The sequence below is a fragment of the Buteo buteo genome, chromosome 6 (genome assembly GCF_964188355.1).
Source record: "Buteo buteo chromosome 6, bButBut1.hap1.1, whole genome shotgun sequence".
Lineage (NCBI taxonomy): Eukaryota > Metazoa > Chordata > Aves > Accipitriformes > Accipitridae > Buteo > Buteo buteo.
Window position 1 is genome coordinate 10,274,052 of NC_134176.1, and position 142,005 is coordinate 10,416,056.

At 45.5% G+C, this 142,005-nt stretch overlaps 3 protein-coding genes across 6 annotated transcripts; all 3 read right to left on the minus strand.

Annotated features, from left to right (window-relative positions):
* Window positions 1-3,144: 3,144 nt before the first annotated feature.
* PLD4 (phospholipase D family member 4) lies at window positions 3,145-18,041 on the minus strand. Its single transcript, XM_075031052.1, has 11 exons — window positions 17,847-18,041; window positions 14,767-14,856; window positions 12,906-13,111; window positions 12,024-12,207; window positions 10,525-10,645; window positions 10,040-10,167; window positions 9,665-9,865; window positions 9,177-9,316; window positions 6,454-6,619; window positions 5,136-5,232; window positions 3,145-3,793 (listed from the first exon to the last, which is right to left on the minus strand). Exons 1-11 carry the CDS (start codon window positions 17,847-17,849, stop codon window positions 3,585-3,587), a joined length of 1,545 nt encoding a protein of 514 aa, XP_074887153.1. The 5' UTR covers window positions 17,850-18,041; the 3' UTR covers window positions 3,145-3,584.
* A 4,932-nt stretch (window positions 18,042-22,973) lies between these two features.
* CEP170B (centrosomal protein 170B) lies at window positions 22,974-82,778 on the minus strand. Of its 3 annotated transcripts, XM_075029697.1 has the most exons (21): window positions 82,700-82,778; window positions 80,994-81,129; window positions 69,277-69,366; window positions 66,168-66,248; window positions 63,122-63,178; window positions 61,637-61,775; window positions 53,490-53,591; window positions 51,422-51,898; window positions 49,102-49,164; window positions 47,489-48,252; window positions 45,223-45,411; window positions 44,923-45,031; window positions 41,718-43,481; window positions 38,204-38,453; window positions 35,851-36,010; window positions 31,786-31,824; window positions 31,079-31,222; window positions 29,471-29,559; window positions 28,822-28,915; window positions 27,907-27,958; window positions 22,974-27,182 (listed from the first exon to the last, which is right to left on the minus strand). In XM_075029697.1, the coding sequence occupies exons 2-21, from the start codon at window positions 81,096-81,098 to the stop codon at window positions 26,947-26,949; spliced, it is 5,004 nt and encodes a 1,667-aa protein (XP_074885798.1). In that variant the 5' UTR covers window positions 81,099-81,129; window positions 82,700-82,778; the 3' UTR covers window positions 22,974-26,946. The 3 variants fall into 3 exon arrangements, with proteins under 3 accessions (XP_074885798.1, XP_074885799.1, XP_074885800.1); XM_075029698.1 differs by lacking the exon at window positions 49,102-49,164; XM_075029699.1 differs by lacking the exons at window positions 31,786-31,824; window positions 49,102-49,164.
* Window positions 82,779-120,460: 37,682 nt separating this feature from the next.
* On the minus strand, window positions 120,461-127,373 carry ZBTB42 (zinc finger and BTB domain containing 42). 2 transcript variants are annotated; one of them, XM_075029700.1, is made up of 2 exons: window positions 126,721-127,373; window positions 120,461-125,288 (listed from the first exon to the last, which is right to left on the minus strand). In XM_075029700.1, exons 1-2 carry the CDS (start codon window positions 127,064-127,066, stop codon window positions 123,844-123,846), a joined length of 1,791 nt encoding a protein of 596 aa, XP_074885801.1. In that variant the 5' UTR covers window positions 127,067-127,373; the 3' UTR covers window positions 120,461-123,843. The 2 variants fall into 2 exon arrangements, with proteins under 2 accessions (XP_074885801.1, XP_074885802.1); XM_075029701.1 differs by lacking the exon at window positions 126,721-127,373 and adding an exon at window positions 126,043-126,086.
* Window positions 127,374-142,005: the final 14,632 nt, after the last annotated feature.

Consider the following 142,005-nt stretch of genomic DNA (forward strand, 5'->3'; position numbering starts at 1 on the left):
TAGAACAGAACAGAACAGAACAGAATAGGTCAGTTGGAAGGGACCTAGAACCATCGTCAAATGCAACTGCCTGACCACTTCGGGGCTGACCAAAAGTTAAAGCATGTTATTAACGGCATTGTCCATATGCCTCTTAAACACTGACAGGCATGGGGCATCGACCACCTCTGTATAAAGCCTGTTCCAGTGTCTGACCACCCTCTCGGTAAATAAATGTTTCTTAATGTCAAGTCTGAACCTCATCTGATGCAGCTTTGAACCATTTTCACTCATCCCATCATGGGATACCAGGGAGAAGAGCTCAGCACCTCCCTCTCCACTTCTCCTCCTCAGGAAGCTGCAGAGAGCAGAGGTCCATGAGGCAGCGCCCATGAGAGAAGAGCTATATTCCAGGGATTATGGAGATACTTATGACTGTCAAAAAAATTAAGTGTACTTTGATATAGCATAAATGGTAGATGAAAAGTTTTCTTCAGTACGTGGATGAAAGCAACAAAGGTATGATTTATCTGGAACAACTGAGAAAGGAAAATCCTGGGTAATGGGGGAAAAATTGAAAACAGATAATGCTAAAGCTTTTTGGAACAAGCTGGTGTCTAATGTGTGAAACCCAGTGACTTTGTAGTCCTGTCAGAACTCATAAACCTATGGAGCCAGCTAGGTTCTGTCTTGCCATCATCTGCATTGGTGTCAGCAGGGCTGTAGCCACAAGGCACTGCACCAAACCAAGTGCCCTCAGAAATGAGACTGCTGGGAGAGCGGTGCAGCCGATCTGCATGAAAGCCGCTCAGGTAAAGCAGGGCCAGTTCACTTAAAGTTGTACTCCATCGTAACACAGGTACCTGAGATGAGCTGATCAGAGGACAGTATCCATGCTGAAGATCCTACCCAGCAACTTTTTCAGACATGAATAAACCAATACTGAGAAAGAACTGCCTGCAACCAAACTAGAAAATCCATCCAAGAATAATAAATAGATGCTAATGTATACTACTGCTTACATTTAGTACGTGTATCACAATCTAAATGAAAGAGCCAAGCAACAGGTGGGTGGATAAGAACTATTATTAACCACGTTTCATAAATGGAAAAGTACTAAGAGACTCAAAGCCTGGCTATAATTTATACCATATTCTACCTTTGTAATAGAGAGCAAGTAAATTAGAATCAAGTTATGAAGGGGCCTAAAAAGTCTCACAAGAAACCAGGGAAATAAACTCAAGTTCCTCTTAGGTCCAGTTCATTGTCTTAATCATAAACTCCTCCTTCATATGGGGAGGAAAAACAACACACATCGTGCCAGTGATGAAAATAAAAGAGCACTCTCATAAGCACTCTCATTTTTCCTTTACAAGGTGAACCTTACCCCACACGATTCTTATATTACCAGAAGACAAGTCTCCCAGCTTGCCCAGGAACTCTGTCCCACTGAACAACTTACCCAGCATGGTCAGATTTGAGCCAGCAGAGGAGAAAGAAGTTTTCTTCTTATTCCTGCAATATGTCTCCCACCCAAACCAGTGAAAACGTAGCTTCGAGTGCCATCTAGAGGAGTGCGCTCCTCTATAGAAAATAGTTCTGTTGGTTAAAGATGCAGTTTCTCAAAAAGGTTTTCAAACTGACCCACCTTTCACATGTGCTTTTTGCACCTGGAAAAATCTGTCCGATGTCGTTCTTGCATGCAAGTATTAATACAGCCCATGGTCGGATATATTTGTTGGTACAGGATAATAAACCCGTGAAATGGAGCTAGTGAAAACCAGCTGGGGAGGTTCTACTTTGCCAGAAATGTTAATTAGTGAATGGAAATCTCAAAATATTAAGCAGCCTCTAGAAAGCAAACTGGGGAGGAGAGCACTAAAACCACCTGCATCTTCCTCAATATGTTTGCACATACGTGAATACTCACGATATTTCAGTGTTATCTGTAAATGTAACTACATGTCTTAAAAATCTGCCTTAATAACAACAAGCATTGATTTGCCGTGATGGATAAAACAATCCAAGGAATCTTGGAAGTGTCTGGAAGAGATAACTAAGGAGCAGCCTGGAAACCAAAACATGGAAAATTGGTTGGGATCATCTCCAAAAGACCTCATGGGGAAGGGGCCTTATTTGTATGGGGATTTGTGTGTATTCGCAAAGATATAAATCAGTCCACACATGCACGATCACAGCAGGTCCCTTTGTCATTCTCTGCACAGGGCAGAGATTCAAAAGCACCGAAACAATTCCTCCGGAGAGGGGAGGTTGCACCATGAAGGGGAAGCCTGTACTCCTGCTACCCGGTGCTGTGTCTGCAGCAAGAGAGGGTGGCCTCAGAGCCAAAATCCAACTGAACAAGGCCCTGTCAGGATGGGACTGAAGCCACGAGCTGCCACATGCCTTTTGGGGGCTGGAGAGGTCCACTGCGTTTTCACAGCTGAGAGACCCAGTGCCGGGACACAAGGCGTGTGCCCGACCCTTCTGCGGAGCTGTGCTGTGGGCTTTCACTTTTTGCTCTCCCACCTCTGCTGTACATCAGTCCCAAAGCAAAAAAAGTTCACTTTGCAACTCCGCTTCCAGTGTCAGGCAAAGGTCCCCAGCCCTGGTGAGGTTCTCGGGTCCCCAGCCTGGCGTCACTTGCACCGCTTCATGGCTGGAGCACATGCCCCGCTTTCCTTTCCTACCCCTTCTGAGAGTCACCCAGGGCAGAGCCGCCACGCAGCGGGGGATATGGATGTAAGGCGCCAGATGGCTCAGGTTTGTGGTCCCTGTGTGATTGCAGAAGAGAAGGCAGCCCAGAGACACAACGCTGGTCAGGGCCAGCACCAGGACAGCCCTAAAAGAGCAAGGAGGCTCTCCAAGCACTGCCCACAGTGCAGGTGGGATGCCTTTCCCACACTAGCACTCATGCAGCGGCTTCGCCCCGCTCCCCCCATCCCATTTGCTGCAGGAGGCCAACACAGACATCCAAACATACCCAGACACGTAGGGGTCCAGGGCAGCTGAGCTGGAAGCTGGCCCCAAGATTTAAATCCCAGGTATTTAATTCTGGCCACCAGCCTCAACACTTCAATACAGGTATTTCCCGGTACCTCTAATCCCTAAATGCTTTAAAAAATCTGCTCTCACTATTGTAGGTGATTACTTATATGGCTCAAATCTTAAAGTGGCCAAGAGTTTATTAAAAATATGCTTAAACACATATAAGCAAACACTGTTAATGGAACATTAAGGTTGAAATATATAGCTTCCTCAGACAAAATAGCACAGCAATAGCAATCTGCATCTCTGATGTATTAATATCTGGTTGTACCTTCCATGTTTGCTTTGATATCAGACAGCTTGTCATATAACACTGTATGCATTTCATTAACTCTGGGATGAGGTAATCATGCAAAAAAGGAAATGTCACACACTGACTAATGGTTTTGCAGGTAGAGTCAACTATAAGAAGTTCTTGTGTCATCAAACAGTGTGGACACCATGAGAAAGCAATTTCTCTGACAAAGACATAAAGAAGAAAGCTCCTTGTTTTGCACGGGGAACAAGATTCAAATATATTTTTTTGTTTTTATTTTAAATTTGTATTTCAATTCACTTCAGAGCCTGCCTCTCCAGTTACAGTCTTTCTGTCCCTGCACATCTTCCAGATTTACTGCGTATTTGGAATTCCAGTCTCGCTCAAAAAGTTTTTTTAATTGTTCCTGGATAGGCAGTTGCTTTCTTTGCAGGTTGGTCAAATTCTGTTTGATAATTAGTCCCACGCCAGCTGTATTAATGAAATAATCTTCTGACCAATTGGAAGTCCCTATGCAATGGAAAAGTAGCTAATTAGAAAACATTCATTTCCCAGTGTACTGTTTGATCTCCATACTTGTTAAGTCCACATTGCCTGGCTTTGCTGATTTGCTGTACAACTGCAAATCTCATTAGGACCAACGGAGCAGCAAAAATCAGGTCACCTCCTTCTTATTCCAGACCTCAGGTTTCAGAAAGTCAGTATTAACTGCAACCCTGAAGCTTCATAACCTTCTGATTCCTTACAGCCTGTGACAGAGGTGGATGAATCTACTCATTATAAATATGGGAACAGAGAGCAACATTTGGGTATTAAGAGGGGTAAAAGCCAGTGTTTGATATGGGTTTCTGTGTTTAAAGAAAAAAAAATCCTTAATGAACTTAATTTGCTTTACTTGTTAAAGGAAAACAAGAAGAGAAACTGGACCCTTGATCAATAAATCCTCAGGGGCTGTTCTGAGCTCAGCATGCAATGCCCACTTTTAAGCCAGGCAAAGCTGGGAATCCAGCTGTAGACATTGTCTAGGGCTCTCTCCAAAGCTATGACAATTCAGAAAATCAAACACTGTGAAAAAAAACACATTTTATCACTTAGCACTTCTGGTGTTTGCCTTAGCCAGAAAAATCTACTGTCAATCCCAGAAGGTGCTTAGGCATGAAAACAAATTACCTGCATATCTGTCTTCAAAAGACAACTTAGTAAGAAACAAGTTCTATTAAAGGCAAATGGAGCTGCAAGATCTCAGCCCGCTGGAAGATCAGGCTATTTGCTGGTTTGCATTGCTTGGAGGATGAGCTGACTGAAATGACAGAACCCTTTCATGTTCCCTTTTTTGAGGGATCCTAATAAAACAGTGAAAAATAAACACCATCCCGACTTTCAGGAATTGAGCAGCAATTGACATTACTGTTTTCTCATTTCCTTTCCTAGAGTTCTGTTCAACAAACAGTGCGTGGAATTAATTCCTCCCAGCAATTTCTTTTTATTAAAGCACGATAACGTTCTATAGTAGAGCATCAGCTATCACTGCATCATTCCGAGCACACAGTCTGTGAAATTCCTACTGTGTTTCTCACAGGCTGTGAGCTCAGACTTGTCATGTTCTGTTGTTAATGGTTCACAACCATATGAAATAATCTCTTGCTGAACTTGACCTACATTATTGTCTCCCCTTCACATCTCTACTTCTTCACCCAGGGCAGACATTCTGATAAAGTCATATACTTTGATATGTTTATCTGCTCTACATGGCAAAATGAGGTATTATTTTGATACTGCAGCCCATCCTATCTCAGCCTCAGTCCTATAGATCTGAAGATACTGTAAGTATTTGGAATAATGGAATACATACCAATATAGACTACTTTATCAGTGACCATATATTTGTTGTGATTCACTCTCCCGTGAGGAATATTTGTGTGATTCAGAACTGGAACAATGAAGAGTTTCTGGAGGGAGAGAAATTAAGAACATAAATAGAAATACCAGAGTGAGGAACAGACTGGATAATTGGACCATGCAGATTTCCTATATTTTCAAAGACTAGCATAGTACAGAAAGAAGAGAAGAGAATATTCCACACACTGTTATTAAATGTACCATAAAAGAGATTTTACTCTTATCCAAGAAAACTAACAAATAGTACTTCCACTGTACATAAAATTGGATAAGCAATTGAGATCAGATAAGGATAATGTTTCCTTCACAATGTTCAATTAGTGGCACAGCTATTATCATTACAGGGCAGACAATTAAATGCAGTTTTAGGCAGCTGTTTAATAGATACGCATTTACCACTGATTGCTGCTCTTATTTTGTGCTAGAACGGGCTGATCACAGACACGAGGGGTACTGCAGACAACAATAATGCCAAACTTCTTGCGTAAACTCTTACTAAAACCTACATTTCTGTTGGGTTGGGGGGGGTTGGTGGGTTTTTTTGGTAAAACCATTCCTCCTTACTTCTGTGACTTCTCTCTGTTGTGGTAACTGAACCATGTTGGGAGCTTCCACACCATCCCCACTCGACTTGATGCATTTCAGCCTAGTGCCTATGGCCTGTGTGTAATATTTAGTGTTCAGAAATGGGTCCATATTTATAGGCAGTCAGCAGAGCTCTTAACTGTAAAAAACTGATAGTAATTAGACCCATTTAAGATACTGCATACAGGAAAAGGTCTATGAGAAGAGCACTAAGTTGTCATATAAATTGTTACTACTGTCATGGTGCTCACCAAAAGCGACTGCCTGGATAATCATAGAATCGTTTATGTTGGAAAAGACCTTTAAGATCATCGAGTTCAACCCAACACCACCATGCCCACTAAACCATGTCCTGAAGTGCCACACCTATGCGTTTTTTGAACACCACCTCCAGGGATGGTGACTCCACCACTTCCCTGGGCAGCCTGTTCCAATGCCTGACAAATAACATCTCAAGTGCTGCAGCTAGGCACATCCCTTGACATCACTAGTAGCTTGCAATAGCTGCTTCCTCAAAGATTATCTCTTGGGCATTATTTTCTCAAGGACCTGAAACAGTCACTGCAACAACAATCTGCTTCTCTAAAACCTGATACTTGTACACGCGACTGGCAGCTTAGACTCAAAAATCAGTGTGGGGCCCATATCCTCAAGCTGTCTTTCCAAAATCAAGTTTCTTATCGTACCACGTCAACGCTGATGTGGGCATGTGGGTTGTTGAGAGCACGCAGGGACCTCAGGTAGTAGAGCATGGCTGGGTCAGAGCGGGTCCAGCAGCTGACCAGAAGCCGGATTTGTACTCTGTAGTTGAAAGCTGCGCGTCTCAGAGCATTGTCAATGGCTGGCCAGTATCTAGAGAAAAGTGGGTGGAAAAAGGGATATTTTTGAAACGGTTCAGCAGAAAGCTGTGACAATAAACTGAGAATACAAGTGACGCCATGCACAGATGGGATCTCTGATGTCTAGTAAGAGGAGCACTTGTGCCTTCACTGGAGGTATAAATAAGATTTCTGCCTTCTACCCAGCCAGTTCCTTTCACAGTGTGTTTTGAGACCTCCAGTCTCTGCCAAATTGGGTTGAAGTAGATCAAAAAGTTTAAAGCTTAGTAAAGTACACGTACACAGATACACACACAGCGTGGTGCCATCATGTTCATTTCCTTAGGAAACTAAAAATAACAATAGCAACTCCCGTGTAAAGCCAGGTCATACAGCACAAAGTAAAAAGGACAGTGCAGAGCCCAGAGGAAAGCCTAAGAGCCATTTTGCAGAATATGGCCATTTCAGGATCCTGGAGACTGTTTCTACTGTCTGCCATGGTCCTGTGCCATCAGACAGCGTGGACAGACTCTATCCCTCCCTGGCCCTCTTTAGTATGCCGTGTGCCCCCGAGGTAACAAACACAGCCGTGCTCTCGTGAACACGGGGCTGTCCATTTTCCTGACACTCGTGTTGGCAATAGCGTAGGGGAAAATTTTTAACATCCTTCACCCAACTACACTACACTAAGAGCTGGACAATGTGCAACCCCAACCTAGCAACTCCAAATGCCCCTGTTGCATTTTCTTTCCATAGATCCTAACAAGTGCTGCACAGAGGAAGACAAGCATCTTTAGTATAGATTGGAGAACTGATAAAGAGACAGGTCTGGCACTCGCTCACAGTCCCATGAGCAATGATGAATTAATTTGCCTAACTTATTCCTTTTGGTCTTATGTACAAAGGCCTGAGTTATCTAATCCTCCCTCACACATCGTCCTATTGTGATCAACAGACCAGCCATGTGCTTTCAGGCTCAGGCTGACGTGTAGATCCTGAAAAACTCAGAAAAACATGCTATTTAGAAATGCTATTTTTGAGCAGTTTCCATTTTTTAAATATATCAGTTTCTAGTTGATTAACACTCAGGCGTTAAGACAGCAGCTTTGTTCCCTCTGCCTCAGCTGCTGGAGGAACCTAACCTGAACTAATCAGCCTCAATTCATTGCACTACAGCTGGTTGCTGTGGAGATAGCCTGCACCGCTTTCCCTAGGCCTTTGAAACTCTTGTTTGCATCTGATCAGGCCCTAGATGTCACAAATGGTGGATTAAGGGTTCCGATGAAGAATGAGGAGTATTACCATACTCATTCCTAAGGGGGAAAAGAGACTTTCTGTGAACCTATTCTTAGCTAAAAGCAGGAGATGAGAAACCCAGAGATTCAACCATACAACACAGAAACCAAAAATTCTCTAAGCTGTTAGATTTATAAAAAATACCTTCCAAGTGGAAGCTAGTCTTTGAGATTTTGTTTCAAGGACAGTGGAATTATCTGTGTCTGTCTATTATCCTACACTCTTCCTGCTAACACACACATGCCCAGCTGAACAAGAGAGGCTTTACATAGTCATGCCACAGGACATGATGCATGGTATAATTCTGGCTAAATGGAAATCTAGAGCTCACCCCATTCTTTATAAGCCATGTTGTACATAATTATTTTGCTTGAACTTCTTTCTCAGTCAGATTATTTAGACGATTGGAAGACTCAGAAATGTTATAAGCAGATAATACTCAGAGCACTTGGTTGCATGTAAACATCCTAATTCAAGCATATTTAAGAGGATTTGGCGTCTTAGTGGTTGCCCCATGACTGACTAACTTTCTGTGTTACTCAGATTTGAGCTGATGTGTAGAGTCTGCATAATACTGCTGTGACCTCGGGCAGCCCACTGGGACCGTGGCAGTGGTCCACTACACACAATTTGATCACTCCAGTTCACCACTACCACCTTCGCTTTCAGAGCTGCTGTTACATGCATCCAGCATGCTTCAAGAACTTGGATGTCCTTAGATGGAATTATTAAAAAAAGGTAAATAAAAGCCCAGAAGTTTCTTTTAGAGACTGCTTCAGCTATCATTGCAGAGGTCAGCAAGGACAGTTAAGAATCACCCTCTAAACTATGGGTCAAGTATGTCAAACAGGCAGCAGAGCCAGAAGTCAAGAGTCTTCAGAAGTAAAGAACAGAAAGAGAGAAACAGGAACAGAAGAGAGATGCAAAGCAATATTTTCTCTGAAGTCTGATGTCAGATATACTTCTGCTGTTCCCATTCCTCTCTCTGTTCATAACGCTGGTCTGTTGTATTTTGAATGGAGCTGTACCTGACTGTCCCTAGCCTGGCACTTCACAGTTTTCTTGCTGTGCGAAGAGCACAGGAGGCTTTTTAAAATGCTAGTGAAGAACATGGGCACTATCGGATACCACCCTTCCTGGAGCATCAGTATTTGACAGTCCACAAGGCGGTCATAAATGCAGAGCAAAGCCTCAGTCCTCTCCACTCTGAATATTTTTATTGCAGAAAGGGGGGAATAGTATATTTTTCCTTTAAATAGTGCAGTTAACTGATGTGTTCAGGATTAAAACTGTACCTTTCTGGATGAACAAAACGGCTGGTAGGGAAATATTCCATAACAGAAACATAGACAAATTTCTGTGCCTCACTGATAATACTGATTATAGCAAAGAGGTCATGGGTGCGACCTTCTGGACAAAACGCTGGAGGAGAAGCCTGTAAAGAAGAAAACATACAGGTCAGTGATTTCATCCTTTTTTCTGTCAGACTGTGATTCATTTATATTCAGATCTGTTCAGTTTTCATTATAATAGCACAAAGCACTTGAGGTGGACCACTATCATTCCTCATGCCTTCCATGTCCTGATGGGTCAGATACTTGTTGATATATTGAGCCCACAAGTGATTAAAGGAGACCTGCACCCTTATTCCTTGAGTAGTTCCAGAGATACCTGTGGAATGAATTATTATCCAACTGGAACACAAGTAACTGCTGAAGAAACTTTTCTGGCCAATGCTTAAACATAGTTTACAGTTTATCTTGTTATTTTGAAACATACTTACAGAAAAATAGGCTTTTGTCAAGACTCCATTAAATTCTACTTCCAGAGGCCGATGCTTGTTAATGTGGGTAGAATAATTTAGAGGCCAAGGGAATGGGATGGTAGCATTAGCATGTCCAAGATCCCAGTAAGTGCTAAATGTTTTCCAGAGGTCTTTGGCCAAGCAGCTGCAGTTGTATATCACAGCACCAAACTCTTTCACCTGCAAAGAGAACAAGCTATGTCACAGCTCCAGAAAGAGCCACCTCCACCCTCAGGGGTTTCTTTGCTGTTTCTCCCACTCAGTCAATATTTTACATCATTATGATTTTTCTCTGTTATGTGCTAGAACATGAATTTTCTCCCAGATTTTTGAATATGCAGCAGCAGAACTTACCTGAGATAAAGATCTCCAGTCCATATTTGCACTACCAATATATATGTGTTTCATGTCTACAATCCAGAACTTGCTATGCAACACTCCTCCTGCCAAACGTCCAAAATCAATCTTTTTTACATGAGCTCCTGAAGAAAGATGGGGAGGGGAAAAAAAAGTTTAGATACAGCATGGAGATGATAATCTATACTGCTCCCCTGACAGCCAGAACATGTCTGGATGTCTAATACTTGCAGCCAGTAATAACTACCAAACTTCACAAGCACTTATTCCTGGGAATACAGTAACTTGCAAAAAGTAAACTTTTGCAAAAATCCTTAAGGGCATGACAACATACAGAGAAATCATAAACTAGTGAACACATAGTGCTTGTCCTGTGAACCCATGTAAGCACCATGCCAGAATAGGCCTTGGAAACCAGTTTCTCTCAGATGCCTTTTTGCAATACTAAAGTTCCGAGTGCATCACTGAAGTGAGCTAGTTACCTTTTTCCTCTAAAAGCTCAAGGTCAGTTGAATTTGTAGCCAAAGTTGGTATACTTGCTGCAACATACACAGAGATATTCTCTGCGAGTAATCTCTCAAACCTCTTCAGAATATCTTCACCCTGCACGGTACATTGTTTGTTATGTTTTATATTTTGTTGTAGAACATTTAGCAAGATCTATGCAAGTACAGTGTTACTAATGGATGTTTCCTTTGAAGAACCCCAACACAAGGAAGGTCAGAAATGTCACCTATTTCAGGAGTGTTTCAAGTAGAGAAAAAAAGGAACAAAGATTCTGATCCAATGTATGCATCCAAGTTTATTTTCCATTTTTTAATACTATTAGACATAAGGTTAAAAGTATGACCACAAACATCCCAGACTTCAAAGGTGAATGCCCCAACGAAGATCAACTGCTGGATGCTGATGCTGAACAGATAGGCTGTGTCATTTCTCCCTGACGATAAAAGTAACGGAGACTGTCCTACACTGAGCTGTCCCTTTAGCGGAGACGGGGCTCAGCCTTACATCTCTCACTTTTACTTCTTCTCATGTGGAGGAAATGAGTCACCTTACAACACCAGAACCACCTGGGGAGGAAGACAAGGAGAGCAGTCCCAGAGAGCCCGTGAGGACAAGGAGGAAGGTGTGCCAGGAGGGAGGCAGAGGCTCGGCCCGCAGAAATAAACAGGCCAGCAAACAGCACGATTCCTGACACATGGCTGAACTCCGTACCTGCCTGAAATAGGGTGGCCTTGTCCCTTCTGCTTTTCAGAACAGTCCCCCAGGCCCTGCTCAGGATTGCCTGCGAGGTCGCCAGCTGCCACAGGCCAAAAGAGAACCAAGGGACAATTAAACATGATGGATGGTCACAGGGTGAGCCTGTGCCGTGGCCTCTGTCATTTACTTTTGGTGGCGGAGCCAGAGAGGCCCCTCAGGAAGCCTGGCTGCACAGGGTGCCCAGGAGGACAACCCTGCAAAGGAGAATGAATGTCCTAAGCTGCTGTCCAATGGCATGGTTCAGGGACACCTGCAAAATGCGTCAATGCAGATGCCACCTCTGTACATGGGGGAGAAGAAGACTCTGAAGCAGTCAAAAGTCCAGCAGACTTTGCTTTCTGACTCTTCCAGCTAGCCAGTGGGAATTGGCACATTCCCTTGTGTACGTGGGATCCTGTAGGCTCTTCAGCCATGCTACTGGGCTGCCCCTACCACAGGTTGACCATCTGCAAGGTAAGCGAGTGTGATTTGGAGGCTGACCTCTGGTTGCTCTTAAAACACAGCATAGAAATATTTGGAGACATGGACAGAGCCCAGATGGAGTCTAACTTGACCGGAGGAAGACAGTTGGTGTGCTGTTTCAGACCAGCATGGAAAACCTTTCTGGGTTTGCAGGAAGAGTCAGGCAATGTCTCTCGGAGGCAGACCATGCAGTCAATCTGCCACATGTACATAAGACAAACAACAACAGATGTGCTTGTCATTGATTTTCTCCTACCTGCTTGGAAGATGAATCATTGACGTTGATATCCTTCCCAGTAAGAGACCAATAGTAAGACGCCACGTGAATTTTTTCTTGGGCTACATCAAGGAGTCTCATCCAGGCTTGGTACAAGGGTTTGGCGGCAGTGCTATTTATCTCAAAAGCTAAGTCATAAGGAACATTTTCCACAAGTTCAAAGCTGCAATGGCAATTGTATATTGTGAAGCAAGTGACTGTGACCCAAGCAGAAAACCAAGCACCTGCCAGGCCATAGAGTTGGCCATTTTGGACATCAACCTCAAAAGCAAACAACCTGAGCTGGACAAACAAGATGGGAGTACTCTCTATACCCAGTTTTTATAGCCAAGCATATATCATACATCGTCCTCCCAAATCCAGCAGAATGGATTCTCAGAAGGCGTTCTGAGCATTTTATTTTACCATCCTGAAGATGAGGAGAAAAGTAGCCCCCTGGGGCTGGATGTCGCTTTGATACCCCCTCCACCCTCTGCCAGGACAAACATCCACTGCCCCCTCCAGCCTCTGAAAGAAGGTGAGCTCGGCAGAGGCTGCTTTGCCCACCGGTCACTCTGCTGCCTTCCACCGCTGCCACAAAGGGAGGATGGCTGGAGGTGGTGGAGTAGCAACAGAGCTGTGCTGAACATACAAGCACAGGACTGGTAGTGGAGCTGTGATACTGCCCCTACTGCCCCTCATAACGGTCAATTACTAACGACCCAATGCCTAAACAACACCCCCACTCTTCCCAAATTAGTGGTACTTTATCACTTATTATACAATGGGAAGAGAACAAAAGCCATGCTCATATTGTCAGCATTGTAACAATTTCTCCACCTGGTCATTACTTCTCCACGTGCCACATCAGGCCTGGCTTACCTGCAAGAGTCATTGGGTCTATTGGTGTCCTCCTCAATTATTGTGGTTCCCGGGAGATCTCCATAGAGTGCTTCTTCCTCCTCCCACTCTTCGTAAATGCTGACAACTCCTTCTTCTCCATTAGAATCAACTATGCTGTCCACTCCCATGAAGTAAACAGCGATCAGGACAACACCAAGTATCAAAATTGCCCCTAAGATTTGAAACTAGAACAGAATCCAAGTAAGAGAAGATTTAAGTGATCACCAAGTCATGGATACACCAACTCATGGATGATTACTTGTTGCGGGTGAGTAAATCACAATCTTTGAATAGTAGTTCTGCTTTCAGCTACTGGCAGACAGTATTCTTGGATACACCACCGAAAGTGAGGACCACAAGCTACATAGGGGTTGGTTTATGTGAGGACCATGATTTTAGTTTTGGTTTAATTTCTCCTGTGCCAACATATCAAAAATCTGGGGGTTTTTCCCAAACCTTATGATTAGTTTGATGCTGATTAGCTTTATTTTTGCACAAGACAAATGGGTGTTCAACAAATTTTCTTCCAAAATCAAAACAAGGAAATCCGTAGCACAAGATTAGCTGTGGGATCAAGACCAGCACTACCGTAAAGAGAAAGTTCATGAAGTCAGAGGAGAAAAAACATGTCTGAAAATGTCAGAAGCAGAGGGGCATTTTGTGGTTTCTGAACACGTTCTGGTTTTGTCTTCTAACTTAAACCTCACTTAAGTGAAATTACACAAATCTCATTTATCCATGTGGTGAGTGACCAGTATTTCCTTGTCGTTCTAGTGTGGTGAGTTAGCTTCATTTCCCTTTTTCTGTACTTCCTTTTTTTTCCTGAACGTAGATGAAAAAAAAAATAGCCTGGCCACCTGATATATCCAGATCTGGAGTCCAGCCACTCACATGCTGAAACGTATAGCACCAGGCTCTATATGTTGCCCTATACTGAGGAGGAAAAGACAGCCACCAGTGCAGATCCATTTCCCCCCAACAATTATCATGTCTGGTTCCTGATGGCAATTCTTGCGAGCTGGGACCATCCACCACCCTGAGATAGGCAATGTGCACTTCAGGGTTGAGCTTTTGAACCTCCGGGCAGGAGAAGCGAGTCTGGGAGTGTTTGTGAGGCTATAGCTATAAACGTGAGCTCCCAAAAGGGTACATATGAAAATTACACAGAAACCAGTTGCCTCTGAAAGCATCTATTTCAGTTTCTGTGTGGATAAAGTTTCTTACTTTTCATTTTCTCTGCTTTTCTCAAGATCTACAGTGTTGCCATCAATTTCAGGCAGTGATTTGAATGAGAAAAACATTTTTAAACTTACTATCTACTTAAATTTTTGCCCTCTGGCTTGTTCTCCCTCCCACTGAGGGCAAAAAAATCCCACCAATTTTTAACAGTTCTGCGTTTCATCCCGTGAACACATTGGCAAGACTTAAACATCGCACAGGTTTTAGAAGAGATTTCTAAGGTAAGAGACCTATTTTGAAGTCACATCTTGGCTGTCACCATGCTCTACACTGTGATGTCCAGGTGCTGTAGGCATGCTGAAAAAACAAATAAATGCTGTGCTAATGGTGAAAGTGAGGGTATTTGTATGAGCAAGGTTTACTATCCTGAGGCAGGGCTGCAGGATTAGGCTCCACACTACTCCCTCTCGGCAAGGTTTGATCAGCCTACTGGATAAATCAATGAGGGTTTTGTCACTTACTTGTTTACAAATAGGATCGAAACCTACACGGATTTCTAAAACAGGCAATAAAATCCTTCTTCTTAATCTGTTATTTCTTTTCAGAAATGTCAGTGTAATCTCAGCTCTTCTAAGCAAATGTAGTGTATCCCAATAATTACCGTTTTGACGTCTTTTTGATTGTTCACGCTTAATTTCATGTTGGAAGACTCATTAAGCATCAGGGATGTTTTTAATGCTTTTTTCACAATCTGAAAAACAGAAATGTATGCAAGGGGAAAAATAAAACTTTATGGCAACATTTGTATAAAGCCAGTTACAGACTAAAAATGCAGGTTACTGCTATTGCTTCATATAGTGCTCTGAGATTTAAGTACGGATCTGTGCAACATCCTCACTGTATGACAGGTCTTGAGTGACATGAACGGATTGCAAAGTGAGAGGGAGAGACAGGTCCCTGCAGGTTTTCCCTGGTGCTGTCTACACACAAAAATCACTCCAGTAATTATTGTGTAAACAACTGCATCGCTGCCTCTTCAAGTTATACTTCAACACCCACTTTTGTCCTGTTGCAAGCTAACACATTTGCCAACAAGTAATAATTAAATGCAGAAGCTGTGGGTGGTAGCGTACAGCATCAATGTCATCCTCTGTGTGACTCTATTAGGCTCCTGCTCTCTTTCTATGCCTGTGAGTTGTCTTCAATGATGGTGTCTTTTCCAGAAGGGACTCTGTTAATGGGACAGGGACCAGGCTGAAATATAAACTCCTCTTCTCCCCTGTTGTAACCATGACCCTAGAAAGTAAGTTAACTTCTTTTCCTCCTCAGGCAGTATTGCTCCAATCTTATGTTATCCCTAGCAGCGGCAACCACAAGGGCAAATACCAAATATGCCAAAACTCAAAGCAGATGGTAGGGCAGGGGTAGTTGGCTGCTTGCTTATTTTGCCCTCTGAAAAGGTCAACCCAAAAACTTCACACATGCCCAATGGTCATGAATCATGAATCATCCCTGCATTGGCAGAGGTGAATGTACCCCATAGAAGTCAGCTGCCATTTTTCATGCTCAGAAGCAAGAAGTAGTACATCCTGGGGTTTAGTAGATTTCAGAAAGTGCTACCAGATGATATCACCACCTGTCCAGTCCCCAAACTACCGCTTCCTATCCCTGAGCCATCGGGCGTTTGTAGCCTGGAGGATGAACATGTTTAACAGTGTCAGATATGCAGTTGTTCTGTGGGCGGCCACACTCGAACAAGTTTTAGGCAGGAAGGATCCTGCCAGGCTTGTCCCATCCATCTTGCCATACGTTCACAGCTATTGTCACCTGAACTGGGTGGGCTCGTTGTGTCTGCCCTCCCACACCAGTAAGGCAGCATGGCCATGCATGTCCGTGCTGTGTCCAGCTCCTGCCCACTCCACCTTTCTGTACGATGCTGTGACCGCATGGAACAGGCAGGAGCTGGACACAGCACGGGCATAACCCCAAAGGCTTCTTGTGGGACTCAACTCCCAAGAACTAGTGGGGCTGAACCAAAGAGGTGGAGGATGTCTTGGGAGACAAGGGAGGTGGGTCTGAAACAGTGACTTGGGGAATGTGGAGGGCAATGCGAAAAGAGAGGACCCAAGGTAAAAGAGCAGACAAGGGAGAATGAGAAAGGTGGAGAGGGAAGGAAAGGCATGAACAGTCATGCTTAATAGCAGACTAGAGCTGCAGAGATGAAAGCTAAGTTTCCGTTTCAGGGTCTGCTTGTTATTATCAGCTGTGATCTCTAGAGCAGTTCCTACTTTCCAAGGCAGTTTTACTCACACTTTTCACTGCACTTCCTTTTGCTGCCCCCAGATTCAGATGCAAGCTTTTACACTAGAAACAGTTATAAATGCTGGCAGGAAAACACCCATTCTCCCAGCCCTGGAGAAACTGAGCTGCTGCCAGCAGGGAAGGACAGTTGGCCATTCCCTGGTGAATGTCAGGTCCTCATGCCGCTGAAATCCCAGTTCATGTTTTAAGCACAGTACAAAGATGCGGTGTCTTACCCCAAAGAGCTTGCAGCCCAAGCAGAGAGGGGAGGTATAACACACCACGCAGAGAAGGCTGCGTGACAGCAACACACGGCATTCCCCCACCTCGAGAGAAAGTGGTCAAATGCCAACCCAGAAAACTTAGTGGGAACAAAAGGAGGAGAGAGCAAGAGAGAAGAGGCTAAGGAGTTTGGTAGGAAACCGAGGTGAAGGGATTTTAAAGGAGGAGGAGAAAGGCAGCTGAAAAACAACAGGAGGGCCCAGGGAGGTTGCAGGTCACACTCCACAGCTCGCAGCTTTGTCCGTAGCTGTCACAACCAGCTGGGCTATCTGGTAAGAAACAGCCCCCCCGGCTGCCCCGGGTGGATCTCACCACAGAACCAGAGCCTGAGAGGTGTCATCTTGTTCCTCTGGCCCCCAAAACTAAAGCGCTCCCCACGATACATTTGGTGACCAAGCAGTGTCTTGGTAAGGAACTGCAGCTGCAGGTGCACTGCCAGCCCTGTGATGGCTTCAGAGGGATGGAGCTTCTGAGAAACAACTTGTTTCAGTTCTCTTTTTTCAGCAACAGTTACAAAATGGCTTCAAAAAGCAGCATTTCTCTTAAAATATGCAAATGAACAGATCTCATATGTGCCATAATAGACTCACCTACCATTTGATTCAAACAAAGTCTTTCTTAATATCTTTGACTGGTGATGGGTTAGATTCCCAGCTGCTATACAGAAGTCATGAGAACGGCACTAAAATATGCAGCTTAATTTTCAAAAAAGAAAACATCACAGACTCAACCAGAATTCTTACTAATAATATTGTAGCTGGTCAGTAATTAACTATGGCTCCCTCTAAGCTTTCAGGGCTTTACTAGCTGCCAGTTTCAATGACTAAAGTTCATCCAAGAGCAATAAATACAAGCGCTACTTAGTGTTGCTTCACAGACTGGAACATCAGTTAATACCACAATCTGCTGAGTACACAGAGGAGACTGTTGTTTATAACATTAGGCTGCTTTCTCCCTGCCCCCAAAATAACTTTTGGTACTTCTTTTTTCCATCAGCATCAAACTGTTTCAGATTTTGGATTTCAAACATAAGGATGAGATTTTTCAGTATACAAAATCCTCCCCGGAAGCTGTTTGAAGTTCCTCAGATGAACAAAGCGCATTCATCTCTCCACGACCACCCCCCAATGCTCTCAAGATGATGACAAATGTACTTACCATCCTGGAAGACCTCCTCCTGTGTGGATGTCCTGCTATAGTCTGATGTTACTCCCAACTCTACTTAAAAGAGGCAGTTTACATGCTTTTCGCCAGCAGATTTGTTTCGGGTTCTGTTTTTTTCCTCCTTCTGCTGCAGATTACTTCCTCTTAAACACCGAGTTTCACAACACGCACTGACAGTTAGAGTCCCAAGTTATCATCTAGTTGTTACTACCCAGTTCTTAGATTCCAGGTCCCGATTTCCACCTGTTTGGCATAACTTTCTGCAGTGCCTGACCTGGCTCAAACTCTGTTGAATGGCTGAGTTCCCACCGCCTTCAGTGGTGTGAGATCAGAGCCTAGATCAGCTCTAGGAGACACTGGTTGAAAGGACTGCTCGGCTTCAGTGCACTTTGCATCCCAGGCACGGCAGCATTCTCACTGCTTCATTCTTAACCCACCAGAAGCTTCATTTTAAACCAAGGAGCAAACCCTCCAAAACTGCCTCTCTACCCAGTTCTTGCAAGCGCCCTCCTGCCCAATCATCCTTGAACAAACGTAAGGGAGCAGCTTCAGTCTTAAACAAATGGTACTTCGAATTTGCAGCGATGGTGTTGAGGGAGAAGGTTCCAGGCAACACTAAGTTTGAGGCAGTTTCTAAGAAATTACGTCTTCTGTAAAAACCCAAAGGCTGCACCCTAGTCGACACAAGGCAGTATAGCAACGCTGCTGTTACTCTCGATCCCATTGAACTGAAGGATGCAGCTCCCCAGTTCAGTACCTGAGGAAGGCTGCTGCAGGGGGGAGGCAATGGAGAGGACTAACAAGGATCACGAGGCTTTATCATACCTTGTACTAAGGTGCTGAAGATGGAAAAGCTAAAAGGAGCCAGAGGATAGGTCAGGTACGGCAGAGAGAGGCCTTTCACTGGGAAGCTGAAGGTGTCACGAACCGTCTGCTTCCCCTGGGACCAAAACACAAGCAGTAACTCAAAGAAGGCCAAAAGTGAGAGAAAAGAAGGTAGTGGAGCAGATACAATGATCGTCTGACCAGGCAGCTCTCTGCTGTACACAGATCACCTGTCACTGACACCATCCCAAATCTCTATTAAAGCAGGGCTTAAAAACAAGGCAAAGGCTACTGCCACCCCTTTAGACTCAGGTTACCAGAAAGCTGCAGGCAGGAAAAGAGGCAACTCCAGCGAGCCATCATGCTAAAGGTCCAAGTCACCCCTGGGAAGTGTCCCTGTCCCTCCGCTGACTTCAGAGGCTGAGCATCCAAACCAAATATTTCGGCTAAAGCGCCTCATGAGTTCAAGTCAGCGGGTGTGCTGTACATGTCAGCAGGCTTAGCAACGAGCCGCCTTGCTCTGTTTGTGTGCAGGACTGAAATCCTGGCACGAACTACGCCGACATAAATCACAAAAGCTCCCACTGACTTCGGCGAGTTCGGGATTGTACCACACAAGCAGCAGCACGTTTGTATGAAGTTCAGAACTTATCATTTATTGCTCCAGTATCACCAGTTTAGTTCAAACTGGGAGAGGCTGGGAAGAACAGCTTCCAGAAAAAGGACTCGTATTTCTTCTCCTTGGCAGCTCTCTAACCACTTACAGCGCTGATTAATCTCATTGTCCTCCTCCTCTCCAGCTTGCAAAAGCCTGGCTTCCTTCTGCTTATCTGATCTCACATACCAGCCCAACAGCAATTACACATTTCTGATCTTACTAGCAGTGTTGTAGCTTTGAGGGTTTAAGGATGGAAGTGGGTTTGTGGGGAGAATATGATTTATTTGATCAACTCATGCAATTGGATGGAGAAAAGAAAAAAAGACTGGCAAGTTTCAGGGCAAACAAGCAATCTTTTTTATTCCTCCCCTTCCGCATCTCTCAGACAAGGCCCCTTCTACCAGTTGCTCTGGTTGACTTGCCACCATCCCACACACAGAGTAAATATATCTGTCACTGTACAGTTGGATACCACTCTTTGGTTAACGTACTCCCTCTAAAAAGCAGACTTGGACTCCAGTTTGTTAGAAGGGTGCATTAAAAGATACAGTGAAAGATCTTTTAATGTCTGCGTGGGAGGTGTGCTAAGAAGAAACTGCCAGTTTAACACGTTCTCATCTCCGAGAACTAATAATAGATAAAAACGTCGCTACCACTGCAGAGATTACTACAAAACTACACTTTCCGTTTCACGAGGACTAGGCGGTTGGGCTCCGAACACTAACAGTTGACAGAAGGATGGGAGGCAGGAACAACCAGGGTCCTTTCACTTGAAAAGAAAAATGCTCCATTTATACTTTGTGCCAAAAGATTGTATACTCGAATGAGTTGGGGGGGGAGGGGGAAGTCATTTCAGGCCAAGAATTCGGAAGTGATTCAGCTGACAAGCCTAGAGAAAATTTCAAAGTCTAAATAAAATTGTGATTCTTTTGTGTGGAAATATTTTTAAAGACTTACTCAATTTCCACTTTTTAAAATATTCAATAAATTCACTAAAATATCTAACCATAATTTCAAACATTTAAATTGAAATACTTAACTTGTTTGGAACCATTTCGTTCAACCTAAAATAAAATGCTGTCAGCTGTATTTTGTTTGGAAAAATATTTCAATTGAAAAAAAAAAAAAAAATCAGTGATTTGCATAGCTCAAGTGACTGCAGAGTCCCCTTTGCTGTCTCAGTCTTGTCACTCCTCTCGTGTGGCACTCACCTTCCAGTCACACATAGGAAAGATGACCTACAAGTATTAGGAAAAGCTTCAGTATGTGCTGTCTGCCTTGACTACATCTGGCTTCGTATTACAACAATTACACTCCTCCTCTTTGATTTGCCAAGTACCTGGCAAGGTAGGAAACCACTGGCCTGATGCAACTGTCATCCTCACATCTACCTGAAGATAAAACAACATTTTTCTTGCTTACACAGAGGTTACTTTGCCTGTAGTGAAGGTGTATTATGGGCTGTGTTATAATCCATCCTCTTTGAGCCCGCAAGCTACCAGGCGCTAGGAGGGAGATCCATTCCCTGGGAGAAACGTACTGCCCAAGAGTGACCTGCTAAGGTTACTGCTGTGCTAAAGCCCCAGGTCCTCTTGCTGAAACCAAATTTCACCTGTGTCTCTGGGTATTTCCTTGTCCACAAAGTGCCCCCAGGTGCCAGCTGGATGCCACATTTTGGGTTTGTGGGTTTTTGGTTGTTTTTTTTTTTTTCCCCTTCCTATGGTTCCTATGAGTTGGATGTTAACAGAGGCAGAAGCATTACTGTTGAACAAGCCTTTTCTGGCACCAATTCTTTTGGCAAGCACAGCATTTTCATTAATTTCTGTTCCAAAGAGGAAAAAAAAAAGCTTAAGCATGGTAGAGCCCTAGTGAGTACTATTTTCTTACGTTCACTTTTCTTGGCTTCCCTTGCTCAGCCCACATCATTCAGAGACCTGAGCAGCCAATCCATTAAAACACTTTCTGGATAACCACATCAGGTGTGCTCCAAGTCTCCGCAGGGCTGCAGCCAACTGGTTGTACCCCTCCTGAGGAAAGCAACTCACCCCCCAGCCCAACCGCCAACAGCTGCCCCACACCAACCCCATCTCACCAGAAAAAGCTGACACCTGCAGGGCTTTCAACAGTCCACAAATGCCCACGTTGCAAAAGGCACGGTCCTCCCACACCATCGCGTGGGCAGGACCCAGCGGACGAGGGTCTGTTGGTAGGTCTTCACACAATGTTGAAAGATGAGAACCTGTCTCCGATGACTTAAAGTTTTTACTCCAAGGAAGGATCCTGCAAACTCTGCTCAAGGCAACGCTTCTGGTGTTCCCTTCTATACACGTGTGGAAAACCAGGCTCCATTTCCCAAAGCAGATGAGGACATTGAAGAGCCAGGCAGGATTACAGCTGAACGCTCAAGCAGGAAGATGCACAGAAGAGATCATTACTTTTGCCATCTATCCTTTATTTTTAAATTCTGCCAGATAGCAGCTTTCATTACATTGCAAATAGTTTTGGCCACAGTTTCACTACCTCTTATGTTTATTCAGTCAGACTTCTAAAAATTAATGAAGTGGATGCACTATTGATTTCAAAAGGGCACTTCACATAGCATCCCAACTCAAATACCACCCTCAGTACTGTTGGGGAAGCCCACTGAGAAGCAATATAGTTGGTGTGTAACCCAGCCCTGTATTTTAGAGAAGACAGAGAGCTTTCTCTGCAGACACAACACACACAAACTAAGCTTGAGAAAGCTTTTTAAGAGAGGCAGAAGATTTTTTATTTTATTTTTCTTTTAAACACAAAATCCCTCCCTAAGACTTTAAGCAGAAAAGGTCTCATGTTCATGTATCTAATGCAAGGGTCACCAAAGAATGGGAAGTCTCCCACTGATCCTGGTTAGGTACTAATATTATTATTTTTCCCCTTTGTGTTTTAGTTACTGCTGGCAAACACCATAATGTTTTTATAAGCTACAGATGTTCTACTTGCTACAGAAGCTGTGCTAGCGCAGAGGACATGGAGGCAGAGTCCCATGCAGCACTGAGCAGGGTGGGGGAGGCTGCAGGCACCTGAAGGATGTGCAGGGGGGAAGGAGGAAATAATGTCATTTCAAAAGCGCCAGGAAGGATGCAAAGGTCAGACAGAACTGCAGGAGGGAAGGACGACAGTGATGGAATGAAGGGAAAAATCAAAAGAATTTCACAGACACATAAACTCATATGTATATACATAAGGTGAGAGCAAGAGAGTGACTCTAATAATGTTTTTCTATAAACACATACCTGCTGAGGAACGATCACATCTGGGCTGGATTTAACTACCATTGTTAGTCATGGCAATGAAATAAAACAGTACTAACAATTAAATCAAGTATCACCATACCATACTCAGAAGTAAGACCAGCCTCAGGTGGTGGGGACCTGGGGACTTCAATCCTGTAAGTACAGGGGCAGGGGAAAGGGGACTCCTGTACTATTGGAGAAGGATCTGCCCCAGCCATATGTCTCACCAGGACAGATCCAGTTGCACTGTGAGTCTTCAGTTGCTGGCAATTCTTTCAGTACACTGTACTGAACAACAATGTAAACAGGCAGTTGAAAAATTTAGTCCACCAAACACATACTCCCTCCCAAATTAACACACGAAATCCAGAATCATTGTCACATGATAAAAGAATGATTTATTAGAGCAACTTTATGATAAAATTATATAAAATAACAATTTGTTCTTTTAAAGACATCCACAACATCACCTTGAAACAAAATGTACAGATACTGCCTATAATCCAAACAAAAATAAATTACCATTCAAAAAAAAAAAAAACCAAAACAAAACAAAAGCAGAAAAAAATCAGGGCAGGATAAAAATCAAAATTATACACAGCATTTCAAGAGGGTGTGGAAGAGAGAAAGTCATTAATGGATTCAAGTTATACAAACGTGTTTCAGCTTTACTCTCAGACAGCTCAGCTTGCATTTGTGTTGCATGCAAATGGAATGATCCAGTGAACGGTTCAGAACAGCAGAATCAGCAGCATAACAACAGCAGAGAGTGAAATAGGCACAATTCAGCATGGGGCACATCGAAAGTGAACAGGTAGTTCTGTCTGGTCTTTGCAAAAGTTATACACATTTACGGAACTTCAAAAATAGCTAGTGTGATCTGCAAACCAAGAAAAAACTAGTAGAATCTTGCATTTAAATACTTTACACTTTATCTTTTTTTTTGTCTCCTCTTTTTTTCAGTAGGCTGTACGTAAACATTCCACTAGTTGTACCTTTACTAAAATATTCAATGATGCAGATGTTCTTTTCTCCTGGAGCATGACCATGACATGACATCACTGTAGATACGATTTAGGTCCTTGCTCACAAATCTCGTACACATTCTCACAGGAATTTACATTCACGCCATCAGAACAGAGTAACAGGTTTTTACATTTGAAAGCGTTAAACTGAGAACATGGTTTTCAAGTATAGTGGAAGAGCTGAGGGCTGGGATTTTGAAAGGTGCTCACGGCATACGGAAACCCCAAAGGACCTGAGCACTAGCTTCCCTAAGACTCTGAAAATCCCACCCTTCCTTACATTTCTTTAGTCAGATACAAAACACATGAAAGCAATATGGTATGAGAGTGACCCACAGGTCAGCGTCACCCCTACCAAACTCAATGCAAGGCCCATCTGTAGCTCACGCAAGCCAACAGGTATCTTACGCACTGGTCCTGGGCCACCCAGATACACCACTACACGTCTGTTAGGTTCACACTGGAGTCACACAGAGGCATGTTTTCATGGTTGTGTACAGTACGGCTTGTAAGAATGAACAATCAAACAAAGGAGTAATAGTCAGGTGGCTAGCTCTTTGGCTTATCTGGAGCAGACAAGTGCAAACGGGGTGTGCTTCAGAAGCAGTGAATACAAGAAAAAATATATTGCATTTCATCATTGACTAGAAAACTGTTTTAAATGCAAAGATCCAAGGATGAACGTTGTGTCGGGGTGCAGAAGCGTTTTATAGTTTGGCTGAGTCACAAATAAAACAAATCAAGCTGTGCATCCTCCCCTCCCTTCACACACACATTTCCAAATTATAAACAGACACCGACTGTTGCACCCTTATTAGTCACTTGAAGAGGTACCATATTTTGCGGGTTGATTTAATTGATGTAAGGTGTCTGCAGGCTCTCTCTCAAGTTCAGAACAGAGCAACCAAGGAAGAAAATCCATCCCTGATGTGTTCATGAATGAAAGAAGACTCAAGCAATTTTCAAATGAAAGTAAAGAGAAGTCCCGTCAAGGACACATTGTAGAGAAACAAAATCCACTAGAGCATAGCCATGAAGATGTGGAAACGTGGTTAACAAGTAAGAATAATAGTCAGATGTCTGAGTAATTCACTTGTCTCTACAGCAAAACTGAAACTAACAGCAACACCTTATCTGTGAAGGTCCTTCAACTCCTAGTGAGTTGGGGTAGCACCTGGATGGTTCAAACCCTAACCAAGAAGGGCTTGAAAAATTGTGTCTCATATGTCAGGAATTATACCACCACTTATGATATTCATCAAGGACACAGTCAGGTATTTCAAGAAAAGACAGATCAGAATAAACGACTGAATGAACACATTCAGATAGTGCGTATATTACAGGCAGAAGAACATCAAGGGCAAATTCTTTTTTTATTCTGCATTCATCTATGTGAAATCCAGCAGATTTCTTCATGGAAGAGCATCTCCGTACAAGCAGATGAGTCTTATAACCTACTGAAAATCTTGGAAGAATATTTGCACCTATTGTTTACCAGCCAGCATCTTGCACGCTCAAAAGAAACTAATGGCCTGTTGGCATACTCCCATTCTGGGATCAATTCTGTTTCTGCTGAAATCGATAGAAAGCTCCCACTAGCTCCACCAGGAAAGAAATCACGGTCTTCACTAGTAAGATTAAACACTTTGTGAGCATCCCTATTTATTTAAATTATTTTAACAGGTTCCCACTGTTACAACATTCTAGCAGAAAAGCTCAGGTAACTACTGAGGCTAACTAAGGAATCCACTACCCACCCCAAAATATAAAGTCAGCACACAAGAAGCAGTCAAGCTTGGGAAACCATTTTCACTGGTTAAACTACACACTGTATGAGGGCAAAGTGGAACTCATCTGCTCACCTTTCCCAGTAAATGTATCCTCCACAGCTACAAAAATTTCTTTACCTGATTACTGTTTATTGACCAGGAAGAATGAAAAAGGAATTGATACAAGACAGAAAAAACTGGGAGCAAACACGTCTGGAAGAGGTCCCCTCTAAAACAAAACTTTTGCTCTTAAAGCAACAAAAATTGCTTAGTGTTTTGCAGTTTAACAGATAGACAGAATACAAAATCCAACTTTTTTCAAACAAATTGCTTGGTGCAATTGCATGTAACATAGTGTTTCTAGGATTATAACAGACCAAAAATAAAATCCAGACAAAAATCCCAAATGTACAAAGTGCTTGACACTGTTCAATAATTTCTGAAGAATACCACAGAATGGTGCTCTTCAAGCACTTTTGCATTGAAAAAAAATTCCTAACAGAACTAGCCGTGAAGGTAGAGCTACACTTAAGCCATTATTTTTTCAGTGCTGTCAAGTGAACACTAGTTCACAGCAACTGTGCAATTAAGTTTATTACATGAGCCATTGGAACAGATGTTTTTCTTAGCAATTAGCTAATCACAAACATCTTAAGTCTTTGGCCCAGCCAAAAGCATTTGTAGCTCATTGTAAAAAGACTGTATATTTAAAAAAAGAAAAAAAAAAAAGGAAAAAAAAGCGCAGCTTAAAGACAGCATTTGTACCGAGATCATGAAAATTTGGCAAGCTAAACTGTAAAATCTGACTTTTTGTACCAACCCCAAACTTTGGGCCTGAAACATCATCAAAAATAGTAACTGCATTAGTAGTCTTTACATTCATACCATTATTAACTTTTACACTTTCCCAAGAGAAAAACAAAGGGTTTATTCTGTCTTGGTTTGGTTTTTGGACTAAAAAAAGGATGCACAACTTCAGTGTAGTTGCCTTTTTATGACTGCTGAAAAGGACTTCTTACACAACTGTAGTAAGAGTTTCTCCTAGAAACCCAAGATATTGCACGATCATCCTGTTGGATTTGCACATTGATTCCAACAGAGTTGTAATGCTTCACTTGTACACTTAAAAAAAAAATTAAAAAATCAAACAAAACCAAAACAAATATAGTACCAAAAAGTGTTTTTTTAAATTGCGCCTCATTACAACTGAATAATTATAAACAGGCCAATGCAAGAACACTTTAGCTTCGGCAGTATTGAATGGAGCGTATGCAAAGCCTGTTTCCTTATGGCACACTGGAAGAGTGAGTAATTTTCTAAAAATCAGTTTGCCTCTATGCTGAATATGTGCTGCTCCACAGTGCTAGTCTTGTTTAAAAGGCATACACAGACTTTCCATTCACCCTCACAGCATAGATTTTTTTTTTTGTGCAACGTGTTAGCAATCTAAACAACTGCTCCACACAAACTGTCCACAAACCACTCATACACAATACTAATGCAACAGTAGATTACAATATGATAGCAATACAAAATATTGTATCAGATCACATATTTCTCTCCATCTGGAATGAAATTCGAATCTTGTAAGCTAGAAGACCCACAGTTCGATTTCTGTGTGTAGTTTCTCATCTGTACTGGGGACAAAGTCTCCAGTGTAGACCCAGAAGTGTTAGCAGTCCTGACTTTAGTGGCTGTAGATTGTTTAGCAGCAGAAGATGCTTTGTTACTGGCAACTACATCCAAGTTTCCAGTAGGATCAATGATAGCGTTTATGACTGGGGGGAAGAAAAGAGACATACAGAGACATATTAGCAGCACTGAGGAGAGTTTCTAACCAGAAGGTTGCTGCCTTTACTTTGAAGGCAGTAGAACTGTAGGCAGTACTCCTGTTCATTTTAGTCACAGTATTTTCTTCATTAGTACCTTCAAGCCTAAGCAGCTTTAACAAGCAAAATCTCTCCCAAACTGAAGCTATGAGGACACTCAACTTTCTGGTTAAATTGGAAAAGACAAACTACAGCAGACAAATGGCAAGCTTTTAGCAGGAGTGCAAAATGACGCCTGTATGTTTTTACATGCCTTTATTAAGCTATTAGATGATGCAAGAGGTTGTTTTGCCTTTTCTATAGCACAGAGCTCTATGTAAAAAATTCAAGTCCAAAAAGTGTAGCACAGCTTACTGGCTGAAAGAGCTGCTAAATATTATTTCAGCAGAACAGACCTTTGCTAGTTCATCTTATGGGGATATGCTAATTACCACAAACAAAGCATTTCCACAGCAACAGCTTCCACATTTCAAAAGTCAACAATTTTCTTAAAAATTGGCAGCACAAGATGAATCTACTGTTTGTTCCATATGCGCTCGTCAGAGAGCAGTGTGCTAATAAACTAAACTTCTGCATCCTTTCCCAGCTTTCACTGGCAAATCAAGCAACATTATTTTATTTTGTGCAATTTACTGGCATTTGAGAGACAAAAAGAAGATTTTAAATGACCAACCTTCGAGCTGTTTTTGAACTCTCCTGAGCTCCTTCAGGATAGAACTGATTTCCTAGAAACAAAAGCATCAGAATGGAAAATTAAGCAACAAAGTACTCAACTGAGACAGGAATCTAGTCTTACTCCTTCTGCCTTATCTGATGTCTTGATTCAAAGTCAGTTCCAACCTTGCTTGTTTAACAGAAAAGACCAAGCTAGTATCAGTATCGAGGTGGATTTGCACAAGGACCTCTGCTCTGCATCATTTCACCAAGTTCATAGCCACAGTGGTTTCTAGACTTGAAATGCTAGCCAGATTAACTGTACAAAGGCTTCTCCACATCCTCCTTAATACCAAATACACGAAGGTATTTGTAAACTCAACTCGTACACCAGACAAAGCAATTGGCCACACATACTGCTGTAGCACCGAGCTACACAAGTCCTTCACAGTGTTGTATGTACGCTTAGCATTAACCATATTTGCCGGGTCGACTATTGTACTTAAACCTCTACTGGCAGTCCCCATCAATGACAGTAAGAGGTCACAAAGAGCACAAACACCACCCTAGGGCTAAAGCTTTTTTATTGCCCTATTATCAAACTGTTACAGGTGAAGAAAACCAATATTCATGAGAAACACCTGTCTACTACTGAGGCTGTATCAACCACATGGTAGGTGATGCTTTGGTAGAGGACTGGGTCTTTGAAGATGAATCGCAAAGGGAGAGGGAAAGAATTTGGTGAAATGCAACAGCTGAAGGAACTTAGTTTGTCACACTTCAAACAGCAAGGAAAAACAGCAGTTCAACACATGCAAATAGACTAGAAATTTCAGAAAACTATTTGAGAAGGGCCAGAGCTTGTTGGTTTTATTTCTTACAAAGTCTTCATGGATGAAAGCCTTCAGTATTTCACTTGTTTGCATGGTCTTACCTTGTTTGATGTCTTCAGAATTGGCACTTCATTTTCTGAATTCATTTTGGCCTCCATCTCCTCCCAGGTCCTTTCTGAGTTTTGAAACAGAATCCTGGAGCACAAGAAGTGCAGCAGGTCTTAAAATTGCTATCCAAAAGCTGCTTGTTTAAAAGACTTAATTACCACAAGATGTGGCAACAAAGGAGATTAGTGGATTAGCAACCGGACAAAGCGCCTTTTAGCTGATTTAGGAACAATCCAAAGTCCTTCCCTAACTGATGTCTTCTAGAGCAACAGCAAGCTTTGAAGAGATTTCACAAGCTTGGTGACCTGCAGGCTTTCTGAGAGCCTTACAACAGAGGAGGAAAGGGGAGACAATCCACCAATTTTCTGCTGTATCTTTACAAAGGCAACATTTCAAAGTTAGGGCACCAACAGGCATTACAAATCCAGCACTAAAATTCCAAAGGCCAAACATATGAGGAAAAGAGATGGCAAATAATCACACTACCCCTCGTTCACTACACACATAGTTTCCTACATCTAGATTCCCTGCATCTTGATAACAAGACTTTCTGAGGCAACAATGCATTATCTTCCACAAGTAGCAAGTCAACAAACTCAGGAGCAAGTCAACATTTCAGGCCAGGGACAAAAAGTTACTTACTTCATTTTTTCAGCTAGGTTTTCTGTATTTTCACGGATTGTATGAGACAGCTGGGACACTGGGTTCAACATCAGATTGTCAAAGATTACCTAAAATATAAGGGCAAATCAGAGAACTTTCAGCAAAAGTGGCATATTACAAAACTGGAAATTTTTTACAGTAAATGATCTCCACTGAAACATCTTCATCTATCTGGATGATACTTGAAGCTCAAAGGGAGATTAAGATGATGTGCAGCTTTGTTGCAGCACTTTGGCAAAAAGATTACCACTAACTTGTTCAGATTTTTTTCTAGAGACAGAGTTGTCTGCAGTAATGTAACTATTTAAGCATTTCTGAAAGAAAAAGCTTAAGACTTTCCAAGTCTCACAGGCACCTCCCCCCGCCCCCAAAGCCAAATCACAATGCAAGAAGTCCCACAAGCAGTCTTACTGAAACCATCTAATGTATTTTATATGAATTCAAGCCACCTTCCCAGCCAGGTATCCCACCATGTTACATTCTGCTTTATTAAAAACAACAACAACAAAACCACCAAAACATAAATATTCAAGTCCTATGGCTCAGCAGAGCCCCCAGGCTTCTGCCAGGAAAGCCCACATCAGCTGGGGGCACTCTGAACCTGCACTTTTTATTCAGCCTTGGCACCTCTCTACAGGAGAGTGAGGGATTGCTTGAAGTCAGTCACGGGACAGGATCAGTACCAGTGGCTCAGCCCAAGCTCCCCCTCCATCTGCCCATCTGAGTCACCTCCAGAACAGCAGAGTGACCATGCTAGAGCCCAGCTCTCCCCTCCTGCCTGCACTGCCTCCCCAGACCCTCTGCCCAGCTCTTCCTTCCCATCCAGAGCCAGCACACAGAAAGCAAGCAGAAGCAACAGCCGAGTGCTGCATCAGCAGCCTGCTCCTCCGCTCTCCGGCACCATCAGACTGCTACAGCCCTCACCCCAACACCGTCCCCAGCCTCAAGTTTCAGGCCAGGCTTCCTCATCCTTTAGCATCATCCCAGTGGTTTCCAGGTTACCCTGCTCTCTCAGCCCAGAAGAACTGCATGAAATTGCATACGCTGGAGGGAGCAATGCAGAACAAGCGGCTTGCTGTCTGCATGGCACAGCACAGCACAGCACGCCAGCTGTGCCACAGCACTCAAGCCCAGCTGCAGAAACTCCTTGTAAGATCCAGATTCTGCCACTGCTGCTCCATGGGCAGCTCTAACCAGGATGCCGGTTGCAGAAAAGTAAGGTGCCATTAAACCATTGGTGCTGCAGTTTTCAAAGTGGAGATTTTTGTGTTTTTCTTTAAAATAGCAGTGAAATAGCCTAGGTGGGCTCTGACACTGAATGCCTCCTCCCAAACAACAAGTGACCAAGCCTCAGGTTTTAGTGGAGTTTTACACAAGAGAGGAAACTTCCAGTCAGTACTGGCAAGAAGGGTGATTCTGTTCCTCTTTTTTTTGTTTTTTAAACACTGTTTCTATACCTACAAGTCAGGGCTCTTGAGAAGTGCATTTTTTTTTTGAGTAGCCTCCTTTGGCAGCTTAGAAAGAGCAGGTACAAATACTGCAGCTTAAAGCAATGTCATATATAAAGTAAAGAAAAAGGTGGCCTGCCTCCTCACGGTTTCTTGTCCTTGTTTTTCTTGAGGGATCCTCTTCTCTATTATTGTTCATATTTTGGTCAAAATCCTTCAGTTCCACTGATCCTGGAGGCACTTTCTGGTAGTTCAGACTTGCTTCTGGAATGTGCTGCACCAACTTGGAAATAATGAGTAATGAGTCATTAAAAATTAGTAGGGAAGGAGGCACACAGGCACTCACTGCAGGTATTGCAGATTTTCAGGCAAGCCCCAGAGCAACACTGATTCATTTAAGTCTTGTTCAGACAGGTATGGGTTCCTAAGCAAATTACTAGACCCCAATCCTGCAAGCGTCTACCCACTGGAGTCATCCTATGAAGTTCAGTGGGGCTATTCCACTTTATAATTTTGACTCTCGAGCACGTAGTTGAAAAGTACATATTTGCCTTTTTTGAATTGAGCTAAAACTCAAAAAGGCCTTTTTTTCCCATACCTTATGTTTTAATATATCAATACAACATTAAAGCCACACTAAATTAATCAGAAACCATTTAGTAACACATGGAAGAGATGAAAAAGCAATACAAAACCACTGATAATGCAAATAATTAACAGGAAGAAGAACAGAAAAGACAAGACAGCTACTCCTGTTTAGTTGACTGACAGACAAAAACTCTAAAAGGAGAGGAGAAAAATAAGTGACAAGACAGAGATACAAAAATAATGGGATGGAAAGTGCACCTGAGATGGATATGCCAGCCGAAAAGATCTACGAGCAATCTGTGTTAAAACAGAAACAAAGAGATCAATGCTACTGAATGACCGTGACAGCAAGTATCAAAGAGAACACATGGTTTGGGGTTATTTTGGGCTGACATTCCCAAAAGCACATTCCTGAGGACCAGCACTCAATGCCCACCCCCCGCATGCACTGCAGCCCGTGGAGGTCCTGGTCACCAACCAGTTCCACAGGGGTGGTCTTGGGCAGCTCCCCAGTTACTTCGAAACAGACTGTGCTGAGTGAAATCCAGCAGCCCTCTGAGCACAGAGAATGGGCTAAACATACAGCCCAGGAGGCTCTTTGGTTGGCAAAGCACACAGCTCTTGCGAGAAAACCATGTGCCATCCAAGGTCCAGGCTCCCCACACTCTATGCAATAGCACTTAGATTATACACAGGCAGAAGGTATGAGATATTACGGTACAGGGGCACAACAGCCAAAATGTTTTAGCTAATACACTTCTCTTTTTTAAGCATCCTTTCATGAAGTGCAGAAACAGTGTTAGGCTGCTTGCAGCGGTGAAACAGTGTCAGAAGGGAATGAGATATTCCTACAGTCCAGCAGTTCTCAGCACAACCAGTCGAAAACACATTAAGGGTAGCCCCTGCTCCCCCATCACCAGGAGATTGTCATATGTGACCTGGTCTGTTCTCGTACTTTCTGCTCTGTCATGCCCATAAGCATTTCATCTCATCATACCAACACTCATACCGAGTACGTTAAACAACAACTTAACAAACATAATTCGGCTTTTAAGTTTTTGCTATATCATTGTCAACTTTAAAAAAAGACCAACCAAAAGAATTTTGTGCAAGGCTAAAATTTGCAGAAGTGGCCAGTGATTTGGGATGACCCACTTGACTATGCTTGCAGCAGCTGAGCCTTCAATTTGACTGCTCGGCTTTGCAGAAAGCTGGGTCCTGTAAAACATACACACCCAGAACCCACGGCATCCCAAACAAACCATGGCTTTGGTAAACAGGAATCACAAAGGTTTCACCCTTGCTGGACCCTTTTTTTGGTTTGTTTGGGGGTTTTTTGCTTAATTTGTAGCAGTACTCAGCTCAGTAGCTCAGTAGCTCAGCTCAGCTCAGGAATCTAGGTTATTATATACTATACAGCCAAGAGCAACAAAACCAAACAAAAACACCCAAACATGCACTGGGGAACTGAAAACCTCCCTGGCAAACATCCAAGGAAACACTGGACATGAAAGGATAGAACATGAAGAATAAAGTTTAAATCTAAGGCTCCACCTTAACTTTTAAGAAAACACTCATCATTTTAATCATTAACCAAGCTTCGTAATAAAAGTAATTTAAAAAGCAGCTCATTTGAGGCTGAGAAATGCTGTGCCACACACTGGTCCAAAGTAAAGCTTCTGGTATGACATTAAACCCTCAAAAGTGATTCCAGCATCAGCACTTATTTTTCCTGCGTTTTTTCCCACTTTAGTAGAATAGGTATAAATATTTAGTAGCAGAAAACTCAAGAGCTAGCAGAATGGCGTACAACACTGCAAGAGCCAGAGCAGTATGAGAGTCACACACAGCAAACATTTCTTATTCACATATTTCCTTTTATCAGATATTTCAATACATTACTATTACAACTACAGTAGCTATTTCTCATCACTATGTCCTTTCCTAGAATATTAATATCAAGTTTTTTAATAAACACTCACAAAATTCACAGTGTTTAGCATCACACACACTAATCTTCAGATATTTCCTAACAACTTCCCTGCATTAAGCAAAAATAATTATTTTAGCACAGATTCTGCAGCATCCAGACTGAGGGAAGCATGTCCACTGATTCTAGTCCAGTTCCAAAGACGTGATGTGTGTTTATTAAACCCACATCAGTTTATATTACTTCCATTCATAACATGACCCCCCAAGATGCACATTCAGGATCCCAAGCTATTCAGGATTCAGCTCTACATCTCAGCATCACAAATAGAAATTCCTGCTGATTTAACCTGTTCCTGGCTATCGCTAACGTAAAAGCACCTCCACTGATGCATACTGGCATTTTGGGTGTAACTCAAATGGCCTCCCAGCCACTGATCCTGCTGAAATCACGGTGCTATCCAACCCTATTTGGAGTCAGTCTATTTAAAAGCCTTTATGGTGGTTTCAGCCACCACTGGCTGAACAAGCCACAGGTTATGGCTCTTGATCTGTCTTCACAGGCTGCCACCTGTGTTTACACCACGTACACCACTTACACCACCGTAAGATCTAAAAAACTGCTCTAGCAGGGGATACTGCTGGGAGCGTTACCTACAGCATGACACAGCCCTACACTGGCTCTCCGGACTACTGCGAGGGGGCTGACTGGCATGTCCCACACAGTGCATGGCAGCGCTGCAAAGCCACATCACAGAGAAACCCTCAGTTTGCCTGGGTCTGAGCAATCCTGGCAAGACATTCAGCACCACTACCATGAGCTTTGGACCCCATGGTTTTGCACAGAGTAAAAACACTTGTTTTGGAGGTATCCTTCCTCCTCTAGCAGTAGGGAACATCCCTCTGTATATCCTGACTTAGCTGCACTGTTCAGTGGCACTCGACAAAGAAGGAGGTACCTTGCTTTTCTGGAAGGAAGCGGGTGCTGAGTGCTGGTCATTACCAACCTGAAGCAAACATTTCATTTGCAAGTCAGAAGTAAGGTAGGTTTGTCACCTTAACTGCTCAAAAAGAATAATACAAAAGGCAGTTTTGGAGGTGTGGCACTTGCATGGAAACAAAGCAATAAAACACTTTATCTCAGAGTCTGAAGTTATTGCGAAACATTTGTGCACTGCGGCTCCCAACGGCCCCAGGAAAAAAAACCCTCCCTGAGCAGGCTGCAGCTGAACTCAGCTTAACGCAAGCACAGCCACACTCGCCTGACTTTCTGGGTATCTGCCTAAACTTCTGCTTTGCACCTTCAGTGAAGACCACAACAGATTCACGGGGCCTCCAAGCACGCTCTTGACAGGGCAACAAGTTTGGTCCTCAGGTTTGAACAGGTCTGCAATTCTCAGAACAGTCAAAGACAACAGAGGGCCAAGGGGCCCATCTGAACAGCAGATAAAGAGAGCTGTATATTTTTTTAAGCCCACGCTGGTGGTAGCCAGGAGGGAATTTGGATTTAACAGCAGCAAAGGCAATTTTGCTTTAGCAGCTGGAGCCTCCCTGTGACCTTGCACCCAAGTTTGAGCTGAGCTGAGTCCCTGCGCTGCAGCAGTGGTGAGCCAAATTAAGAAATCGCCACTCTCCTCCCCACTCCAGTGCAGACAAACTGTGCTACACAGTTCAGGAGGAAGCCACAGCTTCACTGAAGAGCTAGAGGACAGCACTTCCCAAGCTAACTGCCCTCCTTGCCCACCTCGCTGGCTGGGGAGCAGAGTCCTTGCCCTTGCCTATCAATACACAGATGGAGGGAAGGGATTCAAGAAACACCTGCACAGCGTTTCAAGGGCCCTGGCAGAGAGGACACATCAGAGGTACAAAATACACAGCTGGTACAGAGCATGCAGCTAGAGCACTCAGTCAGTGCCTTGTCTGAAACAAGAAGGGAGGCTCAGGCTCCCTGCTACGGCAGCACAGCAGGCCCACCCCATCCTGTTCCTCAGTTGCAAACTTCAGGGACCAAAGTCACACTAGAGACTGTAAGATCTTTAGGCAATAATATGAGGAATCTAACATTTTGACACCAGCGCCCTCCTGCTTCCTGGAGGCACAGTAAGGATGCCCTCAACAAAAGCCAAACCTGCCCAGACCCAATACAGCTCCTGACCCACGCAGCCCACTCTCACCTCTTGCAAGGCTGGCTGTGGCACAGGGGAGGGCAAAATAAAGAGCACCCTAAAGAGACTGCAGTCAATCTATCTGCTAGTGTTTTTTAGGGGGGCAGGGAGCGAGGGGTTTTTTTAATGCTGCAGCAGCTAGGAATGCTGCCCTGGTCTCCCACCACAACCGTACCCTGCAAACTTGCTCGCATTCAGAGGCAGAGATTGCTGTCATTTGGGATCTTACCTCTTCTCTCGCTGATATGGTGGAAGCAGGAGTGTTGGGCACAGAGCTGAGGGAGGTGCTTGGTCCTGTCCCCGATGAACTCTGTGAGTCCCCATCCCCAGCAACATCGTGAATCTCTCGAGCAAGGATGGCCACATCCTTCACCAAGGTCTGGCTGAGTCTGAAGCACAGGGCATGCAGCAGAGCCATTAGGACACATGATACAACAAGCCTCATACTCATAAAATCTAAAAGGAGCAGCCACCAAAAGTTTGTATGAATTATAACCTCTGCAGAGGCTAGGGAAAGCAGGTTTTTTTGGGGGGTGCCTTGACAGGATGCTGAGGAATACTCTGGCTGCGTACAAGAGGAACAAAATAAACCCACTCCCCTTCTGAACCCAGCTTCGAAGAAGAGATTTGATAAAAAGCAAATTCTAGTGACTACACACTACCAGAAAGTATTGGAGACAATCCATAAAGAAGCATTATGTTATTGCTCCCCCATCCATCCACTCTACTTCCCTTTTTTTTTTTAATTTCACAGAACATGGCCACTTTTTTTTCTTGACACTTCTTTCTTTTGCCTTAAAAAACCCATACAAGGAAAAGTTTTTTTCTTTATTACTTAAGTAATAAAATTTCAAACTCTCTTTCCTTCTCCTTTGTGGTTTATAGACTGTAAATCAAAGTACGCCTCCACATTCTCCAGAAGGGCTGAGGGATTACCAGGGTAAGCATGGCATACCTTAGAGGGATCTGGTTTTCAGAAACCAAATTTTGAAACTTCAAGCCCCTTGACAGGTATCCAGTTAACACTCAGCGATTGCTGCACTCTGCTCTACTTGCTCTAGATCTCAAAAACAGTTTCTAACTCTCTGGATTGTTGCTAGCAGAGCTTAAAAAAACCCCCTTCAGTCCAAAAGTAGCTGTTGTGGTAATTTTAAAGAAAAGCTTCCGAGAGAAAAGAATAATCTTCCAGCTAGCTACCTTCACCTGAAAGATACTTTCTTCTTTAATTTGAAAAATGAAGCAATGTAATAAAACTGTCAGCTCATCAAAACATTTCCTTGGAAAGAAAATGCATAATGGAACTAATAAAAAGCAGTTTGATCTGCCTGCCTAAGGTGCCCCCTATCCCTGCTGGTTTGGACGCACCCATTATGTGATTCACTTATTGTAAACAAGTAGCATTCTCCCTTTTAACTCTCTCTGGCTCCTCTAAGCCCTTCCCAGTTAATTTGGGAGCAGCAACGGAAATCAGAACTGCAATTACATTACGAAGCAGACTCTGTGACCGAGCCCTGCAACGTGCAGCGCCAGACAAGTCTGACGCAACCATTTATTTATAGCTGCTGCAACCCGAAGCGCTCTCCTGCGCTAGGAATGCTGCTAGGAGGGAAGACAGCATCTCCCACACGCACACTTTGTGCCGCACAGGTAATGCAGGCTGGTTTGAAGGCTGACACACTTTCTAGCAGCCTGACAGCAATGTTCACACAAGAAAAGCCCTTTCAAGATCAGTGCAGCAAGTGATACGGGTGACATGGAAACGCTGACCAAAAGCAGACAGAAGACTGCTTCCTCAGTCGAAAGTATTTCAAGTATGGCCAGTACAAAGGAAGACCAGTATTTCTGGAAAGTTGGCATAACACAGCTGCATATTAGAGATGTCAAACCTCAAATGTTGTTTGTCAAACTGTTTAAAAAAAGAAATCTATTTGCTTTACTGATGAGGTCCTCCAGGCAACCATCAGACCACCAGTATACAATAGCTCCCGTATCCAGGGACACCAAGCTAAGCAACAACTCACTTATACACAGGGCCTAGACAGATTTGGATTCAATTGTGCCAAGGAAAGAAGTTTCTGCCCCGCAGAGACTGCTTACTGCTCCCTCACGGGCTTCAGGCAAAGCAGCTTCGACAGTTTACATATTCAGACTTTGCTAATCCATTTGACTTCCTCTGCAGAGAATTAGGACAGTTCACACCAACCACTCCATGCACACACAGTGACCTCCAGCGAAAGCAGAGATAAGCAGGTATAGACAGTTTAATCTTTTGACAGATTTCAAGCTACAAGAGAAGACACATCCACAGCTTGAACAAGAAACAAGCCAAGATACAATGCCCTGCACCATGGCATTTTCTAGAGAGAAGGTACAACCAGCAGATCCTAGCACAGGCTGTAAAGCTTCATGAAAGCCTTCCAAGTCTGAACAAATTGATGTTCAGATAGCAAGGAGGTGGGGGCCACACAAACAACAGGAGAGAGTGCCTCTCCTTCTACCTCCACACACGGGTTTGATTTGAACACCAAGGAAAACTCAACCCATTTTCAACATGTGGGTCAACATATACAGCCCCACCTCACCTGGCTATTTCTGCTATCTCTGCTGTTTGCGCCATGAAGTTGTAGGGGTCAGGGTGGTCATCAAAATCTTCATCATCATCCGTTTCTCTGCCGTTGTGCTTCTGCTTGCTCAGCCCAGAGCCACGTACTCTCGGTGTTTGTGTGGCTGTTGAAGTATGGGAGCGTTTGTGTTTAGGGGAGCTGTGATTTGAGCCATATTCCTCCTCCGAAGTAGAAGTGTAATCTGAACCCTGTGGTCTCCGCCTTGATGCTTATAAAAAATGAATTGGTTTCAGACCAAGGAAAGTAGTAAAGAGTAACTACAAAAGGGCAAAAAGGTAACACAAAACTAGCCCAAGAGCACAAGGAAAGGAGAGTTTCTGTGCAGATTTTAAGTCAAACAGCACATTCTCAGAGCTTATTTGAAAGTTGAGCACTTCTATGGCTCCCATTCACTATACAAATTTGGAGTGGGAAATTCCAATGGAAAAGAAAAATGACTGTGTTAACAACTCCAATGTAGTAAATTATTACCACAGACTTGGCTTTCCATGCACAGAAGCTCTGTGTATAAGTAGCACACGTTTCAAACTCCTCATAGTCCCACAGAAGTCCTTTTCTAAAAAGAGCCCAATTTTCAAGCCTGCAGACACCTTTCCAATCAGCTGCAAGTACAAGCAAAAGGAGGGGTTTTTGAGAGAAGAACAGACTGTGGTGCTTGGTGTTATTTACAAGAGTCCACACTCCCACATTCACATCCTGCCTCGCAATTCACCATTAATGACACTCTACAAGAAAGAGTGTTCACACAGTCAGGACTGGCTCCAACCCCTGGAGCCAAGTGGAAGCTGCCCACTTATCCCAACCGGTTCTGCAGATCTGTAGACACCCAGGTCCTCCTTGCATGGGAAGCATCAAGATGTCCTTATTTGAAAACTGGGCTCCTGGTGTTCGCTGCCTCACTACACTCTCTATGGACACCGCTTCATTCCCTTCCGTCCTTCCCTGGAGAATGAAGACCCACCAAACACAGAACCAGCCGAGTTATTTAAAATTACAACACCTAAAAGCTTCACTGTGTTACCAAGATTAGCATAACACTGAAACACTGCGAGCAAATTAAGCCAGCATCATAGAACATACAAACAAAAGTAACAAGTTTAGCATGTAAGATACAGGTAGAAACTATAGATAGCAATGTCTAGCAATACTTTTTTCACTAGACAGTAATTATCTCAGCTATAGCTACATAAATGCCTTGGCTTAGGATTTTTTTATATATATATATACACACACACATAGAGGAAAAAAATAAATTTGCTCATATTCCATCAGTAGAGATATCTTTTTTTTTTTAACACAGGTGTAGAATCAAGAGGTCACCCTGACATTGAACAGCAATTTTAAAATGAAGAGCCTGACTTTCCATCCCTGTATGCCAAGGGAAATCAGAATCAAATCCCTCAGTACCATTCAAATTACACTGAGTAAACAAATCATGTACACAGAGGAGCAGGGGAGACAGGCCCTTAGCTTTCAGAATTCGTAACTTGGATTATTCTGATGTTATCTGTGCATTTCACATGAAGTTACTTCAGATGGCCCAAAAATCTACTGGCATTTCTTGTCTCATGGCCAGATAGTTCATTTTGTTCCTCTGTTAGTGAGATTAACTTTCTCCCACTGGGAGAGTTGGAAACTATTGTGGTTAGCCGAATGCTTTAAGAAGTCCTTGAATAAATCAGCCACATCTGCCTCCTTACTCCCAAGGCTTTCAAGGGTTATTGTATCACGCTAAAAAATGTCTTGATGGCACAGTGCAATAGTTCAGTTTATCGATGTTTCACTTTTGTTTCAGGAACGGGGTGCTAGGTGTTGATTCACTCTACGTATAATAGCATTAGTATAGGAACACGCATCACACACTTGGTATAGCACGACAAAGCACAAAGTATACTAGTATGCTTAGAGCTTGTGCCAGGTCCACAATCCTATCAAGGAATTAGGAAGTTAGTATTTTAAGAGCAACTAATTCAGAGAAAGGATTAGCATCATCTGCTGCAACTATGCACAAGGAAAGGTGTTAGCATGCTGCTACAGAGCTCTGGAAATCAAAAACCAATTCATTTAAACCAAGAACTGGCAAACACTTATCATTTTTCTCCAAATGATTTGAAGTCTGTGGTCCAAAGGCAGAGGGAGTGCAAAGAGTGCCTCCTGTTCAGAAAACTCTGACCACATTATTTTGCTTTAAATTTGTTATTAACAAGAAGTCAGTAATAGCATCATCTCAAAAAAGGCAAGAGAAGAGACTGTACATACTCTTTTAGCTTATTCACATTTGATTTACATGCATATACATATGTGTAGGAAAAAAAATCATTAAAATAAAAGGGAAGCTGAATGCACTAAAACAATCCAAATCAAAACAAGCAGCAAATAACATTTTTAGCATGCAATAAAAATGAATACTGCAAGAAATATAATTATTTCAACTGTATGAAAATATACAAAAAGGACACATCCAGAACTCCAAGACCCCCTACAAGAAACACAGATTTGCTGAAAATAGCATCCCTCTCAACAGGCCTGAGAAACCCAGCCTAAGGGGTTCTTCCTGTCCCTTTGCCCCCCCCCCATCATTCCTAAAAACCTAAGCAAACAGATCTGCTTTACCACATCCATGGTAGGTCAAGGACTATGGGCATAGACCAGGACTTAGACCAAAGGTGTTGGGGACAACCTCTAGATTTCTGATTACCAATTACCATCTTAGTTATCATCTGCATTGTCTCCACCTCTTAATTAGAGGCTGATTTCAATATGACAAATGCTGATATTGCAAGGGTTTGTTGAGTGCACAGCTACAGGGCAAGACAGCCCCCAAATCTCCACCTTGTGGGAAACACAACTGGGCACCTGCCTCACCTATGGCAGAAGTGAATGAAAATACACATTAGTGGGAATCTCTTGGGGCAGTCAGTGTGTAGTGTCCAGCTCCACGTTTGCATTTACAGGAAGAACAAGGGAACAGCCTTCACAACTCAGGGACATTTATTTCTTGTTCTCCTGTTTCAGATGCCTTCAAACCTGCCACCTTGGACATCAGCGGTCATCAACACCATTATAAGCTCTCTGGGAGCAAACTTTGAATCTTAGAAGTCAAAGAAAAACAGAACAGAATTCCTTGTAGCACTGGAAAGGCATCAAATTCTACCTTTTTAACACAAAAATGGCTAACGTGTTCCTGTTCAAAAAACAAAGTCACAAAAAAAAAAAAAAAAAAAAGAAGAAGAAAACCAGCTATTTGCAATATCCTCACAGACAACACCACAGTAATATCTCACTGGGTATGAGAGATGCTCTGCTGTCTCCAAACCCACAGGAAATCTCAGCCTCCATACTGCTCGTTAATGCAGACTTTTGTACTCACCAATGCAGCCCTCGTATTACCGAGACACCAATCCTTGGCAACCATGTCAGCCTATAAATCAGAAAGAGGGGAATAGAGGAGAAACAAAGCACAACCACTTACTGGATGAGGAGGAATACTTGACACTGCTTGAACGGGTCCTGCTGAAAGGCTGCTTTGCGGAGGCAGCGGCTGCCGTTTTCCTCGCCGCGGCTCTAACGTCTGAAACACCCGTCTTCCGATAGGACTCGACACTCCGTCCCGAAAACCCTGTCCTCGACTGCGCCGTCTCGGAGTCACTGGGCACCGTAAACGAACCTGCCCGTTTCCTCGGCATGGCGAGGATGTCCAGCCGGGAAAGCTTCTTCGTCTCCGTGGACTGCTTGGGGCTTGGAGTGGTGGCTTCAGTGTTGGAGGCCGTTTTCTCAGTATCGACACATTCGTTGTCTGAAGCATCTCCCAGCCGGGCACGACGTAGCTTTGAGGCCCTTGTGGGCCGTGGGGTGGATAAACTGTTGGAGCGGGTGAGAACTTGCTGGATTTTCTGCACATTCGAGGTTGTTTTGCTGTGGTCCTCCTTGGTGGCCTGAGTAAAAGGTTTCCTTCTGGGAACTGGCCGGGTTACCGAGTGCTCGTGGTCAGACACAACTGCATCGGGGACGGGCAAGTAGGGCAAGCTTGAGCTTCTCTCGTCATCCGTGAAGTCAAGTGACCCTCGAGTCCCAGCGCTCCGCTTCATCTGGAAGCGTTTGGCGGCCTCCGTGCGGTTTGATGACTCTGGTGCTTGCGTTTTCCGCTTCTCTGTCAGCCTGTCCCGAGCGCTGGGCTGCCCACACTGGTCCTGGATGGATGGCGTGGAGGAAGATTTCTCTTTTTGCAAGCTCACGACCGCTTTGCGTTTCGGGGCACTCGTCGGGACATTTTTGCCGCTCACCAAGCTGACCGTGCTGGCAGTGTCCACGTCTGAGTCCCCTGACAAGGAGTCCTCCAGCTGACCAGCAGTTTCTGAGGGCTCCAGCTGTTGGCTTTGACCAAGTAATTTGGCTTCCAGTGCTGCCAAGGCAGTTTCAGTGTCCTTAAGGAGAAGATGAGTCTCCTGACCAAAGTCCATACGAGTTGACCGAACAGCCTCTAAATCTTTAAGCAGAGGGTGACTTGAAATATGTGGGAGTTTATTTTGAGGAACACCACTGCTTGATTTATCTTTGGTAAAACTTTCCTGTCTAACAAAAGATGATGTTTCCTTTCCTGCCATGTTTTCTTGATCTTGAGGAAGACTCTGATGAAGGGAAATAACCACTCTGCCAGCTGCATTTATGTAAGCACTAACATCTTTGACTGGTGGCTTTCCAGGAACTGGTGGGCCAACAGACTTGAAGGAAAACTCCTGATCCTTGCCATCTTTGTCTGCTCGAGCATGGGACACGCTTAAGGAGAGCTTGGAGGGAATCCCCACATCATTGCTGTCATCACCAATATAAAACGAAGTAGAAACTGGCTCACTTACAGCTCTCACGTTTGAGACCCGGGAGGCTCCTGGCTGTCGGCTTGTGTCTTCCCCCATCTGCTCTAGCATTTTATTGTTCTCTTTATATTTCTTGCCTTTTTCTGTGCTGAAGCCATCATCAGACCTACTGGCATCGCTGAGGCTATCTGGATCCAAGTCTTCTTGGATGAAGAGGCGGCTGCTGGGGTCACCATAGGCTTCCACACAGTGGTCCTTCACGATGGTTCTCTTGGTAACCTCAGAATAGGACTCCTGGCAAACCAGGACCGTGGGTGTAGGGCTGTCTGATTTATCACTTGGTGGGAGCTGGGGAAGAAGGCGCCTTGTTCTCAAGGGCACAGCATTTTCTGGTTCCCCAGGTTTTGGGACTACAGCACTTTCTGAAGAGAGTTAAGTGGACAAGAATCAACTGTTGTAGAACTGTACCACTTATTTATTAAGGAAGAGCTTCTTCCTGCAAAGTGTGAGTCCACAAAAGCACTCACAAGACATGTGCTTAGAACTAAGCTTTTATGTAGTATGAACATGAATAGGGCCTGGCTGGTGCTCGCTCCCTCAGGTTTAGCAGTACAGACACCACACTTAATTCCTTTGCTGGATCAGAGCACTCAACACCTTCCCTCTCTCAAGGCAGGGTTTCAGATTCATTCTCCCATAATATAACTCTCAGTACAAGCACGTACTTTAGAGGCTAACGGCATTGCTGGCATCTGTCTACCATAAATGAGGCCACAGGAATGAGATGAAAAGCCATCAGACAAACCACTGCAGTGATGCAGTGGTTTAAGTGCCATTCTACACAACATAGCCCATTTGACTAAATAGATGGTGTTTTTCACAGTACAAGTTCTCATACAATCCTATCCCACAGCAAAGTCTCAGGAGAAAGACCCTGTAACAGTTAAGAGGCTCTGAATTAGAGCTCACTGCCCCAGCGTGGGTGGGCTTATCAGTATGGACACACTTCATAGAAAGAGCACTCTTATTTCTCCCATGCCACTGGCCAGGACTTCATATCTGATACTGACTTTAAATACCAGGATAACTGGTTATTTGACTATTGTAATACTTCAAATGCTCCAGGAGTCAGGTTCTCACACAGTGTGAAAACAGTGGCAATGACCTGTGAAACAAAGGTTTCTTCTAATCTTTACTGAATCTATCTATAGCTGTTGATGTCAAGAAGGTAGTGACAAATATTTCCAACCAAAAAAATTGAAAAAGTTTACAAAAGCCAAAGCAGCACACTTCTCCATTTCTCACCCATTAACAGGACCACAGGGTCTGTAAGCTGTCTTCCCAGTTACAATGGGAGTCTGATCTTCACCCACTCCCCTCCATACCCAGTTTTCTACACTGATCTCCACGCTTCAAACCTGCCACCCAACAGCAAACTCTAGAACAGCCTAAAATGCTCAGCACAGCCAGACACAGGAGAAGCACACCAAAAAAAGCACAAGTCAGCAATTCGGTCCTAGGCAACTTGCAAAGGGCTTTCATCTGGCATCATAAGGCAGTCTAAAGAATCACTTCTCGGGGCTAGTTAACACCCAAGGCCCTTTCTTCTTCCTAGGTGTCCTTTAGTCATGTCAAATGTAACATTTAAGAATTTCTTGGATGACTCTGAAATGCAAACCAGAGGCTCTCTCCATCTTTAGTCCACTGGGAACAATTCACTCTGTCCTTCCCATCACCAAATACATTAGCTAAAAAAGAAAATAAGCCACAGCCAGATGGACAGAAGCCCTTAATTTCTACTTTTCATATCATTCTGGCTTAGATTCAGCCACCTTTAAACAGTAGTGTCAGGATGAGACTTACCTGTACCTCCATCACCCTGCCCAGAGACAGATGCAGAGTCAGAGTAACTGTCCGCAAGGCTCGCCCACCTAGACACCCACTTCTGATTCCCCTGAGATGCTGCAGACATCTACAAGGTGGGGAAGATGGTGTCAGAAAGATGGTTTGTATACCAAATCCTAGCCACAAAATCTCTCCTCTTATACACGCATCACTCAGTCTGCTCAAAATGGAAATCAATCTACGCATCACATTTCCATTCAGACAGAAAACCCATCTACACATCCACCATCCCAGCAAATCCACCTGGACTGCCCATACCTGTGCATCAGCCTGAGACCCACTCACAGCTTTTGAGGCAAATGCCTGGAGCAAGGGTGACTTCTGACTAGTGCCATTTTCACTGATTAGATGCTGATGAGAACCGGAGTCATCTTTTTCACCTTTAATTATTGGTCTAAAGGCTGAAGAGATTCTGGAAAATTCGGGCGACTCAAGAACACCAAAAACCTGAAAAGGCATTTGCATGGGAAAGATTAAAAACCCAGAAAATAGGAAAGTATTAGCCCAAAATCCAAATCCACAAAGTATTAGTCACACACAAACTATGATCCCAAAGGCCCAGAAACACTTGCCAACGCTTCCATACAAACTATGTAAATCATTTTCTTCTGTACTCCACAGTAGCAGCTTTAAATACACTTATTCATAGAATCCCACTCACACCCACCTTTCCTCTCTACCTCATTATTTCAGTGTGTTGCCTTTAACAGTAGTAACTTGCACTGAAAAGGAGTCCCTTTTCAGCCCTGAGAAATTTAGGATGAGTGTCAGGAAAGCTATTTACCAGCTCATTCGTGGAGAATTAGAAAAAAAAATGGGAAAGCTCCATCTCCAGGGTCTTTCATAGACTGTAGCAGAGAGTTGGCTGAGCAAAGCAGCCTTGCACTGGCATGCAAGGCCCTGGGAAAGGATGCACCTCTGAGATGGGTGAGTGTTTGAGCTAGTTGGCCAGATTCCCTCTGGAGATAAACAGGCCTTCCTCAGGAGGTGACCAAGTCCCATGCCTCGGAAGTGCTTGTTTCTCTTCCCTGACTACAAGTAGTTCAGAGGAAGATGCCACCATGGAGGTGCCTAGGCTAGGCAGAGATAGCCATAAAGTTCTCCACTCTCACTTCTATTAAAAAAAGTGTGTGTGCAATGGTGGGGGGAATAAAAAGCAGAGTCACTTCAAAGCCTCAGCAAGTCCAGAATTCATATAATCTTTCTTCCTGGACAGAAACACTGAGGTCCAGTTATTAGTTGTTTCCCAAGTGGCAGGTCTGCACTGCACCAAGTCCATGGCAGAGTCAGGAGCAGAACTTGGCCAGCTTGCCTGCCCGAGTCACATGGCTGCCAAGACTACTCCCCAGAAATAATTGTATCTTTATGGCATTTTTCCTCATATTTACCCACCAGAACAATTAACCATCTAATGTCAGGACAAGAGCCTTGCTGTGGCTTAAACACCCTGCCCTGAAAGCTTCCGATCACATTTCAAACAAGATGTAAGGAACAAATGTAATAAATAAACAGAAGAGGGAAGTTAGATCCAGGCTCATAGTACACTGTATACAAAGCTCTAAAGCCAGGTTCAATTAAGGCTTCCTTTAAACCTCACCATCCTCCTGCCTACACTTCACTAAATCTTCATAGCAACTTGTCGGTTTTGTTTTCATAACAGACCGCAGATGAAAGCTAAACCTGAAAACCAGCCAAACTTTGGTTTGCCCTGGGGTTGCTTAGTTGGGTGGGTTTTTTTTAAGCCTCTCCCTCATCTCTGAAGTTTTGTTTTTAGGCTATCATTCACTTTGCAAAATCCAAGCAAGTATAGATCCAGCTAGGATTGCCTCTGCTCTAGACCACACCCTTTGCTATCTCAACTAGCTGCCACTTGCCCTGCCAGCAAGCACTCCGTTTCTAACCAGGCAGAGTCAAATACAGAACCACCTACCACTAAGGCTTGTGAAGGATCAAGAGCACCAGCCCTTGGTCTGCATTTCCTTTAGCCTACCACAGGATGCTGCAACAGTGATGGACTGCGGCTCCCATCTTCGTAACAGCGGGCAAGAGGTGATGTAATGCCAAGGTAGAGGCTTGGGAGCAGTCCTAGAGAGCAGAGCTGCTCCCAGCCACAGCTCTTGTCAGGAGCAGCCTGATCTTTATTCTGTTGTTGCCTTTCCCCTAAACAGATGGCAAGCCCATTCTTGCACTTTTGCATCCAAATCCCATTTTGGAAGCAAGGCAGCTATTCCCTGTGGGCTTACCTTGCCCTTCTTGTACTCTGTGGCTTTTTTGTTTGTTTGTAAGTTTGGTTTTTGTTAGGGTTTTTTAAAGACCAGTCTCTCAGTTTATTGGGGCCTATCCTTAACACAGGTGACCCAGGATGACTTCCCACCCCTCACCATAAACCCCCGCTGCACCCAATTCAAAAGGGAGCAGTCCTTCATGGCGACAGCTAATGAAGTTAGGTCATCCAGCACATGGTGTAGAAGCCCAAGCCTTCAGCCCTTAGCTCACTGGCCAAGCACAGAAAAGCAGCATTTACCTGATCTATCATTTTTCGCGCTTCCTCCACCTCTTTATCCTGTGACTCTGTCTCGATGGTGTATGTGCCCGTCTCACTCACACTGTCTTCCTCATCATTCCTCCTGCCCTGGGCTGACTTTATCTCCGGAGGTGGAGCAGAGGCAGGCTCTGGTTCTGACGATATAACCACGCGTGGAGCTACCGGCACAGGCAGAGGTGCCGGTTTCTCAGCACTCGGCTTCCCAGACTGAGCAGTCTCCCGCAAGTACTCAGCCATAAAATCCTGCGCCATTTTAGACTTCCTTCCAACGCTCCCATAAGTTTTGGCTGACGCTCTGGAAGCGGAGGAGGACGAAGAGTTGATCCGATCCTCTGTCTTCTCCCTCTTGAAGGAGCTACTTCTTTGGGTCCCGGAGGAGCTGTTATTGGGTTTGCCTGCCTGGGCTCCAAGGTGGGACGGTGGAACTGCATTTCCCAGCTTCTCTGCCGGCAACGCACTCTTGCGCTTTTCAACCTTGGTCTTCAGCCCTGGATCGGTGTCACTCTGGGACGAGTGAGCGCTGTGTGTAAAAGACTGTGACCGCTTCTTCCGTGGTGTGTCCTCGAAGAACTCGATGACAAAGGCCTGCTTGTTGTGCAGCATCTCGTGGGGATCACGCCTCATCTGGCGCTGCAGCCTGGTTTGCTCCGTTGCACGTTCGCTGCCCGTTGTTGTCTCCTTCTCTGCCTTGGGCGCCACGGGGTCTTCGGAGTCACTCTGCGTCCCGTCCTCGTGCCTATTGCCTGGAAACAAGGTATGTAGATTTGACTTTCATATTCTCAGTTGCTGTGGCCCTGTCATTACCTCCCAGTTGAAATTTATGATTTCAGTTAAAAGAAAAAAATCCTATAGGATTAAACAACTCCAAAGACATCTCCTGTAGTACAGGGATTGCATGCCATCAGAGGAAATAAAAGAGAAGGCAGCTGTCTCCTGACCCCACTTTTTACAACTAGTTAGCTATCAAGTTATTAAAAAACAATTCAAGAAAACATTTCAACCCCAAGGGTCTCTGCTTTTGTAACACTGATTGTTTTAGATACCTAATGTTTTGTTTCTTTGTTTTTTTCCATTTAAATAAAAATGATGACATTATTTTGCTGTTCTGCCCAATTACTGTAGTCCAAGATCACTTCATTAGGTTCTCTCTGTTACAAAGCAGAAATCTCTCTGCAGGATCAGTAAATAAACTCCACACACTGTATCCCATGAAACCAAATCCTCACGATGAAAGAACGGATCAGTGTGTTATGAGCATATGCACCTCTGAGCACCCACATTACCCTGCTCTACAAGGGGGAAATAAACCAGAGGCTAACAGAAAAGTGAATTTGCAGGATTCTTTACTTTCCCTGAAGATGTAAGAATCACACCATGACACCCCCATGAGTTGCACCATCCTATCACCAGCCAAGCAAAGGTTAAATCATTACTTTGAGTTCACTAACCTTAAAAGTAAGTTTATAATTATTTTCACTTACATTGGCAACAACCATCTTTACGACCTTCTCTATGTATAAGTGATGTCTGCCCCTCAGCATCTCAATTCAGGACTCTCAGAAAGTAAGTTAGAAGTAAAACAAAAAACAAACCTTTTTTTGGAGAAGGAAACGGGTGTGAAGGCACACAACACGATTCAGTCAACGACCAGGAACCTGTCATCGGGAGAAGGGGGAAAGAGGTCTCTGCGCTCTAGACTGTAATATGCAGCAAGATATACTGGCTAAAATACCACGTGTTTGAAAGGAAAACTGCTCAAACCTACTTTGCAAGTTCTCCAGACACATGGGTGAAGACCATTTATTACCTCGAGTTAGCTGTGAAAGATTAGAATTTAATACAAGGTCCATTCAACCCAGGAGTCAGTCCTCTGAAGAATTTCCTAACACCCTCATGAAGGAAGCCGGCAAACTTTGCATTGTACCCTGAGGGCTGATAAGCTTCATCCTTGGTAGGGAAAGTTCTTAAATTAAAGGGTCTTGGCTAAGAACTCTGCTGAATGCAAAACAGTGAGGACACAAGGAAAAACACCCACCATGCCCATGGATGCCTCAGCAGAACACCATGCCATTCCCTCAAGCTTCTAAGACCTGAACTCTCTAGTCTTGATACCAGGCTTTACATTCACCACATTGTTCCTGAAAGTGAACAAATGTTACTAATGAACCCTGATGGTGGGCATCTCTGATCCTGAAGACCCAAACCTGATAGGCAGCCAGCAGTAGCCTCCCAGACATCTTCAAAATTAGCCCTGCCAGAAGAACACGTTACACAGCTATCGCAGATAAATGACACCCTGTCCTCTGCCAAAGCAGAGGTGGATAAACTCCTCAGGCCACCAACACTGTATGTTTTAATCAAACGTCCAAAGAGTTGATTTCTTGATATGCAAATTATGCATTAAATTACCTCAGCTTCTTTCCATGCCTTATGGACTGTAAAGAGGCAAGTGCAGTCAGTCTAGTATTCCTGTGCATCACTCAAGGAAAATCCTAGGATGAGCAGCAGCTGCCTAACTCTCCAGCAGCCTTCTCCAAGAGGAAAGAGCAAAACTACTGAAGCACATTTTTATCTCTGACAATGTTCTCCAGCAAGTCAACAAAATACAACAACAACAACAAAAAAACCCAACCCAAACCCTCTATCACACAGTCACAGTAGATTGAAAATAAGACCCTAAATAATCAGTCAAGGCACCTCAACACTGTCCCTTATTGGGAAGAACCAGAAACAAACAATGACCACAAACCGGTTCAATTTCCATGCCATGCCAAACCCCAGGGCTGGATATGTGAGACCTTTTTGGCCATAAGGGGTTCTCAAAAAACGGTACACAAAACAGCAAGTTGGAGATGTAATAGGTAAAACTTGTCATATTACAAGGAGGTTTTTTCCAACAAGGACCAAGCAAATACTTCTTTAAGGGAAAACAAGGTATTGCTCTCATTTAAGAAGGACCTCAAGCACTTTAGGTCTGGTAACCTTCAATATGACTTCATCAGTTAAAAGTTGCAGTTCAAAACAACAGCCTTTCCAGAGGCCTGCAAGTCAGTGAGAATGCAGGAATCAGTGGTCTCCTCCTAGCTGTTCAGCGCATGGCCCAAGAGAGACCTCCAAGCAAGCCCAAACCTTGCAAAATATATTCAAAGTTGCATGAGAATCATGTGAGTTAGTCCCACCAGCTGCACTAAGAACTGGGCTCCAAACTGCACTTCAGACCTTTGAAAATCCCCAGAGAATTCCTCACAGTGACACACTTAACAGGACACAGGTCCACAAAACTTGAAGTTTTTGAACAGAGCAGTATTTCAGAGAAGCTTTAGTTTAAGAGAAGAAACCTTCTTCTACAAGCACAATTTCCTCCATTGGTGATCACGTATATGTCAACTCTAACACCAGTCTCCATGTCAGGACCTTTGGTCATCCGACCAAGTGGCTCTGGTCATTACAGCCATCAGGATGATCACACTTAGCCTCTTCTGGACTACAGCTAAAAAGAAAAGTCATTCCTTCAGCTAGGAGAAGCCAAGAGAAGAAAATCCACCGAAATACCTGTGTTTACCAACCTGCCTGCCTGACCACATGGAAATTATTTTAGACGTTTAAAAATCAAAATCCTTTTTTCAATCACTGTTACTGCTGAGCTGGCGTTATAGATGTAGAGGAACCAGATTAGAGTTGCCCCAGGCCAGCATCACACGTGACTTCAGGGCCAGGTGAACAGCCTGCTAGCTGGATTCAAAACCATTAACAGTCATTAAAGAAATATTCTTTATCTTGCAAATTTGTAGCAGAGATAAGTAAGTCCAGTTCTCCTTGAGAGGAGAAGGGTTTTCCCCCTTTATTATGCTGTACAATAGCAATGGCATGGCCAACAGAGAACTATGTCCACATGACAATAAATTCACTCACCTTTAAGTGTCCTCACATGAACCGGCAGGTCACTCTTTGTACTGTACACATCATCTCCTGGAGACTGCCGTCTCATCAAGCTTGGGTCATTCTGGACAAGCCAGTCAGCCACTTTGCTCTCCGCTGACATCACTTCCGTATGAGCTGGTTCCTTACTATATGGTCTTCTCTGTCTGAGCGAAAATTTAGTTACATGGTCTTTTATCTTTATTTTACCGGGGGTACCATCATCAAATTCAATGGTGAAAGAGGCATGACTCTGTACAACGGGGGCTACTACAGCATCAACATCCTTTGTTGGGATCTCATGGACCTGTGTTTCTGGAGATTTTGATGGCTGCTGAAATTCTTTAGTTGGAATCTCAAAGTAACTTGGCTCTCTCCGAAAGGCAAACACAGACTGTTCTTGGGCATCTCTATAAGCAGAAATATTACCATTCAGTTCCTCTTCATGTTGGGTTATCTCTTTTGATCTTTCTACAAAAGAGGAAAAAAAAAAAAGGCAAGAAAACCTTAAATTCACAAACATTAGCTGAAATGGATTAAAGAAAAAAATACAAGTTCTGTTTTAGATAGCTTTGTACTCTGGCCTCACCACTGAACTCAGTGCTTATTGCACTGCTGCTGTCTGACCAACATTTGTTATATTCACTTTGTCCTTTCTTCCATTGCTCCCTAAAGAGAGAGCTGAACGAACACACACACAATGCACTGTTGTATGTTTTGACAAAACTTATGTGGTTGGTGGCATTTTAAGGTTTCTGTATGCCTGGACTGATGTGGAAGGAAGATCCTGTTTTACTTTGCTGAATTCACTTACGTGCACACCTACTCAACTTTCCACAGTTCGAAGGAAAAAAAACACCTGTTCACAGGCTTGTCAATGAACAGAGGCACCCAAGTGTAGGGTTTGGTCTCTGCTAGGGTGACACCTTCTGTCACACAGCCTAGCAGAAACCTACCACTCTCTCTTCATGCCATGACTTGCCCACTAGACTCCCACCCCAACCACGCAGGATCTGCTCTACCAACACCAGGCACTTCTTTTGCGCACACACTGCAATGGATTATCACCCTCTGAATTGCAGTACTGATTTTAGGGTTGATGGCCAAGAGGCAGTCAGGGCCGGGAGAAGGAGAACAACTCTTCGGGGTGATGGACAAATCCATTAACAACAGTCAGCTATGTCTGGGCTAACTCATGCCTAAAGGTCAATGGGACACAGTGAAGGGCTCAACCCTGAAAAAACCACATGAGATTTTGGATACTTGTCTCAGATTAATACGGTCAATTATGAAAGCTTGAGTGTGCAAAGCTTATCACAGACATGGTTTTGCTGGATGAACACCTAATTCTGTAACATCACTAAGGATAAAACAGCGTTTTCTCAGTAGTACCCAAACTTCTTGGCTAGAGGGTCACTTACTTATTTCAACCTCTTGGGAGGGCTGCTAATGACAACCCGTCTCTGCCAGAGAACAGATACACTGTACATGCATTGAAATAAAACACTTCTTTGTGCAGTAAAGCATCTGCTTGATAGAAACATCAGGTTTACTGCACGAACAAAAAAAGATGCATCTTCTATGCATACAGATTCACAACAACAGGAGTGGTAGGACTAAAATGCTTCCAAGGATGATGAGGTGAGACACAGACTGCTTCCACATTAATCAAATCCAGTCAATGCATCAGCTCTTAAAGTGCCTCTTCAATAGGAAACTCCTGGAGACACAGTGGATGGTTTATTCAGGTGGGCTGCATACAATCACAGTTATAGCACTCCTAAGTCTCAAACAAGCTTAGTGAAGTCTTTCTCATTCATACTGAATTACTCCACAACTGCTGTTTCTAACATTCAAGTATTTTAGGGGAAACATTTTCATTTTCCCTTTTTACGGTTTCATCAGCAGCAATCTACACATACGAATGTGCAAATACGAGCACAAAAGAAGTGGTAATTAAAGCCTTGAAGCAGGATGGCTTCACACAGTAAAGATCAAAAGCATGCAGAAATTTTGTCGCCCCCCCCCCCCATCTTTTCCCACCATAAATCACCTCCGTTACCTGAGTAATGTTCCTCTTGCCTTCTGTCCTCCTTGTTATTTGCATCATCTTCCCCCCACCAGGAGGGCTGCCCATAAAGAGGGGTGCGGTAAGTATTGGTTTCTAGGAAGAGGAAAAGCAAATACTTTGACGCAGAAAATATCAGTTTACCAGATTCACAGAAGTCAACAACATGCCAAAAAGATAAAAACAGCAGGGTCAGATGAGATCATGTACCTGTTGCATTGCAGTTATAACAACAGCAAATTATACATAATAACGAGTATGTTCGGGCTTTTCTTTTTTTCCCCCTTTTTTCTTTTTTACATTCTGCTGCAAGATGCTGACTCCACCTCCTTTCACCATCTTTCATAGCTGTGTTTCCCAAATACTGGCTTTTCTCCCTTTCTAGCCTCTTATTCACAGGAAGTCGAAGATTTTTGGCAGGACGGACTATAAAACACTAACCACAAAATTGCCTGCAACTGACCTGCAATTCAGATGAAAATCAGACTTTTTTCCTGATTTTAATTGGGAAGACTGTAGCTCTGCCCTTTCTTGCCCCACCATGCCCTTGGATGTTCTGAGGTCAGGGATTTTTTCCAACTATTCACCACTCCCACTCTCAGTGACACACATCCTACAACAGGAAATTCTTGAAGCGTTACAAATTTAGGGAAAATGGTAAAACCATATCCTTACATAAAGAAGTAAACTCTTACTCTCTAAAGCTTAAAGTAAACCAAGTGGATTCCAGAGTCGTTGAAGGACAGAGCTTTTTCTCATGAAGAAGCTTCCCCTAGAAGAGCCAGGCTCCTATCATTTTCTCTGCTCAGTGAGCACTCACTGGAAGATCAGGGCTTTGCTGCAACAACTGGTACCCAAAGGAGCTGATCCACTGCTGCTCGTTTTGTCTCCCACAAAACAAGAGTGTGTTTTGGCAGTGCCTTGAGCTGCTGCTGTTTATGCAACACGTAAAAAGAATACACCTCAATTTACCTGTGGTATAGTTATTATTATTATGTTTTTGTAATAGTTTAAGAGAAGCAAATAAAGTAGCTTTCATTCTTTCATCTGGAGGTGACAGAAACACAAGGATAGGTCAGGGGCTGAGGTTAAGCTCCAGCTTTGTTAGCTGCTTCTGTCTCTACCCATAACAGCCATCAGCACCCGCTTTACCGGCCACGTCTTAAACCCTGGCTCCAGCTACTGAGCCATAGCCGGGCTTCTACCGCCAGCTGCTGCTCGGCTTGTGGTTTTAAAACCACACACTGCTCTGTGCAAAGCAGCCCTTAAACAGCTCTGCAATTTTGCATTCCTTACTTTAATACGGACATGACAGAAAGTAGTCATTAGCATAAGGGAAGTCAGGAGAGGAAGGAGAATTAAATAAGTCAAAGAAAAAAAGAAGCTTGATTTTATGCTGCTGGTTCTAAAGCTACACAGACCCAGTGGCCACTAATTCAGTTGTTTTTCTTCTAGAATAGTTCCAGAGATAGATAAGCTCATACATTGACAGTCCACAGGCGAAAATTTTGCTTTACAGATGCAGCCTACAGGCCCTTTTCAAGAGATCTTCGTGTTTCAAAATTAACCACGCTGCCTCCCTTCACACTGAGGATCAAAAGAGGCTGAAAGTATTACTCCTTCCGCCTAGAGTGCGTGGAAGATAAACTGTGTTCCCATTATGTAGGCAGCCTTTGAAAGTTCAAAGGAGGAAGCATTTCTCACCATGAATAAATTGGAATTGCCAAGCAATATGTTTCATAACTGAGGATGGGTAAAGCACTCAAGGGAGAGGGGAATTAAAAAAAAAGAAAAAACCCTATTCACAGGCTTGTCAATGAACAGAGGCACCCAAGTGTAGGGTTTGGTCTCTGCTAGGGTGACACCTTCTGTCACACAGCCTAGCAGAAACCTACCACTCTCTCTTCATGCCATGACTTGCCCACTAGACTCCCACCCCAACCACGCAGGATCTGCTCTACCAACATCAGGCACTTCTTTTGCGCACACACTGCAATGGATTATCACCCTCTGCATTGCAGTACTGATCTTAGGGTTGATGGCCAAGAGGCAGTCAGGGCCGGGAGAACAACTCTTCGGGGTGATGGACAAATCCATTAACAACAGCCAGCTATGTCTGGGGTAACTCATGCCTAAAGGTCAATGGGACACAGTGAAGGGCTCAACCCTGAAAAAAACACATGAGATTTTGGATACTTGTCTCAGATTAATCCGATTAATTATGAAAATTCATCAGTGGTTTAAGTTGCTGGTGGAACAAATCCTGATCATACTACCCTACAGATGAAATGCAAAGATCATCTCGCACTCAACTCTTGCACAAGCAGCATCTTTCCCAAGCATGGGTGCTGTTATCAATTTCACCTTTCAAGGAGGTGCCTCGTTACAGCTCGTCCCTCCAGCACATTCCAGCCCCTCACAGGATCCCAAAGGCCCCCTAGTCCACAAGATTCTAATTACCTGTTCCAAGAAAATTTTGTTTCCAAAGGGGCAAAAGTGAGCTAAGAGAGCTCACATCCATCCTGCAGGACCCACTTCTTCCCAGAACCTGCTCCAGCCCCAAGATCTGTCCCCCACCTGTGTACTGAACACAGGAACAGTTTACCGCCTTTGTCCCCCAGGAGCTTTTCTGCTACAGGAAAAAGGCAGCTAGGGGAGCAAGTCAACCTCGGTCAGGCTTTTTCTGTTGATGGGGAACTTTGGGACTGCATGGAAAGCTGAAGGAAGAAAAGAGGATTTATAAAGAATAATAAGCCAGCTCCTCTGCCTTCTCAAATTTCCTCCTCTAGTCTAAAGAGCCCTAACAGGTGCTTGGAAATTCCCCAAATTCCCTCTCTGACAAAAGCTAGCACAAAGCCAAAACCCCAGGGCACATCAAGGAGCACCTACAGAGAGCACGTCAGGTTGGCCAGAGTGCACAGACCTGGGGCCACCAGGGTGGGAGCTGCTCCGTTGCACTCACTGCATGGTGGCAGAAGGTCCCTCCTGCCCCACGACACAGAGCTCATGTGGCCCCACCTGCAATGCTCTGTTACAGAGTGTAACACATTTGCTCACTTCTGTGGGTTTTTTTTTTTCATTCCTTCCCTCTCCCAGCCTCCGTGATAAACTGGAACTTAATTTTAAAGACTGCAAAAAGCACAGATGGAAAGCCAAGGAGTCAGTATCTTGCTATTTGGAGACAGTTTCAATATTTTAAGAGCAATTAATGTTTCCACTGAGACTTCATATTAATTTGCATTTTGAATAACATTATCAAGTGACACAGACACCTTCATTCTCAGCTACTGATGAAAGTTGCCAGATCCTGAGCCAGAGTAAAATTTCCCTGACTTCAGAAGACCTACATGAATTTGCTGCCTTGCTCATGTCAGAAGCTTCTGTCCCTTCTAATTTGCCAGCACAACCAACCTGACACCTCTTGCCACTCCAGCTCTAACACAACAATATTGTATAAAAAGGGGAGGGGGAAAAAAAAAAAAGCCCGATAGGAAGGCAACTAAACCAGATGGCTGTGACAGAAGTGGGCCAGGGAGCAGCTACATATGCAGTTGTGCCAGGGGGCTTTGCTCTTCACCAGCTGGGATGCATTTTGGGTAGCAACCTCAACCTGGACCTGCAGCATCCAGAGCAGCATGTCTGCCTGTGGCCCGAGACACACATACCACCCTGAAGCCACCGTTTGTCTGTTATATTTTAGTGTAAGATGGAAGCTCTTGCAAGAGCAGAGAGACTCGGGGCTTGCCCGAGTCAGCGGCAAAGCAAGGAACACCAATGAAAACTAACTGCTCAGTCTTTTTAATGACAGGAGACTTCCTCCAATTGATGGCAGCTCATTACCACCTCTCTCCACTCCGTGCCAGGCTGCCCAGATGGTGCCAATTCATTTAGACATATTTCTTGGCTCATCAATTCAGGCAGACAGCCCGAAAACCATCCTTTTAGATAACTGAATTGAGGTCAGCACAAGCATTCAGCCAGATAAATACTGAGCTATCGGGGACGGTGTAATACAGGGAAGACCACTGCCACACACATGTTCTGCTCCTAGATTTCAGTCTTTGTGGCAGTCACTCAAAAGAAAAAATGAAGGCTGTTTTAGTGCAGAACAAGGGAAGTTATTTGTTTAAAGAGTCTGACAAGAAAATAGCCTGTTAAATTAATATAGAACTATTGATTACCTGAAGGAGAGGCACCACAACAAGAGAAAATGAGACATAAGGATGTGTTTATGGAGAATTGAATCACACAGCACAACACAAGGGCAGGACCAAACATACAGTCCAGGTGATGAAAGGGAAAGGAGAAAGCCTGTGTTAATGCTACTTTCTATCAGCAAGTGGGTAGAAGAGCTTTCATGACAAGCACACAGCAGAGGGGTCTGATTTCCTTTGAAGGTGTTCCCTGTGGTCAGGACAGGACTGAGGGCTGCGCTTCACCCAGGTCCTCACAAAGCTTCAAACCGTCACAAGAGAGACACAGACAGCAACAGCAAATTTCTTTGCTGACAGAAGCACATGCAGCTTTGAAGCTGTCTAAAGTAAGTCATAACAAAAGCATGAGAAATCCAGCTTGCTTTAAGTCAACCTGGTTTTGATTCATTATTAATAACAATAATGTCCATCTTCAGAAGATGCAGAGTAGGCTTCTTATGGCAGAGGCCTTGGGGAAAAAAAAAAAATATGATCTAGCTGTAACATTTTAAAATTAATTCCTTACATCTCTGCTTTTTAACTTCTCTCCAAAATAGAGAATTTAGACCTAGCAGGAATAACCATAAAGAAATTCTCTGACTCTCTGCTACAGTATTTATTTCACATGTGCGTGGCAAACCTAAGCCCTGGTCTTTTGTACCTGCTGTGAACATACGCAAATCCCAGAGGCTTTCAAATCAGGCTGATAATCACAAATTTATTTCTATCAATTACATGCTCAAAACTTTAACATGCTGCAGGTACCACCACCCTAGCTCAGACGAAAAGCAGATACACCACCACCACTCCCCTAAATTAAAGACTACAGTAGAGCTATGGGCCTAAATAGCTATTACCATGATCTCATGGGGAAAGCAGCCAAGACTATGGAAACCACTTCACAACTGGGCCCAACTCCCACTGCCTCCGTCCACGTTGCCTGCTGACCTCAGCCCCGGACACCAACAAGACTTTCAAGTTGGCCACTCTGTTGAGAAGACTCCCTAATGACACAGATGCTAACCTGGCGAACAAGCGTATTTCACAGATCCCAGGAGAAGCTCAAGTCCTGCTCCTGCAGCTGGTGATGCCCAACTGCAGGCAGCCGCCACCCCTGGAAACTCAGTCCTGCAGCAGTTACTCAGAGGTTAGTCATCAGATTCAGCATTATCTAGTCCCATCAGCCTGTGAGGGCTTTAAAAAATAAGAAAAAATTAAAAAATTAAGATCAGCCTGAGGATTAACTACGTGTCGAGAACAGAAGACCACAAAGTAGCTTATCTCATCCAGTACTTCAACTCAGGTAGTAACAGATGGGGATTGTGAGTCTTAAAATCTGCACAGTTCAAGGCTGTACCTGGCCTCCTGATCACTTAAGGCTTTAAACTTGAGAGCTGACGGCTATTTTTAGCATAAACTAGCTGACCTAGTGGGCACTGTTCTTATTCATATCCATATCCAATCCAAGCTCCTTGCCTCAGACATTTCACAGACTGATGATTTTCTGCTTACAGGCAACATACACCCAAAAGCTGCAAGTTCAACAGCACAGAGACTAAATGGCTGTTTCCCATTCACGCCACTGATCTCTTTATCCCCAGCCCCTCACCTCCTCCCATTTCTAAGCAGCTCTAATTGTTCACACTGTTTTGTTAAACCTCTTCCCTGAAAGCTTGCATTCCCTCTGCCTCTTTTCCAGCCGGGCCCTGGGAAGCAATCCTTCTAAAGGCTTTTGTCACCCCAGACCTTGCTTTAATTAGTCAATGCAAATTTCTAAATACCTACAGGCTTAGCAAAACAGTTCTTTCCCCAAAGCCTCTTTCTGCTGCCACTAAGCAAGCCCACTCCCCGTAAGAATCCTACATTCTTCTTTCCACTAATCATTTTAAATTGCTGCCACTCCTCTGAGCAACCAAGGAGAAACTGTGCATGTGTGCAGCTGAAGACAAGGTGAATTAGTCACATCGCAGATGAAAAAGGGACCCACTGATCATTCTGCTCACATGACAGAGATGCTTTTTGGAGAGTGAGGCACTGATTTAATGCTCAGGCTCCCTCTCTTGCTTCTACAGGCTTCAATCCAATCCAGCAAAATACTTCCAACAAAAAGACCTGAATTCCACCATCTTTCAGTGGGGTTAGCAGCACTCCACAGATTTTTTTGTATCTGTCCGTCAGTCCCACTGCACATGGCATACTTCAGTACTGGCCCCCAGTAAGCACTCACAGCCCTTTTTGCCTTAGACCTATGGTCCGTGCCCGCTAATGATGACAGAAGCATAATGCAGGTCTGCGAACCACATGCTAGAGAAATGGGTCACCTTACTGAAGAGTCACTCAATGTCCTGACTTAGAAGGTGTTCCAAATATCAACCGCTTACACTATGTAGGTTAAAACCAACCAGTGTGTATTTTGGAAGGTGGCAAGAATAAAAATGAGAATGTTCATGCAAGCAAGCAGCAGCAAATGCAAACTGGTTCCATTTACTGGCAAACTGCCCCAGTTACTGGCAATGCTTTTCAAGACCCCCATGTCCCTTGAAAGGCAACTGGAGAGCTCTCTCCCCACTGAGGTCCACCTCTTCTCACCCTCTGTGGTGTCATGGTTAATCATCACCCACTTCATCCCTTTAACTGCACACTTGTGAGGCAAAGTCACAAATGCCACATCCATGGGGGAGGGCGACACACAGACACAGCTAAAGCAACACAAAGAAAGGTTTTGCAGTGGGGAAAATGGGAGTCGGGCACACGGGTGCACGTGCATGTGCTTCCGCACACAGCTGGAAGCAACAACAAGACCAGGGAGAAAAATTACGCTGTTTTAGTACGCTATGTCAGACAAAAAGGGATTTTCATAAAGACAATACATGAGAGATTAAGGTCAGCCAACCCACTCCAATCAGTTATCATGAAGCCTTAGTGGATTTACCCAAAGTTGTACACTTTTCTAGAAAGCTGCTGTATCTATCTCTAGGTCACGTCACCCAAGATGCTGTCTCACTCTTTTACTTGCCCATCCTCTTCCCTCCATTCACCTCCCTGCTTCCTCCCCCAACAGACCCAGTGGGCAGTCTCTCTGCTAACCCTAAAACTTTTCAATCGCTCTGCCATCCTGGTGCCACAAGGCCACCACTGGCAGTCAGCCATCACTGGGATGCTTCAAAACCATATTTGTTCCTCCCATGCATCATCAAGCTCTAGAAGGCCACCAACTGATATCTGAGCAGAACTGGGCAGAGACCTGCCAGAGCAGTACGTACAAAAGACAGGAATTTGGGTGAGATGGGTGCGACAAGACTGCCAGGGAGGTCTTGGCCCACCATGATGGGGAACAGGGAGGAAGCAAGTTTTACAAAGGGTCTTTAAAGGAAGGCAGCAGTGGGTAAAGAAATGGAGGACAGAAGGAATTTTTCAAATGGAAAAGGTCTGCAGCTGGGGTACAGTGAGCTTGAAGCAAACATCTTCCAGTTTGGCAGTTTCAATCCCACATATTCGCATGTTAGTAAATACAGCTATTTAAGACCATACGGGGCTTTCTGAAAGAAATGGCTTGTTGCTTCTTTACCCGCCTGCCAGCACCACGCCACAACAGCCATACATTTTCTACTCTGAGTCACCATCTCTATTCAAACACCACCTCACGATTAGGAAATTAAAAATAGACCAGACAGGTGCCAAAGAACTTACCAAACCTGCTCAGTCCACAGGTTCTCCAGTGCACACATAGCAACAAGGCATGTGTGAGCCATATACCAGCTGATTTTTTCTGGAGGCTGAATCTCCAAAAACTGAGAGTCTGGAATACTCAGAGGTTTAAAAAGATGACCCTTCTGGAACTGCTCCTAGATGCAACCCACAACACTGTACCTTCAGCATCATGACCCCGTGCAGGACTCAAGCTGCACTTTGTTCTGAATCTTGATTAACTGGTTCCCAAGCAAGTACCTGTAATTGCTTTCCTCTCTCCTTTCTCCAGCTTTGCTTGCGGGGACTCAGTGTAGACACCATGCTCCATGGGCTGCTCCACCCTCTTCATTGCCGTGCTTTTGTAATTCATCTGAAGTTGGCTGGTGTACTTCTCATGCTGCAGAGACACAAGAAACAGTTGCAGGGTGCCGGCGCGATCCATGCGCTAGTCCATGGAAAAAATAAACCACCCCTCCCTGCAAACAGATCTTGCAAAGGCAAATACTGCAGGTAAATTCTGCAACAAAAAGAAAGCACACCTGAGTAGAGGCTACAGAACAGCAGAAATGCCAGCTGAGAGGCTTTCAAATACCCCATTTGGGATACAATGGAAGATATTAAGTAACAACTCTAGTCCATGAGAAGGTCACTGTGACTTAGCTCTGCAAAATAGCTAATTAGGAATCCCTTTAAAGAATAAACTGAGAAGAATCAGAACTTAGACCATTCTCCATTCAGAATTCAAATCATGAAATCCCCTTTGTTCTTAAAGCAACATTATAAATTCTTTCAGGGCACTCATCTGCATTATCTCAGTTTTTCAGCAAAGGCAATTAAAACATATTTTAATTATTTCTTTCCAAACCCTCTCTCCAGCTAGGAAAGTGATTCTGCCTTAAAACAGGCTCCATATTAACATAGTAAATGAGCTATTTAAAAGTGGGTTTATTACAAGTAAATTAATAAAAGAGTGTACTCATCCAGATCACCCTGAGTAAGTTCAATGCATCATTTGCCCAATTCTAGCTGTTACATTTCCAATCCTCTCCAAGTCCTAAACATGGAACCAGGGCTAAGACGACAGTATCTGCTAGCCAAGAGGTGATGCTTGACACTGATGGCCCAGTCCCTCAGCTGAACATGACAGCTTTCTTGCCTAGAGGGGGTTGCTTTTCCGCCTTAGATAAGAGGATGCTTGAATATTTCGTACCTGCTATTGAGCTCTTTGTTTAAAAAACACTTCACTCATAAGAGGACGGCTCAGTAAGTAAAAATTGGGAGCTTGAAGGCAAAAATGAGATGACATACAGGAATAAATTAAGCAAACTTTAGCCTGCTGGAGGAACTGTGATGGAGCTGGCCTAAGTCACTATGCTCAGAAAAAGGCATCTGTGCTCCACTTCTGGGAGGGAACAAGTTCTGCTGTGCTTCACCCACAAGCTAATGTGCTGGCTGTTCTTTAATACATTACAGATTTACTAACCTTTTTTGTTGGCAGTCATGAAAACATAAATAACTTCATCTACACGTTAGCACAGGGATAAGAGAGATCAGAGCTGAGATAACTGGGAAATGTATCTCTCCGCAAAGGAAGGTTTTATTAAGTCCCAATCCAAGGAGAGTCTTACATTGTGGAACATCTCACTGCTGTCAAAAGTATTTTAATATTTCAGTCTACTTGACCATTACTAAAGCACTTAATTTTTTTTTAAAAAAAACGCATCTGCACCCAGACACCCTTACCTTTAATGCTTCTTCTGGGACTTTATGTTGAATTTGTTCCAGGACATACATGTTTGAATGTACAGAACTCATTAAGGAAACAGCAAAGGAATTGGATGGACAGAGAATTCTAGCATTTAGTCACAGAAAGAAAACAAGATAATAAAACCACAGAAGCTTAAAATACACAGGGTACTAGAAGTTGCCTGTGCTGTATCCCACCATGGTCTTTGTCATGCATGTTTTGCAAGACAGCGTGCAATCACATCTGCTGGCCGGACCCATGCCAACTGAAGGGCAGCAAAGGGGACCAAGGTAGGAGAAGCTTGGGAGAGCACTAGCAGCTCTGTGCGGAGCCCAGGGGAGTAATCAGAGCCCTGACTCAACTCACACCCCGCTCCTCTTCAGTCAGCTGGCAGCTCCAGGCAGACCACTCTCTCCCCATGGTATACTGCCCAAGATGGGGCAAATCTCACACACTCTGGACAGGGGAACAGTAGAGCTCAGCTCCCTGCAGAGATGCCTGGGATTCTGGTGCTCTCTTGCCCTGACAAGGCCTTTCAGCCACTGTAGTTTCCTAGATGAAAAGTAAATTAGGTCATGAGCTGCCGTGACCTCTTAGGAAGGGAGGCGTTCAACATGGTTGAGCCTAGGCAATAATCCTCAGCAATGCTGTGTAAAAAAAAAAAAAAAAAAAAAAAAAAAAAAAAAAAAAAAAGCATCTGGCAGTGTCATCATGAACAACCCAATCAGCACAGCACAGAGCAAAGGGGAGGAAAAAGGAAAGATGGAAAATATTAGACTAAAAATAAACCAAGTGATACTGGCATAGCAGGGAAACTCTGCAGTGTCTGTAAGTGAAACTGTAAATGGAAAAGAGACAAATGCTCTTATGCAACAGCACACAGCTGACTCGGAGACCTCAGGAGATGCTGCCATCCACACCAAGCTGAATGCAGTATGCACAGAAAGCCCTGCTAAACAGGGTGGCACTGAAGCAGCAAAGGAGAGGAAGAGATTGTAACTGCCATAGCAACTACACTGAAGTAAAAAGATGACTAAAACCTACCTTCTTTAAAGTTTCCTGTTGAGGGCAATAAATTTTACAATTCATAAATACAATCATTCATTTCACATGAGTATCCATGTAAGGGCTGCAGGACTAAACACTTCAACTCAGCTGCTTAGCACTCAGAATTGCTTTCTATAAAAAGTTTAAACCTGTAGCGCAGCCATTAAAACCTACCCACTCTCTAGGCACTGGCTTATGCCTTTGCTAGACTGGAGTTAACAGCAAATCTTTACGAGTTTCCCCACACATCTAGAGACCAGAAGACACATGACCAGCTACATCAAAAAAACATTTGCAAAGTTACAAAAAGCTAGAACTGAGGTTACCTATGGAACTGTAACAGACCTCATCACGTGTGCACAGAGATGCCACCTTTAATGACATGATCCCAGATGACAGTGCTCTTTTACTGGGCAGCACTCAGTAAGGGGCTACTCAGTATTTCCCCCCCCATGTATGCCTGAACCCTCATCAACTGCACCCTGTTCAAATACTGATCTGAGGGCAAATAAGCTGTGTTTTGTTTCCTGCTGGGGGGAGTGTACTGCCACACCTTTCTTTTTTTTTTTTCTTTTTTTTTTTTTAAGATTCAGCAACTACCTTCCTTCTAAAAAAAAAGAAATAACACTGTGAACCAAGGATTTGTTATTCCTAAAATGGCAAGAGACAGAGCAACACTAAGACTAAAAGTATGATCTTACACAAGGCCTAAAAACCCCTTTTCCAGCAGATCCAGAATTGCACACACATCAGTTTAAGCATCCCTGTTGCAACAGTGAGTGCTCCTGCACTGTCACTGCTTACAGCTGAGGTACCCAGATCCCTGGAAGACCATGGAGGCTCAGCCTCTCCTTGCTGCTTCAGCTCTCTTGGCTCCAACAAGGTTTGGAGTATTTCAAGGGCTACAGCATGACCAAGCACAAACTCATTATCATGGAGACAACAAAAGGCACAAGAATGTGGCCTTGGGGTCAAGGTTGCACAAGAGTTTTCCAGCCAAACACTTCCTCCCCCACCGATAGTAAAACTTACTCTCTGCCTCTATTCTCAGAAATGTCTGGACTGTTTTAACTGAAATTTCCCCACAAAAGAAAAAAGAAACCTGGAGAAGACACTTCCTACTTCTAAATTCAGCCTGAGTGGGTAAAGTTTGGCAGATAGAAGCAACTGAGAAAAAGTTTAAAAAAGGATTAGATTACATGAAAAGGCAGCAATAGGAGCCTTTACTTACCACTATTGCTCTGCAGGCTCAGAAAGGCATTCCAACATCTATGCTTATAGCCAGTCATACAGTCACATCAGTATAAAAAGGAAGGGGAATGAAGGCAAAGGTGTTTTAGCAGACACTAGCAGGATTTGTGACTCTGTAAACAAAGCAATAACTGCAGCCTAGCCTCCCTTGATAGAGGTGAAATTTGCTATTGCTAAAGAGAGATTTACTCTTGCATTTTGTGGCAGAAGCAACTTGCACAGGCAAACTTCAATTGATACACAGTCAAAGGTCTGACCACAAGCCCCAAAGCTAAATGGTTAAGGCTGAAGACCTGCAAATTGTTTGAAAGCAAGCATTTGGGTGAAACGATGAACAAAACCACACAGGTTGGATGAAAAAAAAAAAATGAAGATGTTAGTTCACACAAAAGCATATGAAATATGTTTGCTCCCTGTCTGGTACCTGCTACAGTTGCCACCCAAATAAAAAGAAAAAACGCAACCCTTCCTTAGAAAGAGACTGAAGAGGCACCTCCACAGTCACTATTGCCAGTGCAGGGCCTGATTCAAAGTTCAATGAAGGTAGCAGGCATCATGATTAATATGCTCTGAATCAGGTCGGTGGTGGAGAAACAAAAGCTTATGAGCCATCCAAAGGCTCCAGGAGGCAAAACAAACACCCTTACTCATTAGTCACAATTAGCACTCTTAACTCGCCATGCAGCAAACAGCACAAAACCCAATCAAAGACCATGTCCCACTCCCACTTCAGACGAGAAGGATATCATAGCCAAAGCGAATGACATCATTCAGTTTTAGGGTGATGTACTTCTGGTCAGGAATCCTCACGTCATTGACGAATGTCTGCAGGAAAGAAGCACAGGAATGGTTTTTGACTGAGGGTATCAAGGTGATGCATCTCAGATGGACGGGGCTCCTGGAGGGCACCCATGCCCAGCTGCCAACAGCACTGCACACAGTCAGGGTGCACCAGCACAAAGTCAGACAGGTGAGGAGCTAAGTTCCCTAGAAAAATCAACACCAGCAAATAGCTCCCATGGGCAAGTTAGAGCACCCCAATTATGCTTCAAAGCAAAGTGCTCTGAAGAGACCTCTAGGGAGATTCACCTTGCCACCAACTGCAAATGAAATTTTAGTCCCCAACTTGAACACATAAATGAGGTGCCTGAAGTGAGTAACTTCAGATGCTCTCGGTTCTCCTGCGCCCTTCACAAGCAGCAAGAGCAGCAAACGGTGCAACTCATTAATTACTGAGCTGGGAATCAGTTTTCCACTGGATGTCAAACAAGACTGGTGTCAGCCCCAAGGCCTGATAATTTAACAAGCAAAGCCTATCACAGAGGAAGAGGGAAATGAAAATGCACAGGAAAACACGTTTGCTGTGGCATCACCATGATGTCTGAGGCCACATAGTCCAAGACACCATATATCAGTACAACAGACCCCTCGTGCAAAAGATTCGCATACTCATTTTTCTATGCTCCAGACAGTTAATTGAGGCCCAGAGAAACTAAGTTATCCTTGTAAAGGTGCGGGAAATGTACTTCATATAGCTGTGAACATCTCAGATGTCTCAGATGCCTGCTTTCCGAGGGGACCCCCTAAGGAACAATTCTCGCAGAACTGAGGAATAAATGAAGCATTTATGGACATCTTTCATAAATAAACCCACGTACTTTTATTATAACCTGGGCCAAACAAAAATAGATCAGGAACTCACCTGAAGAACCACCAGCGTGCTGATGGGGATTAGGCACTCGGGTGCCCCTGGGGCAGTCACAGGCACCAGGAGCTACCCTACCTCGCAAGGTGGGATTCACCCAGCCTCACGGACCAGGAACCTGCTGCTGGGTCTTTGGAGCCTCAATGCAGCTACACTCTGATGAATCAAAATTATGCTAGAAAATGAATTTACATGCTTTCACCACTGAGGCACAGTCTTCTCCTGCCTTCTCGCCTCAGCCAAGCCAAACACACATGATAAGACCAAGTATTAACCACAGGTGAAAAATAAATGCTAGAGCAGGAAACTAGAACCTCAGCAGATAACAGCCCCCCAGCCTCCTGGCAATTTGCAGAGGAGCCAGGGAACAGGCCTGTAATTTCAGAATAAAAGCAGTGAAGTCAGGAAGGCATGGAATTCCTATTTGCATGAGATTTTTTAATATTTAAAAATCCCCCAACAGTCAGATCTGGAACAGGAATAATTATTTGCTGAATTTTCTGCAAAACAAAAGTCTGCAAGAAACCCTATTTTGATGTTGTTATCTATTCATCCATGGTTACTTCAAATAAAATAACCTAAGGAAACTGCTTGTTGCAGATAGAAACACTACCTTCAAAACCAAGAGATCCATAATAGAGACTGCAGAATCAGCTGAACATTATAATAAAAACAATACAAAACATTTTGACAATTAATATGAACCAGATTATCCAGCAAAGCCATATAATGCATTGTTGACAAGCCATGAAGTAAATTTAAAAAAAAAGCAAATTCTGAAAATTGAATTAAAATCAAGGTCCTCAAAAGTTATTTCTTTAGTTTCAGGGAGGAAAACAGATAAGGACCTCTGTTTCTTTCATGCAAAATAAATTCAGTTTGGCTGCAACAGTCCTCTTCAACAAAGGTGCATTTGACCAACTGCAGAAGATGGGCACTGCTGTAAGTCCTTTTACTTCACTGCCCCTCTGAGCACAAGTCTATTATTAAAGTGTTGTAAATTCATATGCTTTAGCATGTAAGATAGAAGAGAATTAGTGGTACAAACTTTCCCTCTCTTGCAAGCAGAATTTTCAGCTGCTATTTTGCCACCATGAGTTTGCCACAGGTTTTCAACCAGGTATCCATCTAGAGCCCAAACCAGTTACTGGAAATATTCCCATTTCAGCAGGGCTCTGTGCTTCAGCTATTATGCTGAGAAGGATTAACACTCATTCTTGCTGTTTCCAAATGCTAGAAGAGGCAGAACAGTTGAGATCTGCTTTAGCCACTGTTTTTGTAAAAGTTTCTGGGTTTGTCTTGTGGTTGTGATGGTAAAGGGCTTCTGTTTCTAAGCCCAAAACAATGACTGCAGTAAAACCCCTACTGGGAAGACAATTACGTGAATCCAGCTTAGACCTGCCCCAGCAGAGGAATAGCTCCGCTGGTATGAAGAAACAGGGAAAAAAGAGGCATGCTATGACATTAGGACAGTTTTAACTATGATGGTGTATTTAAAAATCACAGAATTCAGGTGGGCAGGCAAAGCCCTCGGCGAGCTGCCCAACACCACTGTGTGAACCAGGACCAGAGTAAGGATTAAGATTCAGGCAGGCTCAGCTCACTGTTCTGAGCTCACATCCCTCGGTCTTCACACAAACCAGGCTCAAGGCAGGCAAAAGAGCAATTTTTACTGTAAAAAAAAGAAGTGGTTTTAAATAGCTTCTCCCCAAAGAAATTAAATGTCTCATCATCCCATAAATCACACCATGCACTGACAAATGAACTGCCAAAAGGTCACCCTGCTCATGCTCAACAGCTGTTCCAGAATCTTCACCAGTTTAACGTTAACATCCCCAAAATGAGACTGATTTCCTCCTCTTTTGCAAGAGGGTCTATGATTTTGTGAGCCCTGAAGCATTCTGCAAGGCCACCAAAAGAAAGGGAAAAAGAAACAGAATATTCACCAAAGCTTTGCTCTTCTAAGATGAGATGCTACATGACCTCCATCTCAGGCCTTGCAAGTAATTATGTATGTTCAGCTTAACTCATGCCAACAGTTGCAGTGACCCAAAAGGGTCTAACAGTAGAATTAAGTAACTGCACAAGCGCTTGCAGACTCAGCACGTCGCGTGTTCGCCTCCATCAGCCGGGAGGTTTGCTACTTACGCCATTTAAGCTCCCAAGATCCTTCACCCAGTGCTCATCTTTCTCCTTGTCATAGTTGATTACAGCATGCTGCTTATCGACACTGCGGGACTGGCAATGAAAGCACAATGAATGTGAGACCAGTCAGGCATAAGAGACACTGTTAATCAAAGCAATATTTAGACATCAAACTAACTCGATATGGGGTAGGGGGAGAGAGGGGAAAAGCAGGAAGGACTAAATATTATTTACTACTATAAATAACCAAAGGATAAACAGTAAATGCTTCCATGGTTGTTTAAACAGTTCACTGAAGACAATACACTATTTGCATGGAGAGGGAAAAAAAAAAAAAAAGAAAAAATCACCAAAGGCTGTCAAGACAACACCATAATTTCAATAAATTATATCAATACACACTGAAAACAAAACCAGTCAAACTGAAAGCCTGGGGGCAGGATCTCAGCCAGTGTGAACTAGAAGAGCTCCATTTTTCACCAGCTGAAGCCTGTGGCCTCATCACTAGGGACATTCCTATTTGGGATGATTTCTTCCTATTTTTCAAAAAGCAAAAAATCATTTTCTTAAGTTACAAACCAAACTTATTCACAACAGTGTATACTGTTCCCAGGATTATGTCCTGGAGTTGATTTAAATTCTAGGAGGTTTTCAAAGTTGGAGGGAGGTTAATAAACTTGGGATGAGAAAGAAAGCAACTCTAGGAAAATTCACATTTAAAGCTAGGTTTGAGAACACTCAACCGGACGGTGATTTGGTGCCACTAGCTTTGCCACAATGCACAAGTACCAAATGTACCTTATCTTCAAAGCAGACTATGACACTTCAGCAGAAATAGTGTCAGACTTCGGAGGAAGAAGTGTTAGAACAAAATCTCTGAATAATTTTGAAACATGGCATAAGTGTAACAGCTATAAAGACACCAGACTGTCTGTATTTAGGCCTACTGCAACTCATAACTTGAATTGTTGCTGCAGTTGACCTCAACCGGTGGCTGGAACCGGTCACTCCATCAGCAGGCGCACGCGACACTGAGACCTCCCTGGTATCTCAGGCCAGGGGAGGGTCGGGCGTGCTACCAGAGCCGGGAGTTGAGCCAAGCTTTAAATCAGCTAATCCTCCTCTTCCTGGGCATCAACCAACAAGTTCTTAGTGAAAAGTCCTTCCCTTTTCCCAAGTATAAACACAATGGTTTCCACAGCACCACTCTCGGCAAGCCACTATCTACTTCCTTGCAAGCATGCAGAGGCAAAGATTGTTTCAGGGGAATTCCTTGGTGAAAACACAGAGGCTTTTCCCAGACAAACTGCTACCATTGGCAGGAATTTCTTCTGCCCCTGCCAACGTCAAGCGCATTGGTAATATCCCAACAGCTGATAAATGGCACCTCCTCCCCCTGCAGAGCATATGTCAGTCCAGGAGACCTGTCCTCCAGAATAATCCTGAAGTACCAATATGAAGCGAGCACATACTTGGCCAGAAGACTGCCCTTCCACCTTCCAATGTCCCTCACACCATTCACAACATGCCAACACAAGCAGAGGAAGTGAGAAGAGGGGCAGGTGACTCCGGGCCTCCAGATGCCTCACTAATACAGTTATCCATACACTGCTGAATTTACAAGGTGTCAGCTCACACGAGTCCCAGCTGAAAAACGAGGCAGCGCTCGACGCTTTGCTGTCCAAGTGGTGCTGCTCAGACAGCAATCGCTCCCTAAGGAAACGGGCAACAACTGGTGGGACAGGCAGAGACAACGTGGTCAGGGACACCCCACTCCCATATCCTTCTATGCCGAGCCCTGAACGCGGGAAGCGATGCACAGCAGCGCCCTCGCAGCAGGGGCACACGCAAACCTCTCGCCCCCATGCAATCCCCACGCTTGGTGTCTGACACCGACCTCAAGGTAGGGCAGGTCTTAAGTGTTTGCAGTGGAAAGCTGCTGCTTCTCTCTGCTACTATTCATATTAGATGCAGCCCCTCAGTCCAATTTGCAATTGCCCAAGTGGCTGTGGCACGTATGTGCAGCATAAGGTAAGGATGGTCCAGGTAGGGATGGTTGAGGAATGACGTCCAGGGTCCGCACCTCCGCACACAGCCCTGAGGGCAGGAATGTCTCCAGCTGCTTGTCACAGACACTCATTTAAAGATTAACAGAATTTAAAGGCAGAACAGCCCCTCTAGCCCCCTTCTAAGGGCAGAAAGGCTTCCACGCCAAAAAGCTAATCCAGACAAAAAAATTAGGGTGGATTTTATTGGTAGCTAGTCACAGATCATTTAAAAAAAGGGTTTATTTCTGGGAACCAGCTGTCTCCCAAAAATTCAGTTTGCCCTGGATCTGGCCCTGATGTAAGTCAGCACAGCCTTTGGGCTGCTGTATTTTAAAAACAGCTGACTACAGGCACTCAGGGGTCCCAAACCAGACAAGAGTCATCATAGGGGAGCAGAGATATATTCCAGCAGCACGATATTCCCCTACATAAGAGCAGGAAGAGGTCACCAAAGAAACCAATTTATGCCAAAACTTCCCATCTTCCAAGGAAGTTTCAGCTGTGTTCAAGATGGAGTCAAAATGATATGCAAAATTTGACCCATAGTCCTGATACTACCTCTCAGCATCTCTTTAGAGAGCACATCAGGAACACAGCAAACTGTTAAACAGATCGCACTTCTGTGAAATTTCATGCTTTTGTGGAGAAGAGAGGAATTTTCTTAGTTTTATGACAAACCAGCAAACATCACAGGAACTGGCAGCAGGATTTCCTAAGGGCCTGTCTCCAAGGAAACTCAACTTAAAATAACTAAAATCACCTTATTTATTTTGATGCAGACTTGCCAAAGGTCACTCTTACTTGAGAGCCGAGGTGTAGTTTATTTCAACATCAGTCACATTTAACATAAACCGCTCTTGCGTGCAGTGACAGCAGCAACCCAGCGGCTGATCATGCTTTTGTTCTCAGAGAGGAACAGACTGCCTCAATCCCACTTCCAAGAAAAGACTAACCAGTTTCCAGACTGGTAACAGCCAAGAGCCTAAAAACAGTCCTGCAGAAGTCACTTCAGCCCAGCACGCCAGTGGTTTCTAATGCATGACCCACTGAATCACAGAAAGTGATTTAAGAAGCCTGAGTCAACACACATTACAGAGCAGCCCATGGGTGCAGAGCTCCCAATGATCTGCAACTCTGCTGGAAAGATTTTAGGCATCTATAAATTGAAAAGCTGCAATTAAGTTGACTGAATCACAAATATAAGAGGACTCCCCAGCTTAAATGCACACTTGCACCACATACTGAGCCTTGCTTATGATCAGTCACAACCTCCACAACAAAAGGCAAGACTGATCCATCTGTCAGGAGGAGATACAGGGGTCCAAGTGGAAAAAAAAATGTGAATTTCCAAGAAAGCGTTAAAAAAACCCTGAAGTGCTTATACCCAGATGTCAAAAGCAGAAAGTAACTGGTACACCCTCACAGTTAATCTGTTTCACTGGAAGAGCTCTTGCAAAGGGGTGAGCAGCACTCCTCAGCTCTGGCAAGGATCACTGACATTCTGCTTGGACCCAAACAGCAAAACCAGAGCTGGAGCACCTCAGACAAGATCAAGAATGGGAAAAGAAGGCAAGGAAGGGAGGTGTACTAAGCACTAGTGATCTGCAGGCAAGAAATAAGACTACACTCCAAGAGGCCAGGAATGAAGGAGGAACACAGCGTTCTCACCATATCCCAACACTGGACCTGTTATCAAATGAAAACAACTCTTGAGAAAACACAATGTGTGCTTTTCTGATTAACAACACGTACACTTCTCTGAAGGGGAAACATGGACACTGATTTGTTACTACACTAAGCTCATCCAGGGCTTGCATTTCCAGACATTCAAATCACTTCCTAATATAAGGCTGTCCTGCTTCTCCATCATACTATCTACAATGCATCATGTTTTAAATGCGTAGTAGACAAAACGCACATATATCTGAAGAGAGAGGTATTTTATAGCTCTTCTTTCTTCCACGATCATATTAAACAGATAGTCCAAATCACAGATAGGAATGGCATCTCTGGGTCTGCTAGTCCCACATCAGTACCAACATCTTGGATCATCAGTCTCCAATCAGTCATGCAACCAGGCAGCTCACTTGTGATTCAAAACTGCATGCATCAAATCAGCAAAAGCCCCTACTTAGCATGGGAGCAGCAAAAGCAGCAAAAGAAGTGCGCAGGAGTCTCCACGGAGGTACATATCATGCTGGCTATGTGTGCTGCAGATACCCTACAGCTTTGTGTTTGGTGAAGAGTCTGATACATAGGACTGGGCACTCCGGATGAAAGCGTGAGCCGCAAAGATGCCAAGCAAAACCCACAAGGAAACAAGACCTGCTTAGGAAGGCAGGAGGAGAAACACAGCCAGACAGCCTGCGTTTCCCCACAGGGCCAAGGGAGCAGACACAGCTCAGCTGTCTACGTAGATACAGATGCTGCTTCTTCCCCAGGAGAATTACTATGGGCAAAAACCTACTGCTCAGGGTTGAGATTTGGACCACAGCCCTGCCAGTGCCGTGAGGCATCGTGGTATTGGAGATAAAATAAACAAATTAGAGCAGTTTCCTTATTCCTCACTACAGTCTGTTGTGCACGTCTGGCACAAGCTAACTGCAGCATTCTGGTGGCAGCATGCAATAAACATTTGCTCAAATACTTTCCACAGTGAACAGGTTACATTTCTGCCAGTACTGTGCTCTGCACAAGTGTCCCAGTAAGGAAATACAAACCTCTCCCAGTGTCCCACTTTAGAAGCGAGACAGACAAAGCCAAATCTAAAAAAAAAAAAACCAACCAACCCCAAAAAACAAACAAACAAATCCCTTGCATTCTGGCCTGAAATACGATTTTTGCTCCTCAAAAGTAAAACCATGGATAACATTTAATGACAGATATGAACACTGGGTCTCTCTCTTTCACCACAATGCATTTCACAGAGTTGTGTATATTGGCCACTTCAGTACTTTTCCAGAGTATTAGTGAATGCTCTGTTCTGCCCCAGGCTGGTTGCAAGTGTGACAGCCCCACAAGAGGCAGCCTGATCACTCCCAGGGGAATGTGCTGCCAGTTTCTAAATGGCTCTGCCTAAGCAGACAAATGTCTCTTCAGCAAGTGTAGCCACCTCATCCTGGGGCTGGGCTCACTTTACAGCTCCCAAGCTGCAGAGGCTCCTGCCTTCAGCTTTGCTGCAGTCAAGATCACAGGCTTAGTGGATCTGTGACAGGACCAGCGCCTGAGAATGCATGCAAAAAATAAGGCAGTGAACAAAAGAGAGAAATCCCCCAGGAAAATTAAACTGTAATCCCCACAGCTTGGCAAAGGGATTTGGAGGCTGGCATAGTTCCCATAAAAACTTAACCCATTATTCTGGAGTAAAATGGGGTTTTGCTTGCTGGTTCCCCATTCCCAAAGTGGAGCACCAGCTCAAGTGACCCAGGGTCTGGTCCTGACCACAGACAGGGAACAGGCTGCCTGCCGATGCACTGGCTTTCCCTTCGTTTTACATAGCCACCAAGGAGGCATGGAAAAACATCAACTCAGGTGGGACAGAAGCCTCAACTTCCATAGCGCAGCTGAGGTGTGTGCTAGCGCCTGGATCAGGATCTCGGACATGAAAGGGGCGCCCTTATTCCCTGCCCGCTCCAGAGAGGGACAAGCCCTCCCTTCACAGGCCAGGCTTCCAGCCAGCACCTTGCCAGCCGCATGCAGCCCTCTCACCCCTAATAACCACCTGCCTCAGTGCCACCATCACGTCTCTCTCTACCCTGCCTCCAGCAACGAACTCCCCTCCCAGGTTTGCCGGTCCTGCCATGCCTCCAGCCTCCTCAACCCACATTTCATCAGACATCGTAATCCTCCCATCAACTGCACATTAACAGAAAACAATGGGAGAGGCAAGAGCCAAAAAAACAACTCTAGGCCTGGAAATACAGGATGTGTATCCTTCCTCCCACAGCTGCTGCCCAGGCACCTAGAAACACTACCTGTCAAAAAGCTGAGCCTTCCCAAGGCTAGATCCTTTCCCTTCTGCCTGTAAGACACCTACTTCCTTTGTGACACCTAATGAATGACTCTCGGCAATTCCCAACGCCCAGGGACTAACTTAGGTGCTGGTTTACACCCTCTGGATAACTGCAGCAAAACAGCACGAGCGGGGCACCACCCTATCCCTGCTACAGCTTCCCACTCCAGCCCTGGACCTTGGTGGGGAAGTAGTTTGGGACACTAAAGGCAGCAGAGATTCCCCATGGCTTTTACTGGGAGCTCCCAATGCAGGAAATACCTGAGTGATGGAGCGATAGCGACTTGTGCACTGCAGCAAATTTACCTAGAAGTACCAGGAAAAAGATAATCTACCAAGTTCACACCATCTATTTCCTCCTAGCATAATGCTGTAGACAAACTACACCACACCTATTCGCACTTGTTTATGTGTACACTTACTAAACTACATAGGAGAGACATAGTATTATCAAGTACAGCCTGGGGAAGGTAGGATATGTCAGGTCAATGAAACCTTAATTTGACCAGATGTCGCACACACGCAGAGTTCACCATCGCACTGTATTATTTGCAGAGTGCGCTGTGCACGCTGCGTACCAAACACGGAACAGATCCTGCAGGGATAAAAATCCGGTAACGACACAATAACAGATTGCATCTTCATGCCTATGTACACAGGGGCAGAAGCAGGATTACACAGGCAATCTTCACACTGGTATGTTGTAACTGCTCTGCAGTGATAAACACTTGACTTAGCAGCCATAAGAATGCTCCTTCGGTGCCTAGAATGCTTCTAATTCCCTAGCTTTTTAACAAAGCAAGCTAAAAAGAGCAAAATGTCTATTCAAGCAGTATCGTTACCATTTATCCGATCCACCAGCAGAACGAACTTGTATGTTCAGCTCACAAGCCCCTGCCACTTGAACTGACTAATTGATACTATAAGCAGCATGCGATGTCCCATATGGACCAGTGACAGATGCTTGGCTAGTAGCTTTCACAGCTATCTGCTGACACCAGAAAAAAAGCAAGTCTTGACCCATCTCAGGCCTAAGGGAGATGCTGCTCAGCAGTCACGTCCTGTAATGCTCGCTTTCCCCACACTGAACAGCTTCTGCCCTATATGCACCACCCTCCACTTCTCTAAGTCCTGCTGCTCCTCCTCTCACTCTGCACAAGTGACAAGACTCCTGGTTGTGCCTCCCCGCTCAGCCAATTCTTAATCTCCTGGTGAGGCTTTATAGAGTAGAAAACCAATGACTAGATGCAAAGATCTGGCCCCTGGCTTCCTGAAACACAGGTCAAGAGGTTGAGCAAGTACTCTGGAAGTATCATTATACTCTTGGCTTGTCCTCACACTTTCCTCGACAGCTGCTTTGACCACTGTCTGAGTCAGGATACCAGGCTAGAAGCACCCAGATCTAATCTAGCAGTTGCTTTTACATCTAAACCCCACCCTTGTGCATCCTTGCACCTAGCTCTTCTTTGCCCAACCTGCAACAGTTCTGTCCTTCAATATGTCCTATCACCAACCTCACTGCCAGATGAAATGGCACTTAAGACAATAGTATCAAACAAGTCCCCACTGGCCACATGCAAACTACGATTTATTTTTCTTTTTTCCAAAGATTTGGAACTTGGTCAAATACATTTAAATTATTGATTGGGGGGGAATCACCTCTGACCTAGGCATTCACTCTTGAAAAGCATCACCCCTGCAGCTCTACAACGCTAAAACTTCAAAAGGAAGGTTAAACATACTTTTAAATAGTTTACATGAAGAAAACAGCATTATTCTCAGAGTTGCTCACAGCGAAGACTGAAGAAGGGAGCTGATCACATCCAGAACACACTGCCTCAAACAGACGCCTGGAAAATAAACTCTCATCCCAAACAGTTAACAAAGTTTAGCAGAATTACAAGCACTTGAAAACACTGTCTCCTGATAAGAAGTGTCAAGCTGTCTTAAAAGGCACATAGGACAAAGGCATAAAACAGAAAGCATCATGCTATCCGCACCTACTCCTGCTGTAACTCACCACCTGGTGTAGGACAACTGCATGCCCAAGCCATCGCTCTAAAGAGAGGGAAATACTCAAGGAAGCACTGGTTAAACATTTTGCTTTCCCAAACTTTCCAGTAAACAACTCTCTCAAACAAAAACAGGGAAATCATGACCCTGCTTTCCCTTCTGTTAAATATTTACATTCAGCAAAAAACGCAAAAGATGTTTTGTTTAGGGGCAGAGGGGAAGGTTTTAATGGTTAAGTGAAAATTTTGAGTTTGCAAAATGTTTGTCCCCCGAGTAAATACCCATCATATTAAGCAAATGACCAAAGCTGATAAAAACAGCAACTGTATTTCCCAAAGTGGGGGCATGGAGGGGAATTACCTTGTTCAAGATGGTCGAAAAACCGTCTTACTTTTTGTTTTTAAAAAAGTAAACTTTTTCAGAGAGTTACTTCCTACCACCAACAACCTTCACAGAAAAAAACCACGCTAGTGCAAGTCAGTGAAGGTCTAGATTTCCACACTCCTGCTGTTTGTTGACCATTACCTGAAAGGAGCCGGTGAGACTGTTGAAGAAATCAAGCACCGTTCTTCAGAAAAAGGGCTCAACTGAGCCCTTGACTCTGCGTAACAACACTGTGCACGCCAAGCTACACTACACGGCATTTTTGCCCATGCATTAACATTCAAACCCAATGTAAATCTCACATTTACTTGTACTAGAAGCTTTACAGTGCTGCAAAAATATTTAAAATATTCTAATCCTCTTAGTAGGTATAGAAGATTTCAAGGTAGATTATGTTTCCCCACTATCAAACCTACTTAATTTTAAGCTTAAAGACTCTGTTTTTCTTCACCTCTTTGTTAACCAGAAAGCAAATCTAGTACCTGTATGAAATAAGCAAACACAGGCAAAACTAAAGCTTGATTGGTGACAAAGCCATCATTTTTTGCCATTTAGGGATCTGACATCTTGAAAAAACATGTTCCAAGAAAATATCAAAAGACGAGACACTCCTAAAACAGTAAAATGAGAAAGGCAAGACTGCAAGGTCTCCAGGACAAGGGTTATCTCTGTGTTGTATGTTTGCACACCATCTAATACACATGGTCTCAACAGGGAACCACAAACCGTATCACGATGAAATCACTAAGCAGTAACAGTCTTAGAGACAAAAAAACACTGACCAGGTCATCCAGTCCATTCCCCAGACACTTGCAGTCTGCTCCCAGTTGTGCACCTTAAGGGATTAAACACCAGTATCTCGAAATACATAAGCAAAATAACTGTGCAGCGAATATACAGTTTCAGGGTCAGTACCACAGAAACACTACAGGTGCAAACACTGTCACAAGAGCTCTGTCTGCCTGCTCTGGTAACTGCCCTGCTTCTTAAGCTTTCCCCAAGACAAATGATCGTGCCGGTCTGCACAACAATTTTGTGACATGGACAGTCACAGCAGGAAAAAAAAAGTCTATTTTTAGATCTCATCCTCCATCTGCTCAAACACAATTTTGCTTGGATATCAAGTCTCTGTTCACAGTTTCTCTTCCACACTGAGTCTTACTACAATCGTCTCATTCGGAGCCCAAGGTAGCTCTGGAAAACGTCTTCATAAGCAAATGGCTAGGAAAATAATGTGCTATACTGTTCAAAACAAGACTGTACATGTGATCCTAGAAAAAGCTTTATTATTGGAAATAATAAACTAATACGTTTATAAAGGGTCACGTGTAAGTCACCCCGTGAACATACGCAGCTGGCTTTTACAGACCATCCAGATTCTTCACTCTGGTGAAACAATGAAAATCTCCTTTAATACCACCACCACCTATGAGTACCCAAATACAACCGCTTCACTCTCACACATACTGCTGGCTCCTTCAGGAATCTCAATTCATTTACCTGGTAGAAAAGAGCATGGCAAGTGTAGAGCGTCACAAGGTTGCTAGTCCACATGCAACACTGACAAGCCAGCTCAGACTTGCAAAGACGCATGAAATACTCCATGTGATACAGAGTGGCTCACAATCCACGTTGTCCAGTTAACCCCATAAATAACCCATGAAAAAAGCAATGCATTTTAAGCATGATTGATATTTGGGTACTTTTATTTTAGGGTGTACAACTGGAGACATGTGACTCTCAAAGAGTGCTGAACCCTAACAGTAAAAAAAAAAAAAAAAACCAAAACCAAACCTCAAGTACCTTCAAAAGATATTTAGATGGGCACCCTAAAACTCTTGGCCATTTATGGAAACCAAGGCCACTGTGTATGTTTTCTCCCTTCAAGTCATGAAAGAACATGGCAATCAGGTTTCTGAGCAGTCAAATGCAGACTTACAGAAAATATCAGGGCATTTTCAATGTCTCACCTTCACATGCCTCACCAGACACGTAGAAACATGAAACAAAAGATAGTGTGATTCAGGGGAAAACCCAAACAAATGATCTGCTGTTGAAGAGGAGTATGCTTCAGACTCTACCACTGCAGCACAGCCATGCTATTCACTGCCAGCTAGCAGAGCAGTACAAACACTGCAAACTCTCCTTTTGCGGATACCAACATTTTATTACAGCTAGACAACACCTTGCCTTCCAAGTACACCTCGTACAAGAACGTCTACCCTCCTAAACAGACCTCCTGCTAACATACCATACAAAATCCCCGCAGTAACTACAAACAGAGCCTGCTTGGTAGATCATCAGCAAAGCATTTAGGACATACCTGTGACCAGGTTAGCAGTGGAAATTATGAGGAGGGAGGCCGTGATGTGCAGGCAGCTTGCTAATTTTACCACCCACAGGCACATTTGCCACCTTTGTAAACAAGGGGCAAAAGGGGGACAGGCAGGTGCAATCAAATTTTTTTTTGTATTTAAGTACTCATGGCATGGATCTAGCAAAAACACTAATTTAATTCTGAGCTTCTACAAATTCCTAAGCTAAACTGCTCCTGTCAAAAGCTCTTTGCAAGATTCCAGCTCCATTTGTTTGGAGTGACATCCATTACATTATGCTGTCAAACATCAGACCACAGTCAACACTTCAGACACATTGGATTAGGTCCAGCGGAGACACATGCTGGTATGGGAAGCACTAACAGAAGCTGCAAGTTTGCCCGAGTAACACAATTACTTTGGGAAGAGGTCACCACCTTACTCACCCCACAAAAACAGCTAGAGTTTTTCTGCTAAACATCAGTATTTCCTACCATAATAAAAAAAAGTAAGTGAGAGGTACAAGCACTGACAATTTAACCAAACTCAAAAGGAAAAATAGGCAAACAAAAACCCTTGCCCCCATTCAAATCACACGTACTAGTAAACAGTGCACACATTAAAAGCTACAAAAACCAGCAGCATAATTGCAGATCAGGACAGAATGGTATGTCTTTGCTTACTATTGCTAGCAGTGTCAAGACAGTTAATCTATTTGATTAATCTCCCACCACTACAGCTCCTATCCATCTGATGGCATGGCAATTTGAAAGAAACCTCACTTGCGCTTTCAGAAACATATGAAGTCTTCATGGAAACCACAGACTCAACATAAAAAAGGAAGTTCCTTTTAAAAGATGTCTTGCATGCAACATCTCTGCAGATCCCCAGAGTTACGTTCACATCCACTGCATCTTCAGAAGAAATAACAAAACAAAGCCATGTTACCTGGAGCATCAGTTCACAGTCATCTCTGCCAACAAATATCATCTCCCGAGGGAGCCGATGGCGAATGCCAGTGCTGCTCACCAAAAACCACGAAGTCACGCTCATTTTGGCGTTTGGCACTTAATCTTTATACATCCTAAATAAAAAAAAAACATGACACACAGTGAGCTATTAACGAAGTGTGGAGGTACACCAGTGCATAGCTGCAGTTCCCAAATTTCCCTGTGCCACAGGACCCAGCGCTGCCTCTTGCACTTTGTGTTTGTGTCTTAAACGTCTAGTGGCAACAAGCAGTTGTGAAGCATGTGCCAGGATCTGCTGCCCATGTGCCATGTGTAGGAGCTCTGCAGTCCTGGAAGTATTCCCACAGTAAAGTAAGACTAAGGGTCTGAAGAAAGGATGGTTTAAGAAATGAAGCATGCAGCTGAATCCAATCAATGAAATGATGAAATGTGGTGTGGGAAAAAAAAAAGAGAGAGAGAGACATCTTTTCCAGAACATTTCCTCGTCACTAGCACTGTGCACAAATCACAGCTTGGGCTTCCCTCATCATCAAAGATCTGGACCAGCACATCAGTGAGGTGACATAACCTGGCTCCTCTAACCTCTCACAGCACACTCCCAGGAGCGGTTACACCAGTGCCGGGAGGAAAACAGCCTCCCTATTGCTCACCCCACCGATACAAGTTGGGAGCCCACAAATCCATCCATCCTCCCTCCCTGCGTGAGCTGGTCCAAAAACCAAACCACGCCGCTACCCCAAGGACAGGAAACACCGGCTGCAATTCCCAAGGGAGGGTTTTGGCGTACACCGCCCCTCGTTTCCCCGGCAGCAGAGCAGGCAGCTGGAACCTGCGAGGGCAGCAGCGGCGTGCGGCACTTATCGGGAACTCTCCCAGCCACACCTGTTTGTTGTCGCTGCTACAGCCCGGCTGCGGGCAGCGGCCTCTCCTCCTCCCTCTCCCACAAAATCGCGTTTTCCTCTCCCCGGCTGAAGGAAAACACAGTGGCACGCGTCAGGCTCCCGCCTTCCCCTCACCCACCTCCCGGGATCGGAGTTGCATTCCTAAATGCGCCGAGGGAAGGAGATCTCCATTTTATCTGGGCTGGGCTGCGCTTCCCCGGCCCGATCGCCGGCCTTCCCCCCCGCCCCGCCCCGGCGGCCCCGGGGAAGCGCAGGTGACACCGGCGGGGAGGATGAACGACCTCCCCGGCAAGGCGCAGGCCTGGCGGGGGCGGGGGGGGAAGAAACGACGACGAGGCGAGACCGCACGTCCCGCCCCCCTCTCTCCGTCGCTGCGGACACGCACAAACCGCTCGGGGTAGCCGGCGGTGCGGGCTCCCGTGCCCCGGTCACGACACGCGAGCGGCCCCGCCACACCGCGCCCGCCGCCCGGGAAAACGCCGCCTCCCCGACAAAGCGCCCGGGGAGGGGAGCCGGCAGCGGCCGGCCGAGCCCCGCGGCCGCCTCGCACCGCCCCGGCCGGCCGCCGAGGCCGGCCGGCCTCCTTCCCGGGGGGGGGGCTCCGGCCGGGCCGCGCTCGCTGCTGAGGGGAAGGGCGGGCAGCCCCGGCCGGAGCCGCCGCGGGGGGGGAAGCGCGGCGGCCCAGGTGCGCCGCGGTGTCCGTCGTTCCCTCCCCTTCCACCGCGGAGCCGGGCCCTTTGTCTGCCGGGGCCCGGCTCCCCCCCTCCGCCCGCCGCCCTACCTGCTGCGGCCCTCGGCGCGGTGGCAGGCCGGGCGCCGCGCCCCGCCAGCCGGCTCTGCCTGCCCCGCGGGCCGCTCCCGGCGCCCGCCCCGCCCCGCCCCCGCGCGCGGCAGGTTCCCGACGTCAGGAGGCGGCTCCAGCCGCCGGGCCCGGCCGCGGCCCCGCCGCCACCCCCCCGCGGCCCTGACCGGGCCCGTCGGGCCGGAGCCTCCCCCCACACACACGGCCCGGCCACGGCCCTCCCGGGGCCCGGCACCTGGGCGGCAGGTGCGGCGGACGGGCTTTCCGGGGTCGTGGCTCCTCGGGGCGGTTACAGCCGTGCCCTGGCTCGGCGTCCCGCCTTTCGGGCGCTCCGAGGGGCCGGCGGAGCCTCGCGGCAGCTCTCTGACCAGGATGCGGCTGTCCCTGGCCTTGGCAGGCCCCGCAGGAAACCTGGGGGGCCTGGGGCGGGAGGTGCTGCCTCCACTAGCCGCTGGAGCGAGGCCCCGCACCAGCCTCTTCTCCCGCCCGAGTGGGTCCCAGCACCAGCCTCTACTCCCGCCCAAGTGGGTCCCAGCACCAGCCTCTTCTCCCACTCAAGTGGGTCCCGACACCAGCCTCTTCTCCCGCCCGAGTGGGTCCCAGCACCAGCCTCTTCTCCCACCCAAGCGGGTCCCAGCACCAGCCTCTTCACCCGCCCGAGTGGGTCCCAACACCAGCCTCTTCACCCGCCCGAGTGGGTCCCAGCACCAGCCTCTTCTCCCACCCAAGCAGGTCCCAGCACCAGCCTCTTCTCCCACCCAAGCAGGTCCCAGCACCAGCCTCTTCTCCCACCCAAGCGGGTCCCCGCACCAGCCTCTTCTCCCGCTCAAGTGGGTCCCCGCACCAGCCTCTTCTCCCGCTCAAGTGGGTCCCAGCACCAGCCTCTTCTCCCGCTCGAGTGGGTCCCGACACCAGCCTCTTCTCCCGCTCAAGTGGGTCCCAGCACCAGCCTCTTCTCCCGCTCGAGTGGGTCCCGACACCAGCCTCTTCTCCCGCCCGAGCGGGTCCCAGCACCAGCCTCTTCTCCCTCCCAAGTGGGTCCGGACACCAGCCTCTTCTCCCACCCAAGCGGGTCCCAGCACCAGCCTCTTCACCCGCCCGAGTGGGTCCCAGCAGCAGCCTCTTCGCCTGCCCAAGTGGGTCCCAGCACCAGCCTCCTCTCCCGCCCGAGTGGGTCCCGACACCAGCCTCTTCTCCCGCCCGAGTGGGTCCCGACACCAGCCTCTTCTCCCGCCCGAGTGGGTCCCGACACCAGCCTCTTCACCCGCCCGAGTGGGTCCCAGCACCAGCCTCTTCTTCAGTCTCCGCCGCCCCTCAGGGAGCAGGTTGGCATCCATCTCCACGTGCACTCCTCAGGTCCTCCTGCAGGGTAGTACCTGAAGGCAGTTGGCAGGACAGAATTAATCTCAGGGATCTGACCATGAAGAGCCCGAGATGGATGCGGTGAAAGGATGCGCCATTTTATGGGTTCTTTTCAGTTGTAGGTAACTAGAAAATTTCTGAAGAGCAGTAAGTGCAGAGAGCAATGACCACTTTTTTTTCCCATCCGGAGGAAGGCTGAGTATCATGGATCCAACTATTTGCCGATGCAAAAGCTTTTTCAGGAGAGCCCCCAGCTCCTGCAGAAGTCAGCGGAACGGCACACAGCAGCAGCTTCACACTGGCTCTCTGGATCCAGCTGGCATGGGCTGCTAAGGAAAGACTATAGGAAGTCAGCAAGTTCATAGTGATGTTTCCCCAGGCTTGTATTTCAGCTGGAAAGGCATCTTTGCATTTATATGCTGCACGTTTAGGTTTGACTACCATTTCTCAGTCACCTGCAGGAGCTTCCCTTGGTGTCCTCAGTGCTGTCGTTTGGAATTTTGGATCAGGATGTAACCTTAATAAAGTCTGATGGCATGGCATGGAAACCGTAGGTCCAGTACAGCACTTGCTGAGGGCAGCCCTATAGCAGCATCACTATGTGGACTTACTCCTGGCCTACAGCCTTACTGCCAGGCTGAGGAGCCAGGGAGGGCGAAGCGAGCTGCAGCAGGACCGTGAGGAGGGAAGGAAAACAGCATTTCTTCTTTTCCCTCCTCTTTCTGAAGAGCAGGACTTCGTTATTATTTAGTTAATAGTATTATTGCCGCCTTTAATCAACATTTGACTTCTTCCCTGGCAAATACATCGTGCCCTGGGGCGATTTCAAGGTGTGATTATGTTCAAAGGCTTCAAAGCTGGCTGAGGCTGCAGCATCTGTGTTTTATTGGAGTGCTCTCGGTATCTCCTTGGAGCGGAGCACCACGCCCTTGCAGCACGCCGTGTCCCTGGGACGCCAGGCAGGAGGATGGAGTGAGCAGCCGCCACTCCCGGGGCGCCTTGAAGGCTTCTGCATTGAGCGCTGCCATAAAGTGATAGAAATCCTTTCTAAATGAAAATGGACTTCCACCGTATTTGCCAGTTTGTCCTGTTGTTGAGCAAAGTTTTATTATCGATTTAACTGACCTATAGCTCAAGTTTTTATAAATATTATTCATTTCTCTCTGAACCACATCTATTTACTGGAGACGCTGCTCTATGAGCCGATCTGTAGAGCATCCCTATACTGCTGTAAGGAAGTAGAATAATTTACTTCTTTATACAAGCCTGCCATCTAGGCAAATCTTTGTTATAAGTTGCTATAAAAAGATTACTGTTTGCTTTAGTCTCTCTTTAAGCCTGGTTTTACTGTTCATTTATACATACGTATTTATCTGAGCAGTCAGTACTTCACTATTTATAGAGAAGAAATATAGTCCCCGTTGCCACCATGCATCTTCTGACCTGATTGAAGATGCAGTTTAGGCCAACGCACCGGGCCTGGCTGAATGCTGCAGTACAGCCTCTTTATTTTATTCCAGTGATCTAAAAGGAATAAAAAAGCTAATAAGTGGAGTCCTTCCTTCTCCTCTCTCCTCACCCCTCCCAAAATAGTGTGTGGGCACCAGGGGCTGCAGAATAGCCTGGCGCTACACTGTCATCTTTAAATCCCAGGCAGAGGGTGTGTCTATGGGGAAGAGATGTTGCTGCACTGCTGTGCTTTGATTTTTACTTTTTTTTCCTATTGGAACAAGCCCTGTTGGCAGCCACTGCAACGTTTGGGCTGCTCAAACAGGCAGGCTGACCAAACACACAACTGCCTTTGAAAATACAATACTATAAAAGTGTCTTAAACCCATCTTTTCCTGCTGGGAGGAGGGAAGGCCTGGGAAAGACCTCAAGAAGTTGGGTGCAGCAGCAGCACAATGCGGCTCATGCTAAGTTTGTGACAGAAGGTGCTTATCATGCAAATCTGTCTACATTCATCTACAGCACTGTCACCTTCAACTACGAGGGACATGCCCACGGCTGTATTAACCTGCACGACCCAGGTGGCAGGAGGTTCACTGTACTGTACACTGCGCAGATGCAGAGTAAGGACCAGCCCCTGTGCCAAAGCACTTGTATTCCCGGTAAACAAGGAGATTGAAGGTGAGGTAAAATGTCCAGGCAGAATAATAACAGCAGGTAACAGGGCTATATAGAAAAGCCAGATTTCTGTATGCAGAGCTGTTGAATCAGGACATCAGCTCTATTGAAATACCTTTTGTCTGACACCCTGACCCCACAGCTATCATGACTTGGAGCAGAACTGCTTTAGATTGCTGCTTCAAAACAAAGATCCCACCATCCCAAGAGGGGCTGAACTAAATCAAGCTTTTTCTGCCAGGCTCTGATGTAAGGGAGATTTTTGACAGAGTTCCCAAACATGAACTGTCTTGCTGCATCTTGCTGCAGAGGAGGCTTCTGTTCCAGACTGATCATAGCCTGATCCAGACATCCCATGTGACTTTCCTCCTGAAGGGCAGTTTTCCCTATGCATGAGCTAAGGGAAAGAAATAATTTTGATTATTGCTTAGATATTGACATGACAGGTAGCTTATAAGTAAAGGCGTTCAGGACTGCTAGGTGAACTCTGCCCGACAAACCCGTCACAGGCTGGCTGAAATGCAGTGTGCGCCGCTGCATACACATATATTCACAGGCACGTGTGCAGCTCATGAATTCCTGGCTGCTTTGCATCAAAGAGACTGCAGAAGCAGTCATCAGGCACTGTTCCCCAAGATTATTTCATTTGCTCGTTGCTAACTTACTTTGAGATGCATCGGGAGAGGTTCACAAGTAGGTCACGTAGGGTTTCTTAACGCCTTTCTTCACTCGGATGGATTCTGCTCCGCAGTGATGACTTTCTTTCCCAGAAATCCAAAATTGCAGCCGGGCCAGTTCTTCGGGCCCCACTGCAGGGAGCCGTGCGCTCCTGGTGTGTGCCTGTAGCGTTCCCACTTCGGATCAGGATTTCTGCCTTGATTGTTAATGTGAGCAAGGAAGATCTGTGGACTTTTGCAAGAGGACACTGCAGGTCTGAACCTGTGTCCTTTATACAGCTAATGGTGCTGTTGCCTGCCAACAGAAAGTGCAGGATGGAGCCATTTCGTATAGAGCCTGAGACCAAAGCTTTTCATCACTAGTTCTGGGTATCGGCATGAGCTGAATCATCATAAAATGCTAATAATCCCCCTTCTGAATATGTACTTTTTAAGTGCCATTTTGAAAATCTTTCCCTTAGGTTTTTTTTGTTCGTGTTGATTGATTGATTTTTAAATGACTAGGTATTTGTCAAGAGTATGGATGTTTATCTTAATTTTAGTTAGACTGGTGTAACAACGTTGCTGAACTGAGTTTGGACCAGCAAAAAGCAGTCTGCCCCTCCTCTCTGTCCAAGCATCAATCTTTCGCTCTGCCCAATATCTCGGTTGTGCTGGTTGCCAACATTCCCGTCTCCTGTACAGCCGGGAACAGGCCCCAGTCCTGCCTAGTCAACTGGAAAACAATAAGACCATTCATGTGCATGGTTATTCACTAGCATAAATGTTTGCAGAGATACAGTCTGACTGGAACAGGCCTCTGTCATTTGAATGGTTCTACAAGATGACTTTTTACAATACTGGTATTTTTAACCCATTTATTAACCAGCTATAGGGATAGATTCTTAGCTGGAGCGTGGTAGCGTTGCTCAAAATGGCTTCAGTTTGGCATCCTTGTTTTATACCAGCTGGAGAATTTTTCCTCTATTTTTTTTTTACCCACAACATAGTCCTATGTAACAACATGAAATTTAATTTTACTGCTATGGAATTTACTAAAATAAAACCCTGTATGCATTAACACTTCTTTTCAGAATGTGCGGTATGGCCTTCTCAAGTCATCCTCTTTTATTCCCCTGCTATACCACAAAAATTATTTTCTTTTTATTATGTAGCTGAAATCGTACAGCTATTTTTAATTTATGAGCCTCATAACTTGGGGGGTGGGGGGGGGCAGGAAGAAATATCAATGCAATAAAAGAGTGGAGCTGGTATAGTGTGAACATTGTCAGAATGTCTCATCTAGGATTTGTGTGGTATAAAACTTTGCTGAAAGAATTAAAAACATACGCTTAACTGATCTCATTTTTGGCATTTTTAATTAGTGAAAGCTCAGCAATGATGATGTCATGCTGTCTGATGAGATTAGGTCAGATGATACATGGTTGTATGGTGTGGCATCTTAAATAGGAATCACCTTATGGCAAGTTGGAGCGATTTGAATATCACATTTAAAGAAATAGCTTCTCAGGGAAAGTTGATTGGTTTCATAAGAGAAGCAGCAGGGTGTTGAGGACTCCTGTGTGCTAGAATGGGAACAACGGGCAGCTTGAGATCGTCTCTATTTCAGTTTTTTTCCTCTTATCCATTCAATTAATTTTCATGTGCGTGCATATTTCTTATGAGAAAGGTTGCGAGCCTACTTAAAAAGAAAAATGATTTCACATGGCCTGGAGAATCCAGTGTAACATGTGTGGCCAGAAGGCTGTACTTTGCCCTCTGAACCATGAGCAAATTCCTTCTCCTGCTCCTCTGTGGTTGCTAGTATAATGCTAAGGCAAGAATATTTGGTTGAATACCAGAAAGGCAAGATTTCCTTAAGCAGTTTTGCTCTAGTAACCACCTCTTTTTCTTTTCCTTCCTTTCCCCTAGTACTCCGCTCATGCACTTGCACATTTTCAGACCCAGCCCAAGGTTTATTTTGGGGGTACGTTCGCTGCAGACTCTGTTCCATGCAGCTGATCCTCTGCTACCCTGTCCCAAGGGTCTGCTTGTTCAGAAGATGCTTTATAGAACTTTACAGAACTTCTCCCATTGGATCAATTTCATGCCTTTCTAGGAAAACCCTCTTGATTCACTGGGGCCGTTTGACTCATATTCATGAAGAGGATGAAAATCCTGGTTCAAATTTAAACATCAGTTTATACTGAAGAAAACCAAGGTTGTCATTCAACAGGAGCTCACTGATTTATGAACTGCATGAAGTTGTTCCTTGCCTGAGAGACTTATTAAGACAAGACTGAGAGAGTCAGCAATGGGTGAAAGAAAACTCATGAAAAAGAAGCCATTCCTGTATGTTTTGATCAAATTAATGTATTTTACTGGAAATCCAAGACTGCTGAACTTTCTTTGCTGGCCTTATAAATAAGGCAAATAAAAAAGGGAGATTTTAGGTTACAGTGGACAGTTACATCTCTAGAGGAATCATTACAGTTTTCTCTGCAGCCAAGTGTTTGCCCTGCTGACCAATACTAGATCATACGATTCTCGTTTAATGAAAATGTCAGTTCTGCTTGAAACTATCTTCTTGGTTTCTTGCATTCTATTACATTATAATTTTTGCCTGCAAGATGAAAAGCTTTGATGAAATATTTAACAGATACATTTAAAAAAAAATCATAGTTCCCTTTAAATTGAAGGATATGTCTACAGTAATATCGAATGTCGCAGCAAAGGCCTTACAGGATGAGAAGGTTCATAATTTGCTGGCCTGCAGGGAATAATTTACTAAATCACTTGGAGATTCACCTGTTTTCTGCCCTGTTAAGTTAAAACCATATTCCACTGTGTTGATCTTCAGCAATGCTCTTCCTTCACTTGAGAATGGTGGAGAAGTATGTTATGAATATGGATGAAAAGGTCAGCAGTGTCAGGATGAGCTAGCCTGCTTCGATGGGGTCAACTGTAGGGGCAGCTTTAGTAATTTATAGCACACAAGCCATCAGTTGGAGATTTATATGCTTGCCAGGCATTTCATAAGAACTCATCAGAGCAATATTTATTTCTTTGGGGAAAACAGTTGGATTAGGGGCACCATCGGAGAATAAAAGCCACCAGAAGGAGACCAGCAGAGCAGTATTTTCAAGATGTAGTAGTAGTGGATTCATTACATGCCACTTCTTAAAAGCTTCAGGATACTTTGGGATAATCTTCTTCAGTCAGCAGGTGCATGAACTCCCATGTGTTCCACATGCATTAAATCATCTTAAAACCCTGCAAAATATACGTGTTAGCTAACTGCACACATGTGCTTGGGGCTGTCCTTCTCACCACAGATTTCATGAGTAGAAGCTCCGTCCGTTTCAGGTAAACAGAGCAATCCCTACTGACACAAGCTCTCAAGTAAGCTGGGCATAGATCATTGTATCATTTCAACACTCCTGGCAAGTCTCAAGTTCCAGGGTATTTCCGTGCTGGTGAAATTAACTCCCGAAAATGGGTTGTGGGTAGGTGGGATAATTGATTGAGCAAGGCAAAGTGACATCTGAAGAACCAGAGGTACCACAGTGTTGGTTATCTGCCAAACACAAAGCAACTGCCTACTTCCTACACACAGAGGCTGCTTTGTTTAAAGTGTCCAGAAGAGACTCAGAATACCTCTCACCTCCACTGAGTTTCACTTTCTTGTAGTATTTTTCGAGATGAATAAAATTCTGGGCCCTTTCAATACTTATACCTACAAGATGGATGCCTGCTGGGAGATAACGGCACCATCTGACTGCAGTTGTTAATATCAGCTTCAGTGTTTGGGGATGAATTGATTTTTTTTCAGGAAAAGCTTTAGCAGAAACAACTCTGAACTGATCACATCTGGCCACTGCAGGCAGAAGGACCATGTTGTAACTTACTGGCTAGATCTAATATCAGAGGGCGTAGGAGTTTCAGAGGAGGATCCAGTCATCATCTTTGGCTGATGCCTCTCCTTTTCCTGGGGCACAGCAGATTTGTGTAGGTTTCCTCTTTTTCACTGACTTGATTTCCTCCATGGCACCAGTTCCAGAGAGAAACAGAGGCAGATAACACCAGCAAATGGTGCCTTCAGGAAAAAACAGTGACTGTAACACCAATCGCTGCTGGTCACACCTGCCCAACAGCCACGTACTTAGGGATGAGAATGGATTATGCTATTAAATCTCACTAAGGGACTGTAGACATCCTTTTTTGCGCTGGGACAAGCAGAATAGGTTCTGCATCACATCACAGGCCAGAGCCTTCTCCACAGCACATCACCACCTCTGTCAAGTCTAGCTTCTTTTTGCCTTTGCCACTAGCTACTACAGGTTGAATTTCTTCACTTGAGATCTTGAAGAAACTTCCTAGAGCTTTCCACCCACTCACTGTGAGTTGAATTTAAATAGTGACATTCATTAGCACTGTATTTTATCTTAATTTCTCATTCATTCCCAAGGGTTATTTTCCCCACTCTACGTCAGATATTTCTTAATACCTGGGCTTGCATATGCATCAGCTCAAACACATAGTGGAGAATGGAGGAGCCAACACAGCAGAGAGATGCCATGAAGGGGTCCTCCAGGTGGTGTGCTCTGAGACTGGATGGCCAGGAAAAAACAAGTCTGAAAGAAAATGCAAGGAGAGCAAAAAAAAGGCTGAAGACTATAAACCTAGGTGTTGTACAAGACTGAGAACAGGTTGGACATGAGAGTTGTCCCACTTTGCAGCTGTTTTCCCTCCTGTTGTCTGGTACCCAAGTAGCCTGCAAGCATTTTGAGTCAGGACTGTCTCTTATACTTCATACTCTGCATTGAGCTTCTCAGCAATTCTGCAATACAAATAATCATTCAACAGAAGCTAATGTATACCTGCCAAGGTTGAAAACCAGATCCCTTTGAGACCCTAGGTAAACTGGAGATAGCTTCTTATTAGAATTTAGCTATGAAGACAATAAAGTGAGGAGGGGAGAGAGACGATGGTATAGTTAAGGTTGATGACACGGTCTATAATTTATTTGATGGACTGGTAATAGCTGAGCAGAAAAAAAGAAACTGAGCAACACCTTTTACTCAAATGATCACATTCATAACAAGTCATCTTATTAACATAAGGAGAAGATGAATAGGAAATTCTCCAGCGTGTAGTTCAACTGGTCCTATGATCTGTTTTTCAGCCATAAGCTGATTGCTTGGGACACGTCTGGACAAGGAGAGGAGCTGAGGTTAACCACACTCTGCGGAGAGCTCGCTATGCTCTTTCACAGTGAATTCAGCAAACTTTATGCAAATGTCTTTTGCAAGTATTTGAAGGGAGGAAAAAAAGCAATACAATACTATCCTGGTGCCACAGAAGGACTTTTGAAATTTCCAGTTAATACCTGAAAGCATTTTGAACTCTGACTAATGCATTGGCCAATTATTTGCCAGGTTTCTTTGTTCCACCCTCCAGGATAAAAAGTCACACAGAAGTATGGCTTAGGCTTCCTCGCCCCTACAGATCAGCCTTTGCAAACAGAAATGGGCACAACAGCTTTCAAAGAGATGACATTTCCTGCTTTAAAGCAAAAAAAACTCAAAATAACACCCAAAATAGCTATCTTTTAAAATACACTTTTTCTTTTTCCTTATCAAAAAGGGGGATGGAGTTGGAGGATGAGAGCAACTGTATCATTCCTGGTATGCCGCAGAGCCCCAGGCACAGTGAAGGGGAGGAGAGGCACTGCACTGGTGGGGCTGGGGGGCTCTCACCGCAGGAACCCTCTGAGCAGCAGGAACACAGTCCCCTCTCCGCTGCCCAGCTCACAGCAGCACAAAGCTTAAACCCAAGAGTGCTCAAGAAGAGAGGTCTACCTGCTGTAACATAACCCACGTGAAGTGATGTCGGTACCTTTAGAGCCCTAATCACAAGGTCAGGTCATAGATTGCAGACGTTAACAGCGACAGCGATGATGTCATTGGCCATCAGGCACTTCCTCACGGTGCACTTTTGTAACTCTGTGCCATTTCTGTGCTGTGCTGTCAGAGTTAAGACATTATTTTCTTCCGTCTGTGCTACAGCTGGTTAATTTTTTACTTTAGAAGCACTTAGAGCGGAAGCCAGCTTTAAAAACATCGTACGAAAGATGCCCGCTGTTGTAAAATAAATTTAAGAACGCTATTGGCTTAAGGAAAGTACTGTGCTGCCTTTCCGACTAATTTAAAACTTGAATTGCAGCCATTTTTAGCTTTAACAAAATCGATAAGACCATACGCTGCGTCAGTCATTGCCCATTTTAATCTTTGAAGTCATTTTGGCAGGCAGTAGCAAAGATAATAGAGAAGTTGTGGATGCCCCATCCCTGGAAGTGTTCAAGGCCAGGTGGGACAGGGCTCTGAGCAACCTGGTCTTAGTGGAAGGTGTCCCTGCCCATGGCAGGGGGGGTTGGAACTAGATAACATTTAAGGTCCCTTCCATCCCAAACCATTCTATGATTCTGTGATTCTATACCAACATCCTGGAAGGCTGAGTTCACCCCTGAAGATCCCTTAGGATTTCCATATTGCTGCAGTCTTGGACAATCAGGTCCTAAAATCAGTCACAAGTACATTAAATAGAACAGGGAAATAAGCTGGCATTTGGCTCTAGTTTACATTTAAGATGATGCTCGCTTCAAAAGCTCTTGTATCACTAGATGGAAATGGTAAAATTGTTGCTGATGATGTGAAGCAGACTGAGGTGTTCAATAAATATTTTTGTTCTGAATTTGGAAACAAGAAGAATCATGCACTGATGTCGCAAGGACAATGCACTTTCCATCTCATTAGTAGCCAAGGAGGCTATTAAACAGCATTACTAGAGATAAACATTATTACCTTAAGAGGTCCAGACAACTGTCAACCTCACAACTGAAATGAATTGGCTCAAGGGACCTCTGACTCACTCCCACTTAATATTGGAGGACTGCAAATGTTTTAGAGAACTGCATAAATGATGCATTTTGGGCAAATCATTAAAAAAAATATCACTAGGGCAACTGAAGTAATTCTAAGCCAGTCAGCTTAGCAATTCTGGGCAAAGTAATGAAATACTAGTACAGAAGTCAGCAAATACAGAATGTCAGTGGAAATAATAGGGGTCAATACAATTTACAGGGAAAAAGTCTTGTGGAAGAAACTTGATTTTCCCTATTTCTTAAATTACTGGTCTGGTTGATAGCACCTACTAAATAGATGTGAGATATTTGCCTTTCGTAGATTGCTTTTGCAATAGTCTCATTATAAATTACCACAATAAGTAATAACATTAAAGTATCGGGTAAGTGAATTAAGAAATGACAAAATGGCAAGTCTCAAGTAAAATACAGACTTCAGTAAAGACTCAGTGAGAAACAGAAGTGTAACCAGGTCCTGATGCTACAGCCAACACCACCCAGCTGCTTTTTCTAAGGTGAGTGGTTTGTGCAGTTTGTGTAAAATTGATTGCAATTTAAAAAATGGGAATGTTATGGTTTCTGGGAGTGCCAGCTGAAGCTGGTTTTGTACCACTGCCTCCTCTGCAACTGGCTATGAAAAAATGTCATGTAACCGGGCTGCAGCTGGTCCCTGCGGGTAGACAAAATCCAGAGCGTGTGCTGGGCAGGAGCTCAGCCCTGGGGCCTCACTCCTGGCTGTGGCAGTCGGATGCAGGAGCAAGTCAATCTGAACCGCTCCACTTCGGCACCTATGTGGAGCCCCCAGATCCTCCTCCGACCCTCCCGGATCAGGAGATTGCCCACTGGCTGGAGACGGGCCGTGTCCTCTCGTGCATTGCTCCTGGAAACCTCCCAGCCCTGCGTGCCGCGGTCCAGCTTCATGGACCCACTGGAGCGCAAGAGGCTTGGCGTTTGGGATCCTGGTTTTCGGTCGCCAAAGCAGTTGTGCTGGGAGTACTTAGCACAGCTGAGCGCTTTGTCTGTGCTCTGACTGCTTTTGCTAGACAATGTAAAAATAAGAAGCTGAGAAGTAAACGTGGAGATGTTAACATCCTCCCACAGAGAGATTTCATATCCCTGAGAACTTAAGCTCCAAATTCCTCTGCTGGGGGAGGAAGAAAGGCAGGAGAGGTTTGAACACCCTCATCTAGTAGGAATAGATCCCTCAAAACCTATTTACGTTAGCAGAGGGTCCAACCATGTGGATTTATTCTGCTCTGTGTAATTAGCGCTCTTGCCACTTGGTAATTATTTTACTATCCATGAAGGATTACAGAGCCATTAACCTGGAAGAGAAAAAGAAAAAAGCAGGGGCATGTGGGAAGGACTTTGAACACTGAATTCATTCACCAGTTAGAAACAAAAGTGCATGTTCAGAAGGTTAATTAACAAAAAGTCTGTCTCAAGGCAACTTCTGCTTACTACTAATGGATACCATGAAAATTCATAAATTCACTACTCCCAATGGGAGGATTTGCTGACTGCAAACTGCTGCGTGGGACGGCACGTCTCCGCTCCTTTGCGATGGAAAGGTAGGGGATGGCCAGAAAAGCCCCTCGTTCAAGTGAAGGGGTAAATTCCTGCTGACTTCAGCAAGGCAAGTTTTAACACACTGTGTCCTTGTCTGTCAGGGACACACATCGCTCCGTGCTCAGGGAAAGGTTTAAACTGCAGCCTTTGCTATTCGAAGGGAAACTTAAAGCTCTTGACCTAAAATTAGCACTGCCAGCTGCGTTTCGGGCAGCACACCAGCTTTTGCTTTGCTCTTGACGTGAGGCGGGAAGGTCCAGACTACAAAGGCTCCCGATGCCCCGGGGACCTTCTCCCACCCAGGGCAGCCATGTGCAGGCAGAGCCAGCGTGTGATGAGCAAGAGACCCAAGAGCTCACACGTGCTCTGGGAAGCAACAGCTTTCCTGGGAATGGCTGTACCCCATCAGGCAAGGGGCCGGCTAGGCAGCAGTGCCTCTCTGGCCACAGCCAAAGTGAATTCCTGGAGAAAAATGCAAAAATACCTACTTGCACTGGGTATCGCCTGGCTGCCAGCCATTCGCAGCTCAGGGGCTTCCTGAGGTCTGTGTAGCTTCCCTCCGCTAAACAGCCTTTTGCTAATTTGCCCAGCCTCTCCTTGAACTCGGAATAATTTTTATCATTTGCAATATAACATCTCAGCAAAGGGATGTGAGGCACATGGGGCCACGTTTTGCCTTCCTTTACCAGGGTACAGGGGGCTCCCTGGTACCGGTGGAGGCAGAGGGGACTTAGGACACCTGTATTCGAAGGGCTCACTGCGTTTGAAGGCTGTTATAAATCAGCTTGCACTGAGTTTTCCTTCAGGCCTTTATGCAATTACTGAGATTTCTTGGCACTGAGCGCTAATGATTCACCTGAGTTGAGTCATGCACAAGGCAATGTGGCTCTGGAAGGCTTCCCATCTCAATCGCTGCGCTCAGCAAGTCCACGAGGTGAATACAAAGGATCTTGCAACTGCTAAGCCTTCTAGGGAAAAGGAGAGGCTTAAAAGAAGTTCAGCAGTTGCCTGCACTGATCACAACCATAGACTTTATAAATCAAGCTTAGCTCCTTTGCTGGAGAAAAGCAGTTTCTGGCTATCTAAGACTTGAAGGGAGACGGCATAGCTAGAAGGCTGGGTTTGGGAGATGGGGCTGGATGTTGGGAAGGTAGGATGGATCTCCACAAAAATGACAGAAGCCAAGGAGCCGAAGAGCAACACAGAAGTGAGTCCAGAGCCCACCCTCCTGTAGCAGGCACGGGACAAATAACATAGGCTGTGTGGATGGGTAAAAACCTGGTTAGAAAGACAGAAGGCAGACCAAGAAGGCAGCAAAGGCAACATCACTCGATATCTGGGGAGAAAACTGGCAGTCAGTGCTGCAGGTGGCATTACCAGTTAAAACAGAGTGGAAGAAAATACAGTGTTCACCAGCACCTGATCCAACGCCCATTTTGATAAGCAGCTAAGCCACTGCTCTTTTCAGCAGGGCGTGATGGGACATGGCAGGGAGTTGCAAGATTTTGCATAAGGTTGGATGAATAACTCCGGCAACACCTCCCCTCACCACTGTTAATGCAGCAGCTCTACAATTTAGATCAGGCATTAAGAGGTTTTCTACTGACCAAATGACACATCATTTGGCCTCACCTGTGTGTGTTCATGATAGGTATATTTGTTGCAATGCTTCTGCTATCCATACTGTCCTGCTGAAACCACTGCCAGTATAAACTGAGTGCTGCCTGTGTGCTCTCAAGGTGGGATTGCAATAGGTTACCCAGAGGATACAGGATCAAGGCAGAGCAGGAGGTGAGCAATCAGCCCTGTAAGTCCACAGGCAAATAATCACACACACAGACACTCCCAATGCGCAGAACCACACCAGCTGCAGATGGGAGGGCATCGGTCCACAAAACTCAGCAACCTGCGATTCAGTTAGCATCTTGAACAGGCAAAATTCAGAGCGGCCTCAGTGACGTGAACATTTCTGCTTTGATTTTCAAGATCTGTGTTGCTTGAACCTGTTTATCTTGTGTTTAGCTCCATGACCTGATTAAATCACAAGTCAGCAAAAGAGGTAAGCTCAAAATTATGGTGTATGCCCAGCAGTTCTCTTTAAGGTATTAGAATAGAATATAATAGTTCTAGTTGGAAGGGATCTACAATGATCATCTAGTCCAACTGCAATATTGACCTACAAAAAACTATGCATGTTCTCCCTGGAGCCACCTGCCTTGCCTAGTAGATATGCCCAGTACCTTCCAGTATATTGGGCTTTACTCAGTTACTTGTAGTTTTATCATGAGAAGCATTTATTTTAAAATTTGACATGCCAAGCACATGCCTTAGATTGAAGTTACTTAAGTTCCTTGATGCCAGTGAAGATGGCTTTCTGGAAATCCTGCTTTGTCATGGCTTGATGTAAAAGTAGACAGGGACAGGAAGCCTGAGGTGTAAGGACTGGGCCACATTCAAATGCTCTGGGTTCATCCTGGTGCTGTTTTGCTCCTTTGTAGTCAAAGAATCATAGAATCATTTAGGTTGGAAAAGACCCTTAAGATCATCGAGTCTGCTCTGAAGACTCAGGAGTGGGCAATGGCAGGTGAAGGGGCATAGGTGGCAACTTGGCCATCTGCATTTGGTCATATGTCAGTGCCTCTGAGTGAGGAAGATGGGTCAGGTGTGGAAGAGAGGCAGGCATGAAGACCAAGCTCCTGCCAGATCTCACCACCTTGTTGAAGCACAGCACATCGCTAGAGTTTCCAAAGAGAGTGGGTTGCTAGCATTTCTCTTCCCTTCCAGTCTTTCTTAGAAATAACTAAAAAGAAACTTGGCTTCGGTTCTGGGCCTAAGGCAAAGAGAGGATGGAGGGGTTTAACCCAAATGACTAAGCCTTAAACCAAATACTAAGTGAACTAAGTGAAAACGGGTTTATGAGAGGAAGTTAGAAGTAGCACTGCCAACTTCACCTATAAAAGGTATTATGTCAACTGAGCTCTACCTTTTGTGGTTTCAGTCCTCTCCAAGATTTGTAATAGGCTGTGAACTTGTTCCTTCATATAATTGATCACATCAAGAGATATTCATATTTAGAAAATAATTTGGAGAGTGTCTAAATGAGATAAGGGATTTTGAGATTCCCTCATGTATAATGGACTTTCTAAGTTCCTGCTTTTGCTGTGATTCTTTCAGCTGTTTCAACACTGACTCCGCACAGGGCAGCACATGAAAACCACAACGACTAGCTTTAAATACAAATACATAAATATTTGTATACACTAGTGTGTGCTTAATCAAAAGAAAACCCCAACCTTAAAGAATCTTTGAGAATGTGAACTCTATTTTTTGAAAGCTAAATAAACTTATTGTAATGCAGCCCACCAGTGTAAGGCTGGCTTATACCTGTCTAGCCATTTCCCTTCCAAAAATAAATGAAAGAATTGTCACAATTCCTTTTATACTGAAAACTGTGTCTTCATGAAGGAAGAAGATGGGTGAGGAATTGTCTCTCATGTTAATGCCAGTATAGTTAAAGAGGTAGAAACAGTAACAGAAACTCCTTCTGCACCCAAATGATTGCACTCAGGATGTTACAGAGGTGAAACAGGAACAGGGAATGCCTTAAAATGAGCCCTCCTGTGACGGCCACGCTTGCTGTGGGATACACAGATGATTGGTTCCTTTCAGAGCACTCATTCAAAATTGCCTTATTTGACTTTCTTACTGCTCATTAATTCATGTTACTCCCTTGAAAAACAAATGCTCTCAAATTTCAGGTCCTTTTCCCTTCCCCATTTTGCTTTTTTAGCATAGACTTCCTTAGGTGTATTATAAAGCTTAGCTACCTCCCAGGTTGAGCCTGGGTCTCTGTTAGCCTCAGGCAACTACATCACAACACCCCACATATAAACAGAGCAGGCTCTACCTTGAAAATCACTCTGGGCTTCTCTTCATCCCCACAAGGACACTATTCCAGCCCCTAGCGTTAGAAGCTGGCTCATTCCCAGCCAAAACTACTCATGGGACAGCCTGGATCTGCTGATCCCGGTGCCAACATTGAAGCCAGAAGCCAGTCTCTTCACCCTCCCCAGCGCATGGTCCCCGCACCATGCTGTGTCGCAGCAGTGTGGCCAGAGACGTGGTCATAGCCCTTCAGCTCCAGTTTGCTTGACTGGGCCCCACTGGCCATCTCCAATAGCTTTTGCATGAGAGGTGATGGTGGACGAGCGTGTTCCGTACTGTGCAGTGTGACACCATCCTGAAAGTAGTCATCCCTCCTCTTTCTCCCCAGGGCTGCTGCTTCCCACCCCAGATACTCCTTGCTTGTGCTAGTGCAAAATTTACATTGGGCACATAAACAAGGAGAGGAAAAAAAACAAACAAAAAAGAACAAACCACTTTGGTTTAGCCCAGGACAGGTCTTCAATGGCAGGACTGGTCCCTTCAGTGGCCACACCACCTTCAAGTGCTCCTCTCTCATTGCCTCCTCCTATGTTCATCCTCCTTTCACACAGAGGACCAGACTGAGCAGAGTATCACCAGTGAACCCTCACCAACCTCTGTACCATGGCCTTTATCCCACCTTGTATCTACTGGAAATACACCCCCAGCCCTTACATCCTGGGTGTGAACAGACCACTGTCAGGGCCATGGCATGGTGGTGGAGCTCAGTCCTCCTGCTCTCAGAGGAGGCACTGAGGTGTTCTCCTTCCCAGTCATTCCCAAGCGTCAAGCACCTGTTTCATGGCAGAAACTCTGTTGTTAATCCATGGGCTTATGCTCACAGCAACTGAATTTTATCCCCTTCTCCTACTCTTTCCATCTGTGCCCCACTGGGACACACCAGCTCCCCTGTACTGGCAATGGTTTCCCAGTCTCCTTCTTGAGGAACTGCTCCAGCAGCTTCTCCCAAGGCCTTCCCTACTACTCACATTGCCCTGGCCAGTTCCTTACCCCACCAAAACACTCCTACTAATTCTGATCTTAATGCATAATTTCCCGAATGGCACTTTATCAACTGCTCTGAGAGACAAGGCAGGTAATGCATGGATGCAGTAGATCTTATCTGGAAGATCAGTTCTCTTATCAAAGAAAGCTAACAGGTTAGGCTGCCATGGTCGACTTTGGGTAAGCTCTGTTGGATGTTATCTCATTTTCTATTTACTTATTTGTCGGTAAGTGCTCATCCCTTCAAAGTTTCTTTCAAAGCCTTTCATCCCACCAAGGTGAGATTAGTCTAACCTGTGGCTGTCCTGATCTCACCCTTCCCCTCTATTCATTTCAAGTTTGCACACAAATGGATGTGTTACTTGTCCTAATACCTGCACTTCTGCAAATCAGACCTTAGGTACTGCCTTCCTTTCCTGCAGAAGTTTTCAGCAGTATTTTGCCACAGGCTTTTAGCAGACCACAGGAACAACCAAGAAAACCAACCACCCTGGTAACAGGATGGTTTCAGTACTCAAAGGGGGCCTACAGCAAAAACGGGGACGTACTTCTTATCAGCGAGTGTAGTGACAGGACAAGAGGTAACAGTTTTAAACTGAAAGAAGGTAGATTTAGATTAGATATTATGAAGATATTCTTCACTGTGAGGGTGGTGAAGCACTGGCACAGGTTGCCCAGAGAATTTGTGGATGCCCCATCCCTGGCAGTGTCCAAGGCCAGGTTGGATGGGGCTTTGAGCAACCTGGTCTAGTGGAAGGTGTCCCTGCCCATGGCAGGGGGATTGGAACTAGGTGATCTTCAAGGTCCCTTCCAACTCAGACCATACTATGACCTATGATCTGTTCTATGAACACACACATGTACATGTGCAGAGTCCGCCTTGCAGTAGACTTTCTGTAAAAGGAGGTGGCAAGAGGAAACCATGTGAGTGTCATGACTTTATTGGGAAGGGGTAGTTTGCTAGCTGAGGAAAGCCAAAACACTAAGGCGCAGTGAGGTGGGGAAGGAAAGTATGGCATCATTTCTGCTGTCCAGACATCGGAAGGCAATATGTTGTCATTGGCCACGTGTCCACCCACCTGTAACATTTATACAGCTTCTCATCGTCTTTTAGCTGAGCGCTCAGGATAATAGGTTTATTCTCTTCTGCGGCAGGAGAATTAGCCTTTTTTCCATTTTACAGTAGAAAAAATAAGGCACAAGGGGACTAGATTTGTGTTATATAATACCATAATAGCATAAATACACATAATAGCCATGTAATGGCTATTTTAAAATCTTTAGCTGCACTCTTCATTATGCACCATTTTTCACAGTGTGGTGAAAATCAAAATGTCCCAGTGCGGGAAAATTGCTTACTATTACAGAAAATATAAAGTAGGTTTTCACAGCAAAAGAAAACATCCCACAACCTCAAAGGTGGTTTCACTTACCTTTTCTAATTAGCAAAATACATTTACAGTCAAAACACACCCCTTACAGACATTACTGTAATCTATAAGCACATAATATGCATTTGAAGGTGTTTGACTGCAGCAAGTCTTCCATTTTTAATATACCTGGCCGCGTCAATGCATTTAACATTATGAAATGTTTGGCGCTCAATTTTGCTCAAAGTTTTAAAGATGAGAGCTACCAACTGCGCTGTAGAAAGGCTCAGCCCCGTGGGGTTTTCAGTGCTGTTATCTCCTCCTGAAGCCAGCCTTGAGTGGCAGCAAGCACTTACTGCCTGTTTTTGCATTTACTTCCTCAGCTAGCTTCTTGTGCTGCCTTTTACCACGAACTTCATGCAGGTTTTTTGCTCCTTTGCTCTGACGATATAATTTTTTATAAGGCAACCAGGCAGGGGACGGGTAAGTATTACCTCAAATATACACTAGAGGATGCTCTTGGGTCATCAGTGAGAGACAAACTGCTTCTACTCAACCTGCAGCGCTTCAACACGTTTCAAGGCTCAGAATGTGTTTCAAGGCTTAGCCAAGGCTTAGGCGGTGTTTCAAAGCTTAGAAAAGATAAGAAGAAAATGTTCACCTAGGGATAAAAGTCTAATGATGTAAAAGACAAAGTAGTGACAAAAACTACTCCCCCCTGCTTTTGCAATGCTATTACTACTCAATATACATTTAAAATACGCGTGCGTGCAGGCAGGGACTTAGACATAGTTTTTTTTTTCTTCTTTTTTTTTCTAAATCACTTACTTATTCATTATACATTAAGTGGGACATAATTTTGACAGAGAATATGGGGCAAATATCAGATAAAGGATATTTCTAAGTCCTCACTTGCTGTAATCGTTATCGTAGACATCAAGGAAGGAAAGGAGAAAATTTGGGGCTGTTTTGTGCGTTTCTGCAGTGCTGTGGAGAAGCACCCACTCCACCACAGCACCCATCTCCCACTGGGCAGGAGCTCCCAGGACTCGGCGAAAATCCTGAATTTCAGCCTCAGGGGCTCTCTGTGCTCAGACTGCTGGGCGCAAGCAGGAGCCCCCATCCTCCCGGCAGCTCTTGGGGTGTTTCGGGGTCCAGGATGCTCTCACACAACAGCCTGGAGGATGGAGGCCAGCAGAAAGTTTAAGCACCCAAGATCGATCCAAGATTACAACTATACGTATTATCCAGACACGCAGCAGTGCCTTCTCGCACTGGTAACGAGGGAACTTCTGCAGAGATTTGTGTTTGTACCAAACGCTTGTTTATAATGGCAATAGTGTCTTGTTCTACTATGGTTTTATTTTGCTGGTTTGAAAGACCTTCTCTAAAAGGCCCTTTTCAGCAAACTGCCTCATTTTGCAGGATGAAACCCACTGCGGCGCATTGGAACAAATCCAGTGTAACGAAACACCTGGATGCAAATTGGTACTGTCAGGTGAGATTCAAACTAATAATAAAAAAAGGATTTTAAATGAAGGGCTTGCAATTTCAGGGGGAGTTGGAAAACCCAGGGGGGGAATTTTTGTTTTTTTAAAAACGGTCCTGGCATTCTCAAAATGAAAGAGAAAGGAAAACCTACCATAAAAAGCCCCATTCATTTCAACACGAGGTGACTAGAGGATGCTGTGTCCATCATAACCATGCTAAAACTCCAGCTCAGGACGCTCTTCAGGGGCCCAGCACCTGTGAGGCTGCAGCCAGGCGAGACCTGTCCCAGGAGCAAGGCTCACTCCAGCCTTCAGCCTTGACAGTCCATCCAGCAGAGCTTATTTCATGCACAAAACTTCCTGTACTTTGCTCCCATCTGAAGGAAAGGTAGATTTTGACCTCTCCCACAGCACAAAGTCACCCATTAGCTGGAGCGACAAGGGAAGCTACCAACACCTTTGCCACCCATGCACAAAACCATCAAGCCCAGTCCATCACAGCACTGGTATGGCCCTGAGGAGGAAGGTAACATAAACTGTACCACTGCTGAAACTCCTCCGATGGGGAAGTTCATGCTGCTCAGTGAACTGGGGGTAGGAAAACCAATTATAAAAGCGGGTTAATGGTGTAACTAGTAGTCATGACGCTTGCCTGGGACTGCAGGTTGCAATTCAAGACCTTGCTGCAGTCTGGAGAGCATCTGAATCACTCAAACTGAAGCTGAAACTCCTGCTCTGAACTTCAGACCCCTCATTCGAATTCGAACCTTTTTCCTTGGAAAATGTTTTCCATATAAATCCCCAGATACCTTCTCCTCCCCCAAAGAAGTGCGAAATGTTTGGCCTAAGCAGCTCCATGTGGTAACAAATCCCAAAGGCTAATTGTGTGGAAAAGCATTTCCTTTCATCAGGTTTAAATTTTCTGCCTTTTAGCATCGACTGCACCCTTTTCCTTGCATCATGGGAAAGCAATGTTTAATGCACAGAGCTGGAAAGAGCCCAAGACCACCGAGCCGTTGCGTGAAGACCAGCGGGCTGCCAGCAGCTTTAAACAACTGTTGATCACCACCACCACTGAATTCCAAACAGATTACCAAAAAAGGCCAAGGCCAAACCCCTATTTCAAGGCTATAAAAACAGATTCTCCCAACTGTTGTTACGGTGAGGAATTCAGCTTATTTGCAGATGACAGGCAGAGTGGAGCTGTCAGTCGCTGGCAGGAGGAGAACACGCAAGGCTTGGGAAGTTGTACCTTTCACCTTTATTTTGCCTGGGTAGTTGCTAATATCACAAAGAGCTTTTCAGAAGAAAATGCCAAATCAATCCTCTTTTAGTTTGAAATGAAGCAGTAGTTATTCTGACTTTCCCCAGCAGCGTCTCTAGGATGTCTTTGCGATGTGAAGAGGTTTCCTCCTCCCTCCCCAAATTCACTTTGTCCTCCCAAGTGTCTGCAGGGGCTGGTGGCTCTAAGGGTGCATTGGGAAAAGCCAGACCAAGGGATGAAGGGAAAAGCTGGCAGTGTCCCTGCTTTGCTTTTGCTAAGGAGAGGCAGCAGCTCTGGACAGAAGTTGGTTCAAGCCCACCAGCCCAGTCTGGTCTGAACAGCTTCAAGCCTGTCTTTCATGGGAGTGAAGCTGGGACGGCAACACAACAGGCAGCTTCAAACCAGGCAGCCCACATCGACCTGCGGGCAGGGGGTGGAGGACCCTGGCTGTGGCTATGCCAGACCAAGGGGGGTCCAGGCTCAGGCCCCCTTCTCTGCTGCCATCTGCTTATAGATGCTCAACCCTCACCCTACGGCAGAGGTGGTCCCTGGGGATGGGGCAGGGTGGAGCACACCCATCTTTTCCTTAAGAAATCCAAAAGCAGCCTTGTAGAAGAGGTCATGCGCCCAAATCCAGCCTTTCTAAGAGCCAGGAGAGCACCAGCTATGACAAGCATCCCCGTATCAGGCCTCTAAACACAATTTTTCTCCCAGTTTTGAAGCAAGACAACTTTAAAAAAAGGCAAACTGGCAGCAGGCAGGTCGGGAAGCAGCAGAGCCCATCCCACAGGGTTCCCGGAAAGTTTCCTTCCTTCCTTCAGGTGATAACTCCTGTATCTGGGCTCTGCAGAGCTCGGGCAGAGCCCCTGAGTGTGTCCCCACCGGGAGAGCTCCGCGGCATTCGTTCGGACCAGGCAAGGCAGAGGATGCCCTTGTGCGCGTAGCTCTGCTCACCTTCCTGCCTGCCCAGCCACTACTGACAGGGATGAAATAACTAGCTGATAATCCTAATAAAAATGCAATTAAAAATTAAGCATTACCACTCAAATCCTTTGCTGTAACAATGTACAGGGTAAGCTTACAGCAGATCAGTCAGCAGCTCCCAGCTATCCTGTATTCATGTGCATAAACTCCACTTTTCTAAAATAGCAGTTCCTGTAACCTGCATCCTCAGATAAACCGGCACTGCTTTGCTCCCTTCCCTGAGAATATGTGGTATGTGGGGGAGAAATGCTCGTCAGAGGCAAGAAAGCTCTGAAGTAAATCTCCTTTTATTATCTGTAGATGTGAACAGAAAAGCTGAAAAGAAGTCAGCTCAGAAAATATCTGGCTACTACATATGAAAATGTGATGTTTGGGGAAGCTACCTGAAGGGCAGCAGCCTTTCTGAGGCTCAAGTCTGCTTCCATTTCAGTCAATAAACATGAACTTCAGCTAAACTACTTAGCAGAGATTTCTTCACAGATCCTTCATTCAAAATATTTGGGTGAAAGAAAGTATAATTATGGTTTTTGTAGGTTTATGGCCAAGAAAATGTAACCAGGTTATTATAATGGAAATGGTGTCACTCGTATCACCACAGGGACAATGCCCAAGTTGTGGTTGAGATGGAGCTATGGATATGCATTTTTGGGGTAAAGTGAAAAAATACACTTCTGGCTCTACAATATAACCAAATATAGAAATAAGTAAATTTCAAAAGTCAGAATTCTGAGAAATTTTTTTGAGTTTCTGAGGGAGTTTTTTCTACTGAAGTTTAAAAATGGCTCTTTTTGCGGGGCGGGGGGGGGAGCTGGACTGGCTGAATTACAGTTTTAAATACAATCTCCTTATTTAACTGGTCTCATTTCCTCAGACAAAATTCCTCTAGGGTAAAAAATTTCTCCGCTTCATCCATACTCCCAGTTATCTTTGCTTTAAAAAAGTTTCCATGTTAAGTTCAACATGAATGTCTTTTCTGTACACATCCCACACACATTCGGATGGGCAGTTATGCACGTTCATAACCTCAGCAGTTAAAATTTTGTTTAAACACAACTCGCCTCAAAGAACTCCAGAACAAGCCAAATTTGTTGCCTGCTGTACACAGGCTTCAAAGCGAGGTCTGTTTGCATTCACATGTCATTAAAGACAATATTGATGAGTTAATGAAAGGTAGAAGTGGAGCAAGGCATCAAACAGTTGACAACAATCCAGGGACAAATTTATACTGAGAAAAGAGCTACTCTAGTCTAAAGAAGCAGAGAAAGAAGTTGAAGCAGCAGCAAAAGTGGGGGCAGATGCTAAGGCAGCCTCTGCATGCAGAGGGGGAGACAAGGGAAGAAACTGAGCTACAGGTTCTGCTTGTTGTCAGCTAAAACCAGCTGAAGACACGCAGATAATTTTCCCATCCCAGTTTATTTCCCTTTCTTTATGCTTATGATGCAAGTACAGACTAACATGATTTTAAACAAAGCCTGACCTGTTGCATAAATTCAAGTTCTACAGATAGTCTTGAGGAAAAAATAAAAAAGATGAGTATATGAAAACCAAATATTAATACAGCTGGTTTCTTCAGAAGTGTGGAGGTGATTTTGTTACGTTTCTCTCTAACAAATAGCCAAATGGATATTATCCCCTTGTACCTCAAAGGATAAAAACTTGACCAGACTCAGCTTGAGGCTGAGGGAGAACGCACGTTCTGTCAACATTCGTCTCTGAGATACCTTCAGATTAATTTTCCTTCTGCTTTTTCTGTTGCCTTCCCACCACTTTTTCCCAAGTGCCTTCTGTAAAGAGGCCTGTGCTCATGGCACCCTAATACCAGGGTGGAGGGGCTCATCTGGGCTTGCTAATCACCAGCTATCCCTTCTGTGCTGGAGTGAGAAGCTGGGTTTGGTTTAGTTCACCTTGTTGCACTGTTTTGCACACGCATGAGGTTTGAGGAATCGCGCAACAGGCCTAGTTTGATTTTTTTGAGGGATTAAGAGGCAATACAGAAAACAACACATCAAGAATCCCGTGACCTGAGTTTTCTTCTCCCACATTCCACGCTACAAATGTTCCATGCCCTCAATTCGGTTTCTGGGTTGCTCTGGCACTTCTCCCAGCCTCAGCAGCAGGGTACGTGGAGGAGCTCAGCGTGGGGACTAGACCCTGCCCTATCACTGCCCCCGATCAGGCATTCCCAACACCACCCGGAGCCCAGTTTGACTGAAACTCAGCTCGTGCAGGGAGTGCATCCACGCCGAATCGCCTTGCTCCATCGCCTCTTTCTGCGCGGCGTGGAAGCGCTTCCCAGGCGGGTCTGCAGGGCCAGGCATCCAGGGCAACATCCCATCCTACTGCTGGGAATGGCAGAGTTCTCCTTCATTTCACAGGACCCAAGATTTCACCCAAATATCTTTTGCCATTTGTTATTCTAGGGAAAGAGGGCGTTCTGTGGGAGATGATGGTATTGCAGAAGTGACTTCAGCATTATTGGCTCTACCACAGCCAAGAGACAAACGTTTTCTGCTATTTACCCCTCAAACTCTGGTCAATATTTACTGTATTGCCCTCATTGCATTAGTGAAGATGTTCACTCACATCTGCTGCTTGCCAAAAAGCAAGTTAATTTAACTCGGTGATACAATTCAAAGCAGTTTGAGTCGTCTACATCCCTGGCTCTCAGTGTCCAGACAGACACCGCATCCATCCACGCATGCATTAATAAAGACTTAAAAATAGCCCATTGATTCCTCTAGACCTGAAATAACACGTCTGATCCCAGGAAAGCAAAAGACCCAACAGGGACGACCTCAGACGATGGGGTGCAACGCAGGTGGTTTTTCTAATGTATCTTCAAGTGGTGTTGGCCGGGTCCTCCTGCTCTCCCGGAGCCTGCGGCTGGGGAGGGGGCACTGAAGATGCTCCGGCAGCGCTGGCACTGCTGCCTTGGCTGGGCTTAGGTGCTGACGAACGGCGGATCAATTATTCATCAGCTAAAAGGCAGACTTCTATTACAACAGATGTTTCTCCGAATGTTTGACACTGCCCATTAACTCACCCTTTAATTTTAATTGCTTAACTAATGGCTATGTTCAAGGTTAAATGAGTTTAAATCTTCATTCTTCTCTTGTGCCACTTAATATAAAGATACTGTCCAACATAATGAAGAAAAGGGAGGGAGAAAGAACCGAACCAAGTATCATCTTTGACGGGATACAAACAAGCGGCCAGTTAATCCTCTGTGTGCCTGCCTGGGGGTAGGCACAACACTCGTACCTGGTTTTCTCTAAAGCAGAGAAGCGATGGAAGGATCCCTCAGGCTGAAGGTGGCCGTGGGGTTGCAAAGCCGGGCTGGACCTGGGACCGCAGTCAGGAAGGAGGTGGCGTGGGGCAAGTGTCCTTCCTGAAGCCAACACAGAGAGAAAGCGCCTGCTCAGGGAGGTAGGGAGCGTTTGTTTCAAACACGCTGTTTAGGTAGCCTCCAAACTGAGAACTCGACTTACGTGAGTAATTTAGGTTTGTAATTCACGGCGGTGTTGGCCCGGCACGGCGCTCCTGTGCTTTCAGCTGTAAATATTTATAGCCCATCCGAAGAATGGAGTTTGCTGGCCGAGGGGGAAGGGGATCGCGAGGAAGAGGAGACCTTCACCTTCCTGCCTGGGGCAGCAGGGAGGGATTCGTCTCTCAGAGGATACGACCCTGAAGAAGCGCTGGGCTGCGGGGCAGGGGACGCGGTCCCTGCCTTGCTGCTGCCATTGCATCCTTCTGGCTGATTTCTCTGCTCGTTTTGTACCAGGCGGGACCACGCAGCTCGTGCTAGGCATCTTAGCAAGATCACAAACAGATGAATTTCTGCAGCATGCGTAGCTACAGTCTTGCTATCTGCCAACCAGTAAATACTGTGCATTTTAGCTCTACAGCTTGGTACCCCCCAGGAATGAGCAACGTAGGTGCTGCTAATGCCACAGAAAGAAGCGTGCCCCTGTCCCCTCACTGCTGCCCACCGCAGGCACTAGGATGTCCCCACAGCAGTACCCACCTTCACTGCCAGGATCAGTCCCCTCAAATCACACAAGAAGAAAACGTAAGGATGCATCTTGGAGAGGCCACATCACCAAGCAGGTTCAAAGACACCCTTCGGCATTGCATTTGTTGATGTAACCCAAGAATATGCTGCACCATTTTTCTAGCAGGGCCCATGGATTTAGTTTGGATAGTTCAGATCTGCCCCCACAAAAATAAATTACCAGTACCAGTGGGAATAATGGGAGAGGCAGGACCAGACCCAGCCCAGGGAGCAGCAGCACCACAGCAGCCCATCCCAGGAGAGGGACTTGACACACATGGTCAAGGAAAACTCTTTATTTGCTGTGTCTTACCACACTAAGGACATGAGGGAAGGAAAGAGGAAGAAGGCAGAAGAATAAGCATTTTTTTTCAACATACAGGAGAAAAGGAAGCACGTCTCCTTCCTTTCTGGCTTGCTTTCCTTCCTTTTGTCCCTCTTTCAAGAGGTGAAGGAGCAGACATTAACACACACCATTCTAAAGGTTGTTCTCATCCCTCAGGATACATTGGTCCAGATACTTCTTGTCTGGTTTGTGAACAATTTGGAAACCAGAAGGTGAGCAGACTGCATGCTAGGGCTACAGGAGGCTAGGGCCCCATCTCTGCTTTGCTGGTGTAGATCTAGATTGATTCAGCCATTACAGCCAAACCAGGCTCTAACACTACATTCCTACTAGGATTTTGTAAAAACCCTTTGGTTACACCCCTCACTCAGATTCAGGAAACCTACTCCCCACTTTTTGTCCTGGAAACATTCAAGGTAGGGTTGGACGGGGCTCTGAGCAACCTGATCTAGTTGAAGATGTCTCTGCTCATTGTAGGAGGGTCGGACTGGATGCCCTTTAAAGGTCCCTTCCAACCCAAACTATTCTATGGTTCTGTGATTTACCAAGGAGGTTACAGCCAGTTGCTTCACTGCCATCACACATCAGCCACCGCTACGACTGTGACCTCGGGCATGCCCAGGCCTGGGCTTCCATGTGGGAAGAGGGAAAAACGTTAAAGGACATCAGCCTGTCCCATTGCCACAACCAGCATTACACCGCAGCTGTTAAGATCAGGGCTGGCCATGGTTAAACATCCCTCCGGGTCCCAGGGACAGTTTAGCACAAGAAGAGATGCTCTGTCCTTCCTGCCAGAGTCTCCTCCACCCCAAAACGGCACCAAGGAGAGACAGCTGAAAACCTGTGACCTTCCAGTTTCACATGCAGCAGGAATGTTTCCCAGTCCTTCTTCCCAGCTAAGCAATTATAAAGTGGAACAAGCCTCTTTAGTTTAGTTTCTAAACTGAAAAGAAGTTCTTAGGTTTTTTAAGGGTTTTTTTTTCCCCTAAGCAGGCTCACGAGGACATCCACTCATTTGATTTTGGCTCCAGCTCAGCAGCGTTCGGTAGTGACAACCATCAATCCTGCCAGACAGCCGATGGCACAGACTGCTAGGAGTGGGCGATCTCAATTTTTTTGCAGCTACACTGCAATTTGCGTGGCGGTTCAACGCTAGCTGGCAGGCAGCCAGGCGTTCAACATCCTCCTCCCACCCAGAAAGGTGTCTCTGCAGAGCAAGGTGCCGGGGCTGCGTGACGGCTGCCAAGACCACGGCGTGAACCGTGCCAGTCCTGCAAATAGACGCCGGATTGCAGAGCTGTTAATCCTACACATTTTGGTGTCGCAAAGTTCACCAGTGAGATTTTTTATTTTTTTTTCCCCCCACCCACCGAGTTCAGCCTGAGTGGTATTAAGTTGAATTTTATGGACGGTTCGGTGCAGCCCAATTTTTGGCAGAAAAGGGGAAGGTTGCACCAAGCACCGGCAATGTCGAGGTCCAGCTACCAGCTCACCCCTACCCTTTGGCGAATATTGGATTTCTGAGTGCAGAAGTGAGGATTTCATTCTTTGTTCTTGAACTCATTCTTTCCATCCCAGGGGCCAGTGGAATGTAATCTCTCCAGATGCCAGCACCTCTTAGGAAATTGTAATATAGCAGCTATGCACTGTAAGTGGCTTATTCATACATGGAGAAAAGAATAGTAATATCCTTGGGGGATGTTTTTGAAATGGTGCGCGGTGACACAATCCCGGGGACAGGCGGGATTTACTTCAGCTGAGGATCTGTCCCCAAAACACACTCATTTTCAAGAGGAGCAGCAGAGCTGGCATTTCATATTTTGCTCTTGGTTTGTTTAAAGTCTTTTCTTGCTGTTTAAAACCACCAGTGCTTCCTTCCTGGGGAGGGAGGCAATGCTTTTAGGGTTACTGTAAATAATCAGAGCCAGAACAATCGGCTGAGTAAATTATCCTGTCTGCTGACACTAACAGACTCCACTGAGCTACCAGGAACCTGATCAGCTTTTTTTTTCCCCTCTTGCTACTATTATAATAAAAAAAAGATTTGCTGAAAGTCCTTCTTTGGAGCAAAGCAAAAGAAATGCCTCGTGGAAAGCAATTCCAAGGAGCATTCTCAAAGCTCTCATTGACCAACTCCGAATTAAGAGGTTTGTCGGGAAGAAAAGGCATGCAGGAGAACAAGGGAGCCCGAAGAGCCAACTGACAGATTACCACACGACAAAGCTAAAAGGGAACTCCAAACCCTGCCAGCGCGGCTGCCCGCAGAGCCTGCCAAGAGCCAGATGCTGCCGCAGGGATAATATCCTCCAGGGCTGGGGAACCGAGCGCTTCTCAGCCTGCTGAGCTGGGGACAAGGGGATGGAGGGGCAGCTGTGCACCCCAAACCCATCAGGTCTATAAGAAAAAGCCCAGAGAGAGGTGTAGGCAGGTCTCTTCTTTGAAAAAAAAACAACCAAAAAACCAAAACACCCAGGTATCTACTTCTTACCCAGAAACTCCTTTGGGGGGGGGGGAGAAGCTAAAAAAAAAAAAAAAACACAAAAAAAAAAAAACAGAGTCCTTCTGGGTAGTGTCTTTCCTCCTTATGCAAAGCAAACTGCCACTCGCAGTGGGGGGAGAGCAAACAGGTCAGGCAGGGGAAGAAATGACACATAAGCAAGGGAATAACCAACACGCTTTGCAGAATTAGGAACCAAACAGCACATATTCAGGAGCTCAGCGCTCACCCCGCTCCAAGCAGACTTTTATTAGAAACCAGCTCCGACGGCTCTGCAGCAGGATTATGCTGAGAAAAGGGCAAGTTAACACAGACGCATCGGTGTTAACATTACCCTTGAATGGAAGTAGCATAAACACAAAATATTTGTTTCGCTGCTACTGTGCAACATCTGTTCCCGATGTCTTACTCATTCTCCGCTCTCCCTCCCTCGGGGTTTCAAAGTACACAAGGAAGAGGGAGAGGCTCGCAGGTAGCTGACGCCGTTGTGCCCGCTTGGAAGTTGTGCAACATCAGAGCCCATTCAACAGCCTTTACGTGGGCAAAAGTCTGCACCGCTGCACTGGACATTGTCCCACCGGGGCAGAGCTTTGCAGGATACGGCCAAGAAACTAGACGCTTTCTATAGCAAGCATGTTGTATTTTCTGCAATTCGGTACTTCCACACGTAAAAATCTATGGGGATGGCAAACCTGAAAACTGTTACCTGAAAGGCTGCAAATTTAATATTTTACTTAGCAGATTGAAAAAAAAAAGCAGCAAAAATCTTAAAAAAAAACGTATTTTAAACTTGTATTTTAAAACCCACTGAATCAGCCAGCTTAGGCTGCAGTGCCAAAAGCCAGCGATGCAGTAAGAGCTCTCCCTACATCTATTTTTCTTCCACAGAACCCTTTAACACCACACAGTTGTAAAAGCTAAGGGAGTTTGTGCCAGGTCATGATGTGGAGACAGGCTCTCCCAGGGAAACTCCCAGCACTGACATTTTAGCAGCAAGGCTTTTAGATATGTCAACTTGAGAGGAGAATTAAGAGATCCAGATATCATGACTGTGCATGAGATCGTCCTCAGGGACAGATTCAGGGTTTGTAGTTACATTCCTGATACCTCCCCACGCTCCCCTGTGCTCCATCAACAGCACACAGCCGCATCGCATACCCTGAAGACCCACTAAATGGAGAAAAACACACACAAAAAAGCATATTTTGAAAAATCATTTGCCAAGGTAAATCTCCTACATTTCCTTATTCTGAAAGCAGTTGACATTTTTTGTTGGGTTTGAAATAAGTGAAACAAAACGCCAGAAATTCTGATTTGAAGGTGAATAACAAAACATTGCAAGAACTTGCCAGTACGCTATTGGAGGCACAGCGAAACACTGCAAAAAAGTCACTGTGCTCATACTGTACTTTAGAGCAGTGTTCAGTAAGTTTGGGCATCTTTTGATGTTTGCAAATACTGTAGAACAAAGCGTCATCTGATCTTTTAAATTCTAGTTTTACAAGCAGCAAGGCTTAAAAAAACCGAGCCCAATAATACAGGTGGCTTTCGTTGTTGAAAGTCTCGGGTGACTTTTTAGCCTAATTTTAGAGGTGACAAGAGTTTCTGATTCTGCTGATGCTGAGGAGCTAAAACGCAGCACTCGGGAAGTATTGCAGTTTCTCTGCCTCACTGGAACTTGGGGCTACCGGGAGCCCGAGCACCTCGGCCCCGTTAGCACCAGCAACAAGCAGCAGCAGCTCTATCACCATTGTTTTAGGGTGAGGCCATGCCCAGAGCCTTGTACTTTGCTCCAAACACCAGTTGTCCCTTTTGTGTTCAAGCTTGCAACGCCAGATTCCTCCCTCCCCCAAATTGTCCTCATCTTCACCATCTCTTCGGACGAGTCTTGCCCTCGCAGGAGGGGATGGAGAACCGTCTGCAGACACTGCTGGCTGCACCCTAGGCAATGAGCTGCTACTCAAGGTTGGGAACAGCAAGGTCAAGGTCCCAAAAGGCTGTGAAAGGCCCAAAGCTCTGCCTGCATCCCTCCTGGGCAAGCACGGCCACCCCTGGGTTACTGCGCCGATCGGCATCACCGACTCCAGCTCCCCTCCTTCCCCAGGTTTGAGAAGGTCCTGATGAGACAACATCGGGTGCTTGAGACTGTACCCCCTCTGGACACGTGGAGCTGAACAGCTTTCAGTGCTCCAGTTTCACGGCATCGAAACTAGGACCGAGTGGCAGCCGAGCGGCTCGGCAGGGCTCCCACAGACCTGCTCCCCAGCTAGAGCAAAACTCATCCCCCTGGGAAAACGTGAGCTTAAGCAAACTCTCCACGCTCCCTCAGAGGCAGGGAGCTCAAAGTTTGTCTGCCGGGTGTAGGAGAAGCACCAGGAGACAAAGTGCTGCCCAGACCAGGGGACGACAGCGAGCAGGCATTAATCCTGCTTCACCCTTCCATCAGCCTGGCACAGGGCAGAGATACGGGTACCTGCGGCACCAGGTCCCACAGACCAGGTGTTTCCCGGCAGTCCCCCAGCAGCATCGGACCCTTTTGCCTCCAGCAGTGAGTTTCTCCACCATACTCTTGATTTACATCAGCTGAAGCGCTCGGACCTTACAGGGAAGAACGCGGGAAGGACCATCACGTTCGTTACCTCAGTCACTTACCAACACCACCACAGGCTACGCTGTCCTACACCAGTCCAGCTCCAGTCTAACGGGTCTCATGAGGTTAATAAACCCTGGTGTAGCCTGGCCACTGCCCCCCTTTTCCTAGCACGATGTATCAGAACACCCTTCTTCTGAATTAATGCAAGAGAAATTACTTTCATTAGTAAGAGGCTAATGAGGTTATTTCTGAAGTCAGAACCAGACGTTCGGTTTGAAGGCTACAAGAATGGGAAGGCGATCACATTTCATTTTGTTCCCCTAAAAGCTTCAATAGTGTTCATTAAAAAGAGATCAAAATTCTACCTTAATCAAAAGCCTAAGACAAACCCCAGGAGAACACAGCCTACTGTTGGCCAAGCAGAGGTTGGTCCCTAAGAGTTTCCTGAAGAACAAATAGAGTCCTGAGGTCTTAACCTTGCACGATTTACAGAAGGCACTTCTGCATGCGTTGACCCAACGGCCCATCTCTCGTGCTGCCCACCTACAGAGAGCAGCTTATGCCCTGGGGCCTCCTGTACCTCACTGGCCATGAAATAAAACACCCAGGGGGCTTTAGAATAAGCTCGCTCCGCAGTTTGGCCACTTTGCCCATGACCGCAAGTTTGTAAGTTGAGTCAGTTCCCCACGGAAGCCCATTTTTACAGCTCACAGTCATCACGCTGCCAGTAGAGCCTCCCTCCTTATCCACCTTAAAAGACAAAAGCATCAGAGCATATGACCTGGGCTAGACATTAGGGGGAGAAAAAAAGCTTTCCAGGCTAAGGGAAAAGGCGGGCACCATGACAGACTGCCTGAGGAGGTTCCCACACACAGGTTAGACACATATTTGTCAGGTAAAAAATGGTGAGTTGGCCCTGCCTGGGAACAGAAGGACAGACCAGATGCCCAGACAAAGTCTCTTCTTCTCTTCCAAGGATTTTGTGGATGTTCTTTGACAGCAACAGGGCGAAGGGGTTTGCTTACAAAACATTTTCAGGAACAAAACTGTTAGATGTGTAAGAACATCTCTAAGGAAATGATTAAAAGGAAACCAGCTTCTTCTGACAGCTGATCAGACATCAGAAGGGTTGAAATCCTAGTCACTGCAACTACTCCTAGCCTACCAAAACTAAGGTATTTTATTTAATTTACAAAGTAAGGGAGATAGAAGCTTCTGCTCCTCCAAGTGTCACTGGCTCTCCATAAAATAAAGATAGCTTCCAGTACATGAGAAATGTCATCACTCATTCCTGGTCCTTGTTCAGTGCTCATTGCCATAACCTATTGTACAGATGCAACAGATTTTTGAACACAAGATCTATTACGTTTCCTGCCGGAGACTCAAACGTGTACAGGCTTTCAAAACACCTTGCCAGGTAGTTACTTTTTATACTGACTCAGTATTTGCTGGCAGGGACTGCCAAGCATTAGCTCAAGTCTTACCAATAGCTTGGGAAGTCAGCACTGCGAATGAAATCCTTCGTATTATTTGAACGATCATCCTCCCTGCATCCTGAAGCAAAAGTCAAGTGATCCTCACGCTCAAGGACCTACCCAAGGTGAACGAGTGGAATTTGTGATACCTACGGCAGAACTGGCATCACCCCTTCCGTCCCCCTCTTGCGCCCAGCCCAGCCCCGCGTTGCATTTGTTCCGCAACATCCTGCTGGACTGGAGCTGCCTTATTTCCCCCACTTTGGAGACACCGTATTTTAACACTTGTGCTTGAGTCCAAGCTCCCTCAGTATGACCTTGGGAACGAAGATGGCACTGTCTCGTTCCCGTCTTGTGCCAGCCAGGAAGCCCAGCGCCTGCCAAGCGCCGGCCAGACACCGCAGAACATCACAAAGGGCAAGGGAGGTTCTTCCCTTCCACGGCCAAAGCCAAAACAGCCATTTGATAATTAACCACCTGGATCGAGCCAGACAAGCCGCGACGACGAAGGTGAAGATAGCCGTGCTCCCCCACGCAACCTGCGCCCCGCGGGGTGGCCGGGAGGAGGTTAGGGGCTGACCCCGGACCTCGCTCGCAGACACGGCGGCAGATGTGCCGGGCTTCCCCACAGTCTCCCCCTTGCCTGGCAGATGCTGGCCTCGCTGGGAAAGCGCTAAATGGATTCTGCTGAATCACTGCAGCAGATGGTTCGTAACACCACCTGGATAGCACAGAAAAAGAGAGAGATAAGGAGGGTTGGGGAACAGAGAGTACCTAGTGTGTGGGCTGACTTCTCCTCAGGGTGAAGTAACCTGTGGATAAGGTCATCATTTGAACTTTTGTTTCCCCAAATTCCTACGTTATTAAGACTGATAAGATCCCTTTCCTAGCAATTCTGTCCCGAGGTCTACAAAATAAATTGCTTCAAATCCCTTGGGAAAAGCCTTCCAAACCCCTTGGGATGCTGGAGCCCACCCTCTGCCGCTGGAAAACCCTGGCAGCGCTGCCCGGCATAGGCAGCTTTGGCTGGCGGCAGCACCAGCCTTCATCCCCGCTCGTGCCAAACTCCTCTTGCTGGGGTAGGGCACATACAAGGCTGATAGGCATACAAGGCCCAAGAATATTATAACAGGGGTTTTGGTGGGGGTTGGTTTTGTTCGTTTGTTTTTAAAGCCAGGTTGGCAAGTACTTTCCTGCAACAGATCATTTTGAAAGGGCAGAGGAGCCAGCTGTGTACAGAAGCATGCAGCTGTACGAGAGGGAACAACAAACAGGAAACAGGTAACAATAACCAACGTGTTTGCTCGCTCTCCTCCCGTTAAACAGCATGAGTGATTTTTTTTTTTATTTTTTTTAATTAGGATGAAAAGAGCTAGTCAGGAAGACAGTGGAGGGCTATGGCGCATACACAGAGGGTGCACACTTGGAAAACACTCGGCACCCTTCTGCAGATGCTCATCCCCACGTATGCTAAGTAAGAAACCAGGATCCCTCGGTCCCGTTGTTATGAAAGGCACCTCGCTGCACAAAGTTGCTCAATCTGCGGCACTTCCAGCCAGGTCAGCCCAGCACAAAACATCGAGTCATTTGAGACAAAATGTTCTCTAGGCGGGTCACTCGCAGCCCTGTTCACGATTCCTCCTCCTCCTCCTCCTCCCAGGACGAGGCGTTTTCACACACCAACTGCACCGTAGGCTCGACTCCATTTCACTTGAGCCCAGCTTTGTCCTACATAGGCTGTTTTTGCTGGGTCACACCTGCCATTGATTTCCTCAGATAACAGCTGCTGTTTCATGTTCTGCTGCGCGCCTTCCTCAGCAAAACGGCACAGAAAGATACTCAGGGGCAAGCAAAGCTCAGGGTGGCACGTCCAACCCCAGCACCAGTAGAAGCTGGATGGTGATGGTACTACCACCAAGCTGGGCAATACAGAGATCCCTCTACCCCTCCACCCCAACTACTTGTCATGGGGGACCTCCCTCATTAACATGCTCGCAGGCTTATTTCACCTGCAAGAATCTGATTTAAGCAGTAGGTATGGTCCATCCACACAGTGTTTCCCACAATGTAGGATCCAACAGCACCAGGGACCTCACCCGGTGACATCCCCATGGGTCAGCACGATCTCTCCTCAGTGGTTGAGAGGCACTTGGTCCAAACCCACACCCCACCACCCAAGCTAGGAAAAAGCCATTCCTCCGTGGTCTCCAGCTGCACGGTGGCATTTGGCGACACATGGCCAGATGCACCCGGCCATCCACAGCCACCCCTGCGCGTACCGAGGCCAGACCACCTCCAGAAGGCACTTAGCACTTCAAAACAAAAGCTAAAAATAAATAAAAATGTTTCACGACACTCACCCCAAGGAGAACTGGGCTTTGCAAGGGCAGCAGGAACCCAAGCTGCTGGCATTGGTAGGACTGACCCCTGCCAACCCAAGGAGCCCGTTACGTGCTGCAATCCTGGAAGATGACAGCCCTTGCAGCCCAGGGTTCGGACAGCAGATGCCCTTGGGGGTCACCTCCTTTCCCACAGGGAAGGGTAGGATCGCTCCCAGTGTACCGGCAAGCAGGGAACCCTGCCTAGAGGGATCCCATTGCTTATTCTGTACGAACGTGCCCCACACACCCCCTTTCCAGTAGCTGCTTAGTGGCCTGGTTTCTTTTCAAAGCTTTTTATATTTCACATTCCTAAGATTTAATTATGTTATCAGAACAACAGGCATCAGGATTTGGAGTGCCAGAATTCACATTAGCAATTGCTATCAACAAAGAAAATGGGCACAGCATGCCCATGCCAGAGTAGATGTGGGCTGCTCTCCTCAATCTACTCACGGTTATTTATAGCCTGTTTGCAAGCCATCCACCTCCCAGGTTTAGATTCAAGCTTGCTTCTTTCCGAGTACCCTCTCCCTCAAAGAATAGCCTTTTGCCTCCCCTTTCCCTAGCACAGCACCCAGATGTGGACACACTTAATTCTTTTTTTTTTTTGGCGGGGGGGAGGCAGTGACAAAACACCTTTGAATGTTCTTCCATACATCCACAACAGCAGAAAAGAGAGAAAACAGAGTGCCACAAATAAGCAGCTGCAGGGACACCCACCCCTCAATGATAGAAAAAAAAAAAAAAAGTATTTATAGTTTCTAACACTTCACCACATCAGAGCAGGACCACTGTACATCTCCAGCAGTTTTCCACCCTCCCCACAGATGGGGATGGAGGCACAAGCTCCATGAAGCAGGACACATGCCTGAATGGAAGAAATGCCTACCTATTTTGAAATGATTGCAAAGAAGCAGCTACGTGACAGCAGGAGGGGAAAGATAGCTGTGCCCCCACACCAGCATTAACTATAATTCGCCCATCCTTCAACCCGCACCATTTCAAGGCAGTCCGATTCTGCCAGGATCCTTCGCCTCCAAGTAATTCAGAAACACAAGACGCAGCGCGTGTAGTACAGGGGCAAACCCACCCACCAGCTTATTTTCCTCCTCCCCTCAGCAGCAGCTGGCACAGACAGCTCACGTCGTCTTCCTCCTAATCCCAGCTCCTGCTAAAGTCAACCCAAATTTTAAGGGAGATGTTAGCGGGAGTTGGGTCACACCTCAGCTCTCCCGAGTCTGGGAACTTAAGAGAAGCCCTTCAGGCAGGTTAGCCGGCGTGGCTTCGGTCAGCCCGATGGCGTTGGGATGCCGGCGGGCACCGGAGCCCTTTGCCGGGCTGTCCGCGCACGCTGCATCAATTCTGCATCCATGGGCTTCACCCCATCCCCAGCACCCGCCTGCGGCTGTAAAGCAGCATCGCTCGGGGCAGGGCTGGTCCAGAGCTCACTCAGGGCATCGGAGGGAGAGGGGAGCCCGATCGAACCTCCCCGATGCTCTGGTTAAAATGCAGAAGTGGTGCTGGTTTTAGTCCTGCCCAGTGACTAAGGAAATGCTCGGTCAGGCTCTGACTGAGATACTGCAGCTCCTCACATGCCTAGAATTCCACATGGCCCTGCAAAAGAAAGAAATTATTAGAGTATCAAACACTAATAATTAAAAAAGCAGCACAACCATCTGTAAAACATTAATAATAAAAAAATAAATAACAATAAAAACCCCAAACACCACAACCCTTCTGCTAAAGGGGGGAGGAGGAGGCTCAAGCTTACAACTCTAGCACGTTTTATTTTGTGTAAATTTATAAAGACAACAATCCTAGTCACGATTGTCACATTGTACAGCACATACCAATACAGTTGCAAACAGAACTCCACGCAAAACTAAGCGCTAACAGTAGCTTGAATCACTCTTCCTGCGATTGTCGTATCTAGACTAACAGTATTACACTAACACTGAAGAAAAAATAGTTCACTATAAAACAGTGATAGAACGTTTTTATAAAATATATTCCATTCCAATAGCTTTTCTACATACTGTATACTATAAAACTCTCCCACAAAAATTAGTGTCTTTAAATATACATATTTAATCTGAACTGCACCAAGATTAAAAACAATTAAAAATATCAATGATTTTTTTTTTTTTTTACATTAACTTCACAGTATTTTTTTGTAGTAGAAGACAAATCCAGTGTTTAAAATGCAGAGCAGGACTGTTCCCTACAGAAACAGTAACTGCCCCACAGTGAAATAGTTTATGAAGAGACAAGCATAAGTGTGCCATGTTTTTAGTACTTCTCTGAAGAGTCATGAACCATTTTGAAAACATGCTCCGAGCTATTGCAACTTAAAAATAAGAGACACACACAGAGAGATAGCCAAAAAAAGTCACCTTAAGAACAAAAATAAGTGCAAACATTTTTTTACTTTAGAAATTCAAGCTATGAGGAGTGGGAACACAAATACCAGACTATGAGAACAGCGTGTTCATGATGTAGTCAAGAACAAGAAAGTCTTTTTTTTTTTTCCTTTTTTTTAAAAAAAAACTTTTGCCCCATATTCACTGCAGTACAGAGCATGCTCATAGCATCAGTTTAATGAATTATTTCTATACTAAGATCAGACACAAACTTGTTTCAACTTCTCCCTGCTCCATACACTAATGATGTTCTTATGGCACATCCTATTTTATGATCTTCTAAAAAATAATAAAAAAAGAAACAGTAATTGAAGACTGAAATGCAAAAAAGTGTCACAAAAAATGCAAAATTAAGATTACCAGCTTCAGTAATGCTGACTCTACATTAAGCTCTTTACATGTTGTTCAACATGCAAAACCCATTGTTATAAAATTTAAAGTGAAGTGTAAATTAACTAGTTTTGAAATAGATTAACAGTAATAATTCCACTTCAAAAAAAATCTAATAAATACTATATCAAGTATCTTCAGGAGAAAAAAAATAACTTAATTTTAGTAGAAAGAAAAATAACTTAATTTTAGTAGATTTTGTTCAGTGCTATTTCCAATCACAGCAAAAAGGAGAAAAAAAAAAAGAGAGAGAAAAAAACTGATTAAGTAGAATAAGACCACAGTACCAAAGCCACTTATGTTCAAGATACAGTACTCTCCCACAACTTTCATATGTAACAGGTTCAGCAAAAATATTTTACAGTCAAGAAATGAGACTGCAAACAAAACCCAAAACTATAAATAGAAGCAAAATTTCACATTACATGTACATTCATAGTTTAAGAGATGAATAATAAGAGGAGGCTGTAACAAGTATATCCTGATTTTCTTTAAAAGAGGAAGTACTTATTTTTTAAAAAATAAAAATAAAAAAAAGAAATCAATCCCATATTATTTATGTAGGTAGTGCTCAGTTTTTGGACCAGAGGGGGAAGGCATCGGGAATTTTTTTCTTCATAAGATGAAATACAGTATTTTAAGCACAACTTTTAAAAATAATCTAACTCAGTGCTTCAAATTAATTTTAAAATAAATGCTTAAGTTCCACAAAACAACTCCAGGAGTGTCAGGAAAGCTGGTGAAGCAACACTAACGCAGCAGAACGACATTCAAAACCCTCAGATATTATTATTATTATATTTCAGTCGCTTGTACATGTACCTTGAATGGATTATTTGACTGGAAGGGAATAATCTGATATTTACCGACATGCACAGACCAAAGGATGCTCTATTAGGCGAGTAATTGAGTTATTTGGAGTAAAACTGGTAATAGTTACAGGCAGCCTCAGTTTACAAACAAACTTAAAAAAAAAAAAAAAACACCACACCAAAAATACCCCAGACCCCTCCCCTGAACAAGTGGGAGACATGGGGAAAAAAGTTGGGCCACGTTTTCCCTCCAGCAGTTTATCTTCACGCTGCCCCTTCGAAACCCTGGCGATTGCACAGAACCTGGCCCAGAGGGAATCACCAACTTCATAAAAAATAAAATAAAATACAATTCCAAGCTGCTGATTTTAGCTTAGCAGCAAACTTTTTGGACAAGATAGCAGGGCATCTCCTAACACATGTGGTACGAGTTACCTTGAACTGAGACACCCCAGGAGCCCGATATCGAGAGGGTTATTTAGCTGCTTTAGGGTTGCTGTCCCTCCCTGCCAAGGGGGAGAGATCAGCCCCTGGGTGTCGATATGGGAATGAAAATATTCGCGTATCATATAATTTTTTCATACACCCTAGCGCGCATCCTTCAACATTTCGGGAGTGAATACGCCGCAGACAGAAAGAGTTTTTCCATCCACGTTTTATGCTCAAAAGCAGCTTTTCAGTAGGTCAGCCCAGGGAAGAGGATGGGTGGAAGGGGAAAATTTGAGTCAAGTCCTGAGGCAAAAACTTCTCATTCGGATTTTAGGATCAATTGCAGAACTATTCTAATACAATAAAGAGAATAAAAAGTGACCAGTACCAAAGATGCAGCCAGGAATCCTCAACCCCCTTTATAATTTGGGCCAATTTCAGGTCTCGTCTAGCTCTGTAACCTAAGAGTACATCTGCACACTCTGCGATATGCGGACAAGTTTCTCTACACTGAAATGTATTTAAATCATAGTTCATCTCTTTGGATGTTTCTATGCAACACACAGAGAGTATTAGGGGAGCTTAACGGAATCCAAATTTTTCTCCGGAATTTGCTGATAATCTTTTTTTCAAACTAAAAAAAAAAAAAAAAACCCAAGAAAAAAAACCCAACAAAAACCCCAAAAAACCCTGACCACGAGGCAAGTACTTCCAGCATGAAAACAGATGCTAAATCATTGCAGAATTACTTAGATCATTTCACATTAATAATGTAACATGGGTGCGCAAGAGAAGACCTAAAGAACAGTGCTGGGAAGGGCGGGTGGCAGGGAAGGGGGGAGATGGAGAGGTGGAAGGATTGCATTAAAAGGCCTCTGGAGTGTATACCTCTGCATCTTTTAAAGATCATATACCTGAAGTGAGTATCACCAAAATAAAACAAAGGAAGGGAGGAAAAAAAAAAAAATTAAAATTCAGATGCTGCCTTTTTTTTCCTGTTTTGTTTTAAATGGGCGGAGGGGGAAAAAAAAAAATTAAAAAATAAAATCGCACTTCTCAAACAACCAAGGACTTTACAAGGCCACAATGAAATTTGCGGATATGTCTGTACAAATCCCCCGACTGCGTGAACCGTCTCTCGCACCACTTGCACCCGTGGGGCTTCTCCCTGGTGTGCACCACCGCGTGGCGGCTGAGGTTGTGGGAATACTGGAAGCTCTTTCCGCACTGGCCGCAGGTGTAGGGCTTCTCCCCCGAGTGAGTCCTCTCGTGCCTCTTTAAGGTGTACATGCAAGAAAAAGTCTTTCCGCAGAGGGTACAAGTGGGGACGGACCCGTCAGGGGACAGGCGGGTCCGGGAGCCGTCCTTGTCGCGAAAGTGGGAGCTCAGGTGGAGCTGAAGGATGTGCGGGCTCGGGAACACCTTGCTGCACAGGGGGCAAATGCAGATATGCCCGGGAGGCACGAGGACGCCGGAGGAGGAGATGTCCGACGAATCCATGTCGTCCTCGCTCTCGTCTCGCTCGTGGTCTAGATCCTCCTCTCGGGCATGAGAGCTGCCATTCCCCGCAAACATGTGTCCTAACCCTGTCACTAGGCTTTTGGCTGAATTCCCAAAATGCTGACTCTCCGGACTCCTGGCTTCGCCGTCCTCCTGATCTGACAGCAAGTCTTGTTCATCTTTAACAAGTGGCTCGGTACCCTGCTGCTGGCTGTCGGAAGCCAGCTGTCCAAAGACATAGGAGGGGTGTAAGGAATCTCTCCCCGGCACGGGCTTGAAAGACAAATCCAGCGCGCAGTCCACATCACTCGAAGCCAGGGGATGGTTAACAGACCTTTGGGACAAAGGTCCCGTGGAACTATTGACATTAGCCTTTGTTTTTCCAGCTGCTGCGGCGCACGGTTCTGCCTCTGTCGGCACAGAGCTGACACTTATATGATCAGAGGACCAGGCGGGGTGACTGCTGACCTTTTCTTTGCCTGCTGCTCTCTCGTATTCTGCAACGCTGAATTTTTGTTTGTTTCCTGGGTCAAACTCGTGGACCAGGGGCACTCCGGCGTCTAGAAAATGCTCCGCTTTCTCCAAACTAGCCGCCTCATCATTAATCTTCTCTTCCGAACACAATTCTTTATCTTTCAACTTGCCCTTGCAGACTTTCACAATGTCATACATGTGAAGGTAGCTAGCCGCAGCCAGCACATCTTCGACCGGGAGACTGTTGAATTCCAGCTTTCCCTCGTACATGAATTCGAGCAGCAGGCTGAAGGCAGGGGCTGTGACAATGTCACTGTTCAGATGCACAATATCCCTTTTGTCTAACTGGTCCCTGTAGAAAAGATGGAAGTACATACTGCAAGAGGCAAGAACGGCTCTGTGAGCTCTGAATTGAGCTTCTCCAACTAAAACAGTACAGTCACACAGGAAGCCCTGGTGACGCTGCTGACTCAGACACTGCAGCAACTGGCGGCTATGGTCTGGAAACTCCATTCTTCCTTCATAACCTGTTCAAAACAGGAAAAACTTGAATGCTACTGTAAACCAAAGCCTCCTAGCAGCTGTAACAAACAGATCGGCTTTTTGGTAACACAAGCCAAAGAAACAGCCTTGGAGATAACGTTTACTGTTAATTGTCTGTAATAGTTTTATTAAGGGGGGGGGGGGGGCGTGGAGAAAAAAAAAACCCCAACACAACATGCTTCTCATCCTTTCGCACCTGCTCCGAACAGGAAAAACTTGATTGTAAGTAAACAAAAGCTAGTAAAGCAGCAGCCCCTCCAACCTTTGTTTCTCTCACTAAGCACTTTAATAAAATTAAGAGGAGGAAAGCACACACACACGGGGGGGGGGGGGGGGGGGGAGAAAAAAAGCATAAACTCCCAGGCTGTCTTCCCAGCAACGCTAACTTGGGGCATCTTTTAATAAAGCACATTACCCACGTCACGCACATACACACACGCACATTTAAACTTTATCCCCAGTCGTTATGCACCGAATCACAACAAAACAGCAGCGGCGGGCGCTGGGGAAGAGCCGTTTTTTTTTTGCAGGGAGGGAGCAGGGCGGGGAGAAGCGGCCCCGGCCCCGGCATGCGGAAAGGGGCGGAGGAGAAGGGGGGTGTCGGGGGGGGGGAGAAATAAAAGGGAAAAAGTTTCCCTCGAAGTTATTAAGAGCCGAGGAGGGAAATAAGCGGCGTGAGGCCGGCGGGAGGGCAGGGCTGAGGCTGCAGCCGGCTACCTGCGGCGGCCGGGCGCTTACCTTCCCGCGGGGCGCGGCGGAGCCGGCCGCGGGCGCGGAGCCGGGCGGGCAGGAGGGAGCGCGGGCGCGGGTGCGAGTGCGAGCGAGGCGCGGCGGGAGGGAACGGGGAGGGGGGGGGGGAGAGAGAGGCAGGCGGGAGGGAGGGAGGGAGGGAAGGAGGAGTGCTCGGTTTGCTAATTACACCGCAAGCTGGAGAGTCAGCTGCTCTGACTTCACTGCGATGGAAATGCTACCTCCAGCTGTGCGCCTTTTAATGCCATATGTTACTCCAAATCTCGCTACCAGCCAACCACAGCTTGCTGCCTTTTAAAGTTCCAGCAGCCCCATTTATAGCCCGCGATTAAATCCCACAAACTTGCCCCGAGCCCGCCTTCCCCCCCCCCCTTTTCCATACTCCCCCCCCACCCCACCCCGGCTCCCACCTTCCGCCGCAAAGTTGCTCCCCGCAGCCCGCCGCGGTGACCTTCGCCGGCGCCCGGCTCCGCGCTGCGCGGGGGGGAGGGAACGGGAATGGGGGGGAGCACCGCGGAGCCGCTTTTCAGATCCCCCCCCCCCCCACCCCACCCCGCCGCCCTTTGCAGCCGCGTTCCCCAACTTTGCGGGGAGGACTTTCCCTCGGCGGGGGTGGGTTTCGCCCTCTCTCCCTCCCTCCCGGCCGAGCTCCAGCGCCTCACTCACCGGCGTGCGACGGCGGGGCTGGGCGTCCGCATGTGCGCGGCGGTGCGCGGCGCTCCGCGGGTGCGGCGCGGGGCCGGCGGCGCGGCGGTGTTGTGGAGCAGGTTGTTAGCCGGCCGCTCTCGCGATACTTTCCCTCCGAGCCGCGGGTGCGTGTGAGTGCGTGTGTGCGAGTGTGTGTGTGCGTGTGTGTCCCCGTCTGGTGCACACAATAGCCCCCGCCGCCCCGGCCAGCCCCGCCGGCGGCGGCCGGTGTGCGCTGCCGGCTGCGCCCTCCCCCCCTCTCCTCCTTCTCCTCCTCCCCTTCCTCCTCCTCCTCCTCCTCCTCCTCCCCTCCCGGCCGCTGCATTGGCAGCGCGGCCGTCCCGCTCCCAACTCCGCTGCGCCGCCGCGCAGAGGGCGCGCACGCCCGCCCGCTGCAGCCCGACGTGCCGGCGGGGAGCGGGGCCGGCTCCGCGCCCGCGGAAGGGGGGGGGGGGGGGAGAAGCGCGGCGGCGGGAGTTGCGCGGCGGCGGGAGTTTGCCCCGCGGCGGGGATGGGGCGAGGAGAGGCGAGGCGCTCCCCCGGATTTTATCTTTTAGTTGCGCGTCAGCGGATAAATACCAGATGCCTACGGATTTTTTTTTTTTTTTTCTTCAAGATGACCTTTTCGATAGTTGATTTGAATTTTAAATTTTAATTAGCCGTAATCCCGTCAGAAGTGAGCGCCGGCAAGAGGGAGACAGCGCGGAAGCCCGGGGCCCGGCCGCCGTTCCCAGCGCAGCGCCCCGGGGGGGGGGGCAGACCCGGCTGCCCCCGAAATTCGACACAAAACTCCGGCCCCCGGAGCCCCCCGGTGCCCCCGGAGCCCCCCCCGGTGCCTCCCCGAGCCCCGCGGGGGGACGCGTGGGTGCCGTGGGTTGTCCCGGGAACCTGCGGGCTGCAGCAGCGCCGCGGGGGGGGGACACACGGAGGTGGCCGCAGACCTGAAGCGGGGGCTTGAGGGTCGAGGTCGCTGCTCAGGGGTTTTGCTGCCCTTGAAAGGAAAAAGGGGTGAGATGGGGAGGGCTGTTGGGTTTGGGAGCGAGGACTGGGGGTCACTTCGGAGCTTCCCTGCGCACACGCTGCGTGGTGCCAGCCGCAGTCTCCAGCCCCTGCTTTAGCCTCCGACAAGTAAAGCTGGGAAACTCCTTTCTCTTCCTTCCTCTAGGTTGCCTCGTCTAGATGATAAAATCCGCAGGATAGCAACTTTTTTTTTTTTTTCTTCCCCCCTTCTATGTCTTTTCCAAGGCACAACAGTAGCATTAGCACCGTAAAACATTGGGTTTATCGATTGGTGCATTTGTTACTATTTTAATCCCGTTCTTTGATACTTTATCTTTAGGCTTTTTGTCATGGAAGTCAGGGTCTACCTTGCCAACACCCCTTTTTTCTCACAGACCTCAACTAATTCCACTGGCAGCAAACACCGGGATATTTAGGGGGTTTTTGAGCATTAATGACTGCATTGTCACAAAGCTCTCCTCAGGTATTTGGTAATACTATCACCCATACCATTCAAACTGGGAAACTCCAGCCCAGAATGTGGAGGTGCCCAGCTCCAGCAAAAGTGTTAAAGGTGCTGGGGTTAAATCTGTCACCGTTCAGTAAAGCTGAGAGCTTTATCTATTTGTCCACGATGGCAGGCGCGATGTGGGAACGGGAGCTCTCTGTCCTTTTAAAGATGCTACTATCCTGCAGGCGCAGCCTGATAGTACAGGCTCTACCAAAAGTGGAACAATTTCTTCCCCAAAGTGCGGGTGCTGTTTCCACAAAGTTACTCTGTGGGTTTGTCGATTTGTAGAGTTGCGCTGTCCTTGTACACTGGAAATGTTAGGCAGTCTCTTGTACTCGTATGACTTGTGCTGCTTGGCAGAAATCCCTTATTTTGTGTAATTCATTGTTCATTTTTCCCCCCTCCCCTTTAATAATAAGGGGAGAAAAAATAAGATAAAAAAAGAACCAAGGTTTTAATTCCTGTTTGGGTGCTGTAAGCTAGGAATAATTGTCTACAATCTAGCAGTGTCTTATTTTTAGTAAACCAATTACAATTTCACAGTATGTGTGTGGTCATTACTGAGTTTGAAATGTCAGAAAACGCAACAGCAGGTATCCATTTTGCACGTTGTTGGCTTGCTTTTTCAGGACTCAGAAATACTATACTCGCCTTCACACCGAGGCAAGGATAGGTACAATACAGGTGTTGTACTGATTTAACTATGGTTGTATAAAATACTGGTAGTACAACTCTCTAATGTAAACAAGCCCGAAGTCATTACTGGGGGCAAGGCAACAGGAAGAACTGCCCCAGAAACTTTATTCCGAGAGCTCCCGTGTGCCTGAAGGCCCTCCTGAAAGCACGACACGGTAAGCAAACCGTCTGCTTTCATCTCCCTGGCCCCCGAGCCCTTTGCAGGCTGAAGGGTCCCCCACCGCGAAGCCCCGAAGAGGCTCCGTTTTCAGTCCTTCCTCGCGGGAACGGAGCCAGGCAGCAGCTGCTCGGCCGATACGGAACTCTCCGACCGGCGTCCGTGCTCGGGGCAGATCACAACTATCACGCTGCCAAACACGAGGATGGCTCAACGTGGACTGATGGAAGATGTCGGGAACCACCGTGTTAGGCATCCTTGTGCAGCCACGTGCGTTCCTGGGTCCGGCTAAACCCCTCCTGGGCGCCAGCAAGCCTTTTGCTGCTTATGGAGCCTTCTAGAGTTGAGAAGAAATCCAGGTTTAGGGCAGAGAGAGTAAAAATCAGTGGCGCTGGCAGGGCTTTCACTTGCCAAGCAAGGCTAGCCCCGCTCCTGGTTGTTTATGCTGCCTGGACGCCAGCCAAAGCCCACAGAAATTAGCAGAAAAACCAACTGGATCAGGTCCATAAAGCCTGAGGACTCGCTTCCATTCTTACCCCTTTGATCCAACAAGAGTATGTATTTACCGAGCGGGGCCTCTCTAGCCCTCTTTGTTGGCCAAATGCAGAAGTGGTAGCAACAGGTTTTTCATGTGATTTAATCGTTTTCTCTCTCACCACATTGGGCAGAAGCCTCTTTGTGTTTGTTTCTACATGATTTCAGTGCTTTTATGTTCTTTTTTTTTTTTTTTTTTTTGTAGGGCATCTTCTTTGTGGTAGTCCAGTCGCATTTCAGAGGAAGAGTCAGGGCCTGAGATTGTTTGATACTTGCAGGACTGAAGATATTTTAAGTGCATTGGTCATAGCGAGGTTTATTTGCAGAAGTTCTTTCAAACTTTTCCAAAGGTTGATTTATCCCATGCAGACAGCAGCGGGCGTTAGAAGGACTGAATGCTTCATTCCCTCCTGTGAAACAGGGAGGATTTTAACCCCGGAGGATGCTGAGCCCTGTGGTGGTAAGAGAAGGAGCTGCCATCGGCATCCACGATCTTCCCCAATTAGCAATCTACTCCAGCACATACCCTGCAGTCAAATCCAAGGTCAGCATTCGGGGGGTTGCTCAGTTTGCAGTCAAGTCATAAAACTGGGCATGACCTTCCCAAAGATCTCTTCAAGCACGTCATCTAAGACTCAAGGAAGCATTAACTTGCACTATTGCTATTCCAGACATTAATCAGAGCATGTATTGCAGACAGTCTCCTCAGCAGCGTGCTTATGTGAGTCGTATTTGTTTTATGGCTGTCCTGCTGATTTCTCCCCGATAACGAGACCCTGTGTGCGCTGGAGTATTTGTGAGTATATATTGTAGCAGCTAGGGCCATTGTCAAATCGTCCTACCAAATGGATAGGCTCGTAGCACTAAGCTGCATGTATAAATTACATATTAACTTGTTGTATTTGCTAGAACACGGCTATCAATAAGGATACACCAATCTAGCGACACGCGTTAAGAGCGTAAAGGACTCTGCAGAGGTACCGCTGGCACAGGTCACATTCGACTCCGCAGCAAGAGCTTGCAACAATCCCTGTCCGAACCAGCCAGGCATTTAATATCACACCTGTACTCCAGCTCCCTTGTCAGCGGCTGGGAGACGGCTTCTTCACAGTTATTCATCTTCCACAGTTTCACTCAGCTTGCCTAACCCTCAACTTCTGGTTGTTTTCGTTACAATCTGCCGTGTTCTGGATTTTTAGAAATGGTAAACGAAGGTGCTTTTTCAGCCTTTAAAAATCCATTGTTTTTTTTCCATAAAGGCAGCACACTTCTTGGTTTGCAGTGGTGAAGGAAATTTGCATGGCATGGATAAGGCACACTCTCCTCTTTGAGAGGGTTTTTTTTTTCCTTTCGCTCTTGCTACTCACCCTGGCAGCCATATTTTAATGTTGCTTGGGTTTTCTTTGGTGCATTCAGAATATAACATACATTTACTTTAAAAAATCTAATGCAATTTAGCATGTTATCTCCTATTTAATATTTGCTTTATTTATTTATCCATCCCCAGGAAGGAAATCTGAGAGCCCACGTTATAAATTAACAGGTGTATAGAAGTTTGTAGCAGGATATATAGAGAATGACAGTGAAAGGCCATAAATAAGTGTGGACAGTAAGAGACAAAATTGATGTCTGCTTTGGGACCAGGCATAAGATTTATCAGGCCCAGACAAAAGTCTTTAAATCAGAAGCTGATGTATTCTCAGATAAGCTGAGCAGCACTGGTAGGGTCCAGTGTAGAGTTACTAATTTCTTGTCAAAGAAGAGGCTCTTAATTGGCTTTGCTCTATTTGTAAGCAAATAATACACCCTGTTAACAATGCACTTTATTTTAGTAACTCCCAGAAGAAAAGAGGGCTAAATACTGCAGAAGTGTTTTGCTAGATTAGGACTGGGAAAGCTCACAATGGAAATACTTGCTAAGCAAAAATATAACCTAGAATAAAGGGCTTTGTACTAGCAATGTTCTGGTGCTAGTTTAGCAACAGTTCCTCAGAAAATATTTTGTCCCAGGCTAATCAACTTTACGTCCAACTATTACCCTGAGCTTTGTAGGGTGGAGAGTTGGTGTACCTATCCTGCTGTCTGCAAAAAGTCTCTTAAGCAGGATCCTCTCTTGGGACTTGTGGGGTTGGCTGAATATATTCTTAAAACAAGTGTTGTGATCCTCATTAGATAAATCTGCAATCTCAGGGCATAAAAGACTATCTTTTCCCATGTGCGTGGCATATAATCTTGGTCTTCTCTTGATTTTGGCTTTTCCATGGGGTTTCCAAATCAACCCCGCCTGAACAAATACAAGCAAGTGTAAGCATCCCGGATGCCAGTTAAAATAATAAAATCCCAAACATCTCATTTTTCTCTATTCCCCATACTAAAATCTTCACGTGCTACACAGTTCACACCATCATGGCTGCAATCACATTGCTGTCGGCCTTAGCGATGCCTGCTTCTGCCCTCTCAAACCCATCCAGATAACTACAGCAATCACCTCTACTATTTATCCTTTTATCAGGTACTGAATCGCACCCAAGCTCCTTGCTCCCACCTCCAAGACCCTCTGTAATTTGGAGTGCTCACACTGGCACCATCTTCTAACCTCCCTGGACGTTTTCTTCTTCCCTCACCCCTGTATCCTTTTCGTGCTGTCATATTGGGCAACTTCGTCATGGGCGTCTGTCTTGCTCTTAGCCATGCCTCAACCTTTCTTTGGTGGCGTTCTCCTCAGTCTAGTCAGAGGAGCTGGGATGAGGATTTGGGGAGAGGCGGCGCTGGATAGGAAGGATTTTGACGTGAGTCTGGGAGCTCTGTGCAGAGAAAAGCTGGGTTTGCTGTGCTCCCAGCCTCTGCTTAACTCCTCTGGGAGCCTGGATGCCAAACCTGCGCCTCTGAGAGCAGTCCAGCCCCCAGGGATGGAGAGAGAAATGGGAGGCTGGGGCTGGGGAGAGCAAGACGGACCATTTTTCTAGTCAAAAAGAGCTGCTCTTGTCTCAGGGCTGTATAGTAGCCATCACACTGGTCGCTCCACTTCCCCTCTGATGTATTCCAGGTAGAGGGGAAGTCCAGAGAATGTCATGTAAGAAATGCAAATAAAAATATCTTTCTAGACTTCCTTCTCTTATGTACTGTCTGCCAAACCCTTCGCTTCCCTCCTTTACTGTTTTGCCTATGGATGTCATTTATGCTTTTATCTCGCTCTTCTGGTAAAAGAAGAAGTACTTGCTGCGAGTTTACATAACTTGCCTTTTACTACTCTGGAAATGAATGTGGAACTTTGGTCTTAATTAGACTCTCAGAGTAAGTCCTGTTTTAATGAATCACTGAAATACGTGAATAACATTAAGCTTCAGAATACATCTGCAGAGTTGGATACTTAAAGCTGGTCACCCGGCGGGGTCTGTGGGGAGACGAGTGCTTAGCACCCAGGTGAAGGTGTAGTAAGGGGGAAGGGACTCCCTGAAACTGGGGCATAGATTTGAATTTAGCTGCAGGTAGACCTCTCTGCTTGTGGAAGAGTTTTGATTTCGGAGCCCTTACTTGTGAACTGGACACTTTGCTCCTGCATTGCGGGTTCACTGTGACAGAATTCACAGCATCAGGGGTTCAGGCTGCAGTTTGAGATCCAGGCTATGAGGTTACTGAGTTCCTCCTGCAGCCCAGCAAAGAGCCTGAGCTCCACCTGCACCCTTGGAGGGGAAGGTTTTTAGTAGTTTGCTCCTGGAAACACAATGGGATGGTAGACATGTCAGAAAATGTGCAAAACCTTGGGAAAAAATACCAGTTTATTAAGATGGACTCCTGATGCATTTGCAAAGTGTCAGTCTTGTCTGGTGAACCCGGTGGCACTTAGTAAAGAGTATTTGGAAAAAAGGCTTCCAGAAGACACCCGGCACCATGCTTAACTGGAGGTCAGCCTGAAACAGTAAGTGAAAGGAAACAACCTGGAATGGTAATTGCCTGCCGGGGACCTGTGGGCGTTACTGGTAGGATGTCATCTGGTCAAAACAGAAGGACCACTGTCGTGGAAATGGTGCTGGTGACAGTATGTTCCATTCGGTATACAAAGGGGTTTTGCAGAAGTTGGCACGATGGTGAAATATTCCTTTGCAGAAATCAAAAAATGGACTTAAAGTAAAACTCAACAGACTAGGAGAGTTGCAGACGAAGTAGCAGTGGGCCAAAACTCCGTGGCTTTTACGTCTCCCTTAGTTTGGCTGAGCTTCAAGACCCAGACTTGAGGATGTGCCTAGATGGTCCATTTGGCTGGGGTGACTGTAGGACCCTAGTTTGCGTAGCCAGCAGCATACACAAAGTGATGTGCTGCTGCTCATGTCTGCCTTTAATTCCATAGTACAAAAGGCTAAGTACTTATTTGCAGCCGAGTGAAGCAGAGATAGCCTCCAGCTCAAGTCCAGAGCAACGTTCAAACTACACCTTTGTAACTGGGGTACTCTCAGGCTCTCTGCTGTGTCTCAGGGATGAATATGGGGGAGGATTTGTGACTACACGCATTTAGACCAGACTTGTAAGAAGGCAGGGAAAGAAAAGGAAAGCACAAGTCCTTTTAAGATCAGTTCTAATAAAAAAACCCCAAATTTGGGGGTTTTGTTTGGTTATTGGGAGTTACATCTGAACTCTCCCAGCCCTTCCAGCGCTGCATTTGATGCAGAATCAATACTGAGAAGACCAGCTCTGATGCAGAAACTGAAATCCAAACAATATCCCTCTCCTAACAAGGAGATCAGATTGCCGATTTAACTCATGTCTACAGGTAAGGTGGGCAAATATAGAGAGATTTATGTAGAGGAGAGATTGGAAAGAAAGAAATTGCAAGTTAAATGGTGTTTGAAGTGATAGGAAACTCTGGGGAAATAGGCAAAACCTGAAGAGCAGTGAAAGGATGAAAATGGTGAAGTTCTCTAGAGAGGCTGAAAAAAGTACATTTTATTTACTGGAAAAATAAGATGGGTAAAGGCTAAATCCCACAATCCTTTACTCATGCAAGGAATCCTGTTGACTTAAATACTTGTGTAAAAGTATTTCTGTGGGTAAAGGATTCATTGGACTGCATCCAAAACCCGGTTAAGGTTGATGTTTTCACAGAGACGGCAGTCTTTCGCATGCCACCCGGGGTAGTAAATGACAATCATGGGACACATTTTACAGGATGCACCAAATAAATAAAAAAAAAAGCCAACCCTTTGCCTAAGTACGTGGGAGGTTCGGGGTGGCGGGGGGCTAACAGGAAGGTGACTCAGTGACCTGGGAGGCTGGGTCGGTGGTTACGACTCTGCCGCGGCCGAGTGTGGACCCTCGGCCGGAGAATGCTGCTGCCAGCACAAACTCGCACAAGTTGTTTTGGCGCCTGGCCTAGAACAACACTGGGCTGTTTTTTCCCTTTTGTGCTCGACTCCGTTGCACTGGGACAATGTGAGATTTTTAATTTTATATGCAGAAGGAAGAAAGAATGCAACCTTTTTTCTTTTTTTTTTTTTCTTCCTTTTTTTCCACTGTACTTGTCTTTGTGTGTGGCAGTGGTACAAAGCCAGGTCAGCAAATACTTTATTCCAGCGACAAGTTTTTGTGCAAAGGGTACAAGGTGCGACTGTGAGTGACCAGGGCACCTGTAATAGTCACAGACAGAAGAGAAAACCCAGGATGTGCTGCCCCCACCTTTAACTTTCTGCAATGGGTTCTTCAGCTGTGGGCTGCCAGGTCCAGCTGATACAGAAAGAGGGAGAGAGCAGTGAGCGGAGCAGGAGAAGGGAGGTTTTGGATGCTTAAAGCCTGATAGACAAATGAGATAAACAGTCCCATCTACCCTGTGCCCTGCTCTTGGCACCAATGACTCAGGGAGCCAAGCTGCAAATTTTGCACTTGTCCAGGTGTGCCTGGATGGAGATGAATAACTCTGGCCAAGCACGACGCTTCCCACATCTTCAGCGCAGCCGTCGGAGTGTCCCTTGCTCGTGCCTGCTCAGCAGCACCAGGAAGGGCTCCGCTCTGCCTGCGTAAACCCAGTCCGAGGAAGCTGGAGGAAGAATTGCTCATCGCCCTCGTCCTCCTCCAGGACTTTGCAGAAGGTGCCGTGAACGTGCACAGCCTCAGTGTCATTGAGGCTTAATGCTAGGCAGGTGCTCTCTGGATCAGGACCTAAATGGTTAATTTTCAAGTGGCTTCTTAGAGCAGATGTTCCCATGTGTATCCCCTCCTTCCCTCTTCTGACACATTTCCTACACAAACAGCAGATTGCATTGCTGCTGTCCTTTTGATCTGCGGGAGGGGGAGGAAAATCCCACACAAATGATATTAGTTCTCTTTTCAGGAAGGCTGGTGATGGTACGTACGGGCATGTGCCTGCCTCCCACCTCTCCCTGCCCGGATGTCTTTTCTGGGACTTTCTTCTTCAGCCTCTGCCCACCTCTGGAGCTGCTTTTAAGGTTGCTTACCTTAAAGTCTGGAAGGAAAGAGGAGGTAAGGTTGGAGAAATTGTAGAAAAATGATGACTGCAAAACATTGCTGTCTGTCTAAACACATACAGGGGCTGGGGTGCAGGCTGATCTGTCTGCTGCCACGCTGCTGGCACTCATGCGGTGCCTCGCACTTGTGTACCTGCACTCCTTGTGGGCACTGATGAATTAAGCCACACCGCCTGGGTAAGGCTTAAGATCCTACCAGGCAGGAGACTGTCTTTGAGCTTGCGTCCGAGACCATTCCCAGTCCCAGAGTTGCTGTCCAGGCTGGTGGGATGTTGACCCCCATGCCCGCGTAGCCTCAGGGTGGTTGCAGAGGGACAGCTCTTGCAGCCTGGGTGCAAGGTGACTCAGGGAGGGGTGGCAGGAGCCTGGAGGATCGGATCAGTGCGGGGAGATCAGTCTTTCCCTCTTTCTTCTAGGATAAGAACCAGGGACAGCAGATAAACTTGGCAAGACGGCAGGTTCAGGATGAATTAAAGGAGGTGATTCTTTATGGGATTGTAGTTAAGGCGTGGATCTCCTTGGTACAGCACCTTCAGGGTGCCAAGACTGCATGGGTTTGGAGGACCATGAGAAAATTTCATGGTCAATAAATTCACCAAAAGATGTTAAGCTCAATGCATTCGTTTTGGCTTAGAAAGCCACACAGCGTTGACAGTGTGAAGAATATTCTGGGGAAGCATCGCTGATTGCTCACCCTGTTCTTACATTCGTTCCTCCCTATCACTGCTGTTCTTTGTTGGAGAGAAGACACTGGACTAGGTGTACCCTTGGTCTGCCCCAAGGTGGCCTTTTTTTTATTGTTATCTTGAGATACGGAAGAAAGCTTGCTTGTGCTCTGCTACTGGTGGCAGTTGCAGAAGCCCTCTAGACGTATGGTGGAGATGATGGGGGCAGGTGTGGTGGCCACTGATTTTTCTAGCATTGTCCTCCTAATTCCTTGCTGTGACTTGACTGGTGTGAAAAAGGCAAACGGTTCTGCCTGAGCTTTTTCCTAGAAAGACCAGGCATCATTGTTCAGGAAGAGCCTTTGGGATGGCTGGGATGCTTAAAGCTGCTGGTGTCACTGGCCTTGCCACAGCAGCTGGGTGGATGCGCTGACACGGGGCAGGACACATGCGTGAACTAGCCTAACACTGAGCTGGCTGCTGCTGAGAAATCTACATGTAGCCAGTGGAGTTTCGGAAATTGGATCTTTTTCTTCATTTAATTTTGTCTTCTTTCCTCATTTCTAACCCCCAGCAGTAGGCTTATAGTATCAGGGCTCTCTCCTGTTGTCTTTGGAGGCTTCTGTAACAAACACCTGATTATTATGAGAACGATGTTCCTTGAGGCAGGGGATGGGAAGGCTCAAACGTGACGCTGTGACCAGCCAAAACAGCAAGCCAGGCAGTGACTGATTGAAACGCTCTAAATAATAAATTCTTTTAAACCAAAAACAATTCCAAAGAGACTCAGCGTATTTGCAGATGTTATTCATATAGAAGGAGAGTCAAATATCATCCAATAACCCACTAAGCCTGACTTGCTCACTGGCTTAGAGAGGATACACTAAGCTTCGCGCTTTATTTCACTCGGTTTCTTGAGCTTATAACCAGAACCAGGCAGTTTGCAGCAGTCAGCCCACACGTTCCATTCACCTCCTTCTTCTGTAGTTAAAATTGTTAAAATTGCTCAAGAGTATGTAATGAAACCATCTCTGCGTGGCTGTTCACCAGCATTTCTGCAGAGGCATAAAATACGCGTGGATGCTGGGTGGGTCTGTGCGGTTGCGCGTAGCGGGGAGGGTGCGCGCAGGGATGTGGGCTGGCACGGGCAGTGCCAGCATCTCTGCTTTCCCAGCACCAGAACATCTGCCCCTGGCACAGGGCACCGGCTCTCGGGGTAAGCCCAGCCCTTTGCAGCAGTTGGGAAAAAAAATACACGCGGCAGCAACAGGCAGCAATGGGGAAAGAACAGACTTGTCACACTCCTGGAAAGAAAAGGGCAGGTTGCTTTTCTTTCACGGCACTTCAAATGCAGCAGCTTTTCTGGTTGTGTTTGGGGTATTTCTTAGATGGCAATTTTCTGATATCCTTGGATTTCACAAATTTCTGATACTTAGTGTTTCACCTTGGCTCCAATGGAAGAAAGAAACCTGCCCACTTCTTTGACTTCCCCATTTACAACTTCTCATTATTTCTTCATTGCAACCCATCAAGTGAACTCTTGTTTCAAAAAGTATGGGGGTAGAAAAGCTAGAGTTTGCTGTACTTTCATTTCCCTGTAACTTTTCTGAAGTTGATGAAACGATGAGAAGTTAGAGACTGAAAAGAAAAGCAGTCAGGAAAATGGGGACAAATGAATCCCTCCCACTCCTCACCCTGGCATCTCCCCAACATCTTTCATTTTATTTTGTTCAGCAATAACAACAATAGGAAACGGAATTATTTATCAAGTAATCAAATGTCCTTTGTGAATGCTCAAAAAAGTGATTTTTTTAGTTTATTTCCGTAAGTATTGGCCTTCATTGCTATACATTCTCAGGGCTATTCCAAAGGGGGGCTGTCTTTTGGGAGCACACATTTAGTTGAAAGGACACCAGAGCTGCCTGAAGCAAATTCGTTTCAAATTCAGAAGAAATAAGGTGAGGGAGGAGAAAAATGGGAAAAGTTAAAAATAAAAGCTTTGGAGAAAAGCAGGTTATGGTAGGCATGGTCCCAGCCACCAGGAGCTCAGGCTGAATACGGGAGACAAGGATTCACCCAGAAGCATGGGAAGACTGGGGTCTCCACGTACCATGCAGGTACACTTGCTCTTAGATATTATTCTGTCCATCAGACCGTATTCCCTCTATGATATCAGTAAAAGCTGAAAACAATTTCTTTGTGCCTTTCCCAAAGTTGCTGGCATCCCTTGTTCCCTCCTTGTGGCTGGCCCGTCGCATGGTACAAGCTCTGCTTCCCAGCTTTTCCAGGTTGTCCCGGGAGTGTTACCGGAGCTCAGGGCTTAGGTGGTTGCCCTTCGCATCAGGAGACCATATGATGCATTTCAGCATTTAAAAAGATAATTTTATCAGTTTCATTGCCTTGTGTGTAATATATATTTATGAAGTGTGTGTCCGTATGATTTCTACCACTGAGCTTCTAACCCTGTGGCAGCCCTAAGGCTTAGTAGACTTACACGCAGCAAGACTCAAATTCTTTCCTTTTAACATCAAATCATTCATTATTGTGTGATTTATTCAAAGGCTGCAGCATGGAAAGTAAGAAATGCCCGTTGTTGCCAATAATATAATCACATGTGGGGCTTAATCCTGTAAACATGCATAAGTAAAGTTACTTATATATCTAAATCTTTGGTGCATGCAGCCATTTGAATAAACTCCTCAGCCTGAACGTGCATCTGTACAGTATTTAATGCGAAGGGTTTGAGCCAGCCTGGGGTCTTTGTGCTAAATATATAATAATTATTATAATGAGGGTATTAATGATTTATTTGTGTGCTGTTCTTACATCTAGTGCCAATATTATATAGGATGCGTATCTGGGAAGAATTTAGCCCTTCGTATTTTATATCTGTAATAATCCATGACTGAGTTGCTGGATTCCATCTCATTTGTATATGCCATATTTTTTTCCAGAACATCTGTTTAAACCCACACTGGATAGCTGCCAGATTAGTGGAAAGGATATGGTATAAAGAAGACTTTTGTTTCCTCCGAGCAAGGAGGAAAAATAAGTTACAAGTCGGTGCATATTGCCGAGAAGAAGCAACTTTTTCTCTCCAGAAGCAGATGTCCTGTAGTGTTTGAAAATGAAATGTTTTTGTGTCTCGCAGGCAAAGGTTCTGCGCTTCGACAATATTGATTGTCAGTTAGTACAGGCTGTCAGCCTGCCGTGGTTAACCTACCAGTTGTTGGAGAGACAATCATGAGCAATTAAGAATCACATTTCACAGTTTCAAATGCATCCATATTGCCACTTTATTCAAAATCCTTTTTTTCATGTTGGAAAGTACATTGGTGAGAGAGAAGGAGTTCTCTTTTTTCCCCCTGCCAACCATATTTTCATTGCTGGCCAAATTAAGAGAGATATATATTGCTCATAAACTTGCTGCAGTTTCTTGATTAAAATCTTAGATGCAGCACTCCTTTCAACATCAATCTATAATAATAAGGAGGGAGCACATTGCATTGCACGTCTTTGTGTTGTGCCTTAGATGCAAAGCACCAGGGAAGCATCAGGGAAAGATTCGGCTGCAGAACAAGCAGTAGCGCAATGAGAAAAGGACCATTCTTTGCGAGGACGGACCTTTGTGATTTGAAACAGGGAAAAGGATAGGAAGATTAAAACCGAGAAGAGCCAAAGGCTTAGCAGCTGAAGTTACAACAGTGCTGGCTATGCAGCAATTACGGGAACGGCTGATAGAAGCAAGGTGGCAAAGTGCTGAAATCAACCTGTTACACCAAGAAAAAGAGCCCACGTGACATGAAACACAGAGTGCTACACAGCCCCAAAATCAGCAGTGCCTGGAAAGCTTGTGGCTCTTGTCACCCCTCTGCCAAGCATCTTTCAAGGCTTTGGTAGCTGGTGGCCTTTTAGAGGGAAATATCAGAGACGCTGGGTCTGGGCGCTCTCTTACCATAACTCAATGTGTTACGAAGCCTGTGCCAGGCACTGTGCACATTATGTTGTGACAAACTCTGTGCATACCGTCACCTTGGCTGGTGGTTTCAGTCCAAACACCTGGGAGCCATCTCAACCTCATGAGCCAACACGATGTAGAAGGACTTCAGGCAAAGACAAATCCTGCCTCCTTTTCCAGAACTTTTCTAAACCAAATCATTTCCTAAAAGCAACAAAAATCTATCAGTTCTTCCAAGAGAGCACACCACTCAGCCTCAAAAGAGATTTCTGACCATTAGATGACTCCCTCCACGGGGTTTCTCAGCACTTGGAACCTCAGGAGCCCTTCCCACGCCTCTGCCACCCACGTCTCATGAAATCCATGCATGGTCTGGATCTCTAATGCTCAGGGGAATGGGACCAGGAGCAGCACCGGCAGGTTTCACTGGTGGCGATATGCCCCTTGCAGAACACGTGAGGTTCTACCTCACATGCAAGGAAGGCAAGTAAATGCCAAGTCATAAGCAAAACCATATACATCATTCAGAGATTGTCAAGAGCAACTAGCAGAAAATATCAGCACGCACTTCATAATTAAGAGGCTCAGAAAACTAAGTTGTTTGTGAACCTCTCCATGGAAAGGGTTTCTTTCCCACCTCACGCTCTCCTCCATCCCATCAACATTACAAAAACCCCCAAATCCTGAGCAACATCAAAATGGACCAAGCCAGCAATGGACCTCAGCTGAGTCCCACAGTGCTGCCTTGGCATTGCAGCACTGGCGGATTAATTAAGTGAAATCTTCATGATTTAGGATCTCAGCAGAAGTATTTCAGAAATGATCAACAATTTGGGGCAGCAGTACTAGCAAATGAAAGGTGCTGAAAATGGGGAATCACAAGAAAAAAGGGAAATTATGTAGCTGAATAATATTGAGAAATCATCTCCCACACGCATATGTACACAGGTTCTGATACCAAGGCTGGTATGACTATAAAAGTGAAGAGTTTCATCTTTAGTAAGACTTTGTCAATTCCAAACTTAGATTAAAGGGATTTCTATGCAGTAGCGCTCTCTGACCATCTTCACCTCTCCTCTGTACAAAACACAAGTTTGTGGTTTCACAATCACATTTTCCGATTTTTAAAACATGTTTTCTCTGCCAACTTGCTTTGCGAGAAACACGCTGAAACTGCAAGAGAAACTGTCTCGATGGAGGAAACTGAAATGGCTTCGTGTATGACATGCGAACAATGGAACAAAGTAAACACTGACGAAAATAGAAAG

Excerpts from the sequence above, each read along its gene's own strand:
- PLD4 (XM_075031052.1), bottom strand. Across the intron at positions 10,646-12,023 it reads ATGATTCATCTTCCAAGCAG|GGTGAAGATATTCTGAAGAG; the intron begins GTAGGAGAAAAT and ends TGTACCGTGCAG. Across the intron at positions 9,866-10,039 it reads ACTGGAGATCTTTATCTCAG|GTGAAAGAGTTTGGTGCTGT; the intron begins GTAAGTTCTGCT and ends TTCTCTTTGCAG.
- CEP170B (XM_075029697.1), bottom strand. The coding sequence starts at position 81,098 with ATGAGCGTGACTTCGTGGTTTTTGGTGAGCAGCACTGGCATTCGCCAT. Across the intron at positions 51,899-53,489 it reads GCAAGAGGAACATTACTCAG|AAAGATCAAAAGAGATAACC; the intron begins GTAACGGAGGTG and ends CCTCTTTTGTAG. Across the intron at positions 45,412-47,488 it reads CGCGAAAAATGATAGATCAG|GTTTTTGGTGTTCTTGAGTC; the intron begins GTAAATGCTGCT and ends ATGCCTTTTCAG.
- ZBTB42 (XM_075029700.1), bottom strand. The coding sequence starts at position 127,066 with ATGCAGCGGCCGGGAGGGGAGGAGGAGGAGGAGGAGGAGGAGGAAGGG. Across the intron at positions 125,289-126,720 it reads AGCCCCGCCGTCGCACGCCG|GTTATGAAGGAAGAATGGAG; the intron begins GTGAGTGAGGCG and ends TGTTTTGAACAG.